At 34.0% G+C, this 106,301-nt stretch overlaps 2 protein-coding genes across 2 annotated transcripts; one reads left to right on the top strand and one right to left on the bottom strand.

Moving 5' to 3' along the window:
• Nucleotides 1-39,088: 39,088 nt before the first annotated feature.
• Nucleotides 39,089-78,515, bottom strand: LOC143245271 (flotillin-1-like). The gene is made up of 12 exons (XM_076491429.1): nucleotides 78,057-78,515; nucleotides 69,060-69,135; nucleotides 67,936-68,026; nucleotides 64,846-64,989; nucleotides 62,317-62,436; nucleotides 56,941-57,036; nucleotides 56,247-56,366; nucleotides 54,122-54,336; nucleotides 53,398-53,443; nucleotides 44,047-44,184; nucleotides 42,410-42,574; nucleotides 39,089-41,573 (listed from the first exon to the last, which is right to left on the bottom strand). Exons 1-12 carry the CDS (start codon nucleotides 78,103-78,105, stop codon nucleotides 41,544-41,546), a joined length of 1,290 nt encoding a protein of 429 aa, XP_076347544.1. The 5' UTR covers nucleotides 78,106-78,515; the 3' UTR covers nucleotides 39,089-41,543.
• A 13,210-nt stretch (nucleotides 78,516-91,725) lies between these two features.
• LOC143236676 (protein obstructor-E-like) lies at nucleotides 91,726-100,838 on the top strand. Its single transcript, XM_076475081.1, has 3 exons — nucleotides 91,726-91,929; nucleotides 99,940-100,137; nucleotides 100,582-100,838. The coding sequence occupies exons 1-3, from the start codon at nucleotides 91,878-91,880 to the stop codon at nucleotides 100,821-100,823; spliced, it is 492 nt and encodes a 163-aa protein (XP_076331196.1). The 5' UTR covers nucleotides 91,726-91,877; the 3' UTR covers nucleotides 100,824-100,838.
• The last annotated feature ends 5,463 nt before the right edge of the window (nucleotides 100,839-106,301 follow it).

The raw sequence follows: 106,301 nt of genomic DNA, 5'->3' as shown, positions 1-106,301 counted from the left end.
TTGTTATAGTCAAACACACTAGTTTTTTACTTTCTTGGTTTTAGTGTTGTCCAAACACACTAGTTTTACTTTCTTCATTTAGTGTTGTCCAAACATAGTTTTTTACTTTCTTCATTTAGTAAATCTGTCCAAACACGCTAGTTTGGTTTTCTTGGTTTGGTATTTGTCCAAACACATTAGTTTTAGAGTGTCTTGGTTTGGTATTTGACCAAACACACTAGTTTTAGTTTTCTTGGTTTTAGTATTTGTCCAAACACTTACACTAGTTTTTAATTTCTTGGTTTTATTTGTTGTCCAAACACACTAGTTTTTTTTTGGTATTCTTCGTTTAGTATTTGTCCAAACACACTAGTTTTAGTTTTCTTCGTTTAGTATTTGTCCAAACCACTAGTTTTTAGTTTCTTCGTTTAGTGTTTGATAAAACACACTAGTTTGGTTTTCTTCGTTTGGTATTTGTCCAAACACACTAGTTTAATTTCTTGGTTTTCGTATTTGTCCAAACACAATAGTTTTTTTTTTGGTTTCTTGGTTTAGTATTTGTCCAAACACAATAGTTTTTAGTTTCTTCGTTTAGTATTTGTCCAAACACACTAGTTTTGTTTCTTGGTTTAGTATTTGTCCAAACACAATAGTTTTGGTTTCTTCGTTTAATTATTTCTCAAAACACACTAGTTTTACTTTCTTCGTTTAGTATTTGTCCAAACACACTAGTTTGGTTTCTTCGTTTATTGTTGTCCAAACACACTAGTTTAGTTTCTTGGTTTAGTATTTGTCCAAACACACTACTTTTAGTTTCTTGGTTTAGTATTTGTCCAAACACACTAGTTTTTAGTTTCTGGTTTAGTATTTGTCCAAACACACTAGTTTTTAGTTTCTCGGTTTAGTATTTGTCAAACACACTAGTTTTTTTAGTTTCTTGGTTTAGTATTTGTCCAAACACACTAGTTTAGGTTTCTTGGTTTAGTATTTGACCAAACCACTTTGCTAAGTTTTTTGGTTTCTACGTTTAGTATTTTCCAAACACACTAGTTTTTTCTTTTCGTTTCGTATTTGTCCAAACACACTAGTTTTAGTTTCTTCACGTTTAGTATTTGTCCAAACACACTAGTTTTTAGTTTCTTCGTTTCGTATTTGTCCAAACACACTAGTTTTTAGTTTCTTGGTTTAGTATTTGTCCAAACACACTAGTTTTTAGTTTCTTGGTTTAGTATTTATTCCAAACACACTAGTTTTTACTTTCTTGGTTTAGTATTTGTCCAAACACACTGTTTTGGTTTTCTTCGTTTGGTATTTGTCCAAACACACTAGTTTTTACTTTCTTCATTTAGTATTTGTAACCACACTAGTTTTTAGTTTCTTGGTTTAGTATTTGTCCAAACACACTAGTTTTTTAGTTTCTTGGTTTAGTATTTATCCAAACACACTAGTTTTTAGTTTCTTGGTTTAGTATTTGTCCAAACACACTAGTTTGGTTTCTTCGTTTGGTATTTGTAAAACACACTAGTTTTGTTTCTTCGTTTAGTATTTGTCCAAAACACACTAGTTTTCTTTCTTTGTTTAGTATTTGTCCAAACACACTAGTTTTTGTTTCTTCGTTTAGTATTTGTCCAAACCACCTAGTTTTTTAGTTTCTTGGTTTAGTATTTGTCCAAACACACTAGTTTTAGTTTCTTGGTTTAGTATTTGTCCAAACCACACTAGTTTTAGTTTCTTCGTTTAGTATTTGTCCAAACACACTAGTTTTGGTTTCTTCGTTTAGTATTTGTCCAAACCACACTAGTTTTAGTTTTCTTCGTTTAGTATTTGATCAAACACACTAGTTTTAGTTTCTTCGTTTGGTATTTGTCCCAAACCGCACTGGTTTTAGTTTCTGGTTCTTCGTTTGTTGTTGATACACACTAGATTTTACTTTCTTGGTTTTGTATTTTGTCCAAAACACACGCTGGTTTTTTTTTGGTTTCTTCGTTTTGGTATTTGTCCAAACACACTTTGGTTTTGGTTGATTTTTTGGTTTCTTCGTTTGTAGTATTTGACCAAACACACTAGTTTGGTTTTCGTTTGGTATTGCAATCCAAACACACTGGTTTTCTTTTCTTCGTTTCATTATTTGTCCAAACACACTAGTTTTTTAGTTTCTTCGTTTAGTATTTGTCCAAACACACTAGTTTTAGTTTCTTGGTTTAGTATTTGTCCAAACACACTGGTTTTTTAGTTTCTTCGTTTAGTATTTGTCCAAACACACTAGTTTGGTTTAGTTTCTTCGTTTAGTATTTGTCCAAAACATAGTAGTTTAGTTTCTTGGTTTAGTATTTGATAAACACACACTAGTTTTTAGTTTCTTGGTTTAGTATTTGTCCAAACACACTACTGTTTTTAGTTTCTTCGTTTAGTATTTGTCCAAACACACTAGTTTTTTACTTTCTTCGTTTAGTATTTGTCCAAACACACTAGTTTTTGGTTTCTTCGTTTAGTATTTGACCAAACACACTAATTTTGTTTCTTGGTTTAGTGTTTGTCCAAACACACTAGTTTAGTTTCTTCGTTTGGTATTTGTCCAAACACTAGTTTTACTTTCTTCGTTTCGTATTTGTTCAAACACTACTAGTTTTAGTTTCTTCGTTTCGTATTTGTCCAAACACTACTAGTTTTTAGTTTTCTTGGTTTAGTATTTGTCCAAACACACTAGTTTTTAGTTTCTTCGTTTAGTATTTGTCCAAACACACTAGTTTTTTTAGTTTTCTTCCGTTTAGTATTTGTCCAAACACACTACTGGTTTTTGGTTTCTTCGTTTAGTATTTGTCCAAAACACACTAGGTTTAGTCTTTCTTCGTTTAGTATTTGTCCAAACACACTAGTTTTGAGTTTCTTCGTTTGTATTTGACCAAACACACTAGTTTTTACTTTTTCTTGGTTTAGTATTTGTGTCAAACACTACTTTTTTAGTTTCTTGGTTTAGTATTTGTTATTAACCAAACACGCTACTTTTAGTCTCTCGGTTTTGTATTTGTTATAGTCCAAACACACTACTTTTAGTTTTCTCAGTTTAGTATTTGTTATAGTCCAAACACGCTACTTTAGTTTCTCGGTTTAGTATTTGTTATAGTCCAAACACGCTACTTTAGGACACTCGGTTTTGTATTTGTTATAGTCCAAACACACTACTTTAGTTTTCTCGGTTTAGTATTTGTTATAGTCCAAACGCACTGTTTAGTTTCTCGGTTTAGTATTTGTTATAGTCCAAACACGCTACTTTAGTTTTCTCGGTTTAGTATTTGTTATAGCCCAAACACTACTTTAGTTTCTTAGTTCTAGTATTTGTTATAGTCCAAACACGCCGCTTACTTTAGTTTTCGGTTTAGTATTTGTTATAGTCCAAACACACTAGTTTTTACTTTCTTGGTTTAGTATTTGTCCAAACACACTAGGTTTTAGTTTCTTCATTTAGTATTTGTCCAAACACACTAGTTTTTTACTTTCTTTCATTTAGTATCTGTCCAAACACATCTAGTTTTAGTTTCTTGGTTTAGTATTTGTCCAAACATTATTAGTTTTTAGAGTCTTGGTTTAGTATTTGACCAACACACACTAGTTTTAGTTTCTTCGTTTAGTATTTGTCCAAACACACTAGTTTTTAATTTCTTGGTTTAGTATTTGTCCAAACACACTAGTTTTTGCTTTCTTCGTTTAGTATTTGTCCAAACACACTAGTTTTGGTTTTTCGTTTAGGTTTGTCCAAACACACTAGTTTTTAGTTTCTTCGTTTAGTATTTGACCAAACACTAGTTTTTTAGTTTCTTCTGGTTTAGTATTTGTCCAAACACAAGAGTTTTAGTTTCTTGGTTTCGTATTTGTCCAAACACACTGTTTTTTGTGTTTTTGTTTAGTATTTGTCCAAACACACTAGTTTTTTGGTTTCTTTTCGTTTTAGTATTTGTCCAAACACACTAGTTTTAGTTTCTTGGTTTAGTATTTGTCCAACACACTAGGTTTTTGGTTTCTTCGTTTAGTATTTGTCCAAAACACACTGGTTTTAGTTTCTTGGTTTAGTATTTGTCCAAACACACTAGTTTTTTAGTTTCTTGGTTTAGTATTTGTCCAAACACACTAGCTCTTAGTTTCTTGGTTTAGTATTTGTCCAAACACACTAGTTTTTTAGCTCTTTCTTGGTTTAGTATTTGTCCAAAAACACACTAGTTTTTAGTTTCTTGGTTTAGTATTTGTCCAAAACACTAGTTTTTAGTTTCTTGGTTTAGTATTTGTCCAAACACACTAGTTTTTGGTTTCTTGGTTTAGTATTTGTCCAAACACACTAGTTTTTTTGTTTCTACGTTTAGTATTTGTCCAAACACACTAGTTTTGGTTTTCTTTCGTTTCGTATTTGTCCAAAACACACTAGTTTTTAGTTTCTTCGTTTCTGTATTTGTCCAAACACACTAGTTTTTTTAGTTTCTACGTTTAGTATTTGTCCAAACACACTAGTTTTTTAGTTTCTTGGTTTAGTATTTGTCCAAACACACTAGTTTTACTTTCTTCGGTTTAGTATTTGTCCAAACACACTTGTTTTTACTTTCTTCGTTTAGTATTTGTCCAAACACACTAGTTTTTAGTTTCTTCGTTTAGTATTTGTCCAAACACACTAGTTTTTAGTTTTCTTGGTTTAGTATTTGTCCAAACACACTAGTTTTAGTTTCTTGGTTTAGTATTTGTCCAAACACACTAGTTTTGGTTTCTTCGTTTGGTATTTGTCCAAACACACTAGTTTTTACTTTCTTCTAGTTTAGTATTTGACCAAACACACTAGTTTTTAGTTTCTTCTGTTTCTGTATTTGTCCAAACACACTAGTTTTTAGTTTCTTGGTTTAGTATTTGTCCAAACACACTAGTTTTAGTTTCTTCGTTTAGTATTTGTCCAAACACAGGTTTGTGTTTTATTAGTTTTTAGTTTCTTCGGTTTAGTATTTGTCCAAACACACTAGTTTTTTAGTTTCTACGTTTAGTATTTGTCCAAACACACTAGTTTTAGTTTCTTGGTTTAGTATTTGTCCAAACACACTAGTTTTAGTTTCTTCGTTTAGTATTTGTCCAAACACACTAGTTTTAGTTTCTACGTTTAGTATTTGTCCAAACACACTAGTTTTAGTTTCTTCTGTTTAGTATTTGTTTCAAACACACTAGTTTTTTTACTTTCTTCGGTTTAGTATTTGTCCAAACACACTTGTTTTCGGTTTCTTTTTCTTTTAGTATTTGTCCAAACACACATTAGTTTTAGTTTCTTGTTTAGTATTTGTCCAAAACACTGGTTTTTAGTTTTTCATTATAGTATTTTATTCAAACACACTAGTTTTTAGTTTCTTTTGTTTAGTATTTGTCCAAACACACTAGTTTTAGTTTCTTCGTTTCGTATTTGTCCAAACACACTAGTTTTTAGTTTCTTGGTTTAGTATTTGTCCAAACACACTAGTTTTTAGTTTCTTCTTGTTTAGTATTTGTCCAAACACTGTTTAGTTTTGGTTTCTTCGTTTAGTATTTGTCCAAACACACTAGTTTTTACTTTCTTCTGTTTAGTATTTGTCCAAACACACTTAGTTTTGGTTTCTTCGTTTAGTATTTGTCCAAACACACACTAGTTTTTGGTTTCTTTCTGTTTGGTATTTGTCCAAACACACTAGTTTTTACTTTCTTGGTTTAGTATTTGTCCAAACACACTAATTTTTTTTAGTTTCTTGGTTTAGTATTTATTATTGTCCAAACACACTACTTTAGTCTCTCGGTTTTGTATTTGTTATAGTCCAAACACACTACTTTAGTTTCTCGGTTTAGTATTTGTTATAGTCCAAACACACTACTTTAGTTTCTCGGTTTTAGTATTTGTTATAGTCCAAACACGCTACTTTTAGACTCTCGGTTTTGTATTTGTTATAGTCCAACACACTACTTTAGTTTCTCGGTTTAGTATTTGTTATAGTCCAAACACGCAACTTTAGTTTCTCGGTTTAGTATTTGTTATAGTCCAAACACGCTACTTTAGTTTCTCGGTTTAGTATTTGTTATAGCCCAAACACGCTACGTTTTAGTTTCTTGGTTTAGTATTTGTTATAGTCCAAACACGCTACTTTAGTTTTCGGTTTAGTATTTGTTATAGTCCAAACACACTAGTTTTACTTTTCTTGGTTTAGTATTTGTCCAAACACACTAGTTTTACTCTTCTTGGTTTAGTATTTGACCAAACACACTAATTTTAGTTTCTTGGTTTAGTATTTATTATTGTCCAAACACGCTACTTTAGTCTCTCGGTTTTGTATTTGTTATAGTCCAAACACACTACTTTAGTTTCTCGGTTTAGTATTTGTTATAGTCCAAACACGCTACTTTAGAGTCTCTCGGTTTAGTATTTGTTATAGTCCAAACACGCTACTTTAGACTCTCGGTTTTGTATTTGTTATAGTCCAAACACGCTACTTTAGTTTCTCGGTTTAGTATTTGTTATAGTCCAAACACGCTACTTTAGTTTCTCGGTTTAGTATTTGTTATAGTCCAAACACGCTACTTTAGTTTCTCGGTTTAGTATTTGTTATAGTCCAAACACGCTACTTTAGTTTCTTGGTTTAGTATTTGTTATAGTCCAAACACGCTACTTTAGTTTCTCGGTTTAGTATTTGTTATAGTCCAAACACACTAGTTTTAGTTTCTTGGTTTAGTATTTGTCCAAACACACTAGTTTTTACTTTCTTCATTTAGTATTTGTCCAAACACACTAGTTTTTTACTTTCTTCATTTAGTATCTGTCCAAACACACTAGTTTTTAGTTTCTTGGTTTAGTATTTGTCCAAACACATTAGTTTTTAGAGTCTTGGTTTAGTATTTGTCCAACACACACTAGTTTTTAGTTTTTTTGGTTTAGTATTTGTCCAAACACACTAGTTTTAATTTCTTGGTTTAGTATTTGTCCAAACACACTAGTTTTGCTTTCTTCGTTTAGTATTTGTCCAAACACACTAGTTTTAGTTTCTTCGTTTAGTATTTGTCCAAACACACTAGTTTTAGTTTCTTCGTTTAGTATTTGTCCAAACACACTAGTTTTTGGTTTCTTCGTTTAGTATTTGTCCAAACACACTAGTTTTAGTTTCTTGGTTTAGTATTTGTCCAAACACACTAGTTTTTGGTTTCTTGGTTTAGTATTTGTCCAAACACAATAGTTTTTTGTTTCTTCTGTTTAGTATTTGTCCAAACACACTAGTTTTTGTTTCTTGGTTTAGTATTTGTCCAAACACACTAGTTTTTAGTTTCTTCGTTTAGTATTTGTCCAAACACACTAGTTTTTTACTTTCTTCGTTTAGTATTTGTCCAAACACACTAGTTTTGGTTTCTTCGTTTAGTATTTGTCCAAACACACTAGTTTTTAGTTTCTTCGTTTAGTATTTGTCCAAACACACTAGTTTTTAGTTTCTTCGTTTAGTATTTGTCCAAACACACTAGTTTTTAGTTTCTTGGTTTAGTATTTGTCCAAACACACTAGTTTTTACTTTCTTCGTTTAGTATTTGTCCAAACACACTTGTTTTTGGTTTCTTCGTTTGGTATTTGTCCAAACACACTAGTTTTTACTTTCTTGGTTTAGTATTTGTCCAAACACACTAGTTTTTAGTTTCTTGGTTTAGTATTTGTCCAAACACACTAGTTTTAGTTTCTTGGTTTAGTATTTGTCCAAACACACTAGTTTTTAATTTCTTTGTTTAGTATTTGTCCAAACACACTAGTTTTTGGTTTCTTCGTTTGGTATTTGACCAAACACACTAGTTTTTGGTTTCTTCGTTTGGTATTTGTCCAAACACACTAGTTTTTACTTTCTTCGTTTCGTATTTGTCCAAACACACTAGTTTTTAGTTTCTTCGTTTCGTATTTGTCCAAACACACTAGTTTTTAGTTTCTTGGTTTAGTATTTGTCCAAACACACTAGTTTTTAGTTTCTTCGTTTAGTATTTGTCCAAACACACTAGTTTTTAGTTTCTTCGTTTAGTATTTGTCCAAACACACTAGTTTTAGTTTCTTCGTTTAGTATTTGTCCAAACACACTAGTTTTTTACTTTCTTGGTTTAGTATTTGTCCAAACACACTAGTTTTAGTTTCTTGGTTTAGTATTTATTATTGTCCAAACACGCTACTTTAGTCTCTCGGTTTTGTATTTGTTATAGTCCAAACACACTACTTTTAGTTTCTCGGTTTAGTATTTGTTATAGTCCAAACACGCTACTTTAGTTTCTCGGTTTAGTATTTGTTATAGTCCAAACACGCTACTTTAGACTCTCGGTTTTGTATTTGTTATAGTCCAAACACGCTACTTTAGTTTCTCGGTTTAGTATTTGTTATAGTCCAAACACGCAACTTTAGTTTCTCGGTTTAGTATTTGTTATAGTCCAAACACGCTACTTTAGTTTCTCGGTTTAGTATTTGTTATAGTCCAAACACGCTACTTTAGTTTCTCGGTTTAGTATTTGTTATAGTCCAAACACGCTACTTTAGTTTCTCGGTTTAGTATTTGTTATAGTCCAAACACACTAGTTTTACTTTCTTGGTTTAGTATTTGTCCAAACACACTAGTTTTACTTTCTTGGTTTAGTATTTGTCCAAACACACTATTTTAGTTTCTTGGTTTAGTATTTGTTATTGTCCAAACACGCTACTTTAGTCTCTCGGTTTTGTATTTGTTATAGTCCAAACACACTACTTTAGTCTCTCGGTTTTGTATTTGTTATAGTCCAAACACACTACTTTAGTTTCTCGGTTTAGTATTTGTTATAGTCCAAACACGCTACTTTAGTTTCTCGGTTTAGTATTTGTTATAGTCCAAACACGCTACTTTAGACTCTCGGTTTTGTATTTGTTATAGTCCAAACACGCTACTTTAGTTTCTCGGTTTAGTATTTGTTATAGTCCAAACACGCAACTTTAGTTTCTCGGTTTAGTATTTGTTATAGTCCAAACACGCTACTTTAGTTTCTCGGTTTAGTATTTGTTATAGCCCAAACACGCTACTTTAGTTTCTTGGTTTAGTATTTGTTATAGTCCAAACACGCTACTTTAGTTTCTCGGTTTAGTATTTGTTATAGTCCAAACACACTAGTTTTTACTTTCTTGGTTTAGTATTTGTCCAAACACACTAGTTTTTACTTTCTTCATTTAGTATTTGTCCAAACACACTAGTTTTTACTTTCTTCATTTAGTATCTGTCCAAACACACTAGTTTTAGTTTCTTGGTTTAGTATTTGTCCAAACACATTAGTTTTTAGAGTCTTGGTTTAGTATTTGACCAACCACACTAGTTTTTAGTTTCTTGGTTTAGTATTTGTCCAAACACACTAGTTTTAATTTCTTGGTTTAGTATTTGTCCAAACACACTAGTTTTTGCTTTCTTCGTTTAGTATTTGTCCAAACACACTAGTTTTTAGTTTCTTCGTTTAGTATTTGTCCAAACACACTAGTTTTAGTTTCTTCGTTTAGTATTTGACCAAACACACTAGTTTTTGGTTTCTTCGTTTGGTATTTGTCCAAACACACTAGTTTTTAGTTTCTTGGTTTCGTATTTGTCCAAACACAATAGTTTTTGGTTTCTTGGTTTAGTATTTGTCCAAACACAATAGTTTTTGGTTTCTTCGTTTAGTATTTGTCCAAACACACTAGTTTTTGGTTTCTTGGTTTAGTATTTGTCCAAACACAATAGTTTTGGTTTTTTCGTTTGGTATTTCTCCAAACACACTAGTTTTTACTTTCTTCGTTTAGTATTTGTCCAAACACACTAGTTTTTGGTTTCTTCGTTTGGTATTTGTCCAAACACACTAGTTTTTAGTTTCTTGGTTTAGTATTTGTCCAAACACACTAGTTTTTAGTTTCTTGGTTTAGTATTTGTCCAAACACACTAGTTTTAGTTTCTTGGTTTAGTATTTGTCCAAACACACTAGTTTTAGTTTCTTGGTTTAGTATTTGTCCAAACACACTAGTTTTAGTTTCTTGGTTTAGTATTTGTCCAAACACACTAGTTTTGGTTTCTTGGTTTAGTATTTGACCAAACACACTAGTTTTTTTGGTTACTACGTTTGTATTTCTCCAAACACACTAGTTTTACTTTCTTCGTTTCGTATTTGTCCAAACACACTAGTTTTAGTTTCTTCGTTTCGTATTTGTCCAAACACACTAGTTTTAGTTTCTTCGTTTCTGTATTTGTCCAAACACACTAGTTTTAGTTTCTTCGTTTCTGTATTTGTCCAAACACACTAGTTTTTAGTTTCTTGGTTTAGTATTTGTCCAAACACACTAGTTTTTACTTTCTTCGTTTAGTATTTGTCCAAACACACTTGTTTTTGGTTTCTTCGTTTGGTATTTGTCCAAACACACTAGTTTTTACTTTCTTGGTTTAGTATTTGACCAAACACACTAGTTTTTAGTTTCTTGGTTTAGTATTTGTCCAAACACACTAGTTTTTAGTTTCTTGGTTTAGTATTTGTCCAAACACACTAGTTTTAATTTCTTGGTTTAGTATTTGTCCAAACACACTAGTTTTGGTTTCTTCTGTTTGTATTTGACCAAACACACTAGTTTTGGTTTCTTCGTTTGGTATTTGTCCAAACACACTAGTTTTACTTTCTTCGTTTTTGTATTTGTCCAAACACACTAGTTTTAGTTTCTTCGTTTAGTATTTGTCCAAACACACTAGTTTTTAGTTTCTTCGTTTAGTATTTGTCCAAACACACTAGTTTTTAGTTTCTTCGTTTAGTATTTGTCCAAACACACTAGTTTTAGTTTCTTCGTTTAGTATTTGTCCAAACACACTAGTTTTACTTTCTTCGTTTAGTATTTGTCCAAACACACTTGTTTTTGGTTTCTTCGTTTAGTATTTGTCCAAACACACTAGTTTTTACTTTCTTGGTTTAGTATTTGACCAAACACACTAGTTTTTAGTTTCTTGGTTTAGTATTTGTCCAAACACACTAGTTTTTAGTTTCTTCGTTTAGTATTTGTCCAAACACACTAGTTTTTAATTTCTTGGTTTAGTATTTGTCCAAACACACTAGTTTTGGTTTCTTCTTGTTTGGTATTTGACCAAACACACTAGTTTTTGGTTTCTTCGTTTAGTATTTGTCCAAACACACTAGTTTTAGTTTCTTGGTTTAGTATTTGTCCAAACACACTAGTTTTTAGTTTCTTGGTTTAGTATTTGTCCAAACACACTAGTTTTTAGTTTCTTGGTTTAGTATTTGTCCAAACACACTAGTTTTTGGTTTCTTGGTTTAGTATTTGACCAAACACACTAGTTTTTGGTTTCTTCGTTTAGTATTTGTCCAAACACACTAGTTTTACTTTTTTCGTTTCGTATTTGTCCAAACACACTAGTTTTTAGTTTCTTCGTTTAGTATTTGTCCAAACACACTAGTTTTTAGTTTCTTCGTTTAGTATTTGTCCAAACACACTAGTTTTTAGTTTCTTCGTTTAGTATTTGTCCAAACACACTAGTTTTTAGTTTCTTGGTTTAGTATTTGTCCAAACACACTAGTTTTACTTTCTTCGTTTAGTATTTGTCCAAACACACTTGTTTTTGGTTTCTTCGTTTGGTATTTGTCCAAACACACTAGTTTTTACTTTCTTCGTTTAGTATTTGTCCAAACACACTAGTTTTTAGTTTCTTGGTTTAGTATTTGTCCAAACACACTAGTTTTTAGTTTCTTGGTTTAGTATTTGTCCAAACACACTAGTTTTTAATTTCTTGGTTTAGTATTTGTCCAAACACACTAGTTTTGGTTTCTTCGTTTGTATTTGACCAAACACACTAGTTTTTGTTTTCTTCGTTTAGTATTTGTCCAAACACACTAGTTTTACTTTCTTCGTTTAGTATTTGTCCAAACACACTAGTTTTGGTTTCTTCGTTTAGTATTTGTCCAAACACACTAGGTTTTACTTTCTTCGTTTAGTATTTGTCCAAACACACTAGTTTTGGTTTCTTCGTTTGGTATTTGTCCAAACACACTAGTTTTACTTTATTGGTTTAGTATTTTACCAAACACACTAATTTTAGTTTCTTGGTTTAGTATTTATTATTGTCCAAACACGCTACTTTAGTCTCTCGGTTTTGTATTTGTTATAGTCCAAACACACTACTTTAGTTTCTCGGTTTAGTATTTGTTATAGTCCAAACACGCTACTTTAGTTTCTCGGTTTAGTATTTGTTATAGTCCAAACACGCTACTTTAGACTCTCGGTTTTGTATTTGTTATAGTCCAAACACACTAGTTTTTTACTTTCTGGGTTTAGTATTTGTCCAAACACACTAGTTTTACTTTCTTCATTTAGTATTTGTCCAAACACACTAGTTTTACTTTCTTCATTTAGTATCTGTCCAAACACACTAGTTTTAGTTTCTTGGTTTAGTATTTGTCCAAACACATTAGTTTTAGAGTCTTGGTTTAGTATTTGACCAACCACACTAGTTTTTAGTTTCTTGGTTTAGTATTTGTCCAAACACACTAGTTTTTAGTTTCTTCGTTTAGTATTTGTCCAAACACACTAGTTTTTGGTTTCTTCGTTTGGTATTTGTCCAAACACACTAGGTTTTACTTTCTTCGTTTAGTATTTGTCCAAACACACTAGTTTTTGGTTTCTTCGTTTAGTATTTGACCAAACACACTAGTTTTTACTTTATTGGTTTAGTATTTTACCAAACACACTAATTTTTAGTTTCTCGGTTTAGTATTTGTTATAGTCCAAACACGCAACTTTAGTTTCTCGGTTTAGTATTTGTTATAGTCCAAACACGCTACTTTAGTTTCTCGGTTTAGTATTTGTTATAGCCCAAACACGCTACTTTAGTTTTCTTGGTTTAGTATTTGTTATAGTCCAAACACGCTACTTTAGTTTCTCGGTTTAGTATTTCTTATAGTCCAAACACACTAGTTTTTACTTTCTGGGTTTAGTATTTGTCCAAACACACTAGTTTTTACTTTCTTCATTTAGTATTTGTCCAAACACACTAGTTTTTACTTTCTTCATTTAGTATCTGTCCAAACACACTAGTTTTAGTTTCTTGGTTTAGTATTTGTCCAAACACATTAGTTTTAGAGTCTTGGTTTAGTATTTGACCAACCACACTAGTTTTAGTTTCTTGGTTTAGTATTTGTCCAAACACACTAGTTTTAATTTCTTGGTTTAGTATTTGTCCAAACACACTAGTTTTTGCTTTCTTCGTTTAGTATTTGTCCAAACACACTAGTTTTAGTTTCTTCGTTTAGTATTTGTCCAAACACACTAGTTTTTAGTTTCTTCGTTTAGTATTTGACCAAACACACTAGTTTTTGGTTTCTTCGTTTAGTATTTGTCCAAACACACTAGTTTTAGTTTCTTGGTTTAGTATTTGTCCAAACACAATAGTTTTTGGTTTTTTGGTTTAGTATTTGTCCAAACACAATAGTTTTGGTTTCTTCTGTTTAGTATTTGTCCAAACACACTAGTTTTTGGTTTCTTGGTTTAGTATTTGTCCAAACACAATAGTTTTTGGTTTCTTCGTTTGGTATTTGTCCAAACACACTAGTTTTACTTTCTTCGTTTAGTATTTGTCCAAACACACTAGTTTTGGTTTCTTCTGTTTGGTATTTGTCCAAACACACTAGTTTTAGTTTCTTGGTTTAGTATTTGTCCAAACACACTAGTTTTAGTTTCTTGGTTTAGTATTTGTCCAAACACACTAGTTTTAGTTTCTTGGTTTAGTATTTGTCCAAACACACTAGTTTTAGTTTCTTGGTTTAGTATTTGTCCAAACACACTAGTTTTAGTTTCTTGGTTTAGTATTTGTCCAAACACACTAGTTTTAGTTTCTTGGTTTAGTATTTGTCCAAACACACTAGTTTTTGGTTTCTTGGTTTAGTATTTGTCCAAACACACTAGTTTTTTGTTACTACGTTTAGTATTTGTCCAAACACACTAGTTTTACTTTTCTTCGTTTCGTATTTGTCCAAACACACTAGTTTTAGTTTCTTCGTTTTGTATTTGTCCAAACACACTAGTTTTAGTTTCTTCGTTTAGTATTTGTCCAAACACACTAGTTTTAGTTTCTTCGTTTAGTATTTGTCCAAACACACTAGTTTTTACTTTCTTCGTTTAGTATTTGTCCAAACACACTTGTTTTTAGTTTCTTCTGTTTAGTATTTGTCCAAACACACTAGTTTTAGTTTCTTCGTTTAGTATTTGTCCAAACACACTAGTTTTAGTTTCTTCTGTTTAGTATTTGTCCAAACACACTAGTTTTAGTTTCTTGGTTTAGTATTTGTCCAAACACACTAGTTTTTACTTTCTTCGTTTAGTATTTGTCCAAACACACTTGTTTTTGGTTTCTTCGTTTGGTATTTGTCCAAACACACTAGTTTTACTTTCTTGGTTTAGTATTTGTCCAAACACACTAGTTTTAGTTTCTTGGTTTAGTATTTGTCCAAACACACTAGTTTTTAGTTTCTTGGTTTAGTATTTGTCCAAACACACTAGTTTTAATTTCTTGGTTTAGTATTTGTCCAAACACACTAGTTTTGGTTTCTTCTGTTTAGTATTTGTCCAAACACACTAGTTTTTTGGTTTCTTCGTTTGTATTTGTCCAAACACACTAGTTTTACTTTCTTCGTTTCTGTATTTGTCCAAACACACTAGTTTTTAGTTTCTTCGTTTCGTATTTGTCCAAACACACTAGTTTTAGTTTCTTGGTTTAGTATTTGTCCAAACACACTAGTTTTAGTTTCTTCGTTTAGTATTTGTCCAAACACACTAGTTTTAGTTTCTTCGTTTAGTATTTGTCCAAACACACTAGTTTTTGGTTTCTTCGTTTAGTATTTGTCCAAACACACTAGGTTTTACTTTCTTCGTTTGGTATTTGTCCAAACACACTAGGTTTTACTTTCTTCGTTTAGTATTTGTCCAAACACACTAGTTTTGGTTTCTTCGTTTGGTATTTGACCAAACACACTAGTTTTACTTTCTTGGTTTAGTATTTGACCAAACACACTAATTTTAGTTTCTTGGTTTAGTATTTATTATTGTCCAAACACGCTACTTTAGTCTCTCGGTTTTGTATTTGTTATAGTCCAAACACACTACTTTAGTTTCTCGGTTTAGTATTTGTTATAGTCCAAACACGCTACTTTAGTTTCTCGGTTTAGTATTTGTTATAGTCCAAACACGCTACTTTAGACTCTTGGTTTTGTATTTGTTATAGTCCAAACACGCTACTTTAGTTTCTCGGTTTAGTATTTGTTATAGTCCAAACACGCAACTTTAGTTTCTCGGTTTAGTATTTGTTATAGTCCAAACACGCTACTTTAGTTTCTCGGTTTAGTATTTGTTATAGCCCAAACACGCTACTTTAGTTTCTTGGTTTAGTATTTGTTATAGTCCAAACACGCTACTTTAGTTTCTCGGTTTAGTATTTGTTATAGTCCAAACACACTAGTTTTTACTTTCTTGGTTTAGTATTTGTCCAAACACACTAGTTTTTACTTTCTTGGTTTAGTATTTGACCAAACACACTAATTTTTAGTTTCTTGGTTTAGTATTTATTATTGTCCAAACACGCTACTTTAGTCTCTCGGTTTTGTATTTGTTATAGTCCAAACACACTACTTTAGTTTCTCGGTTTAGTATTTGTTATAGTCCAAACACGCTACTTTAGTTTCTCGGTTTAGTATTTGTTATAGTCCAAACACGCTACTTTAGACTCTCGGTTTTGTATTTGTTATAGTCCAAACACGCTACTTTAGTTTCTCGGTTTAGTATTTGTTATAGTCCAAACACGCAACTTTAGTTTCTCGGTTTAGTATTTGTTATAGTCCAAACACGCTACTTTAGTTTCTCGGTTTAGTATTTGTTATAGCCCAAACACGCTACTTTAGTTTCTTGGTTTAGTATTTGTTATAGTCCAAACACGCTACTTTAGTTTCTCGGTTTAGTATTTGTTATAGTTCAAACACACTAGTTTTTACTTTCTTGGTTTAGTATTTGTCCAAACACACTAGTTTTTACTTTCTTCATTTAGTATTTGTCCAAACACACTAGTTTTTACTTTCTTCATTTAGTATCTGTCCAAACACACTAGTTTTAGTTTCTTGGTTTAGTATTTGTCCAAACACATTAGTTTTTAGAGTCTTGGTTTAGTATTTGACCAACCACACTAGTTTTTAGTTTCTTGGTTTAGTATTTGTCCAAACACACTAGTTTTTAATTTCTTGGTTTAGTATTTGTCCAAACACACTAGTTTTTGCTTTCTTCGTTTAGTATTTGTCCAAACACACTAGTTTTTAGTTTCTTCGTTTAGTATTTGTCCAAACACACTAGTTTTTAGTTTCTTCGTTTAGTATTTGTCCAAACACACTAGTTTTTGGTTTCTTCGTTTGGTATTTGTCCAAACACACTAGGTTTTACTTTCTTCGTTTAGTATTTGTCCAAACACACTAGTTTTTGGTTTCTTCGTTTGGTATTTGACCAAACACACTAGTTTTACTTTTCTTGGTTTAGTATTTGACCAAACACACTAATTTTTAGTTTCTTGGTTTAGTATTTATTATTGTCCAAACACGCTACTTTAGTCTCTTGGTTTTGTATTTGTTATAATCCAAACACACTACTTTAGTTTCTCGGTTTAGTATTTGTTATAGTCCAAACACGCTACTTTAGTTTCTCGGTTTAGTATTTGTTATAGTCCAAACACGCTACTTTAGACTCTCGGTTTTGTATTTGTTATAGTCCAAACACGCTACTTTAGTTTCTCGGTTTAGTATTTGTTATAGTCCAAACACGCAACTTTAGTTTCTCGGTTTAGTATTTGTTATAGTCCAAACACGCTACTTTAGTTTCTCGGTTTAGTATTTGTTATAGCCCAAACACGCTACTTTAGTTTCTTGGTTTAGTATTTGTTATAGTCCAAACACGCTACTTTAGTTTTCGGTTTAGTATTTGTTATAGTCCAAACACACTAGTTTTACTTTCTTGGTTTAGTATTTGTCCAAACACACTAGTTTTACTTTCTTCATTTAGTATTTGTCCAAACACACTAGTTTTACTTTCTTCATTTAGTATCTGTCCAAACACACTAGTTTTAGTTTCTTGGTTTAGTATTTGTCCAAACACATTAGTTTTAGAGTCTTGGTTTAGTATTTGACCAACCACACTAGTTTTAGTTTCTTGGTTTAGTATTTGTCCAAACACACTAGTTTTAATTTCTTGGTTTAGTATTTGTCCAAACACACTAGTTTTTAGTTTCTTCGTTTAGTATTGTCCAAACACACTAGTTTTTAGTTTCTTCGTTTAGTATTTGACCAAACACACTAGTTTTTGGTTTCTTCGTTTGGTATTTGTCCAAACACACTAGTTTTTAGTTTCTTGGTTTCGTATTTGTCCAAACACAATAGTTTTGGTTTTTTGGTTTAGTATTTGTCCAAACACAATAGTTTTGGTTTTTTGGTTTAGTATTTGTCCAAACACAATAGTTTTTGGTTTCTTCGTTTAGTATTTGTCCAAACACACTAGTTTTTGGTTTCTTGGTTTAGTATTTGTCCAAACACAATAGTTTTTGGTTTCTTCGTTTGGTATTTCTCCAAACACACTAGTTTTTACTTTCTTCGTTTAGTATTTGTCCAAACACACTAGTTTTTGGTTTCTTCGTTTGGTATTTGTCCAAACACACTAGTTTTTAGTTTCTTGGTTTAGTATTTGTCCAAACACACTAGTTTTTAGTTTCTTGGTTTAGTATTTGTCCAAACACACTAGTTTTTAGTTTCTTGGTTTAGTATTTGTCCAAACACACTAGTTTTTAGTTTCTTGGTTTAGTATTTGTCCAAACACACTAGTTTTTAGTTTCTTGGTTTAGTATTTGTCCAAACACACTAGTTTTTGGTTTCTTGGTTTAGTATTTGACCAAACACACTAGTTTTTGGTTACTACGTTTGGTATTTCTCCAAACACACTAGTTTTTACTTTATTCGTTTCTGTATTTGTCCAAACACACTAGTTTTTAGTTTCTTCGTTTCTGTATTTGTCCAAACACACTAGTTTTTAGTTTCTTCGTTTAGTATTTGTCCAAACACACTAGTTTTAGTTTCTTCGTTTAGTATTTGTTTAAACACACTAGTTTTACTTTCTTCGTTTAGTATTTGTCCAAACACACTTGTTTTTTGGTTTCTTCGTTTGGTATTTGTCCAAACACACTAGTTTTACTTTCTTGGTTTAGTATTTGACCAAACACACTAGTTTTAATTTCTTGGTTTAGTATTTGTCCAAACACACTAGTTTTTAATTTCTTGGTTTAGTATTTGTCCAAACACACTAGTTTTGGTTTCTTCGTTTAGTATTTGACCAAACACACTAGTTTTGGTTTCTTCGTTTGGTATTTGTCCAAACACACTAGTTTTACTTTCTTCGTTTCGTATTTGTCCAAACACACTAGTTTTAGTTTCTTCGTTTCTTGTATTTGTCCAAACACACTAGTTTTTAGTTTCTTGGTTTAGTATTTGTCCAAACACACTAGTTTTTAGTTTCTTCGTTTAGTATTTGTCCAAACACACTAGTTTTTACTTTCTTGGTTTAGTATTTGTCCAAACACACTAGTTTTGGTTTCTTCGTTTGGAACTTGACCAAACACTCTGCTTTTTAGTTTCTTGGTTTAGTATTTGACCAAACACACTAGTTTTTAGTTTCTTGGTTAGTATTTGTCCAAACACACTAGTTTTTGGTTTCTTCGTTTAGTATTTGTCCAAACACACTAGTTTTTGGTTTGTTGGTTTAGTATTTGTCCAAACACACTAGTTTTTAGAGTCTTGGTTTAGTATTTGTCCAAACACACTAGTTTTTAGTTTCTTGGTTTAGTATTTGTTCAAACACACTAGTTTTTAGAGTCTTGGTTTAGTATTTGTCCAAACACACTAGTTTTTAGAGTCTTGGTTTAGTATTTGTCCAAACACACTAGGTTTTAGTTTCTTGGTTTAGTATTTGTCCAAACACACTTGTTTTTTGTTTCTTCGTTTGGTATTTGTCCAAACACACTAGTTTTTGGTTTCTTCGTTTGGTATTTGTCCAAACACACTAGATTTTACTTTCTTCGTTTAGTATTTGTCCAAACACACTAGTTTTTGGTTTCTTCGTTTAGTATTTGTCCAAACACACTAGTTTTTGGTTTCTTGGTTTAGTATTTGACCAAACACACTAATTTTTAGTTTCTTGGTTTAGTATTTGACCAAACACACTACCTTTTAGTTTCTTGGTTTAGTATTTGACCAAACACACTAGTTTTTAGTTTCTTGGTTTAGTATTTGTCCAAACACACTAGTTTTTAGAGTCTTGGTTTAGTATTTGTCCAAACACACTAGTTTTTAGAGTCTTGGTTTAGTATTTGTCCAAACACAATAGTTTTTACTTTCTTGGTTTAGTATTTGACCAAACACACTAATTTTTAGTTTCTTGGTTTAGTATTTGACCAAACACACTACCTTTTAGTTTCTTGGTTTAGTATTTGACCAAACACACTAGTTTTTAGTTTCTTGGTTTAGTATTTGTCCAAACACACTAGTTTTTAGAGTCTTGGTTTAGTATTTGTCCAAACACACTAGTTTTTAGAGTCTTGGTTTAGTATTTGTCCAAACACAATAGTTTTTACTTTCTTGGTTTAGTATTTGTCCAAACACAATAGGTTTTAGTTTCTTGGTTTAGTATTTGTCCAAACACACTAGTTTTTTGTTTCTTGGTTTAGTATTTGTCCAAACACACTAGTTTTTAGTTTCTTGGTTTAGTATTTAACCAAACACACTAGTTTTTACTTTCTTGGTTTAGTATTTGTCCAAACACACTAGTTTTTAGTTTCTTGGTTTAGTATTCAACCAAACACACTAGTTTTTACTTTCTTGGTTTAGTATTTGTCCAAACACACTAGTTTTTAGTTTCTTGGTTTAGTATTTGACCAAACACACTAGTTTTTACTTTCTTGGTTTAGTATTTGTCCAAACACACTAGTTTTTAGTTTCTTGGTTTAGTATTTAACCAAACACACTAGTTTTTACTTTCTTGGTTTAGTATTTGTCCAAACACACTAGTTTTTAGTTTCTTGGTTTAGTATTTGACCAAACACACTAGTTTTTACTTTCTTGGTTTAGTATTTGTCCAAACACACTAGTTTTTAGTTTCTTGGTTTAGTATTTGACCAAACACACTAGTTTTTAGTTTCTTGGTTTAGTATTTGACCAAACACACTAGTTTTAGTTTGTTGGTTTAGTATTTGACCAAACACACTAGTTTTTAGTTTCTTGGTTTAGTATTTGACCAAACACACTAGTTTTTAGTTTCTTGGTTTAGTATTTGACCAAACACACTAGTTTTTAGTTTCTTGGTTTAGTATTTGACCAAACACACTAGTTTTTAGTTTCTTGGTTTAGTATTTGACCAAACACACTAGTTTTTACTTTCTTGATTTAGTATTGGTTATAGATCATATTATAGATAACGGTCCGGCATGGCCAGGCGTGTTAAGGCGTGCGACTCGTAATCTTCGGGTCGCGGGTTCGCATCCCCGTCGCGCCAAACATGTTCGCCCTGTAAGCCGTGGGTCGTTATAATGTAACGGTCAATCCCACTATTCAATGGGAAAAGAGTAGCCCAAGAGTTGGCGGTTGGTAGTGATGACTAGCTGTCTTCCCTCTAGTCGTACAATACTAAATTAGGGACGGCTAGCAGAGATAACCCTCGAGTAACTTTGCGCGAAAGTAAAAAACAAACAAATTATAGATAATCGAATTCACAATCAGGCGCAGTAACCACAAGGCCACGCCCGGTAAACTATCGTTATTCCAACACGAAGTTTTTAAGTTTCTCAAGCACGGTAATTTATCACAATAACTTTCGGTTTATGTTTTTTTTTTTTTTAACAATTACCATGTGACCACGAACATGATGCAGAATTAACGATTCCGTGTAATTATAAGATAATTATCTGTTATTTGGAGTTTTTCAAATTGTCTGTGAAGTCTTTTTTTATTTATAAGTTAATCATCAAAACTCGATCAAACCTCTCTTTGAATGTTACATTAGTACTATCCAAAATTCACGTGTTGCACGTTCACTAAACGACTCAATTAAAACTAGAGTGCAGTGTGAAGCCTACGATAACTTGTAAAGGGAAAGATAATATTTTTCACATGAAGATAGGGCAATACGTTATCATTTCTTTAACGTTAAGTAAACAAATGACATTTTGTTTCGGATGCTGATAACGTAACAAATATTACTATTCAACGATTTTCGAGTTCGTTTGTAGTTTCAGAAATTTCTCCTTGTTTTCTAACTTTCCTAACCCTAAAGCTTAGCGATTGCACTGATTTTAGTTTTCGCTAAGCGAAGACCACATATTTCAGATGAAGCTAAAACCATCTTTACTTTGTTAAGTGTCTATCCTAATAATTTTATTATTTATTATGTAATCTTTTTTAAAACTGCATATTTTTACATGTTAGTGGTAGCGTTGGCCAGGTCTTCGGAAAAAACTACTGTTTCCTCGTTCTATATTTAAATTGCCCGACATGGCCAAGCGTGTTAAGGCGTGCGACTCATAATCTGAGGATCGCGGGTTCCCATCCCCGTCGCGCCAAACATGCTCGCCCTTTCAGCCGTGGGAGCGTTATAATGTTACGGTCAATCCCACTATTCGTTGGTAAAAGATTAGCCCAAGAGTTGGCGGTGGGTGGTGATGACTAGCTGCCTTCCCTCTAGTCTTACACTGCTAAATTAGGGACGGCTAGCACAGATAGCTTTCGAGTAGCTTTGTGCGAAATTCAAAAACAAAAAACAAACCATATTTAAATAAGTAGATGATATTTTGCTACCTTATGGAAAAGAAAAAAAACAACCCTTGATTTGAATTTTGAAAATAAACCACGAGCCTGTTTTAAATAAAGGCTCTTTGTGAACGATGTTTTTGGTTGTTTCTGTCTTTCACAAACAAGAATAAATAGGCCCTAACGTAGAATATTAAGATTGTCTTATACGCACGAGTACCTGTTTTAAGGAACAGGAATGGCCTAACTCTATTTCTCCATTCCGTGTTATCCATCTTTAAATATTAAAATTTCAAAAGTAAATATGTATATAATAGTATGCTGAATTTGCTATTCACATTATGACAATGATGTACGAAATATACCACAAACAAAATGCAGTATTGCACTTTGTAATGCAGCAAAAGAAAAAAAAAATCTACTTCCGAGTAAGGAAACAAGAGGGGAGAAAAACAATAGAATAAATTACTTTCGCCGGCTTGACGAATCTCATTTTACCCATTACGTATTATAAGTTAAGTCTTACTCTTTTCATGTAGGCTATTTTATGGTAGACGATATAGTTTTATTTTATAGACCAGGCTTAGAGTTTGCTTTATCACACACAGTATTCCAATTCTGCATACATTTCTTTTGTGTGCGAGTTTAAATATATGATTTATTATTACTATAAATATGTTTAATCATTTGTAAGTAAATAGGCTTGTCTGTTTTAATGCTAGTAAAAAAATTACGATTTTTATGTTCAACCCATCATCTACCTCGTGTAAGAGCTCTACCACTTAAGCTATCTTAACTTTGTTATTGTTTGTCAGTTTTGAATTTCGCGTAAAGCTACACGAGGGCTATCTGCGCTAGCCGTCCCTAATTTAGCTGTGATAAGATTAGAGTGAAGGCAGATAGTCATCACCACGCTCCGCCAACTCTTGAGCTACTTTCTTGCCAACGTATAGTGGGATTGACCGACACTTTGTAACGCCCCCCACGGCTGAAAGGATGAGCATGTTCGGTGTGAAAGGGATTCGAACCCGCGACCCTCAGAGCACGAGTCGAGCATCTTAACCACCTGGCCATACCGTGCCGATGCAGTTATTAACGCATATGTTCATACTTTTATATTGTAAGACATTATGAGTGAAAACAAAGAAAAGTATGTAATAATATGCGAACCAAAGTACATTGCCATATTCAGTGCCGACGAGGCCTTTCGCTTAACGTCAGGGCTCTTCACGGTGGGTGAAATACAAAAAACAACAACAGCTGCTATGGTGTGAACTAGATTAACTAAATGTGTTGCAGTTATTATGAGTTTCATTATACGTCATTTATAATTCAGAATTAAGGTAGAGATTAGTATCATAATATTATTTTGCTGACGCCAGTTATTAATAATTAATGTTATACTTTAATTTTAATATCACTCAGAAATACTGGCGAAATATCAAGCTAGTCTTATGTTGCGCAATTGTAAATCGGCGAACCCTGCGTCGTCGGAGGTGATCCAACTTCGTGTGCCAACCAAATGTTCCATATTCTCCCAGAATTCACTCTGTTCTAACCGTTTGAACATGGCGACGTAAGTAAACTGGCTGGGACTGTCTATCATGAATTGTTTAATAACAGTAGCAAAAGAAAATCACTGTGTTGTCGTCTCGTAGGGAGAGAAAATTAAAAAAAATAATAATTAAAGTTTAAGCAAAAAACTGATGACAAAAGGAGCACAATTTGAACTTAAATTACACGTTTTCTCGAAAGTTCCTGATCTTATGATTTAAAGAGGAAAATCAGTGTTAACCACTTTCGAATATTCAACATTTGAACATCAAGACCAAACCACTTCTTGATCGTAGTGCCATCTGTTCGTTAATTTTGAAACTATTAATCTTGTAGAGTTAAGATACAAAATAATGCCTACAAACAAATATACGATTTCATTTACGTAAAAAAATGTATATGCATTTCTGTTCATAGTATTTATGTTTCTGAAACGAATACTAATCATATATATTTACAATGGTATAGCCTGTTTAACAGGCTGTATCTTATTATGAAAACACGCCACTCAGTGTCTGCAGATTCACATCGCCAAAATCGAGTTTAGATACCCCCGTGGTGAGCAGAGCACAGATAGCCCATTGTGAGCATTGTGCTTAGTTCCAAATAATCCAATATCGTGAAAATATATTCTTACATTAATGTAATATATTTCTTTAGAAAACAGTATAATTTTACGGACTTCAAACATTGCAGTTGGGAACACCTATTAGCCTTATATGTCAATATTCCTTCTTTATAAATGTAATCTTCATATCAAGAACAGCTGTTGATAAAGAGTGGAAACCTTTAGAGGACAAAATATGTGTTTGTTTTCATTAACACTGTTCCTGTATAATATGGTAAGGCTTAATAAAATGAGAAAAAAAAAACGAAAACGGAGAGTTTATTTGATCATGAATAGATCTAGACTGCTTTTAAGTGAACACTTGGTTTTTACAAAAAACGAAAACACGATCACTTTAGTTATTTGGTCCGGTCTTAAACAGTTTTATAGGAATAATCTGGTGTTTTATCCTTCTTAAGTTTCAAAAGAAAGACGACTCGAGTTAAGTTTGCCGATTGTTAAGAACAAAGCTACACAGTGGGCTGGCTATCTGTGCCGTGCTTACCACGAGTGTTGAAGTTAGGTTTTTAGTCTTAGAACTTAACGCTGAGTTACTGCGAGCCAATAAAGAAGTTTTATTGTATGAATATTTCACATGTCAGGTTACCATACATTTTACAATACCTGGGTTGGCATGGAAACTCAAAAGAAAGCACAAAACAAACAGATGGACAGTATTTTTCTCCAATCATTGCTCCTTAATATCGGTAAAAAAAAAAAAATTCTTGAGACACTTTTCTAAAAATACTGATAGGCTGTGTAGACATTTTCGAATAAACAATGTTTGACACTCTGAGACATTCACTATTTGAAAGTCTATTACTTTGCATATCAATATTTTCTCTTATGTTTTTATAACCAATGATTTTCTGTTATACATTTCAACGTTTCATTTTACTAAACAACCAATAATTTACAAGTACATGTGTGGACCAGTCGTATAAAGTAAAGCAAATTAGTTACATGAGTGCCACTAATATTCTCACAAATAATTAATTACTCTTACAATGTTTTAACATGTATTCGGTTGTTTCCAAATCATTTTTCTCTCCCGCTGGCTCTGTCGTAAGTGCGAGGACTTATAGCAAGTAACTCATTGTGTAGCTTCGTGACAAAATGTTCTTACAGTGTTTGGGATCCATCTAAGCGGAAATTTGGAAGTTACGTATTACTGTTAGCAGAGGAAGTTGTTTGGAATTGTATCATCATCCAAAGAGATCGAAATTTGTTTAATTAATTAATTTTATTTTAAAATTAAGCTTATTTTGAATCATATTCTAATCAGTTGTAACTTCCACGTAACGGACTGGCGCTTATGCACTATTTATTTTGTCGTAGAATAGCTGTTTCTGTGTTATCAGACCGTGATGCTCACGCTGTTATTACCAGTTCAGACATCACGTTACGTCATTTCCGTTAGACATTGTTTAGCTCTCTACACCTAAAGCAACGAGAAACATCAATACTCTAGATTATCCAACATTATGTAACCCAAAGGTTCTGTATTTTCTTTGAGTGAGTGAAAAGTTTCTCATTTATGCATGATTCACAAAGTTCTTGAAACTGTTTCGTCAGTTTCGAAAACCACGCCCTAAATTTGAGGTTATCTTATTTTACCATTTGAGAGTATGGCAGGTTTAGAGTAGGCTGTTATCTTCTGCATACAGCGCAATCTCACACGGGTGGTAGGTAATACTTTCCGAACAACTTTGATTTGCCAAGTTTTAATGGAGTTAACCACTAATTTTGCTAGAAATTAGTCCTCATGGAGCAGTTGCATAACTTATATGTGGCCACTTTTATAATTCTAAATCATAGAATCATGAAGAGATTTCTTGCCATAGTTTAAAAACAATGTCTGAGAAAGCTTATAAAATATGACAATTTTAATCGCTTAACTTTTTATTTAAAACCAAAACGATTGTAATATTCGCGTAACAAAAAAACGAGAAACAAATTTTCAAAATGATTTTATAAATATTGAAATCGTCATAAATTTTAATAACAAAAGGCCAAAACTCTAAAGTTCGACTCGTAATCTGAGGGTCGCGGGTTCGAATCACTGTTACACCAAACATTCCCACCCTTTCAGCCGTGGGAGCGTTATAATGTGACGGTCAATCCCACTATTCATTGGTAAAAGAGTAGCCCAAGAGTTGGCGGTAGGTGGTGATGACTAGCTGCCTTTCATCTAGTCTTACACTGCTAAATTAGGGACGGCTAGCACAGATAGCCCTCGAGTGGCTTTGCGCGAAATTCAAAACAAATCAACTTTCATCACATGACCTTTAAAAAAACGCCGAAACAAATTGTGTAAAAAAGGGGTGTATCCCCTACCAATATCTGATTTTTAGTTTTTGTTGTTTTGTGAAATTTATAATGCATACTGGAGAGATTTACACATTGTGATAAAAACTTTAGAAAAACAACAACAATGAAACCTTTATACTCCACATACGTATAGAATATTTTTATTTTATTTTAATAAACGTTTCGTGTTTGCTTCTTATTTGTTCGTGGTTAGTATGCGCAACTGTCTGATATATAAATACTCGTTAAATTATTTCTCGAGTCTCGAAACGTGCGTTTAACAATGTGTAAAATATTATTTTTTTTCATTATTGTTCTAATGTTTTGGTATAAGCTTGAAGCAAATAAACTAGGTCTTATGTAGTGATGGAATGTAAGCAGTGTTGTTTGGTTCTGATGTATAGAAATTTATACATACATTTATACAGCGATAATAACATTCAATCAAAATATCTGTTTCAATACCCGTGGTGGGCAGAGTACAGATGGCCCACTGTGTAGCTTTGTGCTTAATTCTAAAGAAACAAAGAGCTAAAAAGCGGGTTTCAATACCCGTGGTGGGCAGAGTACAGATGGCCCATTGTGTAGCTTTGTACTTAATTCTAAAGAAACAAACAGCTAAAAAGCGGGTTTCAATACCCGTGGTGGGCAGAGTACAGATGGCCCATTGTGTAGCTTTGTACTTAATTCTAAAGAAACAAACAGCTAAAAGCGGGTTTCAATACCCGTGGTGGGCAGAGTACAGATGGCCCATTGTGTAGCTTTGTGCTTAATTCTAAAGAAACAAACAGCTAAAAAGCGGGTTTCAATACCCGTGGTGGGCAGAGTACAGATGGCCCATTGTGTAGCTTTGTACTTAATTCTAAAGAAACAAACAGTTAAAAGCGGGTTTCAATACCCGTGGTGGGCAGAGTACAGATGGCCCATTGTGTAGCTTTGTACTTAATTCTAAAGAAACAAACAGCTAAAAAGCGGGTTTCAATACCCGTGGTGGGCAGAGTACAGATGGCCCACTGTGTAGCTTTGTACTTAATTCTAAAGAAACAAACAGCTAAAAAGCGGGTTTCAATACCCGTGGTGGGCAGAGTACAGATCCCATTGTGTAGCTTTGTACTTAATTCTAAAGAAACAAAGAGCTAAAAAGCGGGTTTCAATACCCTTGGTTGGCAGAGTACAGATGGCCCACTGTGTAGCTTTGTACTTAATTCTAAAGAAACAAACAGCTAAAAAGCGGGTTTCAATACCCGTGGTGGGCAGAGTACAGATGGCCCATTGTGTAGCTTTGTACTTAATTCTAAAGAAACAAACAGCTAAAAAGCGGGTTTCAATACCCGTGGTGGCAGAGTACAGATGGCCCATTGTGTAGCTTTGTACTTAATTCTAAAGAAACAAAGAGCTAAAAAGCGGGTTTCAATACCCTTGGTTGGCAGAGTACAGATGGCCCACTGTGTAGCTTTGTACTTAATTCTAAAGAAACAAACAGCTAAAAAGCGGGTTTCAATACCCGTGGTGGGCAGAGTACAGATGGCCCATTGTGTAGCTTTGTACTTAATTCTAAAGAAACAAACAGCTAAAAAGCGGGTTTCAATACCCGTGGTGGGCAGAATACAGATGGCCCATTGTGTAGCTTTGTGCTTAATTCTAAAGAAGCAAACCTTTAATAACGAACCACAACTTGTTAAAGAAAAATAAACTGCTGAAAATAATTCAGTATACTGTTCTATGGACGTGAGTATCAGGTGACATTTTCTGTCGTTACACAAGAGCCAGAAGACGGTTTCTTTACTGATGTTAGTAGTGGCAATCTGGTTCTATACTCTTCCTCGCCTCTCATTTTTTGGTTTTATTAGCTATAGATCATTTTCCATCAGCCTCGTTCCTTCTGAATGTTCAAAGAGAGGTAGTTGCTGCTCTCACAGGAGGTTGATAGTATATCATTACAGCTACGTATATTGAATTTGATAAAGGAACTTTTTTGTGAGCTTATCACATTCAGCATATGATGGTTTTACTATACAGTTGCTTTGCTTTATGCGACCAACTGCTTTGAGTTTTAGGCATTACTGTTCATGAGTCATTCGCAGATATTATGTTAGTAACATTGTCTACATATTGTCTGTTACTTTTAAAAATCCGGTCTTGCTTTGTGTGGTTTTCAACCACATCCTTGTGGGAGGATGTAATGCTCCACCAGCTTTGTGCAGAATATTATTTTTAGACAAAACTATGAATCTCCAACTAATTCTCTTGATAACTATGGTGTAGCAACAAGCTGTTGCTATGATGAGAGGTAACTGTCCATCATGAGTTTTAAAATAGGTGCTAACAGGATTTTTTTCTGCTTTATATTTTGCCCAATCTCTATATTTTGTTGTTTAAGCTGCCTTATACAGGTTTTATTGACGTCAGATGTTTATTACACGTGGGTACATCTGAGGTCTGGTGGAGATGAATTATCCTACTCATGACTGTACAGCACCAATCCACTCATGACTGTCTCATGAGGTGCCTTTTATATAATCTGCTTGGCTGACAACTGGATCGTTGTAGACCTGAAATATCTCAATTAATGGAATGCATGATATTTACCCTCCAAAAATTTGTGGACAATTTTTGCTATTCACGTTTTTGAGGGCTTTGGTTGAGGTACTTCTCGTGACCAGTCTTAAACAAGTATCTCTTCAACCTTATCTCGTTTTGCAACATTTGTATTGAGCACTGACGTTCATTATCCAGGAGTTTGTGGAAAATAGTTTGTAGATCATAAGCAGGTTGTTTTCTTCAGCTATTGTTTCATGATACAACTTTCAATGCATTAATCCTTTGGTATTTCATATTATTATGGTGTCAATGTAAGTGACGAAATTCATTTGCTTGTCAAAGTCTACTCAAATACTTCAATGTTTCTTACAGAAGGATAGTTGTGTTTGCAAAGGATTGTGATGGTTTGTTGTCATCAGCATGTCGATTGTTGAGTGTGGAAAGCTTAATTGTGGCTTAGACAGGAATGACTATCACTTCTATTTCATTGAACTAATTGCTTACTCTGCGAATAGTTGATTGCATCTTCTTTCAGCTTCAACTTTTCTATACACCAGAATGTCATCAGCAAATATTAGCACTAGACATCTGGTTGAACTTACAAGACAATCTAAGTCCATGTTGAAGATGGCTGACAAGAAAAATAATCCTTCAGACAGACCAATTTTTGTGGTGGTTCAGTTTGATTGACCAGCGTTCGTGCTTCATAGTGCATTTTATGGTAGTTATTACAGTTATAACCTATGCTAAGCAGATGTCTATTTCTAAGATATTTTTATCAGCAAGAATGGGCAGATGGATTACATTGTAGGATATCTTCTAGATCTAAAATTACTGCTAAGGCATTCTGACCAGCTTCAAAGCCTTACCATGTATCAGCTGCCAACTTAGCAATGCTCATCAAGATTTTCCTTTCATTAATCACCTGATGATGGTGTTAATACTGGTTCAATGTGATGGTGTTAATACTGGTTTAATGTGATGCTGTTAGTACTGGTTCAATGTGATGGTGTTAATACTGGTTCAATGTGATGGTGTTAATACTGGTTCAATGTGATGCTGTTAATACTGGTTCAATGTGATGCTGTTAGTACTGGTTCAATGTGATGCTGTTAATACTGGTTCAATGTGATGCTGTTAGTACTGGTTCAATGTGATGCTGTTAGTACTGGTTCAATGTGATGGTGTTAATACTGGTTTAATATGATGGTGTTAATACTGGTTCAATGTGATAGAAAAGCCTTCATGCTACAACACTCTCTGAGATCTTGCAAATGATAATTTGTAGGATGATGATTCGATGGTCTTTGAAGAAAGAAAAAGATCTTTCATGGATTTCTATAAGGGTTTCATAAAATTACAAGTCCATATTTCTAGTACTTGCTTCCAGTTGTCCATCTACATTGATATTCCAACACTGTTTTCATCAGCTTGGCTTTATATGCTTCATTAAGACATAGATTCATACACCATTCAGACCTGGAGCACCATCTACAGATATATCTATGGAACTGTGTATTTTGTAAAATATTCTTCCATATCCATAATTTATATAACGATTTATGTAACTTGAGTCTCTTCTGCCTTGATCTGGTGTATGGAGTGGAATGCCATCATTATTGTGATAGCCTTACTATTCGGTTTGTTTCGTGATTTGGAGTCTGACTGCCTCTGCAATCTCTTATTTCATCTACACAGGCTGCCTCATGCTATGATGGCACAAATTTAGCTTGAAGTTGACTTCATGCTTTCAAGGCTTTATCAGTATCACAGTTACATTAGTATTGGATAAACTGTTGTACAAATTGTTTTACTTTGTTGGTGGAGAGATGCTAAAGAGTGCAAACATTGCCAAGAAAGTTTAACATGAAGTGACCACTGCAGGGATTATGCCCCTTATGATCAGTAGAGACGACACTCAGGGTAGAGTTAGCAAAAGTAAGGTCTACACAGCAGCTGCTGGTATCTTGATATTAAGTAATTTTTTATGGTTCACTCAAGTCTAGTAGTATATAAAATTGATGGCTGTACTGTGGAGAGCAAAACGTTTTCACCAGCATCCGAGGAGGTGGTGACTGGTATTGAAGTTACCTACGACATAAGGCTGTTGTCAGATAGGAACCCACAATCTTCAGTATGTTATGCTGTGTAATCTTTCACAAAGATGCTTGCTATTTTAACTTTTTTTGAGTAACTTTAGTTGGGCCATCTGTATGATTTGTGATCTGCGGTGTTAAATTTACCACTAAGAACTGCTATAATGCTCTTAGTAGATCTATACGTTATGCATTAAATATTATATTATTATTGTAACGTTACCTTTTATACATGAATACAAAAATTAAGTATGTCCATTGCATAAAATAACTGTGATACATTATTAGAGTTAGAAGCACAAAACGTAATCACAGTGCAAGGCTCCATTAGATGTTTGTTTGTTTTTGAATTTTCGCGCATAGCTACTCTAAGGCTCCATCTGGGCTAGCTGTCCCTAATTTAACAGTGTAAGACTAGAAGGAAAGCAGCTGGTCATCACCACCCACCGCCAACTCTTGAGCTACTCTTTTACCAACGAATAGTGGGATTGACTGTCACATTATAACGTCTCCACGGCTGAAAGGGCATGTTCTGTGTGACGAGTCGAGCGCCCTAACCACATTAGACCAAACTGTATTTACAGTTATGATAAGCCTAGAAACCTAAAACCATGAAATATCTTCCAGATATTGCAAATTACCTATTCCACATTTAAGTGATAAATAAAATATTTCTTTGGGATTTCGCACAAAGCTACCAGAGGGCTATCGACGGTAGTCACCTCTACTTTAAAGACGATAGAATAGAGGAAAAGCAAATAGTCAACACTATTAACTTATTAAGAACTCTGAAAGGGAATAATTAAAATAGATACCAATGAACATTTTTATATTTAATTTTCTTATATAACAACTGTTGTATTTTTGATTTCCAGAATTTATGTTATTGGCCCGGCATGGTCAGGTGGGTTAAGACATTCGACTCTTAATCTGAGGGTCGCGGGTTCGAATCCCCGTCCCACCAAACATGCTCGCCCTTTCAGTCGTGGGGGCGTTATAATGTTACGGTCAATCCCACTATTCGTTGATGGGTGGTGTTGACTAGCTGCCTTCCCCCTGGTCTTACACTGCTAAAGTAGGGACGGCTAGCGCAGATAGCCCTTATGTAGCTTTCCGCGAAATTCAAAAAAGAAACAAACTTATATTATTATCTCCGTGTAGAGTTTTGACTTTGTGGAAATCAAAGGAATTTTTGTTTTTATACATATGTTCATATGCGTGAGAATGAGTGTTAACTATTTTTCCAAACAAATGCCTTTTAATTTCTCCAGTATACGAGTTTTTATAATATGCATATTCAGTTTCATGCATAGTTTTTGAGTGCGTGTCTTTTTCTTATAGCAGAGCTACCTTGGTCTATCCCCTCTGTCCACTGAGGTTAATCAAACCACCGATGCTATCATTGTCAGTCCGAAGACTTACTATCTATCATTGTTGCTATAATATGTTCAGAGAGGATCTGGCGTAATCATTTTACTGGTTAGAAATGTTAAATAGACATGCCAGGTCGATGTTTAACATCTGTTTTTAAATCAGATGCAAGAAGCCCGGGAAACTTTAAGTACAATAATAATATATTTTCGGTTATCTTCAAATCTAGACTGATATTAATGTAATATACAATTTTATTTTAAATTCAAGCTTCAACATTGAGACTCTGGTCCAGTTGAAATGCTGTTTAGAAGCTTCACGTTATTGTGAATTGTCTTATCACTTACATTTCACTTTTTGGACAGGCCTCCATGTTAGGCCTAATAGGTGAATGCACTGAACTTTTAACTTGTAGGTTTTAGTCTCAGAATTATTTGTTTTAATAATATTTTTAAAATTCAGACTGAGCATATTTTGCGTATAATTCACACACATGAACTTGTATTACACTTAATTCGTTCCAGGCTTACAGGGTTAACATTTAACTATTAACATATTACCTGTTTTGGGGCGGGGAACATGAATACTAGAGTAAGGAATGTTAGAATACCATAAGATGTTATTTATTCATTTTATAATTAGCACTGGCAAGGATAAATAGACCTTTACGGAGAATACATAGATTATCTTATACACGTATTAATACATGTTCTGGCGAACAGGATAAGCCTAGTTCTATTCCCCCCATCAACCTTCATCCTTCCTCAAATATTAACATTCGAAAGGTAAATGTCTGTATACTGTTATGTTGAATTTGCTTTAATGTAAGTTTAATATATTCTTTTTTATGAATATGGTACTGTGTTCACGTTATGATATTGATGTATGAAACATACCGTAAACACAAAGCAATATTGTACTTTATAATGTTGCAAAAGAAAAAAAAAATCCACTTCCAGGAAATAAACCACACCAGGAAAAAAAAACCCACAAAAACTGTACAATAAAATACATTCGCTGACTTGACTTTAACGTCATTTTACACAATAAGTATTATAATACAAGGCTTACTGTTTTTACGTAGTCTATTTGATGGTAGACACCATAATTTTATTTTATAATTTAGACCTAGTGTTTGCTTTTTTCACACGCGTTCCAATTCTGCGTACATTTCTTTTGAGTGTGAGGTTTAATATATTATGTATTAGTAGATGTATTGTTAATGACCTATGATTAAATAGGCCTATAATGCTGTTTCTTTTAAATAAATGTTAACTCAAACTTACCAAAAATGTCGTGTCTCTTTAGTATTTATTCATTTAATATATATGTTAACGATAAAATTACCGGTTCTACTAGCAGACGATAGACGCTTATATCAACAAAAAAACTGTCGTTTTGCGCACTTTCACGAGTTGGGGAGTGTAATTTGCACAGTTAACGTGGCAAACAGACAAGTAAGCAAACGGAGATTTTGACATATATGTAACATTAAACATGCTATAATAGGTAATTCACAACAACACATGGAGATTGAAACAGATGAGTTTTAGCTATTTTGGTCTTGTAGTCAAGACGCTCGACTTGCAATCTCCAGGTTTTGGATTATAATTTTCTTCAGGAAATATACTCAACATTTTAGCCCTGGGTAATTGGTTAAAAAAAGAGCTGTTTCATATTCGAACCCAATAAAACAGTTATTTCAGATCCTTTTTATACGTTATAACAACAATGTTAAATCCGAAACTGTGCATGCAAATGAATGCACAGATAGTAAAAGTTCATATATTGGAAAAAGAATAGATTTTTATTAGTTTTCAAAAATATTTTGAACCGTCTTACCATGACATGAACAACCGTAACAATGCAAAAATTTATTTGATTTCTGAAAGTTAAAATTCTAAGCAGAGATATTAATATAAAACATAAAAGTCTGGCGATCAAAAATTGTTTGTTTGTTTTTGAATTTCGCACAAAGCTACTAGAGGGCTATCTGTGCTAGCCGTCCCTAATTTAGCAGTGTCAGACTAGAGGGAAGGCAGCTAGTCATCACCACCCACCGCCAACTCTTGGGCTACTCTTTTACCAACGAATAGTGGGATTTACCGTAACATTATAACGCCCATACGGCTGAAAGGGCAAGCATGTTTGGCGCGACGGGGATGCGAACCCGCGACCCTCAGATTACGAGTCGCACGCCTTAACACGCTTGGCCACGCCGGGCCCACGCGATCAAAAAATATACCAGATGTCTAAAATAAAGTTGATCAATAGTGGTACGTTTTCATTATTCTCCTCTGGACGTCTTTATGAATCATTTCACACCTACTTGTACTTCTGGCCAGGTAATTAAGGCACTCAACTCAACATGCTCGCCCTTTCAGCCGTTGGGGTGTTATAATATGACGGTTGGTAAAAAAAGTAGCCCAAGAGTTGGGTGTGAGTGGTGATGACTAGCTGTAGCCTTAAAGTGTTAAATTCGGGACGACTCGTGGAGATAGCCCGCGTGAAGCTTTGCGCGAAATTCAAAAACAATCAAGCTTGCACCACTGCACGTTTCTTACGTTTTATGTAGTTCATTAGTGATTTCATTATATATTATTAAAATTCTTATTTCTTCACGTATATTTAAAAATACTTCAAAATACGTTGTACCATTGAAACATTTTATTTAAATACTGTCGTTTGTTAGAATTAATAAACCAACTCTAATTCTCATTTTCAGTTATGTGAAAAAGTTAGGACACCCTATGTACTTTTGTAACATTTTTGGATATATAGATATTTACTCTCAATTTCAACAATACTGAGATATCATAGGAATATAACTAAACAATTAAAACTGAAGAAAAGACTTTTCAAGATCTTCTGTAAATGTAATTCTACAAAAATGCATATTCTCACCGAGGAAAAGTTAGGACACCCTTCCCCTAATAGCTAGTGTTACCCCTTTGCTGAAATAACTTCAGTAAGACGCTTCTTGTAGCCATCTACCAGTCTCTGACATCGGTCTGAAGAAAGTTTGCCCCACTCCTCAATGCAGAATTCTTTCAGATGTGAGATGTTTGAGGGGTTTCTTGCATGTACAGCCCATTTCAAGTCACCCCACAGAATCTCAATGGGATTAGATCTGGGTTTTGACTCGGCTATTCCTAGACTCTCCATTTCTTAGTTCTCAGCCAGGCCTTCGTGGATTTACTGGTATGTTTTGAGTCATTGTCGTGTTGCAGGGTCCAGTTCCGCTTTAACTTTAATTTTCATACAGATGGATTCACATGATCCTCAATCACCATCTGATACACACTAGAATTCATGGTAGATTCTATGATTGTGAGCTGTCCAGGTCCTGCTGCAGCAAAGCAGCCCCAAACCATGACACTTCCACCTCCATGCTTCACAGTTGGTATGAGGTTCTTTTCCTGGAATGCTGTATTTGGTTTATGCCAAACACGTCCTCTGTTCTGGTGTCCAAATAATTCAATTTTGGACTCCTCTGCCCAAAGAACATTATTCCAGAAGTCCTGGTCTTTGTCTACATTCTCTGTGGCAAATTTCAGTCTGGACTTGGTGTTTCTCTTAGAGAGGAAATGTTTCCTCCTTGCACGCCTCCCATGCAAGTTAAACTTGTGCAGTCTCTTTCTGATTGTAGAGGCATGCACTTTCACATCATCAGTAACCAGAGTCTGCTGTAGTCCTGTGATGACATGTTAGGGTATTTGGAGACCTCTTTTAGCATCTTGTAGTCTGGTCTCGGGGTGAACTTGCTTGGACAACCAAATCTGGGCATGTTGGCAGTTGTTTTGAAAGCCCTTCACTTGTTGACTATTTTCCGGGCAGTGAAATGGCTGATTTCAAAATCTTTTGAGATCTTTTTAAATCCCTTACCAGACTCATAAGCTGCTACAATTTTCTTTCTGAAGGCCTCAGACAGCTCTTTTGCTCTCACCATGGTGCTCACTCTCACTTCAACAGTCAGGAGCACACCAAACTAAATGTCTGAGGTTTAAATATGGCAAGCCTCATTCAAAATACTGAGTAACAATCTTCTAATCATGTGCACCTGGTGTGATACACCTGTGTGAGAGTTGAGCCATTTTCAGTGGGAATAAATGTGGGGTGTCCTAACTTTTTCCTCAGTTAGAATATGCATTTTTGTAGAATTACATTTACAGAAGATCTTGAAAAGTCTTTTCTTCAGTTTTAATTGTTTAGTTATATTCCTATAATCTCTCAATATTGTTAAAATTGAGATTAAATATCTATATATTCAAAAATGTTACAAAAATGCACAGGCTTTCATAGGGTGTCCTAACTTTTTCATTACTGTAATTCTCTTCACTTCAAATTATGCTATGTAAATCAACTGATGGTACCCGATTAACCTGGTAAAAACCTTGTGAAGTGAAAACAAACATTTATTATCTTAAGTCCACAAAAAGTATTGATTATTTATTGTTTGTTTGGGAATTTCGCACAAAGCTACTCGAGGGCTATCTGTGCTAGCCGTTCCTAATTTAGCAGTGTAAGACTAGAGGGAAGGTAGCTAGTCATCACCACCCACCGCCAACTCTTGGGCTACTCTTTTACTAACGAATAGTGGGATTAACTGTCACATTATACGCCCCCACGGCTGGGAGGGCAAGCATGTTTAGCGCGACGTGGACGCGAACCCGCGACCCTCGGATTACGAGTCGCACGCCTTACGCGTTTTGCCATGCCAGGCCTTGATTATTTACAACAGAGCTCTGTATCTTTTAATTCAAATGACTAAAATAAGGAACAGAACAACAAATGGAACCTGCATATAGTTACAAAGAACAAACAAAACAGAAAAACAATTATTGAACTTGAGTAGCAGGGACACTATGTAAAACTATAAACAGCAGATCAACAAACTGCATGTGAAACTTAATATAAAGAACAACCAAAGAAGAAAGATAAATGAATCAACTTATGACAACCATATGCAGTATACAAAAAAAGTGTACAACGTTAAATACACTAGAACAATCAGACAATATTTAGTCTAACAATCAAGGTATGTTCAGAAGTTCAGAATTCTGATAATTTAATTTGCACAGTACAAATGTAAACAACCTATTAACAAGATACTCCATTAGTTTGTAGGTAATGAAGGTATCTACATCCTCCATCTGCTCTAACAGTGACTAGAAGCTCACCAGGATAAGTCTCCAACTTGTCTGCTTCTTTTTTGGGGTTTTCTGAACTCCATTCTTTGGACAACTAGGATACATTTTTATACATCACATCAGAAGTTATACATCTATTTATGTTACCATAGCATTCAAGAGGGGGAAGCCTGTTAAATGATTTTATTTCAATAGTGAATAGATTGAACTGGTACTAATTATTTTGAAAACGTAGAATGAAGCCCATTCACGTTATTCTAATTTTAGTGGGTTTTCTCAGGGATCTCCCATTTCTCTCCACAGCAAATTCTCCAATACTCCTTAATTTTCTGCCCTCCTCCATGGGACTAATCCTTACCACTAGGCGACCCTGTTTATAGTGTTTATTTGAGATATGTCTTGTCAAATGTTGTAGTCTTGGTTCTCCTCATCAATGTCATTAGTCTGTTTTCTCTGGATTCACAGATGTGTGTAAAACCTTCATACCAGCCAACTATGAAGTTTCTTTTAACTCCAAGATCACAGCAACATTCTCTCTACTGAGAGAGGATGAGAAGCGATATCAGTATCTCTGAACACCCAAGTTTGGGAAAGTTTTATCTCTCTTTTAAAACTGAAAGCTTACTACAGTCTTTTGTTTTGGTTAAACAGAGTGTGTATTTTATGAGCAGACCATAAAGGTGTCAACTTACTCGAAATGGCTGTGGTTTAAGTGGAACATTTTGCCAAGTGTTATCTATAGGGATAATTCCAATGTTACACAATATGTTTGTACAGGGACACTTACAAATGGTAGCTGTTTCCAAGTAATACACTAAATAAAGAAAGAAAATTTACAAAGAATGAAGTGCAAGAAAACACCTATAACCCTACAGTCATCCATTCCTACTGGAAGGGCCTTTACAAGAACCTGCATATATGAGATTAATAGTCTTCAAAAAATTAAACAGGTGCTCACAAAACATGACGAATCTCAACACTGGAAACCCATCAGACATCAGCAAATGTAGATATGATATATTATAAAGAAAATACACAGTGAATTAAAGTAAGGACTGAAGAACATCAGACAACATTCCCAGCCAAAGATAACTATTAAATACAATCAATATGTATCAAAATAACATGCCCCAAATATAAACATAAGAAAAAAAGTTAAACAGGAGTTTTGCATCTATCAAATACAAATGCTAAAAGATCCTAAAGGAGGTAGCACCACAGCTGGAACAAATAAATAGACAATATCAATCTGACTAAATACGTAACAGCTCAGTGCAGTGGATAGTGCCATCAAATTCAGATTTCAAGGGGTTCTCAGTTTCAGTTCCAAAGAACAGTGCTTCTAAGAATTGCATATCTCAGGAAAGCTGCAAATCAGAAGCAAAAACACACCAATAATGCTTTAACATAATTATCTAATGTAAAGCTATCATCACAGTAGAAAGGTACAACTAGGACTAATCTTTTCAATCATAAATATCTTTTAATAGTACACGACAAGATACACAACCACACTTGTGCTGGTATTTCAATATGGCTATCACATCTTTATTAAATAACAAAAGTTTTTTTGTTTGTTGATAAAAATGTTATTTTGAAAGCACGGCGATTGAAAAGTAACAAGCTGTGATGTACTTTATTTATTACAGTCAAGATAAAATACAAACAGTTATTCCAAATACAGTAAAACTTAAAAGTAAATAAAATAATTTCAAAAACTCACAGAACGAACAATAACAACCTTGCACAAGTCTGATACATTAAATCAACACTTAACAAAGAACTACAGAAAATAAAGATCTATAGTAAATATTCATAACATCAATATATAAGTATTGTGAACTCTTTAAAATCAAAGTAATTGAATTGGTTGAGTAAAAAATCTGTTACATACATCAAAATCACAACAGTTAGATAAATAATAAGAGTGACAATCATCAAAGAGAAAAAGGGCTCCCATTAAGTTCAATTTCATAAATAATCACCACATATCTTTATATATGATATGATAAATGTAATTCAGGTAGCAGAAAATTGGGTCTTAAAACTCACCGGACTTCTACAGCACAGCACAAGGACAGTCTGAAACACTTACTATTTATAATTTCAAGCAAATCCTGAGAGGAAAGTAAAATTTATCATGAAACAAAAAACTTATTACAGATAAAAGATGTTTAATGAGGCGGGCATATGGCAAGACAGAAAAAAATAGTGAATTTTTTGCATAAAAAAGTCTTATGGTATTTATAAAAGAACTTCAGAACTTTAATTTTTATTACTACAACTTTGTAAATTTGTGCAGGAAGAAAATAGCTTTTATAAATATTCATCAACTCTATATTTTCTAATGTTAAAAAGTTTTAATTATCTTTGGTCCTCAGATGTTTTTCAGTGGTCTAATTTAAATATTTTTATCAACACCAATCCAACATTTCTATGTTTAAAGAAGTAACCAATAAACACACAGCTAATGACCTATCTTGTAATTTACAACCACTGTTACTCCTATTACAAATAAAGTCCACTAAGGTAGCTGTGTATGGAGATATCCTATATAACACAAAAATAATATTTTTCTCTGAAAACAAATTCAAAACTTAATACTGAAGACTAGATGTAAGCTTCTGTATAACAATAAGTATATGCACAGTGTCTATATTGTCATTTCTCATTATGATCTGGTGTAATGAAACGTAGACATTGCATAATTATACTTTAAATACACACACAAAACAATGAAACTTAATTATGCACACACAAAATCTACAAAGAAATTACGATAAAATAATAATAACTTCCACTGTGCTAAAAAAAATGGTATTGCATCAGAGCTCTACCATTATCATAATAAAACTTAAAATATTTTATTTAAAAGGCAAATTAATGTTTCATTATTTTCACCATTTAGCAGTAATGTGAATACTAAAATGCTTACCAACCTACTGCTGCTGGTGTCAGAAAAACACATGGAAATTAGTACTATATTTCTCTTACTAATTACTGACCAACTCAACTGAGGCAGAATGGTATGTGTGTTGTGGTACATTACATTTAAAAACAGATTGTAAAACAGTTAGTTGTAATCAAAGTGCACTTTTCTTACTTATTTTTACTCAACTTTTAATTTCAGTAATCTTAAGGTGTTTCTGCTCATTAGTACTTTACATAACAGAATAAGATGTCCATTAGCCGTATTCGACATACTTTACCCTGAAACTACAGTAAACCAGCACACTTCTGTTTCTTTCATATTTCTTGTAGTAAAGTATTGAAAAACACAACATAAAAACCACTTCAATGGCTTACAACCTTGTTCAGTATGTGTAGAATGAAATAACTATTTATTAAATTTGTACTTCACAAATGTTTATGACTCTTGGTACATATCTGGTTAAAAACAAATGTTTATAAAATACCACATACAGTCAAACTAGAAAGACAAGAAGAATTTATTATAGTAAATTTTTAGTTTTATCAACTGCTATTAAGATAGAGGTCACAGAAGTTTCCTTTATCAACTGCTATTAAGATAGAGGTCACAGAAGTTTCCTTTATCAACTGCTATTAAGGTAAAGGTCACAGAAGTTTCCTTTACTATTATGAAACAATTACTTAATTTAGCAGAACATTTACATACAAAATATAAATGATGTTTAGCAGTAAAAGAAGAGTACATTTATGGAACTGTAAATAGTTAACTTTGTCAAGTTCAACTTAAACTTCCAAAAACAAAATAAGTAAATAGCTATCTACCAAGTTATTACAGTGAAATTTACAAAGCTTAAAGTATTTGAATATGCTCATATAAGCACCAACAGTTCTTTGATAAAAAATTAATAAAAAGGGTTATTGTGTTTTAATGATGTACAAACTAAAATTTATCTAACACAAGAAACCCTCTGCACAAACACATTGCTTAGTACACTTGATACAAAGAATATACTCTCATTGGACAATATGTTTTCCAGACGAAATACACGAAAAGTATCCATATTTCAGATCAAATGTGATGCAAAGACAAAATTAGCCATCAACATTCATTATATTTTGTTTTTCAGGCAATCCTGTATCCTGTTCATTTCATACTGTGGCTTGTGCCATCCTCAGAGACTATACAGAACAAAATAGACAGAAAATGATTTATTGGAGAGTAAATTACAATGCAGTAAATATTTAGGTAATCTATCTAATTAAAAATATTCATTGTATGAAGTCACAATAAAAAAAGCAAAGAACAAGATATAATTACAGATATTATTAATAAAGTCCTTTTATGGACAACTAAAATTGTCTGTCTCCTGTTTTAATATGTATAGTTTCAATGGCTGGATAGCACGTCAGCTATTCTATTGTATTCATGTATAAATAATCTTTTCTATTATTATTTTTCACTAATATAAGACACTAACATTTTCCCAATTTATTCACTGTCCATCTCTCTTAAAGAAAGACAAAAACATATTTATTCAAAATGACAGTTGAACAATGTAATAGGTTTACACAAAATCTTAAATATAATCTCCATGTTTTCAGTCTTACAAGTGCTGTAACACCCAAGTTATATATAACACCAAGCTGTATGGAAAATCAATAATGTAAACATGTCTTGATTAGAGAAAGTAATAACACTTTTCTAGTTCAGATGAAATACAAATGAGCAGTTCTAATGACTTGTTTGGAACAAACATTCTCCAGTACTTTTATTGACACAAAGTTTTATTCACAAATATGTACAGTTTAATATTTATTTCAGAAAATTATATACCACAGGTAGTATTAATTTGTCCTCATGAAAAACTTCATAAAGAGCTAAACAAAAAAAAACAAACCAACAAAACAAATAATTTGAAGCCATATTGCAAAATTCTTAGAAACATTTTATTAAAATCATTAGAAAATTTATTGTTTTTAGTCAAAGCCTTACTTTCAAACTATCAACAACTTACATCAGCAATATTGACACCAGTGAGTCTGGTCACAGCTTCAGGAACTCTGTTAATTATGTCCAACACTTCCCCGGTCAGTTTGCTGGCACCAACATCTCCTTTACCTCCGGACACCATGACGACTCGTTTGCACTGAGACAGCGGGGCTGCAACCTCAGCAGCTACCTAAACATTCACAAAACACTACTTAAACAGTAAGATCTAACATCAATATGTAGTTCACTGTGTACAAGAAATAAGATTTCTTGCGAGATGTAAGGTACTTCATTAAAGTGAGAAACTCTTAGCCAATCATATACTATAATAATAATGGTAATTCATAACCATCTATGCTTGTTCCTACCACACTTATTACCAGATTATATTTACAACATTAACCTGCTCAGTGCCATAGACGAAATAACTCGTCCAAGCCGATCGGTAACACAGTGCCACGGACGAGCTAATTCGTTCTCAATAATACCTAACTTCAATGCTAGATGCCAGCACAATACACGCATTTGACCTACTTAGAAATTGTTTCACTTTCGATCCAATGTTTTAAAAATTACTCAATTGTGCTGAAAAAACCTGGCATAGGAACTGCCGTAGCAGCTGAAACACTTGGCAATCAACAGGTTAAACTAACCTATATGAGATTATAAAATACCCTGGCAAGAAAACTCTGAGCTTATTGTACATTGTAATAAATAATAACCAAATGTTCTTTTCTTATCATACTAATATTGTTCTTGTATTTAAGTTCAGACCAATATAGGCTCATAAAATATCTTGGCAAAGTAAGAAAGATTTAAGCCTATTACGTATTATAATAATAATTATTTGCAACCAACTTCAATTGTTACTTATCACATAAAACATGGATTTCTGTTTATAGGTTTACTCCAGTCTAATCATATCTAAAAACAGAAAAATTAGAATTAGAAATTCACCAACTCTGCGTAATGATAAACTTTGTTATTATAACAAAATGAAAATCAACAATGTTTTGATTATAGCAAACATAGTTAAGCCATGTTTTATAAGGAGCTTACACAAGAAAATGAAAGAACCATCTCATAATGACGTACTGAAACTAAAATAAAACAAGTTTTTATTATACAATAATATCAGCAATTCAGTTTTATTGTAAATAAATTCAAAATCTGTCAAATTTTTTCCCCTTTAAAGAAACAGCATCAACTCACACATAACTTGATAATTAAGCCTTCTTTCATAGCCAAATAGTTTCAAATTTATCCTAAAATAATGTGAAACAATTTTAAAAATGTCAAATTTATGATAAGGTGAGTAAAAATCAAATAAAACAGAATTAACTAGCAGTATTTTAAGCAGTAAATGAGTCCGAGTGTAATTCTGAAGGCTTTAAAACAGATAGATATCATGTTTAAGGACAATAGCTGGAATTCATTAGTTGGGCCTAACTTTGTTATCGGTTTAAAATAGTAACTGACAGCTATAATTTAAAATTAATGTAAGTATGACATTAAGAACTAAAACCTTCTTTTAGCATTCCAAAGTAAAATGCACAATTTTTTAATGAAATATTTGTTTAAAGCCTCAACCACAGTATTAGTAATATTATAAAATTAGTTTTATAATATTGAATATCAGGTGAGAAATAACTCCATCCTTACCTTTGGTAAGGTTTCCAACATCATGTCAATCATAGCAGCTTTGTTGTATTCCTTAAAAGCATCTGCCTTCTTAGCCATTTGTTCAGCTTCAGCCTTGGCTTTGGCTTCAATGGAGAAAGCCTCGGCTTCTCCCTTTAGCTATTGAGTAGAACAAGACGTTTTACAAAATTGCTTCGTCTTTAGAAGTGAAAGTTATCATTATAATTTTGTGAACCATTTAAAGTGTGTTTACAAATTTTAATGGGTACTGAATATTTTGTGTGAAACTGATCACTGTTCTTTAAGTAAACACAAGTTGAAATGACATCACATAACAAGATCATGAAATGCCCCACTTCAGCAGTATCCAAATACTAAACCTTTTTAACAAAAAATAATAGCAATTAAATTATCATAATTACACACAAAATCTCCAAAGAACCAGATCTTTAAAATGTTTAGAAAAATATAAAAGTTATATACTTATCACAGTACTGGGTCACTGTTAGGCAGGTAGTGGGTTATAAATTCACCATAACTTTAATATTTAACATGTTACTTTAGTTGACAAATTGAACATTGTTTCAGATATACCTTTTTTTTGTAACACTTAATAAACATGGAAATATCTTTATAACTTCTTTCCCTCTCTTCAGAGAAGCTTTCCCAGTTATTACACAAAACATATAGTAATGTGATGTAGTGTGGCTCAAATACTGGGTCATTTTTCAAGTTCATTGTATCACAATAAAAAGCTTTGCAAAGTCCCAAAACTACCTCAAGTTTGGAAGTCTTAGTTAAGCAGTCTCTTCTTCAACAATAGCAAAACTATTTGGAAAAATTCCTTGTTGCAGAGCAAGGCCATATTATCTATCTGCTTTGTTCACCACATGAACTTTAGCATTGTGAGTCCGTAAAATTACTGCTGTTCCTCTCGAAGGCAGGGTAAAAAATTATTAATTTATGTACAATTTTATCAGTTAAAGCTTCCTTTAATAAATTTTGAATTCTACTTACATCCACTTAACAAATTCTTGAATCTCTACACTTCAAAAGTTTAGCAGTTCATCCGCTAGTGAATTTTTAGTTTTGTAGCTTTTAAAAACACATTGACACAAATTACAAAAAAATTACTCAGTATTATTAATGACCTTAGACCGTATGACACCAAAAATAGTGATGCAACACGTTCAAGATATAAAATAATTAATGTTACATTTTTGTCAATCAACTTCAGATATACACAGAATATATCACTTAGATGTAAGAAAATAACCTAATGCAATTTATATGTAAAAAGCCAAAAGACTGACAAATTAAGAGGGAAATGAACTACAACAATAAGGTTTTATTTACAAAATAGATCATATTAACAAATACTTCACTAAAATAAGAGCAAAAAAGTTATTTCTGTTATAATAATAAGTAATCCAAAATGTTAACATTTTTTTCTATGGCTTGTATTTGAATAAAATACCTCTATTTTGACTAACAGTACTATTCTTATCATTATAATGTACTTTCTTGGAAATGTTCAGTGATACAAATGTTTTTCAGCAGCTCAAACAACTGTAATATCTATTAAATATCTACTTTATCTATTAGACTGAAATCAAAATGAGCAAGGAAAAGCAAAACAAAAATGGTACATACACACTTATATCAAACAGCACAGACAAGACATTACTGGTGACCTAGATCACACAGAAATATTACTTTGACACTAAACAACATACTAATACTTCACTCTGACACTAAACAACATACTAATACTTCACTCTGACACTAAACAACATACTAATACTTCACTCTGACACTAAACAACATACTAATACTTCACTCTGACATTAAACATACTAATACTTCACTCTGACATTAAACATACTAATACTTCACTCTGACTTTAAACAACATACTAATACTTCACTCTGACTTTAAACAACATACTAATACTTCACTCTGACATTAAACAACATACTAATACTTCACTCTGACATTAAACAGCATACTAATACTTCACTCTGACATTAAACAGCATACTAATACTTCACTCTGACGTTAAACAGCATACTAATACTTCACTCTGACGCTAAACAGCATACTAATACTTCACTCTGACGCTAAACAGCATACTAATGCTTCGCTCTGACGCCTAAACGGCGTACTAATGCTTCATCTGACGCAAACGGCAGCACTAATCACGGTGATTCAAACAACATACTAATCTGATTCAAACAACAACATACTAATCTCGACGGCTAAAACAACATACTAATCTGACATTCAAACAACATACTAATAATGACTAAACAACATACTAATAACGATGACTAAACAACATACTAATCTGATGACTCAAACAAGCAATACTAATGCGATGACTAAAACAACGTACTAATCATGACGACCTAAACAACATACTAATGCGACGCTAAACAACATACTAATGCTTACTCTGACGTTAAACAACGTACTAATGCTTACTCTGGGCGTTAAACAACATACTAATGCTTACTCTGACGTTAAACAACATACTAATGCTTGCTCTGGACGTTAAACAACATACTAATGCTTCACTCTGGGCGTTAAACATGCTAATGCTTCACTCTGACGCTAAACAAACATACTAATGCTTCGCTCTGGCCGCTAAACAAACATACTAATGCTTCACTCTGGTACTAAAACAACATACTAATGCTTCACTCTGGGCACTAAACAACATACTAATGCTTCACTCTGGGCCTACTAAATAAACATACTAATGCTTCACTCTGGGCCGCTAAAACAACATACTAATGCTTCATCTGGGCGCTAAAACAACATACTAATGCTTCACTCTGAAGCTAAAACAACATACTAATGCTTCATCTCTGGCGTTAAACAACATACTAATGCTTCATCTGGGCGTTAAACAACATACTAATGCTTCACTCTGGGCGTTAAACAACATACTAATAGCTTCACTCTGGGCGTTAAACAACATACTAATGCTTCACTCTGGGCTTTAAACAACGTACTAATGCTTCACTCTGGGCTTTAAACAAACGTACTAATGCTTCACTCTGGGCTTTAAACAACATACTAATGCTTCACTCTGACGTTAAACGGCGTACTAATGCTTCACTCTGACACGTTAAACAGCGTACTAATGCTTCATCTGACGTTAAACAGCGTACTAATGCTTCCTCTGGGCGTTAAACTGCATACTAATGCTTCACTCTGGCGTTTAAACGGCGTACTAATGCTTGCTCTGGGCTTAAACCAACGTACTAATCACGGACACTTCTAAACAACGTAATAATCGGACACTCAAACAACAACATACTAATCACGGACGCTCAAACAACGTACTAATCTGGGACGCTTAAACAACATACTAATCGGGCCGCTAAACAACATACTAATCGGGCCGCTAAACAACATACTAATGGGCACATAACTAAAGAAACATACTAATCACGGACGCTTAAACAAACGTACTAATGCTTACTCTGGGCGTTAAACAACGTACTAATGCTTCATCTGACATTAAAAGGCATACTAATAGCTTCACTCTGGACTTTAAACCAACATACTAATAGCTTCGCTCTGGGCGTTAAACGACGTATACTAATGCTTCATCTGGGCACTAAAACAAACGTACTGCTTAGCTTCACTCTGACGCTAAACCAACGTACTAATAGCTTCATCTGAAGCTCAAACAAACGTACTATTGCTTCATCTGATTTCAAACCAAACGTACTAATGCTTCACTCTCCGCTTAAACAACGTACTATTATGCTTCACTCTGCTAAACAACGTACTAATGGCTTCATCTCCGCATTAAACAACGTACTAATGCTTCGCTCTGACGCTAAACAAATATACTAATGCTTCGCTCTCATTCAAACAACATACTAATGCTTCACTCTGACGTTAAACAACGTACTAATGCTTCACTCTGGTTAAACAACGTACTAATGCTTCACTCTGGTTAAAACAACGTACTAATGCTTCACTCTGATGGTTAAACAACATACTAATGCTTCACTCTCTGGTTAAACAACATACTAATGCTTCACTCTGACGTTAAACAACGTACTAATGCTTCACTCTGACGCTTAAACAACATACTAATGCTTCACTCTGACGCTAAAACAACATACTAATGCTTCACTCTCCGCATTAAACAACATACTAATGCTTCACTCTGACGTTAAAACAACATACTAATGCTTCACTCTGACGTTAAACAACATACTAATGCTTCACTCTGACGTTAAAACAACATACTAATACTTCACTCTCACGTTAAACAACATACTAATACTTCACTCTGACTGGTTAAACAACATACTAATGCTTCCTCTGACGTTAAACAACATACTAATGCTTCACTCTGACGTTAAACAACGTACTAATGCTTCACTCTGACACTAAAACAACATACTAATGCTTCACTCTGACACTAAAACAACATACTAATGCTTACTCTGGCGTTAAAAACAACGTACTAATGCAGACACTAAACAACATACTAATCACGGACGCTAAAACAACATACTAATGCTTGCTCTGGACGTTAAACCAACATACTAATGCTTACTCTGACGTTAAACAACATACTAATACTTCACTCTGACTTTAAAACCAACGTACTAATGCTTCACTCTGACTTTAAACAACATACTAATGCTTCACTCTGACGTTAAACAACATACTAATGCTTCATCTGACGTTAAAACAGCGTACTAATGCTTCATCTGACGTTAAACAGCGTACTAATGCTTTCTCTGACGTTAAACAACATACTAATGCTTTCTCTGACATTAAACGTACTAATGCTTCGCTTTGACGCTAAACAAACATACTAATGCGACACTAAAACAACGTACTAATGCTTACTCTGACGTTCAAACAACATACTAATGCTTCACTCTGACGTTAAACAACGTACTAATACTTCACTCTGACGTTAAAACAACATACTAATGCTTCACTCTGACGTTAAACAACATACTAATGCTTCACTCTGATGGTTAAACAACATACTAATACTTCACTCTGACGTTAAACAACGTACTAATATTTCACTCTGACGTTAAACAAGCGTTGCTAATGCTTCACTCTGACGTTAAACAACGTACTAATGCTTCACTCTGACTGGTTAAACAACATACTAATACTTCACTCTGGTTAAACAACGTATACTAATGCTTTCTCTGCCACTAAACAACATACTAATGCTTTCTCTGCCACTAAACAACATACTAATGCTTCACTCTGACGCTAAACAACATACTAATGCTTGCTCTGACGTTAAACAAACATACTAATGCTTGCTCTGACGTTAAACAACATACTAATGCTTACTCTGGCGTTAAACAACATACTAATGCTTGCTCTGGTTAAACAACATACTAATGCTTACTCTGGTTAAACAACATACTAATGCTTACTCTGACGTTAAACAACATACTAATGCTTACTCTGGTTAAACAACATACTAATGCTTACTACTGGTTAAACAACATACTAATGCTTACTCTGGTTAAACAACATACTAATGCTTCACTCTGGTTAAACAACATACTAATGCTTCACTCTGACGGTTAAACAACATACTAATGCTTCACTCTGGTTAAACAACATACTAATGCTTCACTCTGGTTAAACAACATACTAATGCTTTACTCTGACGTTAAACAACATACTAATGCTTCGCCCTGACGTTAAAACAACATACTAATGCTTCACCCTGACGTTAAACAACATACTAATGCTTCACCCTGACGCTAAACAACATACTAATACTTCACCCTGGTTAAACAACATACTAATACTTCACTCTGACTTTAAAACATACTAATGCTTCACTCTGACGTTAAACAAACATACTAATGCTTCACTCTGGGACGTTAAAACGTACTAATGCTTCATCTGGGCTTTAAACAACGTACTAATGCTTCACTCTGACGTTAAACAACGTACTAATGCTTCACTCTGACGTTAAACAACATACTAATGCTTCACTCTGACGTTAAACAACGTACTAATGCTTCACTCTGACGTTAAACAACGTACTAATGCTTCACTCTGACGTTAAAACAGCATACTAATACTTCACTCTGACGTTAAACAGCATACTAATGCTTCACTCTGACGTTAAACAACATACTAATGCTTCACTCTGGGCGTTAAAGACAACATACTAATGCTTCACTCTGACGTTAAACAACATACTAATGCTTCACTCTGACGTTAAACAACATACTAATGCTTCACTCTGGCGTTAAACAACATACTAATACTTCACTCTGACGCTAAACAACATACTAATAGCTTCACTCTGAGGCTAAAACAACATACTAATGCTTCACTCTGTTGACTAAACAACATACTAATGCTTCACTCTGACTTAAAACAACATACTAATGCTTCACTCTGACGGTTAAACAACATACTAATACTTCACTCTGACGTTAAACAACATACTAATACTTCACTCTGACGTTAAACAACATACTAATACTTTCTCTGACATTAAACAACATACTAATACTTTCTCTGACATTAAACATACTAATACTTCACTTTGACACTAAACAACATACTAATACGACACTAAACAACATACTAATACGAATATAAACAATATATTAATACGACACTAAACAACATACTAATACTTACTCTGACATTAAACAACATACTAATACTTCACTCTGACGTTAAACAAAATAATAATACCCTACTCTGACGTTAAACAACATACTAATACTTTACTCTGACGTTAAACAACATACTAATACTTTACTCTGACGTTAAACAACATACTATTACTTCACTCTGACGTTAAACAACATACTAATACTTCACTCTGACGTTAAACAACATACTAATACTTCACTCTGACGTTAAACAACATACTAATACTCCACTCTGACGTTAAACAACATACTAATACTTCACTCTGACGTTAAACAACATACTAATACTTCACTCTGACGTTAAACAACATACTAATACTTCACTCTGACGTTAAACAACATACTAATACTTCACTCTGACGTTAAACAACATACTAATACTTCACTCTGACGTTAAACAACATACTAATACTTACTCTGACGTTAAACAACATACTAATACTTACTCTGACGTTAAACAACATACTAATACTTACTCTGACGTTAAACAACATACTAATACTTACTCTGACGTTAAACAACATACTAATACTTCACTCTGACGTTAAACAACATACTAATACTTCACTCTGACGTTAAACAACATACTAATACTTCACTCTGACGTTAAACAACATACTAATACTTCACTCTGACGTTAAAACAACATACTAATACTTCACTCTGACGTTAAACAACATACTAATGCTTCACTCTGACGTTAAACAACATACTAATACTTCACTCTGACGTTAAACAACATACTAATACTTCACTCTGACGTTAAACAACATACTAATACTTCACTCTGACGTTAAACAACATACTAATACTTCACTCTGACGTTAAACAACATACTAATACTTCACTCTCACGTTAAACAACATACTAATACTTCACTCTCACGTTAAACAACATACTAATACTTCACTCTGACGTTAAACAACATACTAATACTTCACTCTGACGTTAAACAACATACTAATACTTCACTCTGACGTTAAACAACATACTAATACTTCACTCTGACGTTAAACAACATACTAATACTTCACTCTGACATTAAACAACATACTAATACTTCACTCTGACATTAAACAACATACTAATACTTCACTCTGACATTAAACAACATACTAATACTTCACTCTGACACTAAACAACATACTAATACTTACTCTGACGTTAAACAACATACTAATACGACACTAAACAACATACTAATACTTCACTCTGACATTAAACAACATACTAATACTTCACTCTGACATTAAACAACATACTAATACTTCACTCTGACATTAAACAACATACTAATACTTACTCTGACGTTAAACAACATACTAATACTTACTCTGACGTTAAACAACATACTAATACGACACTAAACAACATACTAATACGACACTAAACAACATACTAATACTTACTCTGACATTAAACAACATACTAATACTTACTCTGACATTAAACAACATACTAATACTTCACTCTGACATTAAACATACTAATACTTCACTCTGACTTTAAACAACATACTAATACTTCACTCTGACTTTAAACAACATACTAATACTTCACTCTGACATTAAACAACATACTAATACTTCACTCTGACATTAAACAGCATACTAATACTTCACTCTGACATTAAACAGCATACTAATACTTTCTCTGACATTAAACAACATACTAATACTTTCTCTGACATTAAACAACATACTAATACTTTCTCTGACATTAAACAACATACTAATACTTTCTCTGACATTAAACATACTAATACTTCACTGACACTAAACAACATACTAATACGACACTAAACAACATACTAATACTTACTCTGACGTTAAACAACATACTAATACTTCACTCTGACGTTAAACAACATACTAATACTTCACTCTGACGTTAAACAACATACTAATACTTCACTCTGACACTAAACAACATACTAATACTTCACTCTGAAGCTAAACAACATACTAATACTTCACTCTGACGCTAAACAACATACTAATACTTCACTCTGACGCTAAACAACATACTAATACTTCACTCTGACGCTAAACAACATACTAATACTTCACTCTGACGCTAAACAACATACTAATACTTCACTCTGACGCTAAACAACATACTAATACTTCACTCTGACGCTAAACAACATACTAATACTTCACTCTGACGTTAAACAACATACTAATACTTCACTCTGACGTTAAACAACATACTAATACTTCACTCTGACGTTAAACAACATACTAATACTTACTCTGGACGTTAAACAACATACTAATACTTACTCTGACATTAAACAACATACTAATACTTCACTCTGACACTAAACAACATACTAATACTTACTCTGACACTAAACAACATACTAATACTTCACTCTGACACTAAACAACATACTAATACTTCACTCTGACATTAAACAACATACTAATACTTTACTCTGACATTAAACAACATACTAATACTTCACTCTGACATTAAACAACATACTAATACTTCACTCTGACACTAAACAACATACTAATACTTTACTCTGACACTAAACAACATACTAATACTTTACTCTGACACTAAACAACATACTAATACTTACTCTGACACTAAACAACATACTAATACTTACTCTGACATTAAACAACATACTAATACTTACTCTGACATTAAACAACATACTAATACTCACTCTAACCGCTTCAGATTCTGCTTCTGCCTCCATTACGACACGGTTTCTAAAAAAAATTCATTACCTAATTAAAACAATGTTAAAAATGACATGGAGATACACACACACGTGATTTTTTTTTTTCAAACAAAATCGAGGTTTTTTTTAATCTCATAATATCCAATGTGGTCTAGCTGAAGAGTTCATGGTTTGTTTCTGAAAACAAGTTTTTGATAGATCAACACGTTTGATTTGAGGTGCATAGTAACAGTCTATGTAACAGAAGAATGTTTTGAATGTCAAGTAATTAACATATTTCTCAACAAAACTTTCTCGTTATAAGTACCAAATAGTGTTCACTGCATAAGAATCATAATAAACACAAATATTCCAATAACTATTCAGGCAATTGAAAGCATTTAAAACCTTAAAGATAAAAAATAAAATGCTGGCAGTTATGTTTAAACCAAACCTTAAGCTAAAAACACTGATTACTCCAAAAGCTTCACAACAATACATACATTTGTACTTTAAATTATTATAACTACATATGTAATAAATCACTATAAACATTGTGGATCGGGTTTTTCTGATTGTTAATCACAAAGCTACACAGCATGCTATCTTGGTTCTGCCCATCACAGATACTGAAACATAATTTTTATAATCATTAACAATGAAATTTACCCCTAAGCCACCAGACAGAACACTGAGAATAATACACATGTTACAAAAACAAACATACTTGTTAGCCTCGGCAAGCTTCTCTAGTCTGTACTTTTCAGCCTCGGCAGGACGCCGCACTACAGCATCAAGCTCCTTCTCCTTGCGGAGGATTTCTTGCTCCTGTACTTGGATCTGCTGGGTTCGCTCCACCACCATCACTTGCATCTGTTCCTCTTTGATAAGCTGACGAGTCTTAGCTGCTTGCAGACTATAGGCCATATCTGACTCTGCTTTCTATATGACAAACCAGTTAGAAAAAAATTTAATATTTGTGATGTTGGTCACTTTATTTTACTAAAGTTAAAAATGTTTTTGTTTCATACTAATAATGACTCCACATAACATACTTAAAAACATTACCAGCACTTAGAATGTGTATAAATAAATATATGACAGGTTAAAACAAGTTTCTCAGTACATATTACAGTTGTGTTGTTAAATCATGTTGAAAAGACACATAACCAAGCTGCAATTGAACACATCAGATTATATAAAGTGACTATGGTATTGAGTGGGTAAACTCCAGTCAAAAAACAGGAAGAATCGAGTATTTGTCTTTTTGGTCTGATAAGAAAGAATGGTCCAAATAATCTTCATCTCAAAAGCAGAAAGCAGATAGAGAAAAACAACTTCAGTTTCAATAACTCAGTTAAGGCAGTTGTGCAGATCCAGTATAAAACCAACACCAGTCCACCAAGGAACCCAACATCTGAGTAATGTTAAAAGGGGGAGAAAGCAAATGTGGTGGGTGAACAACAGTTAAAACCAGGCAGTGTCAAGAATTTTTCATTTGTTCTGCAGCAAAAGAAAACATCTCACCAACCACATGTAAGAGGACTTGTGTTAGTTGTCCCATGTTAATCCAACACCATACTACCAACATCCAGGCATCAGGTACATCTTCCAGTCCATGGTAGCAAGAAAACTTGTTACCATAAACAGAACTTCACCACTCTACTTTTGACTGAGTAAAACTGGTCACACTCAGGATGAAGCTGCCCCTCACTTCACCACTCTACTTTTGATTGAGTAAAACTGGTCACACTCAGGATGAAGCTGCCCCTCACTTCACCACTCTACTTTTGATTGAGTAAAACTGGTCACACTCAGGATGAAGCTGCCCCTCACTTCACCACTCTACTTTTGACTGAGTAAAACTGGTCACACTCAGGATGAAGCTGCCCCTCACTCAAACAACTAGAAACCAGTGATGGGCAAGGACTCCCATATTGTACTGGGAGAGGAAGTAACAGTATAGTGGGAGAAACCCAGCAGCATAAAACAGTACACTAAGTAACAAAAAAAACCTTATTTTCAAAAGCAGGCTGGTTCTGGTTTATTCAATTAGGACTAGAAAAATAAGCAGTGATCCAGAGACTGATTTACCCAAGAACAGATCCTCCAGGGAGATCTAACAGCACCTCAGAATATGTTGCAGGTTGCATATAACAATGCAGCAAAGACTTCCGACATCTAAAGCGTGGAGCCCAAAGCCACAATAGTGGTTCAGGATCCATACCAGAAGCCATAGTTGTCACATGAAATTGAGAATTCATCACGTAGAAAAAAAAACAAACAAACTTGCACAGGAAAATTTAAAATATAAATTATAACAGACACAAGTTTGTCAAAAAAGTTAAAGTGAAAACAAAAATGCACTCATGATCATCAAACACAGATGTGATGAGAGTGGGCAGTTATTGCATGCTACAGAACAACTTTATCACTTAAATACATGAATGAAGGTTCGAAAATCGAGGCTAGTGCAAAGCAAAAATTGCACATATAAAGAGAAGTACAAATTAATGTAAACTATTATGTGAGATGAGGTATCACATCAGAAGTCACACAAGTTTACTTTATATTGTTTACTGATTAAAGATAATTTTTTGTACTGATTAGCTATTTGTTGAAAGACTCAACTTTGATTCTTTTTTTTCAGGGGAAGTAAGTATTAGTAGAACCTAACGCAAACTCATGAATTTGTTATTAGGAGGAAACATGTTTAAACCACAAGATAAAGAGACAAAGAAATTCCCTACCAAAACTAGGAAATTTAATTTAAACTTGACTTTGCAAAGAACAGTGAACTACTATTGTTAAGTAACTGTTCTGTTTCAATCAGTTAAACCTCTGAATCATACCTTTGTGTTAACTTCCATATCATACGCTGCTTTCTTCAATTCAAAATCTCGCTGAGCTTTAGCTATTTCAGTATCGTTATGGTAACGGGCAGCCATTCGTTCTTCTTCTGCGATAGCTTCCTGTTGTCAAGAAAATCATTTAAATACAGACACACACACAAAGGAAATGTGTAAAATAATGTAGTCTAAAGAATATTTTGAGGGCTGGCTATCCAATTGCCTACAGTCTCAACAACTATTAAAAACAACCCAAAAAAACGAAAATGCACTACACTATTGAAATAGCATTAAGTTCAAGATAAATTTAAATAGCTTGTGAAATGCATTTAGATTTGTTTTTTTAAAAATGGGTCATAACCAAAGTACTATTTTCCAATATTATATGTACACGTTTTGCACTTAGCTACTAATGTGGACTAATTGTTTACTCATTTTAAGAAACTCTTATAAGAGTATTTTGAACTACCTACTACAAGGTTTACGCATTTTTTGACACGTCATACGTTACTCATAATACAGATTTAAAAAAACAACAAATCGCAGTAAGAAAATCTGTTCTGTACATTTTACTCATCTCTCATTATTATTATATTATCCAACCATTTACTTTCTCAATAAACCTTGAAACTATTTCTTCACAGAAATTAATGTTAGGTTGTTAACTTAAAAACACTGTAATCTTAGTTTCACCTACTTTGATTTGCGAGTCTTTTCTGGCTTCTGCCTCACCTATACGAGCGTCTCGTTTCACCTCAGCTGTGCGTGCCATTCCCAGTGCCTTAAGGTATCCCTGCAAGAAGTAAATATATTTCAGAAATATGTTAGTTTCCTAAAAGTACTTCCATTACTTACTCAGTGTATGCACACCTTACTTGCTTTAACTGGATGTTTATTTCTTACAAAAGTCCTTACCATCAAAATAATATTATATTTAGATATTTCTACACTTGGATATCTATACATATGATGTGCTTTTCTCAGTTCTAAACCTAACTTAGTTTACTTATAAAACAATATCAATATGAAATACTGTGCAAAAATCGAAATGTCTAGGTTCAAAAGTTTGAACTACATTCATGCTAGCATAAAAGATTCATCAAAATCTTGGAAGATTTTCACAGTACTTCACTTATCTAAGGATTATTTTCTCAGAAATATCCAATCAGTCTTTTTAAAAAGACATTCTATATTTATATATTTCTGAAAAGAACAAGATAAATGGTTTCTTATAACCTATATAAAAATTACCCATTAATTCTCGAACTAGAAGGTCAGTCAAGTTGTCTGAGTTTCTACTTACTAGTTCCATCTTATAACTTTTTTATATGGTGCATCTATATTCAAAAAATTCTGGAAAAACCGGCAAGGATCTCCGACTTCGGAATGTTCTTCAAGTCCCTCTCAACAATAACTCTTCTTGAGAAATTCAGGGTCACATGGGGAGTAACCTCAGAGGGTATATTCCCCATGCTCTTCAAATTCAGGAAGAGTTTGTTTGGTTGTGATGTTTCCACCAATATGTCTCCTGAATGTAGCTTCCTTACTGATTTGGGGCAGCCAGCAAGCCCCACTAATTTCTTTTGAGACAAGAAATACAGAATGAGAAATCAAGTTGTTCAGTTCGACTTTGAAGGTGATCCGTATAACAGTCATCCATTTTAATTTTTTTGTTCATGAATGAGGACCCATAATAAAATACGAACATTTCAGTACCCATTCTTCCCACCTACCACAAGGGTTGCACTGAAATGCCAAACAAGAACACTGCAGAGTTTTGTGAGCACTATACCCAAACACCAGTATTAGACACAACGTCCAAAACACCTATTGAGAATGTCCAATACTCGTAGTTGTCGCAAGTGGACCAAGTGATTGACATGGAGAGGAGGGGGGCAACCCAAAGCCACCTGTCTACAGTTATTCAAGGCCAAAGTAGTGTGTTAAGGTTGTACCCCTCAACCACAGGTCACCACACATGGTAAACATGTGGGTGGACGTTCAGATTCTAGAGGAAATACACTACAATATACTATTTCATAAATAAAAACACTGACTTTCTATTGGTTATAAATATTATAGTATTGAAAGGCAGAAAAGAAAAACTGGAAATTTCTGAAGGAAGGAATGTAATAGACAGATGAATGAGCAATCATAGTATTATAATAAGTAATTTACATTAAGTTTTGTACCTCTTCAAGAGGTAGTAAACACATCAGAGAGCAGGTGATGCCAGGAAAGAGAAAAATGTCACAGTTCTTACACAAGGGGGAAATTCAAGAGTTTTTAAATACTGCTTTATAAAATTAATATCTTACAAACTTAGCTTTATGATAGATTTATTGATATACCATGAAAAAAGAACTTTAAATTTTGAACGTAACTCACTAAAACAACCTCATGATATGTGCACAAAAGAATGCTCATAGCAAAAGGGTTAAAAACTTATCTTCCAAATTAAACTACAAATAATATGAAAATGTTGTCATTAAAATAGTTTTTAACAAGGTTTAGTTAAATGAAAAATCATGACACTTTTATCATCAGAATACTTGCAAGATTAACAAGATGGTTGGACTAAATATAGTCCTTCCACAATAAATCAAGAATCCTTTTGTTCTAAAGCCACAAAAACAAACCACAGATTTAATTCAACTCCACTTGTGTACTGTACATTAAAGCATTTTATAACTGTCTAAAACAAGTAAAACAAAACTGTTGAAAAAGTGAAAAATTGTTTATATAGTACTTCCATGTTGTTACTTTATTACAAGCATATTTGTTATTAAGCACAGAGCTATACAATGTGCTATCTGTGCTCTGCCCACCACAGATATCAAAATCTTTATGATCATTCTGACTTGCTGTTGAGCCACCAGAAAGCTACTCCAAATGTAAATAGAAAATAAAAACATAAAAGGTTTGCGAAAATCACCTTTTTTTAAAAAAAAATTAAATTCAAAATTATACATTAAGACCAGATAACATTTTAGGCAAAAGCTATTTATCTAGATATAATTTTTGGTATTGTTTGGGAAATCACAATACAGTGTGAACGAGTAATGTTTAATGTGATCCTTAAGTGTGAAACAATCAATGTTAAATAACATGTTAGGCTTAAGAATTCCTTCCGTCAGTTACAATTTGATTATATGAATGATGAAAAATATTTATCTTGTAAAGGCAAATATTTTATGTTTCTACACCATAAATTTTAAAGGTGAAGCAGCTTTTAAACTAGAAGAGAGGTGAAAAATTACCTTGTCCTACTATGTGATGAGAGAATTACAACATCTTTTAACTAAGCATCTATTCAGGTGAGCACACAAATCTGTAATGTAGTCATGGAAAAGCTTCCTTTTTTAGATTACAATACTTTCTACAGTTTCTATAGTTTTTTTTCTCTGTCTCTAGTTACAGTTTCTTATTAACCAAGATTCTATCAAGACATCAAATGTAACCTGTTTAACCCTCACGAGGTTTTTAATGACTTGTATTCAAAAACTTAAACTAATTTTTGTTTTTCCATTTTTACACTTTAAGCCATGGGGCAATATAATGTGATGGTCAATCCCACTATTCGTTGGTAAAAGAGTAGCCCAAGAGTTGGCAGTGAGTGGTGATGGCTAGCTGCCTTCCATCTAGTCTTACACTGCTAAATTAAGTACAGCTAGTGCAAATAGCCCTCGAGTAGCTTTGTGCAAAATTAAAAAACAAAAAAATAAACAATTATTATAATAAAAGTAACTAAAATGTGAAAATAGGAATTTCTTTAGGTTAGTTAAAGTCGGATTAGGTAAAATAAATAATATCTTAATTAAAATGTTCAACAAGACATGTATGCGAGCATCTCAAGTAGCTCATGAGTACTGTAATTCGACAGCATAGCAACTTACAACTTATAATTGCAGGAATAGTAGTCTGACACAATTATAAGGACAATAAAAAACAACATTTACATTGAAAACAGATTTATGCTGTTACAAGTTTAAAGCTGCTTAGGATAAAAATGTAGTGCCATGTTACAATTAGAAGTATTCTAGAGAGAAAATAGGAGAATTAAAGTTTCTATCAATTCTTCAATTAGCAGTAGAGTTAAGGTTGAGAAAATAACAGGTAACATATAATGTTATTGAAACCAAATATATGGACGTTTTACAGTTATGCAAGTGAAATTTGAGATTTCCGAGATGAAGAAAAATTTTAATCTGAACATGAAAATCACTATGTTCAAACAAGAAAGAAAAAACTTGACATATTTACAGATAAATTAAAAATACATCAATAGAAAAATTTGATTTTATGTTTATGAAAACTTGTAATGTTTAATGAAAGTCAGGAAAGTTTTATGATGATATACGTACTATAGTAAGAGTTGGTAGTGTCAAAACCGTTACATCTTTAGACGAATACATAAAGGCCACATAACTGGTCAATTCAACCAAGCTTGTGTCGAGAGTTAGGTTGACATGGGTAAAAATAATAAGTGAAATCCATCCAACTTGTAGCAATGAAGGTAATTATACTATGATTCTTGATAATGTACATACATGTTTACAGCATCTTTCAAATTACTGGTAAACATTACAAATTTCTGTACACAAAATATCAGGTTTTTGAATTAAGTGTTAAGATATTTTAATTAAAGATTTGCTTGTAATTTCTTTTCTTTCAGAATGCTGATTATCCAACATGCAGAATAATTTTCAGTTTAAGATTAAAAATACTTTTGTATATCAGAAAATTTCCAAATTGCACATGTGAAATCTTTATAACTTGCAAATAGGTATTAAATACTTCGTCTGTTACTTCCAATAATGTATCTCTGTACATGTTTAACAGATGTGACTGATCTTGTAACCATCATAAAAAATTAGGAAATAAATATAAATTATGTTTTTCTTTCTAGAATGGCTACAGATTATAACTTGAAAACAAAAACATGTAATTTAACAGTTTAAAGGTCATATATATATATATTATATATACATATATATTACTTTTATTATGTTGACCTTTCAGCCCTTGCTGGCTAATTTTATAGACATTACGACACAGCACATATGCACTCGTGATACCATTTCCAAGAATATAAAACTGACTTTCACAAAGTAATTTGTCTTTGCTGTTATTTTGTAAAACACAGTCACACTTCAGTTATAATACATTTAAATTTATTTTTCTTAGTGAACAGAACAGTAAATAAAGAAGTAAAGCAAACAATTATTCTTCTAGTCGTGACCTTTGTACTTTGTTGCTGCTTGTCATAGATTGCTAAGCCTTAAGAAATTTCACACATGAAGAATGTGAAACAAGATCATTTTTTTAGGTTTCTTATACATACATGTGCATAACCAAAAATTCATAAATTAATATATCAACATCATACAATTCCATTATAATTCAAATTTAGTAACTGAGGGGTATTTGGGTATAAAAAAATTAAATTTCAAACAAGCTAAAAGTAACTTATAAAAGTCTGTCTCATTCGAAAATGGCTGAGAAAACCACTTGTTGGATATTAACATGTCATATATAGAATTAACTGTATATTAGGAACCATTTCAAAACTTGAAGGAGGTGAGCAGAACCACTGGGTTTGATTCTGCACAGTAGCAACATCTCAGGACACAGATAAAACTGGAGATTTTTAATTTATATTCTACTTTTTAAATATCAGTACCTTGAGTTCCTAATTCAAACAAAACTACACACATTGTATTTTTACATCACAGACACCTAATTTTAACTAATGCTTCATTCAACACCCCACGCAACACACATGTACACACAAAAAAATTAACATTTAGGTGTGATTTTTAAATATTTACTTTAAATTAATACATAATGTATAATATAAAAATTTTAATTATAATCTAGTTTGATACTAAACTTACTGAGATGGCCTTTGACCTATGATCCATTGCAATAGGGTTAATCTAATACCCTAAATACTTGTGTTATCTATATTATAATACAAGGCATCACAAAACTGTATGTAATCTTTAATAATGCTTTATTTTAGTAACTAGAAAAAAACAACAGCTCTTCTGCAAAGTAATTAGAAGATTACCTGATCATCACTGATGTCCTTGATAGTGTATGACACAACAGTAATACCCATATTAATCAGATCTGATGATGCAACTTCAAAAACTTGCTTGGAAAACTTCTTTCGATCTTTATATATTTCCTGAAAAACAATCCAAACTTTCTTCATGGATAGAAAAATAAAGTACATAGTTTCAAGAACTTTAAAGAAATGCACAATACAATAAACTACAATTCTCAGCATGTGTTCATAGACCCCTAAAAGTCATTTAACCTTATAGAGGAGATCCATGATGGTGAAGATGAAGTCTTTACATCATAGCTTTTAAAAATAGTATATAATCCTTTATACTGGTGTGTCTAATCTGTAGATTGGCTGTTCATATGACATTACATTAAGTCTCATGACCTTTACAGACCCTACAGGGGTTTCCTACAATTGTACCTTGACTGTACATCTTGTGTGCCACAAAACAGTACTAATAGACCACTTTCTTGCAACACCATATCTCATCATGCCGTGCATGTTTTAAAAAGAAAGCAATACTTGTTTTTGTTTGTGGTTATGCTAAAACCTACATGATGGGATATCTGTGTTGTACTCACCACGAGTATCAAAAATCAGCATTTACCACTAAGTTCACAGACTTACTGTTGTGCCACTCAGTAACAACAAAGTAGTAAGAACAAAAATACTGTAACACATAACAAGTACAGATAACTATATATAATTATCTTCCTGTTGCTAACTAGGCAAAAATGTTTATAATAATAAGTTTTAAGATAATCCTACATAACTGTGGTAATGACACTATTCTTTGATTTTTAAACATGAAACAAGCCACATTTTTTTTCTCGGCCATACACATATTTGTGACCTAAACCATTATTAAACCTTCTTTAAACTTACAGTGTTCTCAAAACTCAAAGATGTTCAACAGGAAGTTCCACTTTTACATCTTCCTAAACTATAACAAGTCACCCATAACATGAAATCTCAAAATTATTGTAATCCAACTACCAAAAATAAGCAACAAAGCACTGCCTTCATTTTACATATAAAGGTCATAAATATACGACTACTAATAGCTTTAACAATTAAAGGCTTTCTTAAATAAATACACCAGAGTGTAACAATGCAGCATTCTCAATTTTGGATAATAAATCTTGATTTAGACAAACAGGTCAAAAGATAATAAAAATAAAATGCCAAAAAGGATAATGAATAATTAAAGAATTCTGTTTCAAGAGCTCACATAAACTAAACTTTAACCAACAAATGGCAAACTAATAACTGTTTCATGCTATTCAACTAGTCACTGTTCTTAACACTTACAAACATATGTAAGGACAATAAAAGACCTGTTGGTCCATCTCAACTGACCAATACTCCAAGGCAAACTAAAACTATTATATTAATAATTTTTTAAATCCTTCATATATCCACCAAACTTTCATTTCAACTCACTCAAATTTACTGTCTCCACAACATCCAAAGCCAACCTATTCCATAGGCCAACCACCCTATTTAAAAAAAATACACTTGTTTTAGCTATATACAGCTTCTACTTTACCTAATTCTATACATGTCCCACAGTTCTATAATTATCACTGTTAAATATGAAAAATATTGATGTACCACTTTCACAAACTTAAACACTTCAACGAGATCTCTTCCAACTCTTTTTTTTTTCAAGAATAAACAATTTCAAGGATCTTAATCAATCCTCTTATGACAACCCTTCCTCTGAATGCTTTACTGCAATTCAATGTCTTTCCTCAGGCCCCAAGATAGAACACAGTACTCCAAATGTGGACTATTCAGCACACACTTTTCACATACACATTAAACACTGAAGAAATTAAATACGATTTGTACCTACCTGAAGATTAAAACTAGTTTTAATCTTGAGTACTTGACTTCTTTTCAAACTTGCAATGACATGCACAGGAGAATTACGAGTGGGTAAGCCCCTGTCCTTATGCCTCAAAAGTGCTATTTTTCTCAGTCACTAAAACCGTCAACAACTAATAAAAGATGTGCCTGATTTCACACATTGTTTTCTGTCAGTTATTGGGTGTTAGAAAAAAAAACTCAACTTTAAAATAAATGGAAGTCTTTGGAGGTCTTTAAAGTAAAACATATAACTGCAAAATACTATCCAGTGTTGATACGTAAGCAGTTAGTGTTTAGGTTTAAAAGGATCTACATGACTAAAAGAAAAGACCAGTTTGGTTTTCAACATTTTTTACTTACCTTATTGCATCAACCTAACTGACACTTCACACCCTAAAGACTCATTTATCATGCTTGAAAAGTTTTTTTTTTTATTTTTCAGTGAGCCTCTGTCCTTTTAATGTTTTCTGTATGTTGGTGGAAACTTGTATAATTACATCATGTATCTCCCAAACATGTACCTACATAACTTATGAAAACTCAACAGGACACATGTATTTTGAGAAAAACTGCACACTTGAATTTCACAAAAATACTCTGTGTACGTAAATAACATTACAGTTTTTAAATATGCAAAAAAATGTCTGATCCCACCTCAACACTCATTTGACCCATGATAGCTCTCTGATGACCCTCTAATGTCTCCAAGGCAATATGATTGATTTCTGATTCACTTTTCCCCAAAAACTGCTGACAAGCTGCTCTCAACATTTCCATGCTTTGACCTTGAACTTTAACCTGTAATCAAACAAAGAACTTATTATTTAATAAACAAATTAGTTTCAAGTATGTAAGGTGTGTTAAAATGTTATAGACCAAGGTTTCACCAACATCTAAATAAAACATTTTATACTAAATATATCAAGGCCCTACATGGCCAGGTGGTTAAGTAACTCGACTCATAATCTGAGGGTAGCAGGTTCAAATCCCCATCGCACCAAACATGCTCGTCCTTTCAGCCATGGGGGGGGGTGTTATAATGTAACAGTCAATCCCACTATTCATTGGTAAAAGAGAAGCCCAAATGTCTTACACTGCTAAATTAGGGGTGGGTAGTGCAGATAGCCCTTGTGTAGCTTTGCACGAAATTCAAAAAACACACAAACAAAATACGTATATCACAAGAAATTATATCCTCATCACTAACAGATGAATAATGTTTTTCCTTATAAATTATTTTATGATATAAATGAACAACAGATCATTTGTCAATAAGTTCCTTTCCATCTGTCATACTTGGAATAATTACAAGTAAAGAACTTAATATATAATACATCCCAGAAGCAACTGTAACAGTTCATCTGGAGTAGAAAGTGTCAAACCCATTTCAGAGTTAGAAATTTGTTATATAATGAACACGTTTTGCAATTAGAACACTACATGTTGCAAGTAAAGTGAGACACTAAACTGTATTGCATGCAAGTATGTCCTGTGGCCAAATAGTTTATTTTACTAAAATGATTAATATATAACTGCTAAGTCAAAACTGGCTGCTATTTGTTGTTTACGTCAGTGGCATTTATACAATTAAACTGACATACTGTGCTTAAACAGAAAGGAATATTTCTAAATGTTATGCGCTGGTTAAGATTTAAACACTAAATGATTTATAACTCACTTTGTTACTACATGACACAACTCGGATCAAAATTAGTCACGTTTGTTGACTCAGCATTTTATGAACGTATGCCAATAAGTTATGGTATCAAACTACAGGTTATAATTCAGAGTTTGGTATTATTCAATAGTTAATTTCTTAATTTAAAAGTAAGTATTAAGAAACACACCTATCTAGTGATGTTTTTGTGTGTTGCATACTATGTTACATATAAAACTGGTACAAATTAGATGTTAAGTCTATAGTTGTATTTTTATGGATCACATATTCAAATTACTGATATTGACAAGCTAGGATGTAAAGTAAGAACCTCCCATCTTTTCTATTTTCTGAGATATTAATACATTTATTGAATTAATCAAGGTGGCTCCACACACTTTTTTAATTTGTTAAAATACCATAGCAACTTCACCCACGTGTATAACCAATCAAAAACTCAGAATGTCCCTCTAGTGGTTTACGCAATCTTTACAAAGTATTTGCATGGCAAAATCTTCATGCTAGATTCCAAGAAGTAAGTCATTAGTGGGCTTGAAATTTCATATTTTGTTTTAGATCCAAATACAGGTTACTAAACTTGATAAATCATAGTGGAAGTTTAGTCAAATTGGCCCAACCTGCACTTAGATACAGTAGTGAAAATAAAGTTTTTTCTAGCAAACACTTGATAATTGTATGAATGTCAAAGATTTTATATATGAAATTTGAAACCTTTTTGATTCACAAAAGTATTTTTAATCTTAAAATCAAAAGTACTTTGCACATTGGATAGTCAACATTCAAAAAGGAAAAAAAGACTTGAAAAACATTATTTAATAAATTTTAAAAACATAACATGCACAATTTTGTGAAAACATGCTTCCTAATTTAAAAGTTATAACATTAAAACTATGAAATGAAGAAAGTGATTAAAAGGTTGGAACCTGGGACCAAGCCTGCTGATGTATACACACTATAACTTAAGCTAATTCACACTGTAGCTAATGGCATTAGAATAACAGCATATTAAAAACAATTAGTTAAAAGTTGTTGCATTCAGTGAACAATACATAAAACTTATCTTAATTTTAAAACTGTGAGTACACAGAAAGTAATGTTCTGTGTAAACATACTGAGTGAATTAATCGGTAAAACTCTAAACTTCATATATAATGCTATTTTTCACTTTGTTTTGTAAATTTCAAGAAATAAAATTACTAAGGGTGCACGATATTTTTCATGCGACACGACAGGAATTTTTTATTCCTTATTTGCTGAAGAACATACTAATTGCTGAATAGCTTGCTCATTGAGTAATGTTTGTCAGAATTCTCTAGGCATGAAATAACAAAAGTCTAACAACCTAAAACACAATAAGTTATTAATCTTCTTTTACAACCTAGTTATCAAACAGGTCTATCCATACTAAATCAATGACATACTAGTATGTTTGTCTTGCATGTTACCATTACTCATTGAAACTGTAAAGGCCCAGTATGGCCAAGTGTGTTGAGGCATTCGACTCGTAATCCAAGGGTCGCAGCTTCAAATCCTGGTTGCACCAAACATGCTCACCCTTTCAGCCGTGAGGGCGTTATAATATTACAGTCAATCCCACTATTCGTTGGTAGTAAAAGAGTAGCCCAAACGTTGGTAGTGGATGGTGATGACTAGCTGCTTTCCCTCTAGTCTTACACTGCTAAATTACAGACAGCTAGCTGAGATAGCCCTCGAGTAGCTTTGCGCAAACTTCAAAAAACAAAAACAAATTGTAAAACATACAAGACATAATATAAATAAATACTACCATCTGATCTTTTAGCAGAGCAACAAATGGACTGTAGTATATACATCACCACGCTGCACACATGCACACACACACACACACACACAGATACATTATATATATTTATCACTTACATTTACCTATAGCTCAGAGAAGAAATATACGCATCACATAAAAACTTTCTACAAGTTACTGTCATGTATACAACACAGAATCAAAAGACATTTTTAATTAACTACAAAAAGATTTTCAAAACAAGATGACAACTTCATTTGAAAGTTGTCAATTTCATTTGTCTTACCTGAGCAATCCCAGTAACAGAGATAGGAACACCTTGTTGTGTATAAACTTTGGGACTTTCAATGGTTAAAGTGATTGTGTTCAAAGAGATCCTGAAAATGAACAAACAGTACTTTAGAAAATATTTCTTTGTTCCTATAAATCACATTCTTCTGTTCAAATATTCATCACTCTTAGAAACGCTTAATATGTTGGGACAAATCATATCATTAACACACCAAAACATACTATTTCAGAGATCTTTCACTTTGCTCACATGTTTGGTAAAATATATCTTTCTTCTTAGTACATTGTCACAAACACATGTGGATACAGCAACAGTATCACCATCACTGAAAACCATCAATTCAATTTCTTTTAGCCCACATCTACCTCATCTAAAACAGCCTAACTGAAGCTATAAACCATCAAATCTGTTTCATTCTAACCTGGACTAATAAAAGTTACTAGCAACTCAATCAACTTATCCAAAATGGTGAAATTGAAACATTTTATCCAACACACTTTACTAAAATCATGCTGTCTAACAGTGATAATAAAATTAAGTGGGTATTGATTACGTGTATTTCACTCTCTTCAATACAACCCGGAGAATTCATTTGAGTAAGGTTGTTTGGTTCAACTGAAATTGCTTATTTGATTTTTTTTGTTTCTTGATGTTTGGTTCTATATTTAAAATTAAATTCATTTTAATAAATACATTATGTTTTTCTACTTGCAATTATGGTAAATGAGAAAATGTTTTTATTACACATTTTATCAATCTGTTCTGGTTTCTTTTATATAGAATTCATGGTAGTTACTACATGTTAATTCAGACAAAATGCTGGTAAAGTATGATTCTACAACATTTAGTACAAGTGCTAATAAAACATATACAGTTTATGGTATATTTAAACCAAGTACTAAAGTTTAACGTATTATCTATGTTCACATTTACCTTTTTTGTCCCATTAACAAAATATTATACTACCAACCATAATGTTAAATGATCATTTTAACAGATATAAATAAAACTTGTGTAATCGTTTTCACGATTACTAGAGCCCTACTGTATAAAAGAATGATACTTTGCAAGAAATATTAAAATATGAATACTATCCTCAGTAACACTGATGAATATACCTTTGAACTTGCTGGATCACAGGCCAAACAAACACCCTGCCACCAGGTACAATCAGTGGACTTCCATGGCAGCAACCTAAAATTGGAAAAAAATTGTTAAGTTACCAAAAGATCAATATATTAATGATGTTTTATGAAAAACATTACTTATTTATTTCCTTTTCCATAACTGTATATAAAAAAATTGGAAAACTTGCAAATTAAAATGTCTATTGATATGAGAAGTTACAATTTTCCTATACTGAAAATATATTTCCAAAGCACTTACCTCCTTTCTCTTATAGATACATATAAACATTGTGGCTATTCTCATTCAGTGCTATCTTCTATATGCAAAAATGTTTTTCACATGCCACAAGCCTTACAATGTCATAAGCATATCAACATGCAATACCTCTCCACCAATAGAAGTGTAATACACCCTCCTGATGTATGCAATTCCCTCGATTCAATTGATTAGCTTTGGCACAAAAGAAAACACCAGTTTTCAGTGGAAAGTGCAGGTGGTGAGCTGTATAGGAAAATTATACCATCTAATACATTACCAATGCTCACATGTATAACTAGAATCCCACATTGAAGAGGGACAAAACGAGGCATCCTTAAGTGCATCTGAAGAACACATTATTTTGAAGATCCTGAGAATCACACATAGAAGACCACACCACTTCTGTACCACATATACTCTCTACCCAGTATGCAAAGTGTTGCAGAAACTTGCATTAGAAGTACAGAAGTACAACCAGAAGGGAGAGAAAATTGTTGGATTGAAAACCAAACCAAATTACTCCATAATCTCAATTCTGTTAAAGATGAGCTACAGAAGAATCTTCTACAGATAATAATGTGGAAACAAGTAAAACTAGATGGACCATACACAACAAGGCAACCCCAGTCCAAAACCAAGCAGAAGTGGAAATATATAATAGCAGAAAGACAGTCCACACCATCTTCACCTCGCGCGTTCAGAAGAAGAAAAGTATACACTTTGTAAAACAAACTATGAAAAGGGAACACATGCAATCCACAACTACCCGGACATCAAAAAACCTGACATCTGAATGACAGCAGTAAGAAATGCACCCTACAAGCAATTACAACATACTCAAACTCAGTCCGATAGCCACAGAGGCAATTTCAGAGCCCCTTGCATGGCAAGCAATGATACAAACCCAAAAGAAATAAGCACAAAATTGGAGATCTAATGTGTAAAACCAAAGTCCTAGAACAATTATCCCTTCTGGTGGTTAATATATAAAATAGCTTTGGGATTGTCAGACTGGATTGTGGCCAATCAATTCACAAAAAGAGGGAAGAAATAAAAAATAGCCAACAGATAACAAGGATGCTGATTTGCAGTAAGCGATCCAGTACCCACATGCTCAAAATCAAAGAGGCATTCACAGACACATACACCACCTGTTCAACATCTGCAAAAAAGATGGATATGCAGTCAAGAAAGAGCAAGAAGGCAACAACTGTGGTATTGGCATGGACAAACCAAAGACAAATTCTCATAAATATGAACAACAAATTCTGAGAGATTCCAGTGGTCCTATAGTTTCAACTGTAAAATACGTGTGGCTTGTATGAACGAGTGTTACAAGGGAAACCATAGTTCTCAAAAGCAAGATAATAAAGTGTGCAGTGATCCAAAGAAAAACGAACCCTGGTGACAAGATACTACATCATTCATAAGCAATGTGATGAAGGTTGAGGTGAAATATAAAGAACACACTAAGATGTACAAAACATAGAGTGATCAAGAGAAAATACATGAAAGACTTGATAAAACTAGCCAGGCTGACCAACCTTCTGCAGAAGAATGTAGGTATGAGAAGACTTCTTTCAAGAGAGGACAAGAAGAAAATAATCAACAATGTAATAATACAACCACAGACATAATCTACAAACAGGGTAGGCAAATACCCCCTGTAACTTGTAAAGAAACATACATAAAAGACACAATATCAACAGGAAAACCACAGGAAATAAATGACACACTCCCAATGGACAAAACAGAGTAAACACCTCAGTGATGTCGAGAAACCCACTTGTTGAGAAATTTATATGCAAAAACGGCTCGTTTGGATTGAGAAAATATTTTACATAGTAAACACCTGGAAGATGGGGCAGTCTAGATTCTCTACAGTCTGGCTAAAAAGAAAAACTGGATACAAGAAACTTGTCAAAAAACATCACATCAATAATCCATCTCCTTGGACACCACAAAACAACGAGTGTCATAATTAGAAGTTAACATGTTCTAGATGGTATTCTTGGCCAAAAGATTTGAGACCACATCCTTGAAGTACTGAACATAAAGGAAAACAGATGGAGAAAGAAACAAAAAACAGGATGAGAGACAGGCTATGGTTGAGAAAACCTGAAAAACTATCCATTGGAAAAATGAAAACCAAAAGCTGGGAGAAGAGAGACAGACAAGACATCACAAGACTAGACTTGACAAAGTAGTCACCAACGAGACAAACAACAATCCCCGACATTGAGAAATGGGAGGAAGGAGTAGAAGAAGGCCAGGAAGATGGAATGAGATAGAGAGGCATAGACTTATGATGATCTAAGAATAAAACAGAATTGCAAGGTTGTAAAAGACAAGAAACTGTGGAAAACAAGGACTAATGCAGGACCATCCCAGTCCAGATATTCAGAATCAGGAACACTCCCAAAAACCTTTGGGCAATGAAATGGAGCTCAGCTATGAGTGTAGAGAGATTGGTTGATTTAGTGTTTTATAGCACAAAGCAGCTAGGGTATCTTTACCAAACGTCCAGTAAAAAAAGTAAAAATAAAGTAAATGTTGAAAATTCATAAAAAGAGATAAAGGTAAAACAAAACAGCATTTAAAAACATAAATAGCATAAAACCAATGTTGACATCTAGTCTACAATGTTAAGAAAGAAACCACAGCATGAGAAGTTGTAAAGGACTTTCTGTAGCATAATGGTGATTATCATAACCCACCAGGAAGACTAACAGGTAAGTACAAGAACCATTGTCAGTCACCTGGAGTTGGCCTTTCCAGTCCTGATTCCAGGTTATGCATCATTACAGCCATTATCAAAAAGTAAAGTAATAAAAGTTTTAAAAGGCATGAAGCAAAATTGTAATAATAACTCACCAGGATGAAAAATGGATAGTTCAAACAGCAGCGTCAGTCACCTGAAGTTGACTACCAGCTGGTACAGAGGTGAGCCTTGAATACAGGACCATAGTTCATGTATAGAATAGGCACAGAGGTGATAGTGCCAGAGCAAATAAATTTAGCTGCCGTATCTGCAAGCTCATTCCTGCGAATACCAGCGTGGCCTGGTATCCAGAAAAAATGGATAGAAGTAGATGTCAATGAGAAATGGGCCAGTCGGTTTTAAATATCAGTGAGAACAGGGTGTGAACCAACACGAAGTGATTCCAGAGCCACTAAAGATCTAAGCGAGTCAGTATAAATAGTGCAGTTGGAGTACTGTTTAGCTTCAATATGATCAGCACAAGAGAAATGGCGTACAGTTCAGCAGTAAACACAGAAGCTGTAGAGGGGATTCTGTGCGCAACCACTGAAATGTAACAAACAATGGCAGAGTCCACAGATTCACCTGATTTGGAACCATCCATATAAATTGTAATGGAAAGATTATTCAGTAAATAAAAGATGGTACTTCCAATCTGGAGTATCTGCTCTTCAAGATGACTTAAAGAAAGGTCACATTTGGGGACTGTAAGAAACCACGGTGGGATGGGTTGACCAGTGGATACTGCAGTGTTATCCAAGGACAGACCAAATTCATCCAACTGCACCTGGATGTGAAGGCCAAAAGGAGCAATGGCAGATCGTCTGTTCTGAAAAGGTATGGCCCATCGAGGAAGGAAAACACAACTTCCAGGTTGGGATGCTTTGGTAAGGAATGAAGTTTTGAAAAATATAGTAAAGACAGTTACAGACAGCAAAGGTACAAAGAAGGTTTATGAGACTACGTATAAGCTCTGAACCGGGGAGGTGCAGAAAGCCCCAGTGCAGAGCCGAAGTCCTTGATGATGAATGGGATCCAGCATCTTTAAGACCGAGGGTCTGGCAGAGCCATAGACCAGTGATCCACAGTCAAGTTTTGATCAAACAGGAGCACGATATATCTTTAGCATAGAGCATCGATCCACTCCCCAACTGGTGGTAGAGAGAACACGGATGATGTTCAGTGCTCTTGTACATTTTACCCATACCTGCTCAATGTATGGTATAAAGGTCAGCTTACGGTCAAAGAAAAGCCCCAAGAACTTGGGCTCAAGAACCCCAGGCAGTGAAACTTCACCGATACGGAGTTCAAGATCAGGGTGAATGCCCCCGTTGGTGGTAAAAGTTCATGCAAATGGTTTTAGAGAGAGAAATTAAAGCTGTTTGCCATGGTCCACTTCAATACACAATCGAAAGCAGTTTATAGTTGCCGCTTATGAGATATGTCATGTTCGACGACTGACATGAGATGTGAAAGTCGTCGACATAGAGCCTGTTTGCAACAGTAAGAGGGAGTTGTTCAGTGATGGCATTAATTTTTATACTGAAAAGTGTGACACTAAAAACACAGCCCTGAAAGACCCCAAGTTTCTGTAGAAAAGAACAAGAAAGTATTGAACCCATACGAACTTGGAATCTCCTGTCCATTAAAAATTTTTTAATAAAAATGGGTAAATGGCCACGTAACCCATATATATGGAGGTCTCACAAAATGCCATACCTCCATGTTGTGTCATAAGCCTTTTCAATGTCAAAGAATATTGACACAAGATGTTGTCATTTGAGAAAGGCTTCGCTGATTGACGTTTCAAGTCGAATCAAGTTGTCCATGGTAGAGTGCTGTCGCCGGAACCCACACTGGGTGGACAAGAGGAGGTTGTTTGATTAAAAAAAATCAAGATGAGCATTAACCATCATCTCTAAGGTCTTATGGAGACAGCTCATCAAAGCAATTGGATGGTAGTTTGAAGGAATTTTGGGATCTTTCCCAGACTTAGAGAAAGGTAAGATAATAGCCTGGTGCTAGGCATTAGGAAAAACATTCTCCTGCCCGGATCTGGTTAAAAACAATCAGAAGAATATCAAGAGAAGCAGGAGAGAGATAGCACAGCATGTCATAGTGTACATCATCTGGTCCAACAGATATACTGCCAGACCAATGAAGGGCCAGTTTCAGTTCCACCAGTGTAAAGGGACAATTACAGTAATAGAGACAATCAGTTCGAAAGGAAAGAGGTGAACACTCTGCCTGAGTCTTGATGGCCAAGAAGGTGAAGGAACAAGCAGAAGTGCTAAATACCCGGCAAAAGCTTTCACCATCGGTGATGCTCCAGATATCAGCTACTTCTCAGCCATCAGAGAGTAAGATGGAGAGGGGGACAGGGGGGGGAGTGTAGTGCCCACTGACCTTTCAAATCTTGTCCCATATGATTTTGGAACTGGTGGTAGAAGATATGACAGTTGTGAACTTAATCCAAGATTCCTTCTGGCTTTGACGTCTTACCCACCTAGCATGTGCACGGGCCTGCTGGAAAGCAATGCAGTTTGAAAGTGTGGGATATCTACAGAAAGTATCCCAGACCCGTTTTTGAGCCTTCCATGCCATGTGGCAGGCAGGATTCCACCACGGACAAGGATATAGTGAAAAATGTGTCAAGATTTTAGGAATACAGTTACTGCTGCCACACAGTCGTCTGACAGATGATGGCAGGATCAAGTTCCTCGAGAGCAGTGAAAGTGGACCAGTCTGCCTGATCCAACTTCCACCAGGGCACGCAGATTGGATGGTATCGACCATGGCCAGTCTCTCTCATAAGTTTTGGAAAATGATCACTGCCTTGTGGATTACTGTCAACCGTCCATGAAAAACAGAAGAATAATGAAGGGGAGCAAATAGAAAGATCAATAGCAGTAAAGGAGTGACTAGGTGTGTGAAAATAAGTGGAAGAATGACACTTAACATACATTATTATAAGTAAGATTATATTAAATATATTAATATTTGATATGAAGCAAGTACAGTGAATTATTAGTTATCTAAGAATAGAAAAGAATCACAATTCCTTTACTTATTAAACAAAAAAGGTAAGGTTTAGTATAAGCTGGAATTGAATGTAGAAATATGGATTTAATAGGCCTAGCAATAGAAATAGAATTGAAAGGTTGTGAAAGACAAGAAACCATGGTAAACAAGAAGGAACACCCCCTCTGTCCTTATGTATGGAAGTAAGCTTTTATTATATTAATTAAAAACATCATACATAATAACGATTTTGTTGTTGTTGTTACTATATACACTTGTAAATAGAAGTTTGAAGGTATAGTTGGCATTTGCTGAATTATTAATCACAACATTAAAATGGAAATGAAATTTTAAGAATTTCAATTTTTTTCTCAACAGAATGTAAACAAATAATAATACAGAGGGCCTAGTAGTATGTTATATCGAAAATGGTTTAGAATACGGAAATCAACAAGTTACGTGACAATCAACACTGATATAAAATCACAGTGAAATCCCATGTATCGGAATTATATTTTGACACTGAAAATTCATACCTTTTGGGAAAAGAATGCATTAGCCTTTGTAAACACAAAATTAGCCAGGTGGTTAAGGTGCTCGACTCGTAATTCGAGGGTCACGAGTTCAAATCCCCGTCACACCAAACATGCTTGCCCTTTCAGCCGTGGGGGTATTATAATGTGGTGGTTAATCCCATTATTCATTGGTAAAAGAATGGCCCAAGAGTTGGCAGTGGGTGGTGATGACTAGCTGCCTTCTCACTAGTCTTATACTGCTAAATTAGAAACAGCTAGTGCAGGTAGCCCTTAAACAGCTTTACAAGAAATTCAAAACAAACACAAAATATTCATATTTTTATATTGTAAAGATGTGTTCAATTTGGTGATTCAAAATTTATGGATGGAGCTATCCCTTAAACTTAATGGTACTGTTAACAAAGGCAGCAGAATAAACCTATAGCAGCATAACAATCTACAAAGAAACTTGTAGCAAGTCAAATCCCAGCAATAGTAAGCAAAGTATGGTGTCTTGTAAAAGGTTAAAACCCATGAACCAAAGTTCAAAGTCAAAGCCATACATATACCCTAAACAACAGTATGCAACATAATCAAAAAGCATGTCTGTACTAAGTACAACACAGAACAGATTCATTAAGAAAAGGCTTCCAGCCATAATCTCCATTTAACTATTACGTATCTCAAGCAGATAAAAAAATTAAATGCATGTTCAGGTAAAAAAATATAATTGTTTGTTTGGTGTTGATTGCCGAGTCACAAAAAATGGCCTGGCCTGAAATTTGTTTTAACAAGTTGACCCCACATTTTTTTATCTACCTGGTCATTTCACAATGTAGCTTTTTTTTTTATTCTGTAAAGTATTTTGTTTTCTCAATGCCACTTATCATTTTTAAAGTATTTATAAATGGAAAATTATTTTCCACAAAACACACTGGCTACTTTTGCAATTGTTTATGTACATCAGCAATAGACTTTTAGTAAACATAACCACATGGATCATTCATGGCACACAGAGTAATGGCACTGATACTAAAATTCCTGCACAATCATTTAAGTTTCTAGATTGCACCATTTATGTCTTCTTTATTAAAAAAAGTTCAGAGTACCTGTCTTTAGACTTCCCCTGAAGGAGAAGGGAATAACCTACCTCCACATACCTCAGAGGAATGAATAGATAATTTCAAAAACAGTTTTTAAGGGAATAACCTACCTCCCCATACCTCAGAGGAATGAATAGATAATTTCAAAAACAGTTTTTAAGGGAATAACCTACCTCCCCATACCTCAGAGGAATGAATAGATAATTTCAAAAACAGTTTTTAAGTTTGAACTCATTTTCCCATAAGAAGACATAACAGTTAAGATATCAAATTCAGCAACTGGGGATTTCTTTGCACTCAGTAGAGTTTAGCAATAATTTGACTAATCATTTTTTCTAAAAGCATCGATCATATTAATTGGTGTCAGGTAAAATAATCTATTAATCAAAATTATGACTATCATTTGATGTCATGCAAATAATAATCTAAATTAAATTAGCATTTTAGATTATTCCAATAATCTAAATCACTGAAAATTCCCCAACAAAATTTCTCATTATTATTTTTGATTAATTCAAGGTTATTCAGCTTAATTGGCAACCATCACAACCCATGAAAATAATTAACTAATTGACATTAGTATTTTCCAATTATTGCTACTTTCAATTATTCCAACTATCCAGTTCCAAATCTCATATAGGAATAACCAATTAATTAATTCTAACTGATCCATCATCAAATTCCACCAATAAATTACAGTGATCAGGCAGTTAAAGCAGGTGCTGAGAAACTATCACCCTCAAAAGTTCTAAAATCCTAAATTTGTTTTTAATATATACTTCTTCACAATAAAAGCTATAACTTGTAACAACAAAAGTTAACACATCAGTGATCTGAACCGTAAAACTAAATGCAATACCTTGTAATTAAAGTGTTTATACACAGTAAGTAAACTAAAAATAAAACACTTAAATGTCAGATAAATCCTCTAACTAATAATTAAGGTTACGTAGCTCGTACTTTCTGACTACTAAGACGAATACATCACCAGTAGCATCGAACGGTAGGAGAGATTTATGTTATGATCATGATTACGACATAGCACTTGAGTAAGGAAGCATATTATGCTAATATAATAATATGTAATCAAGCAATGATCTAAAGATATAAGTAAAGAGTTTCACTGATGATGAAACGTATTTCACATTTAAAAAGAACGTTGGTCATAACTGAAAACAGACCACATTCTGTTGAAACTTAGTTACCTAGCCTAATTAGGCCTAGAGCTGTGGCTAAGCGCTATTATTAACATCTTATTAGTACTAATAAAATATTATATAATATACACATCTTAACACATTAAAGAATTGTAGTGCATCATTAACTTACCTGAGACAACCAAAGCCTCGTTTGGTCCGCATGTTTCAAATCCTGGCATATTTCTATTTCAAAACTAGCAACGATTTTATTACACAAGTAACACCAATAACCTACCAACGCCTAACGCTACTACGCCTTCTTATCCAAAACTTCAATAGGGTATAGTAATTCACTAATTGGTACACAAATCAATTACACTTAACAGACATAGAAATATGATGTATAATAGATAAATTTGGAAAACGGAAAATTTAAATAAGATTTTAATATGCCGCAAAAATAACAGTAATACTAAAATTAATATAAAATATAATTTACACAGGGGGATGCATTAAAGCATTTCGATTGTCGTTGAGCGCTAATCTGTCTTTGTACAGGATTTTTATATTTCAAGTTTTATACAATTAAAAATAGTCCGAACTCTATGGAGCTACTATCCGAGGTTCGATTCCCCAATATCACCAGAGCGCAAATAGACCATTGTGTAGCCTTGCTCTAAAAATAATAATAAATAAATGAATAATAAAATATGTATATAAAACTTCATGTTAACAACTAGTTACAACCACCATACAAGAAAGAAGGTTCTTAATTATTAGGATTGGAATCTATACAAGAGTATTTCCCCAAACTGTATTTTTCCGTTCGTGATAAAGTATAAGTTTTAATTCAGTAAAAAAATAGGTTAGACCCCAAATAAGTCTCCAATGTTATTTATTTTGGTAAAAATAAACTTTTAACATAGAAAAAAGTACTGTGTGTGTGTTCTTTTTATAGCAAAGCTACATCGGGCTATCTGTGGAGTCCACCGAAGGGAACTGAACCGCTTATGTTACCGCTCTAGACTAGAGGGAAGGTAGCTAGTCATCACAATCCACTGCCAACTCTTGGGCTACTCTTTTACCAACGAATAGTGAGATTGACTGTACATTATAATGCTCCCATGGCTGAAAGGACGATCATATTTGGTGCGACGGGTATTCGAACCCGCGACCCTTAGATTACGAATCGGACGCCTTAACCCACCTGGCCACGCCGGGCCTGACAAAAAGGAGACAATTATTTAAAGCATTGGATGTAATTGTGATAATTGTATTGTATTATAACAACAGGGATATAGAAGAATCATTAATCTTGTTAATTAGGTTCTAAAGCAATGGAACTAACTTGTGTAGACTTTGACACAAAAAATGGAATTATTCAAAGCTCTGGATACAACTATGGTAACCCATGAGGTAAAAAAGTGAATTTGTTACATATATTTGTTATATTGTGATAATACACGAAAGAAGAAATATTTCGTCTTGTTAATTGGGTTTTAAAGTAAATTAATCAACTTATATGGATTTTTGAAGAAAAAGAGAATTATTTATTAATATTGTAGATTCAACTGTGGCAAACAATAGTGCAAAGAATTGTTGAACATACGTTTGATTTGTTTGGAATATATATTATTTTAAAATAAGTGGATTGTGTGATGTTCATTTATTGTTGAAACGTGTCGCCAACAGGTCACAGGCACATGATGTGTTTGTTGTCCCAGTCACTGCCTAATGGCGTGGCATGGCGAAGCGCGTAAGACGTGCGACTCGTAATCCGAGGGTCGCGGGTTCGCGCCCGCGTCGCGCTAAACATGCTCGCCCTCCCAGCCGTGGGGGCGTTATAATGTAACGGTCAATCCCACTATTCGTTGGTAAAAGAGTAGCCCAAGAGTTGGCGGTGGGTGGTGATGACTAGCTGCCTTCCCTCTAGTCTTACACTGCTAAATTAGGGACGGCTAGCACAGATAGCCCTCGAGTAGCTTTGTGCGAAATTCCAAAACAAACAAACACTGGCTGATACATTCATCACGGGTTGCAACAATATTAATTTGGACTTTGACAAGCTCACTGACTATTTTGGACAATCATGTCCTTCACAGTATCATGTTCTTGGTCTTTCAAGAACGTCTGTTTAAACTTTGGGTCTAAGAAAGACGAAATATTGATTTGCTTCTCAGAAGCTTTAATAGCATTGTTGTATCTGGAAAGTAGATCTTCTTTAAGGAAAGTTTCATCTGTAACATCAAGAGACGATATTTTCATTGGTATAAAATATATTTTTCAAGAATGTATTAACTGCTGGCCAAAATATTAAGGCCAATGAACATAAAGAAAAAATATGCATTTTGCGTTGTTAGACTAAACCACTTATTTGAGTAGAGCTTCGAAAGATTAAAATAAAAAAGGTAAAACAAAAATAAAAACCTTTTTATAATTTTATAAGAAAAATGCGAACACTATGAAATTATCCTAAATACTAGCTGGTCAAAAGTTTAAGACCATATTGAAACGAAGCGTTAGTCGGTAAAAAAGTAACAAAATTTAGTCATTTGTTTTCAAGCATTAGCGTTGTTAACATCTCCTTGTTATATTGGGTAAAAACATGCCAAAGGCTAAAAATGTTGAAAGAGTTGGAATGTGTCAGAATTGTGGAGCTGCAAAAGCAAGGTCTCTCTCAACGTGCCATCTCTGGTGAGATTGGGCGTAGTAAAACTGCTGTTGCAAATTTCTTAAAAGACCCTGAGGGATACAAAACAAGAATTTCATGTGGTCGGCCCAAGAAAATTTCGCCACCGTTGAGCAGGAGGATTCGACGGGTTGTCCGGCAAGACACCAGCCGATCGTCAAACCAGATTAAGACCCTTACGGGCGCAGAATGCAGCTCAAGAACAATAAGACGGCATCTACGAGAGAACGGTTTTATAAACCACAAACGTCGTTAAAGGCCACGCCTCCTTCCACACCACGAAACAGCTCGGTTTACTTTGCTGAGAAGCACCAAACATGGGACGTGGAAAAGTGGACGAAGGTTTTGTTCTCTGATGAGAAAAACTTAAACTGGATGGTCCAGATTGCTTCCAACGTTACTGGCGCGATAAGGATATCCCACCGAAACAATTTTCTACACGACACAGGGGAGGAGGTTCCATCATGGTCTGGGGTACTTTCTCCTTCCATGGAACAATGGAGCTTCAGGTTATACAGGGGCGTCAAACAGCAGCTGGCTACACTGGCATGTTAGAGAGAGCATTTTTATTGACTGAAGGCCCTCGCTTGTGTGGAAATGGCTGGATCTTTCAGCAGGACAACACTGCAATCCACAATGCCCGCAGGACAAAGGACTTTTTCATGACGAATAACGTGATTCTTTTGGACCATCCAGCGTGTTCGCCCGAAGTGAACCCCATTGAAAATATTTAGGGGTGGATGGCAAGGGAAGTCTATAGAAATGGACGTCATTTCCAAACAGTGCATGATCTTCGCGAAGCCATCTTCACCACTTCGAATAACATTCCAGCCAGCCTTCTGCAAACGCTTATATCGACCATGCCAAAGCGAATGTTTGCAGTTATTCGGAATGACGGCCGTACAACTCACTACTGAGACCTCTTGTTGGGCATTTCCTACCCTGTTTAGAACTTCTTTTTGGTATGGTTTTAAACTTTTGACCAGCTAGTATTTAGGCTAATTTCATAGTGTTCACATTTTCCATATTTAATGCTAAAAATGCTTTTTATTTTTATTTTCCATTTTCTTATTTTCAACATTTCGAAGCTCTACTTAAATAAGTGGTTGAGTCTAACAACGCAAATTGCATATTTTTTCTTTATGTTCATTGGTCTTAAGATTTTGGCCGGCAGTGTGTAGAATTGGTCTGCTTAGTGAAACTTTAACATGAAAATCTCTTTGCAGAGAGTCTGTAAAGCTGTGAATTCACTCCAAAACTATAGCGGCATATTTCACGATAGTAAAAGTGTCTTGGTTTGGTGATAAGTTTAATTATGCTTTTTTACATATATTAGCTTTTCCCTTTCTAAAGATTGTGATATTCTGCCATAGCTGTAACTCAACTGATGCTGTTTTAACAACAATACCATGTTTCTACTACGGTTTCTGCCTCACTGCTGTTAATGACTTTGTTCACTGCAAGGTTTGAGTTATCAGGAAGGAACTCAATCTTTGAATCTTCAAAATGGAGTCAAATGCTTTGGCATAACTTGATCTATTATCTCCTGTAATAACTTTCTTAAAGTCAAGCGACGAGACTGCTTGTGCCTATATCTTCAAGAGCTTCACAGATACTTTCTGTCCTTGGTCATCAGGAAGAGGATCTGTTTCTATACAATCACATTGAAGATTCTAGTCTTCACCAATAGAATCGATCAGTTAAGATCTTTTGATTTCCTTTCTTTGTGATCCATAAATACGAGCTAGTATTGTCTCAATGACGTCGGTGTGACCTGAAAGGGAATCTCTTGGTTTATCTTTTCATGAAACAAAAAATTCGAATTTGGTTTCACCGATGTATAAATAGATATTATAATATTCGTAATAAATGCAGCCAGTACATTATTAACCCTAGCCTGTTTGGAAGAAAACTCATTTTTTAACTTCTTCCTAAACTATCAAATATTCTTATTTGGTTCCTACAATGTTAATGAAGATTTGTCTTTTTTGTTTGAAATTCCAAGTAAATTCCTAATAAAGTTAGAAATATCGCTAGGACGAATTCTAATCATATTAATTTTAAACCTTAATATTAAACACATTTCAATAATTAACATATTGAAATCAACGTTGCCTCTAAGTTTTTTTCAAAAGCAGCTCTTGCCAACCCAATTAATTAATGCATTAGAAATTCCTCTAACATTAATCTTATTACAAGAAAGACACATCATTCAAAAAATATTGAACTCCTAAGCACAGGGGCAAACAAAAATATATAAACAGTATTGGTAACTATATATGTAGAAATTAAGCCTAAAGTTTGTCCGACTTTGAGGCCTACGACTAACCTTGCAGTCTTTTCCAGAGGGTTGTTACCATGGAAATTATAGCAGCGAGAAACAATGGCCACCACAATGAACACCATCTACAAGAAAGGAAATAGTTCTTGTAGATGCACCGTACATGTAAAATAGTTCTCAGTATATCTACAGTAGATAAAACTGGAAAATTGTATCTCTACTCTTGATAAAACTGAAAACCTGTATATCTGCAGCAGATAAAACTGTAAACCTGTATATCTGCAGCAGATAAAACTGGAAATCTGTATATCTACAGTATATAAAACTAAAAACCTGTATTAAACTAGATAAAACTGGAAACCTCTATATCTACACTAGATAAAACTAAAAATCTGTGTATTTACACTAGATAAAATTGAAAACCTGTATATCTACACTGGATAAAACTGTAAACCTGTATATCTACACTAGATAAAGCTGAAAACCTGTATATCTACACCAGGTAAAACTAAAAACCTGTATATATACACTCGATAAAACTGTAAACCTGTATATCTACACTGGATAAAACTGAAAACCTGTATATCAACACTAGATAAAACTGGAAACCTGTATATCTACACTTGATAAAACTGAAAACCTGTATATCTACACTAGATAAAGCTGAAAACCTGTATATCTACACTAGATAAAACTGAAAACCTGTATATCTACACTAGATAAAACTGAAAACCTGTATATCTACACTAGATAAAACTGAAAACCTGTATTAAACTAGATAAAACTGAAAACCTGTATATCAACACTAGATAAAACTGAAAACCTGTATATCTACACTAGATAAAACTGAAAACCTGTATATCTACACTAGATAAAGCTGAATACCTGTATATCTACACTGGATAAAACAGAAAACCTATATATCTACACTAGATAAAACTGAAAACTGGTATATCTACACTAGATAAAACTGGAAACCTGCATATCTACACTAGATAAAGCTGAAAACCTACATATCTACACTGGATAAAACTGAAAACCTGTATATCTACACTAGATAAAACTGGAAACCTGTATATCTACATTAGATAAAGCTGAATACCTGTATATCTACACTAGATAAAGCTGAAAACCTGTATATCTACACTAGATAAAGCTGAAAACGTGTATATCTACATTAGATAAAGCTGAAAACCTGTATATCTACACTAGATGAAGCTGAAAACCTGTATATCTACACCAGATAAAGGTGAAAACCTGTATATCTACACTAGATAAAACTGAAAACCTGAATATCTACACTGGATAAAACTGAAAACCTGTATATCTACACTAGATAAAACTGAAAACTGGTATATCTACACTAGATAAAACTGGAAACCTGCATATCTACACTAGATAAAGCTGAAAACGTGTATATCTACATTAGATAAAGCTGAAAACCTGTATATCTACACTAGATGAAGCTGAAAACCTGTATATCTACACCAGATAAAGGTGAAAACCTGTATATCTACACTAGATAAAACTGAAAACCTGAATATCTACACTGGATAAAACTGAAAACCTGTATATCTACACTAGATAAAGCTGAAAACGTGTATATCTACATTAGATAAAGCTGAAAACCTGTATATCTACACTAGATGAAGCTGAAAACCTGTATATCTACACTAGATAAAGCTGAAAACCTGTATATCTACACTAGATAAAGCTGAAAACCTGTATTAAACTAGATAAAACTGAAAACCTGTATATCTACACTCGATAAAACTGTATATCTACACCAGATAAAACTGAAAACCTGTATATCTACAGTAGATAAAACTGTAAACCTCTATATCTACACTAGATAAAACTGTAAACCTGTATATCTGCACTGGATAAAAGTGAAAACCTGTATATCTACACTCGATAAAACTGTATATCTACACTAGATAAAACTGGAAACCTGTATATCTACACTTGATAAAACTGAAAACCTGTATATCTACACTAGATAAAGCTGAAAACCTGTATATCTACACTAGATAAAACTGAAAACCTGTATATCTACACTAGATAAAACTGAAAACCTGTATATCTACACTAGATAAAACTGAAAACCTGTATTAAACTAGATAAAACTGAAAACCTGTATATCAACACTAGATAAAACTGAAAACCTGTATATCTACACTAGATAAAACTGAAAACCTGTATATCTACACTAGATAAAGCTGAATACCTGTATATCTACACTGGATAAAACAGAAAACCTATGTATCTACACTAGATAAAACTGAAAACTGGTATATCTACACTAGATAAAACTGGAAACCTGCATATCTACACCAGATAAAGCTGAAAACCTACATATCTACACTGGATAAAACTGAAAACCTGTATATCTACACTAGATAAAACTGGAAACCTGTATATCTACATTAGATAAAGCTGAATACCTGTATATCTACACTAGATAAAGCTGAAAATCTGTATATCTACACTAGATAAAGTTGAAAACGTGTATATCTACATTAGATAAAGCTGAAAACCTGTATATCTACACTAGATGAAGCTGAAAACCTGTATATCTACACCAGATAAAGGTGAAAACCTGTATATCTACACTAGATAAAACTGAAAACCTGAATATCTACACTGGATAAAACTGAAAACCTGTATATCTACACTAGATAAAGCTGAAAACGTGTATATCTACATTAGATAAAGCTGAAAACCTGTATATCTACACTAGATAAAACTGAAAACCTGAATATCTACACTAGATAAAACTGGAAACCTGCATATCTACACTAGATAAAACTGAAAAACCTGTATATCTACACTGGATAAAACTGTAAACCTATATATCTACACTAGATAAAACTGAAAACCTGAATATCTACACTAGATAAAACTGTAAACCTGTATATCTACACTAGATAAAGCTGAATACCTGTATATCTACACTAGATAAAACTGAAAACTTGTATATCTACCCTAGATAAAACTGAAAACTGGTATTGTAAAACTAAAGAGGCCGTTTATATCACTTCATAGCCAAAAACACCACAAAAATCAATTTGATTGAGAGTTTTGTCCGACATGTCTAGTCGAAGACTCTATTAAATTATATTCGTTTCAATATTAAAGAGACAGTTTTAAGATATTTTCATATTCCGCATCATCAACTCTGTTCTATTAAATTCTAGAAATGTGTAAATAACAGTACGAAATATTCTCCTGAAAGAGGTGTTTTCTTCACGGTAACATACTGGAAGAGGTGTTTTCTTCACGGTAACATACTGGAAGAGATGTTTTCTTTATGGTATCATACTGGAAGAGGTGTTTTCTTCATGGTAACATACTGGAAAAGGTGTTTTCTTCACGGTAACATACTGGAAGAGGTGTTTTCTTCATGGTAACATACTGGAAGAGGTGTTTTCTTCACGGTATCATACTGAAAGAGGTGTTTTTTTCACGGTAACATACTGGAAGAGGTGTTTTCTTCACGGTAACATACTGGAAGAGGTGTTTTTTTCATGGTAACATACTGGAAGAGGTGTTTTCTTCACGGTATCATACTGAAAGAGGTGTTTTCTTCATGGTAACATACTGGAAGAGGTGTTTTCTTCATGGTAACATACTGGAAGAGGTGTTTTCTTCACGGTATCATACTGAAAGAGGTGTTTTTTTCATGGTAACATACTGGAAGAGGTGTTTTCTTCACGGTATCATACTGAAAGAGGTGTTTTCTTCATGGTAACATACTGGAAGAGGTGTTTTCTTCACGGTATCATACTGAAAGAGGTGTTTTTTTCATGGTAACATACTGGAAAAGGTGTTTTCTTCATGGTAACATACTGGAAGAGGTGTTTTCTTCATGGTATCATACTGAAAGAGGTGTTTTCTTCATGGTAACATACTGGAAGAGGTGTTTTCTTCACGGTATCATACTGAAAGAGGTGTTTTCTTCATGGTAACATACTGGAAGAGGTGTTTTCTTCACGGTATCATACTGAAAGAGGTGTTTTTTTCATGGTAACATACTGGAAGAGGTGTTTTCTTCACGGTATCATACTGAAAGAGGTGTTTTCTTCATGGTAACATACTGGAAGAGGTGTTTTCTTCATGGTAACATACTGGAAAAGGTGTTTTCTTCATGGTAACATACTGGAAGAGGTGTTTTCTTCATGGTATCATACTGAAAGAGGTGTTTTCTTCATGGTATCATACTGAAAGAGGTGTTTTCTTCATGGTAACATACTGGAAGAGGTGTTTTCTTCATGGTAACATACTGAAAAAGGTGTTTTCTTCATGGTAACATACTGGAAGAGGTGTTTTCTTCATGGTATCATACTGAAAGAGGTGTTTTCTTCATGGTAACATACTGGAAAAGGTGTTTTCTTCATGGTAACATACTGGAAGAGGTGTTTTCTTCATGGTAACATACTGGAAGAGGTGTTTTCTTCATGGTAACATACTGGAAGAGGTGTTTTCTTCACGGTAACATACTGGAAGAGATGTTTTCTTCATGGTAACATACTGGAAGAGGCGTTTTCTTCACGGTAACATACTGGAAGAGGTGTTTTCTTCATGGTAACATACTGGAAGAGGTGTTTTCTTCATGGTAACATACTGGAAAAGGCGTTTTCTTCATGGTAACATACTGGAAGAGGTGTTTTCTTCACGGTAACATACTGGAAGAGGTGTTTTCTTCATGGTAACATACTGGAAGAGGCGTTTTCTTCACGGTAACATACTGGAAGAGGTGTTTTCTTCATGGTAACATACTGGAAGAGGCGTTTTCTTCATGGTAACATACTGGAAGAGGTGTTTTCTTCATGGTAACATACTGGAAGAGGTGTTTTCTTCACGGTAACATACTGGAAGAGGTGTTTTCTTCACGGTAACATACTGGAAGAGGCGTTTTCTTCATGGTAACATACTGGAAGAGGTGTTTTCTTCATAGTAACATACTGAAAGAGGTGTTTTCTTCATGGTAACATACTGGAAGAGGTGTTTTCTTCACGGTAACATACTGGAAGAGGTGTTTTCTTCACGGTAACATACTGGAAGAGGCGTTTTCTTCATGGTAACATACTGGAAGAGGTGTTTTCTTCATAGTAACATACTGAAAGAGGTGTTTTCTTCATGGTAACATACTGGAAGAGGTGTTTTCTTCACGGTAACATACTGGAAGAGGTGTTTTCTTCACGGTAACATACTGGAAGAGGCGTTTTCTTCATGGTAACATACTGGAAGAGGTGTTTTCTTCATAGTAACATACTGGAAGAGGTGTTTTCTTCACGGTAACATACTGGAAGAGGTGTTTTCTTCATGGTAACATACTGGAAGAGGCGTTTTCTTCACGGTAACATACTGGAAGAGGTGTTTTCTTCATGGTAACATACTGGAAGAGGTGTTTTCTTCATGGTAACATACTGAAAGAGGTGTTTTCTTCACGGTAACATACTGGAAGAGGTGTTTTCTTCACGGTAACATACTGGAAGAGGTGTTTTCTTCATGGTAACATACTGGAAGAGGTGTTTTCTTCATGGTAACATACTGGAAGAGGCGTTTTCTTCATGGTAACATACTGGAAGAGGTGTTTTCTTCATGGTAACATACTGGAAGAGGCGTTTTCTTCACGGTAACATACTGGAAGAGGTGTTTTCTTCATGGTAACATACTGGAAGAGGTGTTTTCTTCACGGTAACATACTGGAAGAGGTGTTTTCTTTATGGTAACATACTGGAAGAGGTGTTTTCTTCACGGTAACATACTGGAAGACTTGTTTTCTTCATGGTAACATACTGGAAGAGGTGTTTTCTTCATGGTAACATACTGGAAGAGGTGTTTTCTTCATGGTAACATACTGGAAGAGGTGTTTTCTTCATGGTAACATACTGGAAGAGGTGTTTTCTTCACGGTAACATACTGGAAGAGGTGTTTTCTTCATGGTAACATACTGGAAGAGGTGTTTTAAATAAAGACAATGGTTGTTTCGTACCATCAAATGAATGAAAGCTTTGATTTTTTTAAACATTTTTGCCGGGAGTTTTGACACAACCAATGAAATTTTCATAGTTGCTATAAAGATACTGCATTATTTAACCTTCAGTTCCAAGCGAACAGTTGTGTTCTTACAGAGTTGGAAAAGGATTAGTTAAGAAAATAGAGTGAAATGACAGCAGTGATCTGGAATTAAACCTCAGGCACTTTAAGTGTTTTCCTATCATTCAGAGAAAATAAAAGACGTTCGATTGCAAGTAAGATACATTCAGATATTCTTGAGTAAGGTTAGGCCTAGTAGTTATTGTCCCAAGCTAAAATATACTGTTGAAAACCGCCCATAGTTCAGATGTGGGGCATTATAACTGTAAGACTATTCCTCTGTTCTGGCTACGAGTAACCACCTGGACAGTAGACATAGCTAACTGGTTGGCTTTCTTCGCTCTGGTCCATAGTACTAAAAGAAACACCTGACGTGGTTCTTTAGCCTAACTGTCGAACATTTATTTGTCTAAAAGTTGTTTACGTTTTTATATATTTCGAGCTTTATTCGTTGTGAAGAAAGTTTTCAATTAGTTCTTAGGTTAAAATCAAATGTATGTCGCTAGCAAATAATGGCCAGGTAATTCCCATCTGGTGTAGGGAGCTCGTGATGAAAATAAAATTTTATATACATTCGCTGGGCGTATCGTGACTTGGTCGACCTTGTATTAGCACTAACACTGAACTGGTGTATCACATATTGTGTACATTTGTAGCTACGCATATTATTTATGGGCGAATCGTTTATCGCCAAGAACTGTTTCTCTCGCACACTTTTAAAAATATACTTTAATGTTTTGTCGTTAGAATATGCTAATATTTGTTTCATTCAAGGGTACACATTTTGTCTGCTAAAATTCGTAAAACATAAGTCAAGTTTAAGCTTGACTAAGAAAGATTTTCATGAAGCACATATTCTGTAATTATCAAAATTGTATCACTTTGCCTTCCAGTAGTTTAATTTCATTTTGTCTTGTGATCTTTAGAGGGGGAAATTTAATCTCTAAGAAATAATTTATATGGATTTGAATAAAACAGAAACAATTTTTTTTTTTAAAAAAAAGCCAAAACTCGTTGTAGAAAACTGTCAACTAAGAAACAAACGAAACTTACCATCAGGACGCCGACAGTAAAACCACACACGGAATTGTGTTGTCTTCAAGACACTAGTATTTCCAAATACAGTCTAACTACTTAAAATAATAGTATGGGATACGACAGATAAATAAACTGAAAACAGGGATTTGGAAGTAAAAATCTGAGACTTTGGTAATCTCTATATTCGTTGGTTTGTTTTCGACTTTCGCGCAAAGTTACACGAGAGCCATCTGTGGTAGTCGTCCCTAATTTAGCAGTGTAAGACCAGAGGGAGAGTTCCCCTACTAACGAATAGTGGATTGACCCTAACAGATGAAAGGATGAACATGTTTGGTGTGACAGGGACTCGAAACCGCGACCCTCCGGTTATGAATCGAGCGCCTTAACCATCAGGCCATGCCGGACATCTCACATTCGTAAGAACGAAATCTTTTTTGCCCGGAAAAACAAGCGTTCAACGTAATATTTTTTCCCTAAATTAAATTTCTCCAAGTTTTAGGTTTATTTTCTTTCCGGGTTCTTTTAAATTTAGAAATAGTTGGTTACTTTATTTCTTAGAAACAAATTACAGTGTAGTAATTGTTTCTTTGGGCTTCCAAGTAATATTATGTTAATAATCAACACGTTGTGAAACTCCAAGAAATAGAATACGTTTTTAGTATATCTTTAGTGTAATTAGTGTATTTAGTGTAAATATCTGATGTTTCAAGCAAACAGGAGAAATTAATGAAACAAAACAACAACAAAAAATAAATAATATAAAAAGTACGAACAGATTTCAAGTGCTTTACCATAGTTTAAAGAAATTCACATATTTTGGTGGTGGAAAATAATGATAGTGTGGCTTAATGGGTGGTTTTATTTGTTTAAAATTAAATACAAAACTATACAATGGGTTATCTGTGCTCTGCTCACTACGGCGATCGAATCCCGGTTTCTAGCATTGTAAGTCCACAAACATACTGCTGTACCATAATGACGGATATAATTCTAACTCCTACAGACACAGTCCACAAGACTGATTTTGTTTGTTAGTGTATCGAAATCAGGTTTTTAGTCCATAATCCCTCCAGCTTACAACTGGGAGGAAAGACCAGAAGCTGAAGGTACCCGAGATGTTGAAATGTTTTATTATTCGTTATTTTTGTGCCTACACTTTAAATAACATCTATTAATAACAAAACAATAAGAGGGGATAACCCCTCCAGTGGCACATAAGGAAGTCTACAAACTGTGGTTTGTTTGTTTTGAATTTCGCGCAAAGCTACACGAGGGCCATCTGCGCTAGCCGTCCTTAATTTAGCAGTATAAGACTAGAGAGAAGGCAGCTATTCATTACCACCCACTGCGAACTCTTGGGCTGCTCTTTTGTCAACGAATAGTGGATTGACCGTAACATTAATAAACGCCCCCACAGCTGAAAGGACGAGCATGCTGATTAAGAAAAAAATAATTATTTAAGCGGGACTGTGGTTTATTCCAGCTATTAATATATGTATTTACGTTAGAATGTTACAATATCGTAATTAATTTTATAAACCTTTCTCTTCCGTGTCTACAATGCTGTTAAAAGAAAAGTTATCCGTTGTTTTACGAGAGGACTTTGTGTCTAGATACAAAAAAAACTGTTTGATGATGGCCTTATTTACTGCTCTCTCAAACACAAACGACCTTTTTTTCCGCTTCATTTTACATTCCATCAAGAAACGAGACAGAATATAATAGATTGCATTGTGTACGCAAGCGCAATGACCGAGTTATGTGATAACTGCACGTGTGGTGAGAAAAGGTCGCTCTCACCACTGGTGCTTTATGATCGTGGACTAGAGCAGAATTGTTCTGATCTGTTAGAAAAGAGGACCTGCTGAGGAATCCAACCAATCTAGCAAGTAAATGAGAAGATGGGATATGAAGGTCTGTTGTCTTCTGTTATTCTACAAGTGATGGCATTTGGTAAGTCAATTAAGTTATGACTTTTAATCTAAACATTACGGTCTAAGGTAGGTCCTTTGTAGCATTTTGTCTCAGTTATTTATAAAACCTACGTAAGTCCGTTGAAACAGTGTTTTCAGTGTCACAAGTAATAACAAGGTGAATCCGTCTAAACAATGTTTTCTGTTTTAATTTGTCACCAGTAATAACACTATGATAAATCCATTTAAACAGTGTTTTCTGCTTTTAGTGTTGCAATTAAAAAGATAAATCTCTTTAAACGTAATTTCAATGCAAGACATGGGTTAAATTTATTAATACACAGCTTTCTACGTAATTGTTACATGTATATTATTTTTAACATTGAGAAGACTGTTAAAATATTATTTTCATTGTGTGTTAATGGACAGTGTTTTAAACTATCAATGAGTATTAAACAGACAGTAATGTCCGCTGCATCCGTCTTTACAACATCTTCTACCCTTGTTTCTAAACAGGTACTATTATGGTAATCCATATACTGCACATTTAATACGTACTAGAACTCAATAACAAATATTACATGACTTTCACCTGGTGAGAATTTAATTAGTGTTAAGAAAAGTGATCATTAGACGATCGGTGTTAGAAAACTTTATATACGTGCTTTCACCGAACTATTTCTCGCATTGAGCTGTGCGTAAACATAATTATTTGGGATTAGGCTCGGCATGGCTAAGTGGATTAAGGCGTTCGACTCGTCATCTGAAGGTCGAGATTCGAATCCCCGTTGCATCAAACATGCTCGCCCTTTCAGCCGTGAGGGCGTTATAATGTGCCGTCAATTCCACTATTCGTTGGTATAAGAGTAGCCCAAGAGTTGGCGGCGGGTAGTGATGACTAGCTGCCGTCCCTCTAGTCTTACACTGCTAAATTAGGGACGGCTAGCGCAGATAGCCTGTGAGTAGCTTTGCGCGAAATTCAAAAACAAACAATCATAGCTCTGGGTAAATTATTAACAATATTAGTTCTCAAGATATGATAGTGTTAGAGAAGGATATGGTGATGTACTGATACAATGTTAATTACAAAATGAACACTTACATTACTAATAATGGGTTGAAACTAAACCAGAAATTTTAGTCTTCCATTAAATCCCTCTGCTTACGAGGGGTTTACGTTTTTCGTTGTAATCTTTATGTAATTTGTTTGTTTTGGAATTTCGCACAAAGCTACTCGAAGGCTATCTGTGCTAGCCGTCCCTAATTTAGCAGTGTAAGACAGATAGTTATCACCATCCATCGCCAACTCTTGGGCTACTCTTTTACCAACGAAAAGTGGGACTGACCGTCACCTTATAACGCCCCCACGGCTGGGAGGGGGAGCATGTTTGGCGCGACTTGGGCGCGAACCCGCGACCCTCAGATTACGAAGCACACGCCTTAACGCGTTAGGCCATGCCAGGCGACTTTATGTAATATTTAGATGATTGTTTTACAAAGAACAGCCATAAAATTAACTTATGATTTGATTGGATAAATAGTTTTTTATTTTATAAAGTCGTTTGTGTGTATGTGTTTGTTACCTTATGTGACTCAACTGGCTTTCACATTCATTAAACTCACAATAAAAAACACAAACAGACAACTAAATTTTAGTTATAAATCGTGAGTCTAGCTATTATTCCTTATTATCAGCTACTCATACGATTGATTGAACCTGAAATAGAATTAAAACTAGGACGACTGGATATACTGGATGACAACTTTGTTATGACCTTTGCACCTTTAGCCACGGTTCTAAACTGACCTCCAGATGAAAATTAAACTAACCACATGATATATGATGTGATCTCTGCAGAGTTATAAATGACTGGGACAAACATGTTTTCAGTTAGGCTAAATGATATACAAAAATACACAAATGTTGCAGTGTCCAAAAGAGTCATGGTAATGGGTAACGTCTAGTAAGTACCTTAATGGCTTAGATAGTTTCGTTGATAGGCTTCTCAAAGACATTAGTCATTCGAGTTTACCAGCAATGGCAAAAATTGAATAAAGTGTTTGATGCTAGGGGAGTTATGACCACAAACATTTAGTGGCAGATGGAGGAAAAAGACAGACAGGATAGTAAAGTGCAACCATCATGAAACAACAGACCAACTGACAGACACATTTAATACAGGACAATTCATGTCGATATCTAGCCGCACCTTACCAAGAACATTACAACAAACGGACAATAGCAAAGGAGATCACTATGTAAACTAGAGATCTCTTGTACTAACAATAAAAAAGCACCTGGAGTGGTGTAAGAAGCACATACATTAAACTAAAGAGGACTGACCAGAAATTATGTAGTCCGACGATTAATTTTACCCTTTTTATGCACAGATTAGACAAGATAGATTTGTAAAAAGCCACACCAATAACTCGATCGTTTCGTGTGGTCTAGCTGATTACGTCTGGTGCAATCACAGCGGGTTTTCCTGGTATACCCTGGGCCCCTAAGTCCCTCTGGTAGGTCAAATGAAAGTCAAAGGTTACCTTAGTATCACTTCTAATCATGTACATCTAGTGATGTTAACTGTGGTACCTCAATGGGGAGCCTACCCCCCACGTCCAAACCGTGCAGACACGATCTGAAAAGCATGATGGTGTTTTAAAAATCTCCATTAATACCAGAATCACTGAATAATAATTCAGTTGAGCACTTGTGGGACGACCTTAAAGGCAAAATTTGCTAACAAGGTACTCTACCTGTCTCGCTCAGTAAACTGATTTCAATATTAATAAGATAATTTAGAAAACTTTCAGAACCTGATGAATTCTATGCCACGTCATGCAATGAGTGTTATTTAGGTAAAAAGTGGACCAATTTTTTATTAGGTATAAATTCTAATAATAACACAATACCAAAACATTTCATTATACTTCCCTCAGAAACCTTTAAAGAAATCAGAGACAGAGACTCGTGTCGCGTTGTACATGTTATCCAAATTAAACGTCACGTTTTGATAAGTTATTATTTATTAGCGTGATTCAATCTCCTCTTTCGACCAGATCTTGCGTTTAGTACATTAAAATATCACTGATTAAAGGTAACACTGCGTTTTGATTAGTTCCAGTATTCCGCATATTAGAAAATCATTGGTTAGCGTGATAAAATATTGTGTTTTATCCAGTATAGCTTGGTTTGTTTTGAATTTCCCGCAAAGCTATACGATGACTATTTCTGCTAGCCGTCCCTAATTTAGCAGTGTAAGACTAGAGGGAAGGCAGCTAGTCATCACCACCCACCGCCAGCTTTTGGGGTACTCTTTCACCAACGAATAGTGGGATTGACCGTCACGTTATAAACGCCCCCACGGCTGAAATGGCAAGCATGTTTGGTGTGACGGGGATTCGAACCCGCGACCCTTTTGATTACGAGTATTTTATCTAGTAACAAATATGTTTCCTGTCCAATAAAACGTAACTGATTAGTGTGATGAGATATCGCGTTTTATCTAGTAATAAATATGCTTCCTACCCAATACAATATAGTTGATAAATGTTATAAAATATCGTTTTTTATCCACTAAAAAACCTGCTTCATCATTAATATTAATGAATTTTGTAATGAGCGAGTGTCCTAATAATTTTTGTGCTCGTGGTCAGACTTAAAGTACACCTTTGAACGTTTCGTAGGCTCACGCTATTGTTTTAAAATTTTCAATGCACTTTAACGTTCGTTTCTGCTTATTCATAAAGCGTATCATTTTACAGAAAGGTTTTGGTGGTGTGTTACCATGTTGGAAAGTTTCGTATGGACTGTTTCTGTCTCGTTTTGGAGATGACATTTCGGACTCGATATATATCGATTTCAGTGTTCGTGACAGTAGAGTCGCATTAAAAAGCAATGCCCCTCAGTGGCTCAGCGGTATGTCTGTGGACTTACAACGCTAAAAACCGGGTTTCGATACCCGTGGTGGGCAGAGCACAGATAGCCCATTGTGTAGCTTTGTGCTTTATTCGAAACAACAACAATAATAAAAAGCAATTTTAGCATTTTACAGAAGCGGGCAGGTTTAGGCCTAGATTGAAACAATATTTATCAACAAAAGAACTATTTTAGTTAAGATTTAGTTAGCATTATCTTGTAACGGCGACTTTAAAAACACCCAAATAATTAAACGAATCGATTAAAATATAAAATAAGTACAACATCAACAAATTAATAGTGACAGCTGGTTCTTGAATTTTTTAAGGAAATAAAACTAGAACTAAGTGGGAAAATCTTTCTTGTTCGGGTTTACCTTGAAATCCTTAGGCACCATTTTTATTATTCACTTTTGGCCATGAGCGCACACATCTTATTTATCACTTTAAGAGCTCGTAGAGATCGGTAAAGCCTATTAAATATTAAGAACACCAGTTTACTGGTTCTTTAGGTGAAGGTCTGTAAATATGATAGGCTTGACGTCACAAAGACGACAAAGTAAGTTTCGTTGGCGAAACGGGAGAATATTTCCGACCTAAATTCTTGCCTCGTGCTCCAACTTTGGGTCACGAGGAAGCTTGTAAGGCGTGGGCAGCGAGTGGCATGCATGATGAATAAACGGGTTCTTTTGGACGAGTTATCTGCTTCTTGTTAGGCTTAATAACTTATTGGATCTTCACGGATACTTAACAGACCAGTACCACATTCCTTGTGCAATGTTTCTTTTTCAAAGTGAAACGCAGATGAAAGCAGACCTATCCATATTAGAATAGTCGATCAAACGAGGTTCAGTGACGTTATTAAAAATAAATGTCAAGCTCTTGCAGATACTTAGGTGAACGAATGTAGGGTAACATTTGAATACGTACAATTTAATAACTGAGATAGTGTCTAGATGTCTGTTGATTTAGGGTTAGAAACCAGGGTCGGAAACGTGGTCACTTTGTTTTCATTTTGCCCAAATCAACGCCGTAACAAACTCTAAGGGTTTGAAATATGTTTAGGAAACAGAAACTAAATGTTCGATTAAATATCGTTTTAAACTATGTAGAACATACGTAACGTATTTCTTTCTTGATTGTTTTTTGCAAATCTACACAAAGGGTTATCCGTCAAAAGCCGTCCCTAATTTAGGGCCAATAGACAAGAGAGAAAAAGCAGCTATTCAGCATCACCTACCGCCAAGAAATGTGCAATTATTTTTGCCTGACCGAGTAGTGGAGTTAACTATTATTTTTATAGTACACCCACGATCCAGGAATATGAACCATGGACCCTTGTCTCAATATATTCCAAAACAATATGATATACTTTTTCACAGCCCCTCGCAATTTCTTTTAGTGGTTCTGTGTAATGTTTATGGTTACTTTCAGACGTAAATGTTTAATAAAACTAAATATTTGTGTAAAGTTTACATTCGATTCAACAAAAAACTTTGAGAGTGACAAAAACTGATTTCATGGGTATTTAAGACCACCCACTCTTGGACTACTATTTTACCAACGAATAGTGAGATTGACCGTAACATTATAACGCCTTTATGGCTGAAAGGGCGAGCATGTTTAATATGATCGGAATTCGAACCCGCGACCCTTAGATTACGAGTCGATTGGCTTAACCACCTGGCTACCTCGGGCTCTCGATTAAGAAATCACAGCATTAATGAATCATTAATTAGAGCAATTTACATAGAGTTAAGATATACTCTTGTTACTACCTCTTGATAACACCTAAATCTTTCAAACGCTATTCGTCCACTCGTTTGGAGCAATGAAATCTGTATGCGGGATTCTGAAAACTGTTACTTAACTGAATTTAAGTAATCTCCCATCCAAGAAACTCTTTATGAGTTATTTCTGTTCCAGATAAGTACCTTTGAATTATTTTTGATCCATAAATCTGTTTTTGAGGTATTTCTCATCCAAAAACAAACTATCAGAGTTACCTTCAATTCATGAACTTGTTTTTAGTTGGTTCTTTTTACAAGTAAGTGCTACTGAGTTATTTTTAACCCAGAAACCCAATAAACCTTGTTTTAAATGTTTCTGATTCAGTAAACTGTTTTAATTTTTCTTTTGTATCAGTAAACTGTTTATGAAGTGTTTCTGGTCCAGTAAACCATTTTTAAAATGTATCTAATAGAATTAAATGTTTTTGAAATAGTTTTGAATCAGTAGACTGTTTTGAAGTGTTTCCGATCAAATAAATTGTTTTGAGCAATATGTGAGAAATAAAGTTCCAAAACAGCACATTGGCATTCAGGAAACAAATTTAGTTTTACAATTTTCATAATTTGGAAATATAAAATGAGCAGCTTGGATGGCTTTTAATTTCACTTTACTCACACTATAGCCTAACTATCTACTTTACAAAGCTTGTCACGAGCTTAATTTGTTTTAAAATGGAAAATATTTTGTTTTAAAGTTCTCACTTTCAATCTATTGTATCTTACAGTATTATGTATATTTTTACTTGCAGAATAAAGTTTTCTTTTGCATTTCATGTTAATATAACTGTAACACAAGAAGCAAGAATAACGTAAAAGACAAGTACTATAAATTCAATATGTAACTTATGTTTAATGTTAACGTATGAGTTAGTAAATGATAAAAGGCACAGGTTCATATTTTGTAAAAAATGTGAGCTCACAGTGACACCATAACCTTAAGCACTGTTCGCAGAACTATCAAACGCCGGCATGTGCAAAGCACAGTTCACTGTAGTTTATTTCTGTAGTAGGGGTGAATGCATAGCATAATATAAAAGACTGTTTAACGAAGATATTATCAATTAGTTTATTTTATGAATTAATAATTTATGCTTTTTTTACTGTTTATTTTTTTATAATAAGAGTTAAAGCAGAAAGTTTTGTTTATTGGAAGTTGTGTTTGCAACTCATTGAGGTATAGAATATAGTAAACATACGATTTAGAAATAAACACATAAATAGTATGAGATGAGGGTGAAACTACAGCCAGACAAGGACAGCAATGGGTTGGTTGTAAGGTTAGCTTCGGTGGAATTGAAAGGTCTGCAAATTAACATAGGCCTAACGGTTAAGATGTTAAAGTAACACTAACAGTAGAAAAATAAGAATAATTTTTTCTGTCAATGCGTGGTTCTAAAATAATCGAATCAGCCTGAGTGAACTTTGACAATAAGAATAGATGATATTTTGAAGAAAAAAAACAAGTGATTACTGGAAGAGCAGTATACGACCGTGGCCACTTATTCCATAACTGAAAGTGATTTAGGCGCCAAATATTAGTACGATAGAAATATAGAAAAGATAGTTCGGTTTGTTAATTGAAATTCTAAAGTAACTTTACATACGTTTAAATATATGTATTATTTTGAAAACAACTGAAATCAGTGCTATTCTTTTATCTTTAAATTTATCGCGAACGAATCGCAGACACCTGCTAACGTAAAATACTAAGCCTAACAACAACCAGTATATATAGTTATACTAAAAAGAGTTATAAGCCCCTAACACACAATTGGCGAACACAACTTTAACATTTGATAATTCATAAAAGTTTAGAAGTAATTATATTTATTTTTTTTTGTTATCCTCCAATTACTCATTTACCAATTGTTTTGATTGAGAACATAAAAACTAAAATTTAATAAATTTCAAAATAATTTCACATTTTTGGTTATTCAGTACGTTTGAAATACCCCATTGCACGTGATAATTAGTAACTGATCTCTGGGCCCGACATGGCCAGGTGGGTTAAGGCGTTCGACTCGTAATCTAAGGGTCGCGGGTTCGAATCCCCGTCGCACCAAACATGCTCCTACTTCAACCGTGGACACGTTATAATATGACGGTCAATCCCACTATTCGTTTGTAAAAGAGTAGCCCAAGAGTTGGCGGTGGGTGGTGATGACTAGCTGCCTTCCCCTTAGTCTTTCACTGCTAAATTAGGGACGGTTAGCACAGATAGCCCTCGTGTAGCTTTGCGCGAAATTCAAAAACAAACAAACTTTATCAGGGCTTATATACTTTTGAAATATGCTTTCAACATGTAATAAATTAATACGACGAATTTTTTATTTTTTTTTAAGCTTCTTGTCAGTTCCAGTGTCCCTCACCTTCCGGGTTCTATCCGGATACTGTCTACTGTGATAAATACTACGAGTGTAGAGGTGGGAAACCAATTGAGAGATTTTGTGAAGATGGCTACGTGTTCCGTATAATCAGTCCTCTGTATTCACGTTGTGATTATCCATTCAACGTCGACTGTAGAAACCGAGAAGAACGACGTAAGTTTATCTAACCTTTTCTTTCCTGTCTGTCGTTCTGTGCCCCCCAGTGGATACGACATAAGTTTATCTTACCTTTTCTTACCTATCTGTCGTTCTGTGGATTAACGGTTTGTCTGCGAACGTACAACGCTAGAAACCGGGTTTCGATACTCGTGGAAGGCACAGCCTACTATGTAGCCTTGTACATAACCTCACACAAACTATCATTCTATATTTATTACTCGACTGAACAGTTTAATTATCTTAATGTGACAGTCGGATTATTAAAATAAATTATCCTAAAATATTCTTCCAAATCAATCAAAAATAGATTTTTATTTGAAAATCTAATTTCTAAAGCAAGTTGAATCAGCGAGATTAAAAAAAATCGATATTTTTTGATAGACCGTCACTTGTTTGATAATCTGTAACTATTTTTTAAAACTTTGAGGCTTCACACAGGACCAGCCCAACCTTCACCTTACTGTCCACGAAGATTTGGATTGTTTCGAGACCCTAACCCTGGCAACTGTAGCTACTTCTGGCAGTGTGTGAACGGCAGAGCTACTAGTCACCGATGTCAGGACGGGTTAGCCTTTCATCCTCGGAAAGGAAATTGTCACTGGCCTCATACCGTCCCAGGATGTGAGCAGACACTGGAAGGTAAAGTCTTAAGGTGTGAAACGTGCACAACAGAAAAATAATAAGCATCGCAGACTTTCACATTTAAAAAATTCTTAACCTAACGTAATGTCTTACAACACGTAGTTCGAGCTCCAAACGAGCTGCTTCCTCTACTAGAAACGGACAAGAAATATTCATTACAGCTACAAATGATACTATATCTGCTGTCAATGTTTCTGTAAGGGTCGGATTCTACACGGTAGGTGTCTGTGAATTGTTGGTGATATATTTCAACAACAAACAGACAGCACACAGTCCACTTGTTTTAAAATAATCTTAAAACGAGTCAAACGTAGATACAAATGATAATCATAGTTGTATCCAGAGCTTTAAGCAATTGTCTCTTTTTCGTCAAATTACACATAGGTTGGTTTAGTTACTTTAAAACACCATTTGACAAGGCATTCTTCTTCTCTATTCTGTTATAACAATATAACTTGTGATAATTTCATTTCAAAAATCCCCACTATACGCTGTTTGTTGCTAAACTCGCAATAATTCAGTTTAGACCTGTCTGTCTCTATCGAACTTCATCTTGAACGCGTGTTTAAATCCCAACAGAGACCTAGAACGTTCTACACACTACTAGATATTATGATACAATAATACTCAATTAACACAACGCCGAAAAGCTACAAATAACTTTAAATTATATGACGTTTCTATGAAAAACTTTCTAACCCTAGAATTTCTCTTAAGCATAAACAGTACGCTACTGTACGACACCTATCGAGTAAAACCGTAATAAATTATTATAATTAACAATCAACAAGTATTTTCGTTTTGCAAGTTATGGTCTTTATAGAAAGAAATTATTCATACGTCGTACGTGTTTAAATAAAAAATATTTCTTATTGAAGTTGTAGCTTTTAAAAACTAGTTACAATCACGCGCAAACTCAAACGAAACTAATCAACGATCATTAACAGAATAATATTATTAAATACTTTACAATGTTTACATGTGTTTAGTTTCGTGTGTATATAACTTGGTGGTAGGGTGAATTATGCGCTATCTAACGGAACGTGACATAGTTATAATCTTAACCGTTTTATTTCAATAAATAATTAACAGTCCTTTCGAAGCTTGTTGTAGAATAAAACAATAAAAATAAACAATCTTCGTAAATTAATCAATATAATGATTCGTTTGTTTCTTGTTTAAGTTCTTAATTTGTTTTCACATTAATTTTTCTTTCTAACAGAAATTCCAGCACGTTTTTCTCGAAGTGTATTGGTTATGATCTCCACCCACAACTGAATCAATCCGGTTTATGAAATTCATATAAAACAGGTTTACTTTAGGTGTCTAAAGACCTGTTTTGAAGCAGTAGCAATTGTATACTGTTATCTTCCTTTTGCGTGTAAACCTGACTTGTGGTTGTTTTAATTTAAAATCTACACAAAATGATTTGCTCAAGTCTTTCTTTGAAATTGAACACGAAAGATTATTTGTGCTCTGCCCACCACGGGGATTGAAACCATGCTTCTAGCGGTGTAAGTCGGCAGACATGCTGCTGTGCCACTAGGGGGCTTTGTTCAAGTGATTTTTCTGAACGGTTATAGAAGTGAAAGTATGTTTAACAAGTGTTTTCAGTTAATGTGATATTCTACAAACCACACATTGTGTGTGTGTGTGTGTAGATACAGTTATTAAGAATTATAAATTTTAAACATATAACTAAAACTGAAATGCGGTTACTACACTGAAAACCTCGTGATCAAATGTTTTGCAGCGGCATTTAAAACTATTAAAGTGGATTTCCTAAATTAAATTGTTAGGAATTACCCTATCATCCACGTTCCAAAATATGATGTACCTTAAACAATAAATGGGTCTGGCATGGCCAGGTGGTTTAAACACTCGACTCGTAATCTGAGGGGCCCGAGTTCGAATCCAGTCATACCAAACATGCTCGACCTTTCAGCCGTGGGGCGTTATAAAATCACGGCCAATCCACTATTCGTTCGTAAAAGAGTTGCCAAAGAGTTCGCAGTGGGTGGTGATGACAAGCTGCCTTCTCTCTAGTCTTACCCTGTTAAATTAGGCACGGCTAGCGCAGATAGCCCTCGAGTAGCTTTGTGCGAAATTCAAAACAAACAAACCCTATGTTATTGTTGTAGCTCTTAGCATGACTAAAATGTTCTACAACTACTTTTTGTTGGTATAAGTAACAGCTCTTACTGAAACTAAGGGCGTAACACAATCAACTGTTTTAAAGTCCTTGAAGTAATTTAAATTGATAGATTAACTTAAACTTTTCCTTCACTGGGGACGGGTTTTTTGCTTGTGTACTATACTAGCAGTAAGTTTGTTCTTTAATTCAACAAATACTCGTATTTAAACCTGGCGCTTTATGGAAAACTGTTAGAGAATATAGGGAAAACATCGTTTTTAGTAAAGATCTTTATGATAAAATACTCGTTAATTATGAGAAAATATTTTAACCAGTTTTACTTTTCGATGTTTGGTTTCTTTGAAAGATTTATTATTTTTTTATTCTTTTAATATATCACTCCTTATTCTGTTTCATAAGTATGATTTTTTTAAATATTTTGAGGTTTAATGCTTCATTAAAACATTAAGTTGATTTTATTTTTAAAAGCGAAAGAATAATCCGATTAAAGATTAACCCTCTTCTACTTCTCTGCAGCTGCCTATTTACATAGATATCTTTCCTTCAGACTCCAAGTAAGGATGTGTTTGAACACAAACTGCTGTCATTTCCTTTTGTGGTAGCCAATACCACGTCTCGTTTAAACCAAAGGATGGTCGAAGAGAAAACAACTTAAAGTTGTGAGATAACATTATAAACGTCCCCAGTGACACAATATGTCTGCGTAGTTACAATGGGGACCCGGCAGGCCAGATAGTTAAGGCACTCGACTCGTAATCTGAGGATCGCGGGTTCGAATCTCCATCACACCAAACATGCCCTTTCAGTCGTGGGGCGTTATAATATGACGGTCAATCCCACTATTCGTTGGTAAAAGAGAAGTCCAACAGTTGGTGGTGGTGGTGATGACTAGCTACCTTCCCTCAGTTTTACACAAGTAAATGGGACGGCTAGCGCAGATAGCCTCGTTTATTTTCGCGAAATTAAAACAAAAAAAAAAGTACAACTGAACCGGGTTCTGATATGTATGATGGACAGAGATATCCCATTGTGTATCTTTTGCGCTTAACTTCAAACAAACAAGTTCTAAAGTTTAGAAAGAAATGTTTTTTCCATAGATAAATATGTGAAAAACACATGAACGCAAACCTCACAACAGTATTGTGATACTTATCGTTGTAGGCTATAATTTTGTTATTTTGATATACTTATTAACCAGAGGAGTTCTTTTCACATGGCTTAATGATTGATGAAGCCTAGAAATTTGATAAGTTTAGACCAATGTGAAATTTAAATTTCGACGTTTTAGAAGTACATAGAATGAATGAGTTAATTCAGTTTAGAGTTAATTACTGAATCAGTGATCACGTAACTTAACGTATTTGTTAGCGAGAAAATTTTGCGAAAGAACTATTGATCAATTTTGCGAGTTAGGCCTACTATTAGTCTCTGAATTTCTGTTGAAACCATGTTGGAGAGTTTGGTCTACAAGTGAGCATAATCTGTATACAGCAAATAATTTTATTCTCGAAATAAACTTACTTGTTATAGTTATGTGAACTGGGTTTCGCGTGATTTCACTGAATAATCTAAAAAACCCACCCAAAGATGGAGCACGCATTCAATAATATTTTGTGCAATGTTTACAGCCTAGAAATAACTCGAATGCATAGAAAATACATGATTTAGTTATTACGTGATGCACTAAAAAATGAATATGACCTGTGTACGTCACAGTCGTTGCAAGACAGGTTTTAGCTGATAATGTTACTAGATCACATGATCTGAATACAACCAACAAATTCGGATCGCTTAAGCAAAGTACGTGTTTTTTCATATAGCCAAGCCACATGGGCTCTCACGGGAGTCCATCGAGGTCGACCCCCTTTTAGCATTGTAAATCAGTAGACTTACTGTACCAGCGTGAGGCTTTAAGCAAAGCATCATGAAAAGAACCATTACCATTATAAGTAGGCTCTCGTTCAAATGCCCGTTTTATTAGAAACTCTAAATTAAGGGGTTAGTTTTTTTAGAACAGGTTTTTCAGCGTGGTGCGCATAGCACATAACCAATCAAGTTGTGTCGCACGTTTCGGTACAAAAACAAGTGTTTTTATTTTATTTATTTTTTTACCGGTTATTTTATCCGTTGACCACCACACATTCTCTTTTGTGGTGGTATTATTCTCATAAATCTCATAATCGGTGTAATTTGTAAGTTATAAACTATGTCGGCTTTCACGTACAATAATTTTATTAGGACATGAATGTACACCTTAACATATATGGATGTTCCAAAACAAAAATCTTTGTCAGATAATCAGTGATGTCGAGAAACCCACTTGTTGAGAAATTTTATATAAAAACGGCTCGTTTGGTTGAGAAAATATACATGAAAGCGAACAACGTTTCGACCTTCTTTGGTCATCGTCAGGTCGAAGCGTTTCTTTAAAATATTTTCTCAACCCAAACATTGCTTTTGATAAAATTTGTCTCAGATATATTTAACTTTTGGACTTGTACTCGGAGGCACTGGCCTCCTTACGGTGAGTGGCCTGGGGCAGATTGACAAAAATTATTGTGGGGAATTCTATTCCACGCCTTGTGCGCGTGTGCAGTATTCAAGAAGATAGCTTTAAAGTAGGCATTGCTTGTTGCGTTTTGTAGCTACAAAGGAGGCTAAGATACACTGAAGGTTTTTTCTGCCCACCAACTCCTCCATGTTATCGTCATGCCCCTAGTGGTATACCAATATGCCTGCATACGTGCATCGATAAAACCGGGCTTCGATACTTGGTGGGCAGAGCAAAACCCATTATGTTCCTTTTGTTGCTTAATTCTAAAGAAGGTTATCGTCGCCCTAACGTTCTTATCCAATTATTTTGAGAATTTACACGTAATATAAAATTCCATCAATGTGACTTTGATTCTATATTTAATTTACACGTTATATATTGTTTAAATATTCGTTGATAGAATTGTTTTCTCTTGCCTTCAGTTTGTTTTGTTAAACCTTCAACTATAGAAACAGGTTTCACTAAGATGTTTAAAATGTAAATATTTAAAACGTAAAATTCGTCTAAACGTTCTTTAAAATTGGTGAGAACGAAAAAAAAATTGAATTTTACGTCAGTATTATTTTAAAATATTAATTTCTAAGCCTTACAGCCGTAAAGCATATAATATTGATAATTATGTAGTTAACATTATACGCAATGGCGCCAAGTAGAATATGTGGTTTAATAACACCCTTCATGATATTTAAATTTAACTCCTATACCAAAACTGTTTGTTTGCCACTAACTCTCTTAAATAAAACTGGTTAGCTTAAGTAATATATAAACAGGATTAAATAAAATACTTTTACATTTCATCAGGATATT

This window comes from Tachypleus tridentatus, chromosome 2, assembly GCF_004210375.1.
Source record: "Tachypleus tridentatus isolate NWPU-2018 chromosome 2, ASM421037v1, whole genome shotgun sequence".
In the NCBI taxonomy this organism is placed as follows: Eukaryota; Metazoa; Arthropoda; class Merostomata; order Xiphosura; family Limulidae; genus Tachypleus; species Tachypleus tridentatus.
The sequence above is the reverse complement of the archived record's forward strand: the minus strand, read 5'-3'. Positions and strand labels throughout refer to the sequence as shown.

What these genes read in the sequence shown, in the direction of transcription:
- LOC143245271 (XM_076491429.1), bottom strand. Translation starts at nt 78,105, where the DNA reads ATGCCAGGATTTGAAACATGCGGACCAAACGAGGCTTTGGTTGTCTCA. An exon ending in TGGGTCAAATGAGTGTTGAG is followed by an intron (nt 62,437 to 64,845) that starts GTGGGATCAGAC and finishes ATTGTTTTTCAG; the next exon opens with GAAATATATAAAGATCGAAA. An exon ending in ATATGGAAGTTAACACAAAG is followed by an intron (nt 54,337 to 56,246) that starts GTATGATTCAGA and finishes TTTGTCATATAG; the next exon opens with AAAGCAGAGTCAGATATGGC.
- LOC143236676 (XM_076475081.1), top strand. Translation starts at nt 91,878, where the DNA reads ATGGGATATGAAGGTCTGTTGTCTTCTGTTATTCTACAAGTGATGGCA. An exon ending in TCTACAAGTGATGGCATTTG is followed by an intron (nt 91,930 to 99,939) that starts GTAAGTCAATTA and finishes TTTTTTTTTAAG; the next exon opens with CTTCTTGTCAGTTCCAGTGT. An exon ending in TAGAAACCGAGAAGAACGAC is followed by an intron (nt 100,138 to 100,581) that starts GTAAGTTTATCT and finishes GGCTTCACACAG; the next exon opens with GACCAGCCCAACCTTCACCT.